The 144,179-nt window shown below is 37.8% G+C and overlaps 1 long non-coding RNA gene across 1 annotated transcript; it reads left to right on the top strand.

Moving 5' to 3' along the window:
* The first annotated feature begins 27,117 nt into the window (after nt 1-27,117).
* On the top strand, nt 27,118-119,992 carry LOC112650416 (uncharacterized). Its single transcript, XR_007414046.1, has 4 exons — nt 27,118-28,052; nt 93,614-93,739; nt 104,174-104,427; nt 119,728-119,992. It is a non-coding gene; the product is annotated as an uncharacterized LOC112650416 (long non-coding RNA).
* The last annotated feature ends 24,187 nt before the right edge of the window (nt 119,993-144,179 follow it).

Raw genomic sequence — 144,179 nt, 5'->3', positions numbered from 1 at the left:
TTAACTGAACAAAACTTGACTGATACAAAAATATGAACTATAAACAGATTTTCTAAATAATTTATTTAGGACTACCTTACAGGCATGACTCTTTTTTTAACTCCTGCTTTCCTTTATTAAAATCTGATAACATTTTTGGTTCATCGGCTCACAGATTCCCAATATATTTACACTTAATTTTTAAAAGTGAACTTTCTCTGCTTTATCTTGTGCTGTTTTATTGATGTTGCTTTCATTCTTTTTTTTTTTTTTGTCTCTTTGTGATTTCACATTCCTATGTTGCCTTACATATCAGCATGAACAGACTTTCTCAGAAGGTCAAATACCCGAGCCCTCCAGTTCCCTAGAAGGGCTTTCTGATCTTTGTGTTTTGTTCCTGTGTAGCTTTGTATGTTTGTTTCAGTAAGGCTGGTACCAGTTCGTTGACCTTTTGCTCAGAAATCTCAGCTGTCTTTTGAAGCCTGTGTTGTTTGGCTGCATGAATATTGATTGGGTCAATGACCTTATGGATCAAAATTACTGGTGTTTAATTAATTAATTAAATTATTATCATCTATTCTGTTCCAGAAAGGAGTTGAAGCCATTTACCAAAATACTTCTTAGGACGTTCTATTTTGGTTACTCTGCCTGGTAGCCACACTGACCACACTCCAGATAGATCCATTGGCAAACTGCTTTGGATCATTGGCTATAGATAACCACTCAGTCTCAGGGCCCAGGGAGGGATTATTTGTCTAGCCCTTGAGTGCTGAGGCAGAAAGAAACTGTGCCTGGCAGTGTGTCACTAGTGAAGTCTGCTTCTCTAAAGATACCTTTTTTCTATCATCTTTTCTCATTGCATAGTTGGAAAACTTCCTTTTATTCCAGAAAGTAGAAGAGCTGTACTTAATATGTCAAATGTGTGGCTCACCCTCAAGCTACTGTTATCCCAGAAGTAAAAGTATTTTAATCTTCTGTAAATCTTTTAACTCTTCCCTGATCCATTACAAGTGAGTTGAATATAAAAGGATAGAAATACTGATAAAGTTTCTGGGTCATAGCGAACCAAAAAGATCAGTTCTTACTGTGTAATAACAATTTGAATGGTTAAAATGGTAGAAAATAACTACTCTTTTTTAATTTATCCTGGATTTTAGAGATGGGGCATTTGGCAAGACTCCCAGAATACTCACCCCACTACCTGGAGAAGAATAAGAGTCTGGGCTGTACAGCCTTCATTGAATTTATTTATTTATTTTTAATTTTTATTTATTTATGATAGTCACAGAGAGAGACAGAGACACAGGCAGAGGGAGAAGCAGGCTCCATGAACCGGGAGCCCAATGTGGGATTCAATCCCGGGTCTCCAGGATTGCACCCTGGGCCAAAGGCAGGCGCCAAACCACTGCGCCACCCAGGGATCCCCTTCATTGAATTTAAAGGTCAGTGACATACTGTTGTCCTTTTGCAGTTGAGCACTCAGCTCTGAAATCACTCCTGCAAGAATTTTCTCATTTTTAAAACCTCCTTTATGTAAAACTGCCCATTGGCTTTAATCAGAAATTTAATTTATTCAGAGATAAGGCAAAGGAAGATTTTAACTTCTCTGATGTGAGGGATCTGAAGAAATTAGGAGTGAGCAAGATAAATATCAGAGCGTCAGCACTACACACATTTCCTAATGGATAAGATCTTGGCTTTTGTTATTTTAATTTTCTCTGCATGGAATCAGATAGCCTACGTGCCTTCAATAATTATGATGCAAAGTTGTTAGATTTCTAGGTCTCATCAGAAAATGCTCAAGTAATTTCTAAGTCTCATTTGGGTCCAAAAGGAAGAGAGACTACCCAGAGAAAACCCAGGGGTTCTTATTCTGGCTTCAGGGATATTCACAGAGTCATGATCGTTCTGAGGAAATTAAATCACAGACGTTAAGTGATGTTTTACTATGTATGGGCTGGCATTGGTTGACTTTGAAAACAGTTGTCAAGAAGGGCAGGAAGGAAGAAGAGGCTTGGTGAAGGGGGTAGTGAAATGGGATCATGAGGCCGATGCATTGGTAACTGCTGCCTTCTACCCTTGGCATGTGACCCCAAGAAAGTGAATTGAGCCTTCATGCCTGCTTTTCCCTATTTGGAATGGGAGTAGAAATGGTTCTCAGAAAAGTTAGAAGGATTCCTGTATCTCAAGAGTTTTAAACAGTATTGAACTACCGATGTTAAAGGTGACAAACTAAGACAGTCCTTTGACTATTACTCTTTTATCCCCAAAATACTCTGTCTTCACTTTCATTGATCAGAGAAGGCCAGGATGCTCATATGTAGCACACCTCTCTGTTTTGTAGTTTGCCCAGTCTTGTTACCCCTAAACCTTTCCAACTTCCAAATCCTAGCTCTTTTTTGAGGCTCAGCTCCAAAGGATCTTACTCCTGAATCCTTTTTTTTTTTTTTTTTTAATTTTTTACTCCTGAATCCTGAAGGCATCTTTACTTGCACTGCAGTGATTACAGTTCTGGTGGGTATGGTGGTGTCACTGGCCGGTGTCATTGGCTGGTGGCACTGGTGGCATGGCTTACCCACTACACCACCTATTGCTTTCCTGTTCCTCTAAATTTCTCTTTTTTCAATTAAAACAAATTCCTGAGTTTATTTTTGACCTCTTCCATTTCTCAAATCTTTTATTCATCATCCTGATTAGCAAATTATGAGGCCCTGCCCAGCAGCAGACATGGCATATTCCTCCAAAAGAAGATCTGTTGGAAATGGTCTATGAGGGAGTCGAACTACAGAATGCTTGTAAATAATGCCTTACTAGGGATGAGGTAGCCAGTTCTGCCTTAGAGCAACAAGGAGGGGATGCATTGTTTCTATAAAATTGAAGAACGGTAATAAAACTGACTAAAAGTGGTCTTTTTTGCATTATCCCCATGTATTGGTGATTCTAGACAATGTTAATGGTAAAATACTCTCATCCTTGGATTTAAATCCAAGAAATGCATTGTTCTTGTTCCTGTCCTGCGTTGATATTTTTTGTCCTTGTTAAATTAAGTGACCTTCTTCTCTTGCATCATGGGTTTTTCTTCTGCCATTTGATTCTGAACCAATTTTGTCTGCCTGGTTCCCTCTCTGAAAGAGAAAAGCTGTGCAATGGCGGGAACACTTTTCAAATAGAGTAGAGTTTCCACCTATAAAAGCAATAACAACTTTATAACCATGGTTTTGCAATGGGAGAGGAAAAAGAAGTAAAAAGTCATCAGCCTTGTTATCATTCACACTGTCTAAGATCAATGACACTTTGTAATAGTATTAACTAGTCAATTCACATATACAAATGGGTTCTCTCCACCAGCTGCTGCTGAGTTCAATGACAATTGTTTGCCTTCACTACAATTCTCAGAAAGGAAATAATGACTTTTTACAAGCTTCTTAGGCCATTTTGCCTTTAGAATGTTCTTTGCAAAAAGAACATCCCTATAGTCAATTTTTATGTAGCCAGACACCAATCTAACTTGCATTGCTTAAGTGATTATGTATATGGGAGAGATAGCCAAAGCACTTAATTCTTGTTTTTGTTCAATGACCAGACTGATTAACCTGCAAGATAAATATTGACTAAATCAAGGACTTACTACCTTGATGTTTTGATTTGTAGAATTGGTATCTCCTTGAAATCCACCTCACTAGCTTCCGTGAAGGCTCATTCTGCCCTTCCCTTATTCCCATTTGCAATTCACTCTCCAGTTAATGCTGGAACTACAGTCAGTTCATATTCACGACTGCTCTGAGATAGCTCAGTCTTAGAGGGTAACTTAAAGACCATCTTTTCCAACCCTTAGCTAGGTGCTTGGACCCCTTTTTAACACATTTTTTTTAATTTTTAAAATTTGAGTATAGTTGACACACGGTGTTACTTTAGTTTCAGATGCCCTTTTAAATCTTGATCCACTGTTTTTTATTGCCCATGTTTGAATACTTTCAGTGGTGGAGATAGCTTCAGTTTAAGTAAGGTACATCCCATTTTGTATTTCATGGTATAATAGAATAGGTGTTCTTCTTTATTTTGAGTTGGAATCTATCCCTTATCTTCCTGGGTGGCAAAAAAAAAAAAAAAAGAATCAGAAAATGAATACTTATCCTTCCTCTTTTCCAGAAGTAGAAAGCTATTTATTGGAATCTTAGCTATCTTATGTATATTCCTTATATGTTAGGATATAAAGTAAGAATGATGATTCTGGATATAGTGGAAAAATTCAAATCTAGGCTTCAGGAAGTTATGAAATATGGGTTATACTCTAGGAGTAAGATACTTGGAGGAAAGTAGACTGTTTCTTTGTTTCCCCACCCCACCCTCAGATTGACAGGTGTAAATATATAGCAAAGTCACAAAATGGTAGCTGGGTAGGACAGGTAGGGGATATTGTTGTTATTGTGTGTGTGTGTGTGTGTGTGTGTGTGTGTGTGTGCGCGCGCTCAGGGGGACTGCAGAAGGAAGGGGCAAATCCCAACCATTTTATCTTTGTGATTGAGGAAGAGAAGATTCTGTGACCACTACCCTCCTCCTCTTTTCCTCCTTTCTGGTTCTATTAGGCAGCCAGAGTTCTCTCTAGTCTTTCATTTTGGATACTCAGAGAGGCAGTGGCTTTGGCAACATCTATATACTTCAGGACTGTTCTTTCTGAGAAGGAGCATAAGCTGCCAGAAGCAGTGGCTCATCACTCGGCCTTAGCAGAAATTCTCCACTTCTATCCCCAGTGGCTCCTTCCTCTGAGAGAGGCTTGAAGAGGAGGGCTGAAAGAGAGGCCAAAGTCGATCTTTATTGGGAGATCATTAGTGGCCCCTGAATTACAACCAGCAGCCAGGGAACCAGGCGAGACAGGTGCCTCAATTCGAGGGCTACTGAAATCCCTGCTGTTGAAATCCTGAGACTATTAGGGAAATAAATCTTAAACATGTCAAACATATCAAGACCTCGAACAAATGCTTTTCTCTTTCCAGGTGTCTATCTCCTTGACTGTAAAATGAGTAGGTGGGATTGAGATGGAAACAAAAGTTCTTTAAAGCTTGTACAGTCTAAGATTCTAAGCTTGGTGTTGAATTTAAAGAGTTCAAAATCAGGCTTGAGCTGAGGGTGGGGGAAGAGAGACTGTGTTGTCATTAAAACCCTTTGTAAAATCCTTTTGAAAATATTCCCCCTGAACTTGAAAGTGATTTACTTTCTCAAATACTGGCAAAGCTTTCAAACCAAAGGACTTCCTTCCAGTATATAAGGTAGAGGAAGCAGTGTGTGACAGACTAAAGTGAATACTTTATGTTTAGGTGGGTTTGAACACATCTAAGGTAACTGTTACTTTGATAGAAAAGTGTTTCAGGGGGAGTTACAGAGATGAAAGCACAAATTTGTATAGCATAAGCTTATGGAATGGGTTTCACTAACTTGGATATTGTTACAGATGCAATACTACACAAAGGAACTATGTTCACTTAAAACAAAAAGCATAGAAGCTACACAGTTGAGCCCTGAGGATATTAAAATATTACTAGTGACCAGGAAGGAGAAACCAAAGAATCATTGATCTCCTGGTTTGATGAATTTAACTTTTATCATGAAAGCTTTTGTTGTCTTCTAATTCCATGGCCTTGAACATATTCTTGTAATTTATCTGTTCTCTACCATTATGAATCAATAGACAATTTTGGTTAATCAAATATTGCAGTCAGTGGGGACTGCCATATATATCACACAAAGATCATCAATTGAAAATTCTTTCTAAAAAAATACCGTGCTCACAGTATGTTCATTCAACAAAATTGGGATGCTGTTAACAAAAGAAGATACAGTTAATGTTAGAGTGGAAGAAAAAGAAAAAAAAGAGGAAAAATAAAATAAAACAACCCAAAACAAATGATACTCCTTATAAATGATATTCCTTATATCCTCAGTTGAGACTGGGTATAGTAGTTGAAGAAATATTATAGTTGATTATATTTGAATGGATAGTGAAAGTTCATTCCAAAGCAAGGGCAGAAGAAATGGAAATGAAGAAACTGATTTGAAAGATATTTAGGAAATGAAATCATTGGACCTCATAATGTTGGTATAGAGGGCAGAAGGGGAGAGGAAAGGGAGGAATCACGATGTTTCTTAGTATTTTTGGCTTAGAAGACCAGGTGAATATTAGTGCCACTCACAAAGGCAGAGACGATAGAAGATACAGTTTGCTTTGGGGAACAGATGACAAATATATTTTGACATTTTACATTCAAGATGTATATGGTCATCTATGAGGTGAGATGCCTAAGAGCCAGATAAATATCTAGTTAGATGGATCTACAGCTCAGGACGGACAATGAAAGTTACAAGAATGGATGGGATTTCCAAAGGATATCAGAGCTTGGGAAAATGATCAGGGTATTGTCCCCACAAATACCCTTTTGAGATAAAATAGGGCAGGTGAGAGTATTAAGAAGAAAACCTAGAAAGGGGGTATCTTGGAAATTAAAGAAAAAAAAAAAAAAAGCTTTCCAGTTGAAGGGAAGTAAAAAATATCCAAGAAGGAAAGTAGTGTAAATATCCCAAAGAGCTCAAGAAATATAAAGACTTGTAAAGTAACTTAGAGAGGGAGAACCCCTGTCTAGTCTTTTGATCTTCATGAGGGACAATTCACTGATACATTTTATACCTACATCCTCATCTCTTTCTTAGGGCTTTGGTAAATGCTATTGGTCCATTTTTTCTTTATTGAAGTTCATTTATTATCAAAACTGACCATTGGAGTAGGATGGGATTTGAACTCTTTATCTTTTTTTTCTACCTAGGATAGTGAGACAGAAACCTGGGTTAAGTGTGTCTGCCCTACAGACTCAAACTTATGCTCATATTGACTGGTCCAGAGGAGTGTAGGAAGCCGATAGGTGAATTTGGTTCTCACATCTAGACTACCTTTCTTCCATATTAGCTTCATCCTTTTTTCTTCTTTCCCGTTTGATGTGGAACTTGGGCAGGGAAGAGAAGTGCTGTTCATTGTACTTCACCAAACTCAGCAACAATAAACAGTAAACTTGGCAAATATGACCTCTTTGTTGTTTTTTGTGTGAGCACTTGTGGCCAAATTTCAGAGTAATACAAAGTGCTAGAAGAGATGTAATGCTATGGGAGAGATTTTATTTTTAATGTCATAGGTCAAATATTTGATTGTATGTTGGGAAAGGATACAAGGTGAAGATTTAGGAGAGAAAAAGGGTGAATAGGGATGAATTAGTCTCTGAGACTTTGGGGTTGAAATTTAGAATAGAGCTTGGGAATGGGGCTTGGTTGGGGAGAGGGATAGCTCTTCCTCTGAGATAGAAAGGGCTATGAAAAGGATGTTTGGTTGAGATTAGTTATATGTGGTCCTTTGGGGAGTTTTGGAGGCAAGAAAGTGAGTAACTAGAGAGCTGAGGGAGTTCATACATCTTCATGAATAACTATCGTAGAATTACAGAATGGAAAACTGTAGTTCAAAAAAAGACTAGAAGTTGTCATGGATTGGGTTATTGGTCCCAATTCTTCACTTCCATGCTCTTTGCTGTATAATATTGCAATGCCTTTCCATTATGTATGGAGTGTATATTACATTGATATAGACTTGGCCATGTGACTTGCTTTTGACAGTGAGATGTTGATAGATGTGATATGAACAGAGAGAGGTCTCATGTACTTGTATAGTTTGGCTGAATCGCCATGAGGTGATTATGTCGTAAACATGCACTTCTTCTTCAGCCTGGGCCCCAGAATAAGCATATACAAAGCAGAAGTGACCTTAACCCAAAGGAGTAGATCCCAGTAAACGTCACTTTAGGAAGATGAACTAAGATAGATGAAGTATTCTAGCCTGCTCTCAGGCACTACTCAGAATAAGGCAAATTATTTTTTTTATAAAAAAGTCCTTTATAAACTTGAAGACTCATTCCATTAAGACATATCTTTTTAGATTAAATGTAATCAATTAGCACTTGACTTCTATTCCTATACACTTCTATATGTCTTCTTATTTTTCATGGGCTGAAAAGCTAATGACTACATCTCCAGACCTCCTTGAGGCTAGGATTCTGGTTGCAAGGTAGATTGTTTCAACGAGATGCAGAAGAGAGGTGGAGGCCATTTTCTGTTGGGAAGCAAGCTCATGCAGGTTTAGAGACAATCATATTGACCAGATAAGCATTTCTCTCTGTAGACACATGTTAAAAAGCAGTAATGGCAGTGGCTGTAATCAGAACTTCCTGATCTCTGGATTGTTATAGTGGTACCTCTTCAGGTTGATTATGTGGTGTCTCCTTGACTTGATGCCTATGCTTCTAGCCTTCTGAAATTTCTGTAATTATGGACTGAATTCCCTGAATTAAGCCCTTTCTGCTTGAAATTTCTAGAGTGAGTTCTGTTTCCTATCTTGAACCTTGTCTGACTCACAATTTAAACCTTTCTCCTTCCATTTCTTCTTTGGACCCAAGTGTGGTCTCTGGTCAAATTGTGACCAATTTGCATTGGAATGCAAGTCAATTTAGTCATTAGGCACCCTTTTCAGTTCATCTGATTTATTTATTTTTGGTAGTAAGTTGTTCCTTATAGAAGGAAGCAGTGTGTTAATTTATATTCTGACACAGACACCTGATCTTATTGTGAATAGGTATTTTGAATATCACTGGTTTGCTCGGAAACCACAGGTCATGTACTTTGTATTTTCTTCCTCTAGGTACTAAAACTACTTCTCATTTTGTTTTTATTGATAATTGCTATTTTACCCCAGGGAGCATATGTCTCCCGGGGTTGCATTATCTATTTGTAATGGAAAATTTCTTAAAAAATTCAGTGACTTTCCTAATTCATTTTTTGTTTCTTTTTCTGAAATAATCCTTCTTAAAAGTAATTACTTCTTTCATTAACAAAACAATGCATACCCATGATAAAATAAAAGTTTTTGCACTTTCATTAAAGCACATATAATGTAATATGAAAAAATAAAAATTCCTTTCTCTCTCCAACTCTTTAGCCAACTTCCCTAAAGTAACTATTGACAATATTTTCATTAAAAAGTTATTTATTTTTCAGTGGAAATAGCCTTAGCTGAACCTCACAACTATAGTTGTACCATTGCTTTCTTCACCCAGGCTGGTTATGTGAACTTTTATATTTATACATTGAGACTCTGTCACAGTGACCTTTTCAAGAACCAAAGCACCAAGTAGATTTGGTGTTTATGCTATTGCCAGAGGATGAGGTTTTAATTTTAATGTCAGTTTTTGATCAAATTATGGGATATCTATATTGATAAAATAAGTAGTGGACCCATTAATTATAGAACCAAGAAGTAAAACTATTTTTTTCTAGCTGTTCTTTCCAAAATCTTCAAATAAAAAGCTTTTATCAAAAATGAAAATCCATGAGGGAAAAAAAGAGAAAGAATGACTATGTATTAGAAAACATCAAATTTAGAAAGCTATTAAAGAGATTCTGCTTTTTCTGAAAGTAATTAAACAAGCAACTATATCTGCTCATTGTGATTGGTGTCATCAGTGAGCTTGTCTTTTTTGTCAAGTGTTTTTTTCCCCTCTTAATAATTTCATGATCTTATTCACACAGATTCACAAGTGAGAATGAAAGTGACATGATTTAACTGTTCAGGTCCAGCACACAGAACATATTCCAATCTCATTTACCTGTCCGGAGGAGACCGAGGTATAATTGGAAAAGAACATAATTTAAAGTAAGAGTAAACATTTTGGTTTTCTGAGTTTCCTTTCACATATTACTATATATTTCTGTTTAGTCCTGAATGACTATGGGGACACTTAAGACTAAATGGAAATTTCTGTTCCTTACCTCATGTTTCCAGTGTGACTGGGCTTAATGATCTACAGAGAGGTAAGGTTTGTATCTTCCTAAATGGTCTCTCCAGACTGGGTGGCCATTTGCAAAGTGGCAAGAGCTAAGTGACCCTCTGAAACTGGATGGTAGTGGAGAGTAAAGGTCGGGGTAAAAGTGTTGTGGGCCTGGGTTCACTGATGCCTGAAGAGTAGAACTAGGGCTGATGTTCACATGGTATGTCCCAGGACAAGCATACATACTGCGACAATATTGGTTGGCAAATATCCATGATCTGCTCTTCCCTGTTCTGTGATCCTCTTCACAGTCCAGAAACTAAAGAGTGGATGTGTAGTGCTCTAGGGAGACTAGAGATCCCCAAGCTAGTATCTTGGCCAGTGCAATTTCCGTTGACTGCTGCCTGTACAATATCATTTGCTGAGTATGGTGAATATCATCCCTGGATGGGATCTGTCAGAACTGAATCCTTAAGACCTTGGTCTTCCATTAGAACCCTCTGAATTTATGTCCATTGATCTTGTCATTTCATCCAACCACCCCAGTATTTTTAGGGTGTTCGGTTTTGACTTAATCTGGGCAGGGAGTTTTGTAGGACTCCTATGTGATTTTTTTTTTTTAATTTTATTTATATATTCATGAGAGACACACACAGAGAGAGAGGCAGAGACACAGGCAGAGGGAGAAGTAGGCTCCATGCAGGAGCCTGATGCGAGACTTGATCCCTGGACTCCAGGATCACGCCGTGGGCTAAAGGCAGATGCTCAACTGCTGAGCCACCCAGGTGTCCTGACTCCTATGGTTTGTAAAGTCTTTATAGCAGGGGAGAGGTTCACAGAAAAAGAAAAGAAATAAATACATATACTTTAAAAATGTATAATTTTTTTAAAAAGGATTTATTTGAGAGAGAAAGAGAGAGTGCATGGGTGAGTGGAAGGAGGGGCAGAGGGAAAGAATCTTCAAGCAGATGCCCTGCTGTGGGCAGAGACCCACACAGGGCTCCATGTTAGGAGCCATGAGATCACGACTTCAGCCAAAACCAAGAGTAGACACTTAACTAACTGAGCCACCCAGCTACCCCAAGAAATTTGATTGGTTTACTCTAAGCTATCTAAGATTTCTGTTTGTCCCTTATAACTAGGCTGAGGATGAGAAGGAATAGTTTGAAAAAACTTCACTTTAAAATCTTTACCCTCTTGGGGCACCTGAGTGACTCAGTTATGCATCTCCCTTCAGCTCAGGTCATGATCCTGGGGTCCTGTGATCGAGCCCCATATCGATTTCCCTGCTCAGTGGGGAGTCTGGTTCTCCCTCTCCCTTGGCCCTTCCCCTCCCTCTGCTTGTGCTCTCTGGCTCTCTCTATCTTTCTGTCAAATAAATAAATAAAATCTTAAAAGTGAAAATCTTTACCCTCTGATCCCTGCCACCAGGCATCACCAGGCAGACTTAAAGATAGCATCTTTCATCAGTATTAAAAAAAAAAAATCCTTTTGGTTCTTTTTGATTCAGGACTTCACATTTCAAATAGCCCTCAGATAGTAATTAAAACTTTCAGATTCAAGGTATCACCTCAATGGTTTTTCTTTGCAATGGTTGTGGTTTCTAAGAAATACTTAGTTTGATACCATCAGCTAGGATCCTGTATGGAAAATCATTGAAGAAATAAATAGTAGTTGGAATCTGTTGCCATGATTTCTTTTCTAGTTCATTTTTTTTTAACCATAATATTAGTTTGTTCTCTTACTAGTCGGTAGTAGATGTGGCCTTCAAGGACACCCATCTTATTGTGGGCTGGAATTATCTCCTCCTGCCCTCCTCTCAGCAGTGAAAAAATGTCCTGGGCTGCAGGCAGTAGTTATAGGCAAGTTAAGTCATTTGGAGAGGGTGGGGGTAGGTGAGGACTGGTAGAGGCATAGACTAGTTTAGTTCCAGCCTCCACCAATCTGACAGATCCCCGCATTGTAGGGAACAAAAATATGGAGATGGTCAGCTTCCTGAGCTCAAGCAGTCCTTACTAGGGATTTTCTTGAAAAAGTGGAATAGAGGAAAACAAAGAAACAAAAAAGGAAACCAGACTCTTAAATATAGTGAACAAACTGGCAGTTGTCAGAGGGTAGGTGAGTGTGGGAAACAGATGAAATAGGTGATGGGGATTAAGAGGTATGAACTTTCAAAAGAAAAATAAAAAAGAAAGAAAAGGAAAATGGAATAAAGGAAACAAATCTATTCCTTTTCTTTCATCTTTTGTTAGTTGAGAGGTATGTCAATAGTTTACAGTTCTTAAGTAATTCAAGAAAGTCTGCTTATTCGTCTCAAAAATATTGAGCAAAAGGACAGTATTCTTAATGCCAAATAATTTCTATTCTCTCCCCTTACATTCCGGAGATTTTTAACTGATAGCCAAATTATGGCAGAAACTGCCCAATATGTATTATATCTCTTTTTCTTAATAAAAGATTATGGATTTTAAACTTGGAACATTGTTTTCCAGCTAAGAGACTAAATTTCCCAGTCTCCTTGTAGTTAAGTGGGGCTGTTTTGACTAATCAGTGTCATTTTAACTATTGTGTGGGGGTATCAAATAAAGGAATCTGTCCATCTTGTCCCTTCACTTCCATCTTTCTGCCTCCGCCTGAAATGAAGATGTGGGGACAGGAGCTCTGACAGCCACTTTGGACCTCGAGGAGAAGGGACAGCCATAAAGAATAGCAAAGAAGAGTGTGGGAGTGGCTCCTGACCACTTTGTGGAGACATGATTCTACCCCTAGCATTACCAGTCCCCAGGCTTCTTAAAAATTGTGAATTAAAAATAAAATTCTGTTTTGTTTAAGCCAGCCATATTTTGGATTTCTCTGTTACTTAGAGCCAAACTAATTCTAACTAATTGAACCTCCAATATTACTTCCACCTTGAGGATCTGGGCCTTTATTATGTCCTTGTGTTGCTCTGTAGCATTACATCCTTATTTACTTACTTATTTAATGAATACTCATGGAATATCTACCACATACCAGGCATAGTACTAGGCGCTATATATTCAGCGGTTAGCAAAACAAACATAGTGTCTCTCATTTAGAGCTTATATAAGTCTAGTGAAGGAGAGAGACAATAAAATGTGAAAAATAATCTTTTATTTCCTGCTTTTGCTTTTTCCCCCTCTCTTGAATTATTCTTAAATTTGTGTCTTAAACTCAGAGGAATGGGCCATATAACTTCATCATTTCCTGAGATAAAGCTGCTTTGGCACATACGATTTTCAAACTAAAAACTCTACTGCCTCCAGATACTTTCTTTCCACATAAGATTTTAGAAATCCTGTATCACATGCCAGTTTTTAGTAGTCTGTAGGTCTTCAATTTGAGGACTATGTTCCCTCCATAGTGAAGATGTGTGTGTGTGTGTGTGTACATGCACATGCATGAGTTCTGGTTTCTTTGCTTCCATTGTGATTTAACAGATGCTAGGATTTTTTTCTGTCTTTACACTGCCTCTGCTAAAATCCATATTTGTTCTTTAATTGCTTTTTTAATGGCCCTCAACCACTTTATGGCTTTCCTAATTAGGTATTATCTAACCCACAAGTTGTCAGAATGATGGCCAAGACTACTCTTTTACTCAGGGTGTCTGTTAGGACCATAGCAGAAGCTATAGACCCTGTCTCCTTTATTGACTCTATTGGCTGCGTGGGTCTTCAGAGTCACAGAAGATAGCTGTGCCTAACACATAGATTTGTTTCCTTGTTTTCTTTCACTGATCCTATAATTTTCAATTTGTATGAGTACCTTTCCCATAACTCTTTGTGCTTTTGGTATACATGTTCTGTCACTGATCTGTCTTTTGGATTTTAGTCTTTTTTCATTTATTCCCCTCCTCCACTGTGCTGCATCCCGTCTTTGCTCTGCCACCTGTGATTGTTAGGATTTTTCAGCTGCACTGGGTAGAGCCAAGGTGTGAAATGCATGATTTCCTTTGACCAAATTCTTTACCAAAAGAGCAGTACTTTAATAGGCACTGCATCTTTGTGTGGTATTTTTCATTTAGCCAACAAGTCTGTTTTGTCTCTGTATCCTTACTTTTTGACCCATGGCATTAGTGATTCTTTTACCACACTTACAACTGTTTTTCAGTCTCCATTATGGCTCAATGAGTAAAATCTGAAGCATATTCATTTTCCAAAAAGCAAGTTGCTAGAGGTGAGAAGCAACATTTTGGCCATGGAAGCAACTAAGAGAAAACAGTTGGACTTTATGTTAAAGAGAGGAAATGGTTTATTGACTTCAAAAAGTTTAGTTTGTTCCAAAACAATCTGAAAGAAGCAGTAGCACTAGGTCTATTAAATTCAAGAAACGATAAATTTCTGTTATTGGCACAAACATTAAGTATCTTGATATGTAGAGCCACAGTTTGATAATATTGCTAAATTTGGGTTCATATGACAAGATATTGAGAAATCCAGGAAATTTATGACATGTTAGGGCAATGTGATATGTCATTTAATTGATGAAAAATCCATCCTCTTTGAATCATGTTATGAAAACTGCTGGCAAAGAAAAAAAGAGTCCAAAATTCAGGACAGATGGATGGAATTTTTTGGAAACAAATACTGATGAGGTCAGGCTGTAGCAATTCTTTTAAAACTCTAATCTCTTTCCTTAGAGTGATAGGAGTTGTGTTCTTGAGTTTGTGAAAGGGTCTTAAAAGTGTGGATAGTTTGACCATCCAAAATAGAAAACTAGGGCTGTGTTTATTGAAACAATCCTCTATGTATACATATCTCATTTTTGTTTTTGTTCAGTCCTTATAAATGCACAAATAAAAGTGGAACCAGTTATGAAAATGGGTTTGTGAGTCAGATTTATCTGGTAAATGGTGGAGATAGTTTGCAAATATGGATGTTAGTTTTAGTGTATATACTATATATTATCTCTAATGATATTGTTAGATGCTCTGCTAGGATTTTGCTTTGTTTCCTCTCTCAGATACTATCTCTTCCATTGCTATTTTTCCCTCATTATGGGTCAGATATTCCTGCTTTTTTATATACCTAATTGTTGTTATTGGATGTGAGATACTGTGAATTTTACCTTGTTGGGTGCTGAGTATTTTTGTATTTCCATAAAAACTATTGGGCTTTGTTATAGTACACAGTTAAGTTACTTGGAAATGATTTGATCCTTTTGGGTATGGTGGGACAGAGTTACTTTCTGCCACTACTGAGGCACTACCTTCCTCGTGAATTTTTTTTTTTCAAGATTTTATTTATTTGTTCATGAGAGACAGAGAGGCAGAGACCTAGGCAGAGGGAGAAGCAGGCTTCCTCTGGGGAGCCCAGTGCGGGACTCAATGCCAGGACCCCAGGATCATGACCTGACCCAAAGATGCTCAACCACTGAGCCACCCAGATGCCCCTTCCTCATGAAATTTGAAGACTTTATGTTTCGACCCAAGAGGACAGCAACAATTAATAGTTTGGATGAGCACTCTGGATTGTTTCCTCTGATCCGATTAGGTGATTCTTTCCATGGCCTGTGATAGTCTCTTCACTTACATGGACTTGGCTGAAGACTTGAGGAGGAGTTCTCTCAAAGGAGTTCTCTTTCCATGTAGCTCTCTCTTCTTTAGTACTCTGCCCTGTGGACACTGGTTGTCATGACCTTCCCAGACAAGAAGCTCCTCTCCCTTACTGTGTTGGAGGAGGTCAGTATGAGGATGTGACTGTCAGTTGACCCTTGAGTAGGATACGGGCAATTGGACACTCCTTACCCTCTCCACTGTGCTTGGAATGTATATTCCAGGCACCGTTCCCATAGTAGGAGCCACTTCATGGATGTGGCCTTGAGAGAGTAATGTCACTGAGACCATCTGGATGGCATACATGACTGAATGCTGTTAAGGCCTTCATATAAACTCTTCAGATTCTGGTGGGTGGATGTGGAGATCAGCTTGTCTTGCATCCTCCCAAGACAAGCCTCCTGCATATGTTCCCTTGGCACCTATGAATCTGGGAGTGGTCTGCCTCTTTCTCCAGTTTCTCTTTGCCTTCTGTATGTGGGGGCTGGTTTTAAAATTTATCAGAGATTGTGAACTAACAAACTCAGGGAGAATATCAATACCTACTGGGTACTTCCTTCCTGTCCTGCAGCCTGAAAACTCTCTCAAGGCAAGAAGACAGGGCACTGATAGGGCCTTATCTTATTTGTTTCCCCATCTTAGGGATCACTATCCTATGCTTCCTAATAGTCAATGTCTGAAAATCATATTTCATGGGGATTTTTTTTCAGTTGTTTCAAGTGGAAAGGGAAATCTAGTCCCCTGTACTCCATCTTGTCCAGAAGCTTTGTGTATCACGCCAGATAAGTTCCCTGAGCAGGGTCTCTACACACAGTGGGAATCTTGCCCAGGGTCCTGGTGTCTGAGAAGGAGAATCAAAGGGCTATAAACTCATCTCAGTATAAACTCAACTCTTATTCATGTAATTGGACTGCTACTCTAGTTCCGTCTCTTTAGTCAGTCATGGTTCCAGACTGAGAAGGTTTGTTCTTTGGTCATTTGCCCATCCATCCACCCATTAACTATTGTCTAAATATCCTTAATGTAGTAAGACTCTCTGTTGGAGAACAGAATGTCAGACTGACTTGGTGATTTCCTTCTGGGAGCCTCCGTTGTAGTTGGGGAAAATAAAAATAGCTGATAATGATCCATATGGTTAATTGTAGTGGATGCTAAGAAGTAAAAGCAAATGATGCCATGAGAGCACATAAGTGGGGACTAACCTGATCTAGAGAAATAGGAAGGTTTCCCTGTGGAGATAACGTAGAAGCCGGGACTTGCAAAGAGGTGATTATAAGACAAGGCTGTTTTTCTCAAAAGGGTCTGAACTATTCAAAAAAATATTTTTTTGAGCACTTAACATAAACTTTAGTGTCCAATAATGAAAATGCTCTTATTATCCGACAAGATTAATCTCAACTGCAGAGAAAGACAGTAAAATGGAAGATGCATATTAAAACTTTACTAAATCATTAGACTTGGATTAGAAATTAGTGGTTAAAGTGTTGATAGTGATTTAGCTTGGATTATGGAACTCTACATGATTTTTCTTTTTTCTACATTTCTGTTTTCTCCAAGTCTTCTGATGTTTTCTGTGCTGTGTTTATAATTAGAAAAAAGGGGAAGCAATAGAGGAAAAGAAAAGAAAAAGGAAAAATAGGCAGTACTATACAGGTGCTATTCTTTAACAGGTGTATGATGAATTGATCCTTGAAGTACCACCCTGTAATCACATGTCCTGTGGCAAAACATTGCTCTTAAGGATACATTGTCAAGCTGACCAAATGAGCCATTTTACTGAGCATTTAGAAAATAAGTGCGGGGCAGCCAGGGTGGCTCAAGTAGTTTAGCACTGCCTTCAGCCCAGGGCCTGATCCTGGAGACCCGGGATCGAGCCCCATGTCGGGCTCCCTGTATGGAGCCTGCTTCTCCCTCTGCCTGTGTCTCTGCCTCTGTGTGTGTGTGTGTGTGTGTGTGTGTGTCTCATGAATAAATAAATAAAATCTTAAAAAAAAGAAAACAAATGCAAAAGAGGATTTTGTCTTCGATTTCTACAAAGTGTGAAGCTTGCCTTTGAGACTGGTCATGAAGGGCCTGGGCAGATATGCTTGGTGAAATGGTGGTGAGCCTGTGTGTGGATGCCTGTCCTTTCATATCTGGGTCACTTCTTGGCATGTGCGATTCATGGCCACTCTGGTCCTAGAATCGTGGCAATAGCAAAGGGAAGGGGGAAGTGGGTGAAGCTCTGTGTCTGCCCCTATTTTTAGGCAAAACTATTTTTGCAATTAGAAGCGTGACTTTTTTTTAAGTTTGGAGCTTTCAATCAACATGTACCTTTTTTTTGTTTTTGTTTTTTTTTAAACTCTGCATGCAGACCACTTGTGGGTTCAATTAGAGGGATAAGGGACCAATCTGGAGTTCTGAACTATTTACTTACTGTGTTTGTGAAGAAAGTGATGGGTTTCTTGGATCATTTTAACTTAGTTTTTAACCGTATATCAACAGGACTGAAATTCATAGAACATAGCATTTATAATCCCTGGAGGAGGAGTGGATCAGGAATGGTTTTTCAGTGATCCTGGAGACCCGGGATCGAATCCCACGTCGGGCTCCCAGTGCATAGAGCCTGCTTCTCCCTCTGCCTGTGTCTCTGCCTCTCTCTCTCTCTCTCTGTGACTATCATAAATAAATAAAAATTAAAAAAAAAAAAAAAAAAGGAATGGTTTTTCCAATTCATGCATATGAGTACATGATCGGAATTATTGGTAGCAGGCTTGGATATTTTGTGATTTGGGTGGCTGCTGTGATATCAAGGGGCCACATCTTAAAGCTTAGAAGGTCACAGACATGGGTGGAAGATCTCTCACCCCTGTCTAAAGTTCTGTCTATTTTCATAGATTTAGAAGAGCCTTTATTTGGTATCAAGTGACTATTTTTGGTAAAGATTATTATCTATTTAAAAAAATAGAACCCACAGGATTTAAAGGATTGAGGTGAAATTCACATAATATAAAATCAAACATTTTAAAGTGTATGATTCAGTGACACTTAAGTACATTGCCATGCTGTGCAGCCATCACCTCTACCCAGTTTTAAGATATTGTCATCATCCTAAAAAGAAACTGTGCATCCTCTAAAGCAGTCACTCTTCATTTTGTCTTTCTCCCTAATCTGCTTTCTATCTCTGCGGATTTAGCTATTCTGGGTATTTTGTATAAATGGAATCATACCATATATGGCCTGTGTGTCTGGTGATTTTGATAGAGCATAATGCTTGTGAGATTCATCCATGTGGTAGCATGTATTAGTCCTTTATTCCTTTTTATGACTGAATAAAATTCTGTTGTATTGATATAACCACATTTTGTACATCCACTCGTCCATTGGCTTGTTTCCACCTTCTGCAGTTGTGAATAATGCTACTGTAAACATTCATGTGCAAGTTTTTGCTTGAACGTGGTTTTGGGTTCTTTTGAGTATACACCTAGGAGTACAATTGCTGAGTCATATGGTCATTAATTCTATGTTTAACTTTTTGAGGAAGTCCCAAGCATTTTCCACAGCAGCTGCTCCATTTATGTTTTCACTGTCATTTTAATGTGTAGGATTTCTTTAAATGTTTTTTGCTTGGCCAGATGTTTGACATCTTCTCTGCTGATAGTGGCATGGTTTGACCGAAGCACTAGTCCCAAATAATAGTCATTGAGCACATGCTTACATGGGAAGTGGCAAAGAAAGGCACAGCCTTAAGGAAACTCTTCTTGAACTATGTGAACTTGATGGCATAGCACCTAGAATGGAGACAGGTGCTAGAGAATATCTACTCATTCTGTACCTGGGACAACAGGGCCACTAGAGGTGGCATGATTTGGGGGATTAAAGAAGAGACAAATCCATAAGTTATAGGCAGAGTTAAGACTCAGATTGTGATTTTGCAACTCTGAGCCCCATTGTTCTTTTCCCTACACCGTGCACTTATGCATTTTGTAGGTGAGTCCTATTTTCAGATTAGGGTTTTTGCTCTTTTTCTCAGAATTCCTCTTAGGAAACCATATATAATCAGGGCCAGCTTTACTTATCCATTTGTTTCTTCATACATTTATTGTACAAATACTTAAGGAATGCCAATATATACCAGAGAGTGTGCGGAGAGCTAAGGATATGGTAACGAGCAAGTAAGTGGTCACTGGGCCATCTTCAGAGCTAACAGCGTAGTAGTAAAGATGACCACTTGACAACCAGTTACACAAAGAATGAGTTTTCATTGGGCTAAGTGCTGTTAAAGAGAGGTACACAGTGCTCTGAGACTTTATAGGAAGGAGACCTACACTATTTCAGTGGTTGAGTGTGTCAGAAAAAGCACTTACGTTTATAAAATCTAATGTGGTTTGATTTCAAGGTCACCTGGAAGACTCTCTTAAGCCTCAAAATTCTTCCTCCATCTGCTCATTTATGTCAGGATTTAAAGATTTGATGTGCCAGTTCTATTTTTCTAATGTACATTTAAATAAAAACATCTATTAAAATTTAAAAATTCATTGGTGGACTCCCTAAAATGACCTCATCTGCCACCACTGGCCCACCTAGCCCACTCTGAACACTGCTGCTCCAGGTGTTGATGGCTCTTCTGTCATTTTGAATTCATGAAACAGTGTTCCCACTCAGAACAGAGGTGTGTCATCCATGTGGCATCAGGGAAAGAAAAGGGAATGATTAGAGCTGGAGGAAAGAAATAGGAAAGAGGTGGGTGATTGAGTAAAGGGAACTGATTCAAATTAGATAAGGAAAAAGACACAAAGAATAAGGATGGGCTCAGGTGGAAAGAAATAAGCTGGTCCTCAGGAAGGCTAGACTCTGATGATGTGCAGCTCTACACTCCTGGCAGAGAAGGAAATAAATACCCTCTTCTTTTATTTTTGTCCATTTATTGCATTCATCAATAATTTGGACACAAATGATATACTGTGGAATGAGAAGGGGTGAATTGAATAAAGTTCAGTTCTTTCTGGCTGGGTCAAATGTGGGCATGGTTGTGATTTTGAAGTTTAAACTGTTTTTCTCTTTGTTAAGAGATAGAGATTTGAATTCCTCCTTGGGACATATTATACCTTTGTTATGTTTTACATATTTGTAAGGGTTCTTGTTGAAAATCATAAGATGCATTTTTTTTTTTTTTTACTGAAAGTTTAGTGTTTTGTCTAGGAATAAATGACTATGTGGTTGAGATAGAAATCTATATTGGAGAATTTTCTGGCTTTAATTTTCTTGGAGGTGGGGAAGTGGGTTAGGAAAATGATTTTTTTCTATATATAAATTTTAGATTCAGGATACTTTGTGTCTCTGAAAGAGGCACAAAATTCTCGTGGAAAATTTTGTTTTCCTGCTAGTAGTCATTGGCAAAAAAAAAAAAGAAAAAAAAAATTGATGTTATTGAGATTCAAAGCTTTATCTTCTACCTACCAGTGGAAAAAAGACCAAAAGGAAACTGGACTTAACTACACGACTCAAATTAAATGTTTATATTAATTTGCTAGGGCTGTTGTATCAAAATACCATAGATTGGTAGCTTAAATAACAAAAATCTATTTTTCCCCCCACATTTCTGGAAGGCACAAGTCTGTAATCAAGATGTTGGCAGGTTGGTTCTTTCTGACGGCCGTGAGAAAAGAATCTGTCACAGGTCTCTTTCCTTGGCATGTAGATGGCTATTTTTTCTCTCTGTCTTTTCATCATCTTTCCTATGTATGTGTCTATATAAAATTTCCTCTTCTTATAAGGACACTGGTCATATTGAATTAAGATGTACCATAATGACTTCATTTAACTTAATTATCTCTGTACCTATTCAATATTCAAAAAAAAAGTCATATTATGAAGTACTAGGGTGCTGAGGACTTCAACATACAGATTTGGGAGTGGAGACACAATTCAGCCCATAACAATATCCTACACACTACTTCAGATGTAATAACCTGGAATTTTCTGAGATTTCAGGGCATATTATTTTGCAATTATTCTCTTGGGGCCTATAAATTAAGACTATAGTCACAGTTTCTCATGTGGCATATCTCACTTTTCTGGAAGAGACTGATCCATAGACAGAAAAGGAAATTGAGAAATCATGCCAAAGATTAGAGAAATGGAGAATCTTCAAGGCAGATGGGCCTGGACTTTGGGTTGTAGGGAATATGGATCACATAGTGGTGGGGATGAGGTGGTCTTTTGAGTTGGTCCTTTGGAGTCAGTCTGGGAGCTAGATAGGATAACAGTCTAGGAGACATCACTGAGGATAAGCCTGGGGTCCATGGGCTCTCAGAGTTTCACACAGGAATACATTACTAGGTGTAATATTATTTCCTTATTTTATGCCTAAACTTTCAATATTTTGTCAAAAAATTCAAGCTGGGGGATACCAGGGTGGTTCAGCAATTCAGTGTCTGCCTTTGGCTCAGGTCATGATCCCAAGTCCGGGATCAAGTCCCACATCAGGCTCCCTGGGAAGAGCCTGCTTCTCCCTTTGCCTGTGTCTCTGCCTCTCTCTGTGTGTGTCTCATAAATTAATTAATTAATTAATTAATTAATTAATTAAAAAAAATCTTTAAAAAACAATTCAAGCTGGGTCTCAGTGATGCTGTAGAGAATCAAAGGAAGATTCTCTTCCAGATTTGGGATTAAGTGATGTGGAAAGACCAACACAACTTTCCAGACCTCCTGTGTGGTCTCAGAGTTGCAGCAGATCATGTCCAGAGGCCATGGCATAAGGGGCTGATGAAGAACCAGAACAGGAAGAACATAGACTCAGATGCAATGATGAGTATGGGTATTTTGAACTGCACTATAGCAGGTGGAGGCACTAAGCCATTGTATTTTTGGTGTGAACATAAATGTGATCATGTTTTATTGTCAATTACAGTGAGGCTTTGGGATAATGTTCACAGAAACAATAATTTTGAAATCATATGTGTAAGTTAAAAATATTTTGTTGGCTGTTCATCTATGTGAAGGCAACAAATGTTTGGGGAAAAATAAAAGCTTTGTAACTGGACTTTTGCAAGTGCTAAAAACAGTTGAGTGAAATGTCTTATAGTTTTAAATCTTTAAATAGCAACTCACAGGCACTTACTGAGGTCAAACTTTAGTCTGCATCAACTGTCCCAGTGATGCTTCTTGTTCCCTTCTGGTCCAGGATACTATCCAAGAGCATGTTTGCATTTAGTTGTCATGTCTCATCAGTTTCCTTCAGTTTGGAACATTTCCTCAGGCCTTTTCCTGTCTCCCATGTCCTCAGTAGTCTTAGAGGATATAGGTCTATCATTTTACAGTATGACTCTTCATTTTGGCCTGCCTCCTGTCTCCCTCTGATCAGACTCTAATGAAGGATGGAATTTGGAAACTACCATCTGGATTTTCTTTTCTTTTTTTTTTTTATAAATGAAATCTTTAAAGATTTTTTTTTATTTATTTATGATAATCACAGAGAGAGAGAGAGGCAGAGACATAAGCAGAGGGAGAAGCAGGCTCCATGCACCGGGAGCCCGATGTGGGATTCGATCCCGGGTCTCCAGGATCGCGCCCTGGGCCAAAGGCAGGCGCCAAACCGCTGCACCACCCAGGGATCCCCCCATCTGGATTTTCAATGTGATCCTTGGCACCAGGGTGTCGCTGCATCTAGACCCTCTCGGAGGACTGAGTTAGGAATTGTGTAAATGTGAATATGTATATATGTGCACATGGATACACACATCTACATCAAACTGTTCCTATATTTATCTGAATCTGAATATGGAAAAGTCTATAAGTTCATACTGAGGCTTAAAATCCCCATCTACAACTTCAAAGTTCTTTCTAGCCTTTCCTTTTCCAAGCTTGTAAAATACCTTCTCAGAGAGTAAGAAACCTGGCTTCCATTATCCTCAATGTATTTCCTTATTTGCTCTATCAATTAACTTCTTTGGTCAGTTTTCAAGTACTACGCCTATCTTTTCCCTCTGCCCCTTCCATGCTGCCCCTGCTGATCACCTTGCTTCTTCACATTCTAGCATCTATGCCCCAGAGTGGGAAGTGAAGGGAATATGAGAATGGAAGGGAAAATGGGGAAAAGAAATAAAGATGAAAGGGACAAGGAAATGTCTTTATTCCGTAAGTTTATTTCTAAACACTTGTGTTCCTTGTAGCCTACAATGTGCTAAATGATACAGCTGATCACACATGATTGCATTTATTTGTTTACAGATATGTCTGCCCACCTAATGATGAGCTGGGGAACATAATCATCTCTGTATCTCTCTATCTCCAGTGCTTGTCACATGGTAGGTGCTTGGTAATTGCATTTGGTGACAATGATACAAAAACAATTAAGACATAACTGTTGTCCTCAAAGAGTGAGTAGAAATAATTAATGCAATCAGATAGTCTCTGTAACAGATACATGTGGAAAGTTCTATGGACACATCGGAAGAGTGATTAAGTCTCAGTGGGACTTTGCCCATGTAAAGAGAAATCAAGGTATCTTCAGATAAATATATATCTTTTAAACAAATTTTTGCAGTTTGTGTAGAAATTAGAATGTTTATAGAGTAAGAATTAGAAGGTGGTTGCATGTTCTAAGTGAGAGGGTTAGGATTAGGATTTGAAGCTGGAAGAATGGTTGAAAAAAGTCCCTAAAAACTGAGAGACTGGTCACATGGCACTTTCCCAATGGCAAGTTCTCTTTTAGTAGCACTTCTTTAAAAACCTCAAAAGAATTAAGTATTTCCTAGCAGAAAGAGTTAGGACCGATCTCATCTCAATACCACCAATAATAGTGGTAATAACTTGTGTCTCCAGTCTTTACATTACAAGGTTTTTGACTCTGAGAGCCAAGATGGTGGAGAGTGCGTCTGCCCCATTTATCAAAGATCCTCAGCATCCAGCTAAGTACTTAATTAAAATCCCTTTCCATTTAACTTTTATCTAGTTCTCTGAATGCACTGAAAATGGCAGACATGACACCCAGGATCAACAGATGCCTGTTTTCTTTAGGTAGAGCTTGGGTACCTATGAGTCTAAATTAAGCTACTTATGTGCTTGTTCCCACTCCAGTTTCTTGAATTGTCTTTTCCTGGAATTTTAAGACTCCCTATTGGCTCCACATCTCTCCCTTCTTGCTACTCACTTGATCCCTCTCTTTGTGGGTTGACCAGGTCTTCTTGATTCACTTTTTCAAAAAAGACAATGAAACTTCTCCTTGGGAGGCATTCTCAGAGTTCCAAGATCATGTGATAGATAAAAAGCAGTGTTAGAGAAAAGAGCCTAAGGCACAGAATGTGAGAGTAGCAGATCCCTGCCTAGATCTCTCCAACTCCAGGCTATTTCCAGGAGACTACTCTGAAAAGAAGCCTGGAAGGGCAATTTTTACCTTCCTGTAGGGTTTTTGAAGAGTGTGGGACCAGAGTCAGTTCAGTTAACTCACATTTATGGGCCTCTAACAACAGCCTCACATCCCACGGTTAACCTGTAGTCAGCCAGTAAATCAGTTCATTTGAGTCACTCTTTCTGTCTTTATAAAGTGAACAATATGGTGGGTGACAGTGATCAGGGCTAACAGCAAACATGGAAAGGATCACTCCAAATAAAATATTAACTAATGCAGATCTGCTGTGTAAGTGGCTTGATGCATGGTAAATTGCATTTGCAGTTGGCCAAATGGAAAGTGATGTATGTTGGGCACAAGAATAATAAATACCAGCAACGATCAATTGAACTGAACTAAAGTGGGGTGGTTTTGAGAGACGACTTAGAGTTATATCTTCCAAACGGGGCTAAAAAAAAAGGACTCAATTAAAAAGTAAATTGGAAAACTATAAAGTAGCTGACACAAATACAAGGTTAAGTTTATGGAAGTTATAAATGCTAAACAGTTTCCCTCTACGATTCCAATTTCTGCCCACTCTCTGATTCTTCTTGTGCCTTCTATTTCTTTTTATGAGTATTATTACTCAACGAGAGAACAATCGGTTATATCAGAGCCATTCATTGTAAAGTTTGTGTCAATAATTTTTATTGAAATAGGACAAAAACAGAGGAGTTTGTGTCCATAAGCATGCATAAATAGGGAAGAAAAGCAAATTATTATGCTATCAGGGTACCAGGAGGAGTCTTTGAACTGAAGGAGAAAAAAGGAAAAAAACTCTCCTTGTGGAGAGAATAGAATGTGCTTCATTTCAATATCTATTACAATTATGAAAGAGCCAGAGCGTTCTATGGCTTTGAACAGTCTTTGTTGAACAGAGCTTTGTGATCAGGGCCATGGTTCTGATTTTCAGGCCCTGAGGCTGGTAGTTCAATAACTAGCAGAAAGTCAGGGCTTTGGGGATGGAAAGTGAAGTGAGGGGTTAAGAACCAGGCTGCTCTAGTCAGGTGATCATAAGAAACTCTTCAGGGGATTATTTTATCTTAAATATAGGTTTATTTGGTGTGTCTTTATGGAATCCAAACCTCCTGGAGCATGGTGGAGAGGCAGATAGTAAATTAGCTATCTTTCCAGTTTCAGGGTTTGAAAATTATAAACATATAAATAATACCAGGTTTGGTGCCATGGAATGTTCTGATTAGAGGGACATAGAAACCAGGGAAGAACGAGGTGGGAGATGAAAATCTCTGTTTTGGCATGCTTACATGGATACTGTAATGGACACTTGGAATGTAAGCTCTTCTAGATGGGAGAGTGTCTTTGCTATTTTTTGGATCTCCAGATATCCAGTGTCTGGTACACTTTGGCATCTGGTGAGTGGGTCCTTTAAAAAATATATTTATTTATTATTTATTTGAGGCAGAGGAGTAAAGGGAGAGTGTGAAAGAGAATCCATAATAGGCTCCATGCCTAGTGCAGAGCCCAACTCAGGGCTTGATCTCAAAACCCTGAGATCATGACCTGAGCCGAAATCAGGAGTTGGGCATTTAATCGACTGAACCACCCAGGCACCCCCACTGGGTCCCTTAATATTGGTTTGGTCACCTCCAAGTTCACAACCAGATAAATTAATAGTAATCACAGATTTGTTAAGCTGAATTAGAACCTATTTTAAATATCTAGCAAAAGGTTTGGGATTAATAGCCAGGAAGAGTGGTATAGAATAATGAATAGTAATTGTGGCCAGGAGTATCATCATTGTCCACAGCTCCTAGGCAAAGCACAAGGGAAAAGCAAGGCAGATGGTTTGGACTCTGTTCATGTTGCTGATGAGTCCTCAGGATGCTTCACTGTCACCTCTTGTCCTGCCATCTCCCTGTATAGCTATCCAAGAGGAGGCTCAGTCTTGGTGTGCAAGGCTGGAGCCACTCCCTGCTCTCTCTCCCAGAAGTTCAATTAAAAGATCCCTTTTGGTGAACTGTCAAGGTGGCATGTTATTCTCTTTTTTAAGAATTGGACTTGTTTGTGTCATATGCAAATCAGCTGTATTATGCTGAGTGAAATAAGTCAATTGGAGAAGGACAAACATATATGGTCTCATTCATTTGGGGGAATAGAAAAAATAGTGAAAGGGAATAAAGGGGAAAGGAGAGAAAATGAGTGGGAAATATCAGAGAGGGTGACAGAACATGAGAGACACCTAACTGTGGGAAACAAACAAGGGGTGATGGAAGAGCAGGTGGGCGGGGGGATGGGGTGACTGGGTGACGGGCACTGAGGGGGGCACTTGATGGGATGAGCACTGGGTGTTATGCTATATGTTGGCAAACTGAACTCCAATAAAAAAACATTAAAAAATAAATAAAAAAAAGAGATTACCGTTTACATAAAAATAAATGCCAGTCCAACTAATCTGACTTGGAGTAAAGCATGCTTACAAAGGAATTTCTTCATCTACCCGGAGCACTCTGTGTTTATTACTAGGCATTTTTCTGTCATTGTCTTTGTTCCTGTGCTTTCCACCCTCTATGCTTGCAGTCCTCTTGCTTTGACTATCAGCTTTGACTTGGGAATTCTAATATTAAAAGTCAAAGTGCTGCTAACTTATTTTTTATGGTTAGTTCAACAAACATTAACACATAAACACAAAAAGAGCCATAGATTTAAAGATCAGCAGTTAGAGATCACTGATCTAAACTGAGCCACGGGTATCCATCCCTGGGTGGCTCAGCGGTTGAGCGCCTACCTTCAGCCCAGGTCCTAACCCTGGAGTCCCGGGATCGAGTCCCACGTCAGGCTCCCTGCATGAAGCCTGCTTCTCCCTCTGCCTGTGTCTCTACCTCTCTCTCTGTGTGTCTCTCATGAATAAATAAATAAAATCTTTAAAAAAAAAATAAACTGAGCCACACAGCCTGGCTCGCCCCAGGTATGCAGAGAATTAGTTATTCCCACATAAGCCCCTAGCCCTTTAAGTAATGGTCATAACTGATAGTGATGGTCCCTTGAAGGCAGTGCAGGTTCAGATTCAATAGCAATTATCAAACATGAGCTATAGATCAGTTACTGGGTTTTCATATACGTTGACTTTTCCAAGTTCAAGCTTATTGTACAATTACCTGATCATCTAGGAGAAACTAATTACTTGGTATTCTTTAAAAAAAATTTTTTTTGCAGGAGAAAAATCAAATTTAATAGATGTACCTATGAGGAATCTACACAGTTGTGAAATTCCAAAGACAATGGAGCAACATGAAGATTATATGAGCTAAGGAGAGGGGTAGGTGCCTGAATACTTACTTGATATTCTTAAGACTTGAGGTTAATATAGACCTTCCATGACCACTGTCATCAAGTGTCAAACCCCCCCCCCCCCCAATCTCCAACAGTTTATGCTTATGATAAAAAGCTGTGGCCATTGCTCGTAAAGGTTAGGTTAGTTAAGTCACCCTTGAACTCCCTGAAGTTAACTGCTGGAAATACTCTAAGCTAATGAAGGAAGAGGGGTCTTTCCTATAAATCTCTTACCTCAGGACATTTCTATTAGCGGGAATGGGCAGCAGAGGCTCCTGGGAACCATGGGCACTGCTGATGAGGAAAGAGCAGATTCAGTATTGAGCAGTCTTTAGGGGATGATTGCCCTTGGGGGGTAGGGAGGATACTGCCCAACACAGGGAAATGATCATTCGGTGGTAGTTTTCTGGATAGGGAGCACTCAGCAATATCACTGAGGTGATATTACATGATATATTGTATATCTGTCTTCCATGCTTCCCCATCTTGCCCTTCTTTCTTGAAGGGATAAAGTTTTACTTTCTACAATTAAAGACAAAACAAGACAAAAAATTCAAATACCTGAAATCCTATGCAAATAGCCTGCCTGTATATTAGGATAAAACTTTTGCTAAGAGCATAATGAAAAAGAAGGGAAGATGTTGCATGGGGGATGGTCAGAAGATGTGGAAGAGGAAGTGTAGGTCAAGAACTCAGCATGCACATAAATGAGAGGACACTGGATGAATCTCACTGAAGCCAGAGAGGTCTGTTAAAAATGCAGAGTTGGGGCACCTGGGTGGCTCAGTCAGTTAAGCATCTGCCTTCAGCTCAGGTCATGAGCCCGGGATCCTGTGATTGAAACTGGCATTGGCTCCCTGCTCAGCCGGAAGCCTGCTTTTCCCTCTCCCTCTGCCTGCTGCTCCCCCTGCTTATGCTCTCTCTGTGTCAAATAAATAAATAAAATCTTAAAAAAAATAAACAAAAATGCTAAGTTAATCATTTCACTTTCTGACTTGAAGTCTCCATGTCCTCGTCAATAGAAATATAATATGATCCATAAATGTGAGCTATATATAGTAATTTAAAATTTTCAAGTAGTTACATTCAAAAGAGAGGTGAACTTAGTTTTAAGGCTAAAAAAAGAGAAGAAATTAATTTTAAGAATATGTTATATTTAATACAATATAACCAACATATTGTGATTTTAACACATAATCAACATAAAATTATTAATGTGTTATAAATATACTTTTAAATATGAACAATTTAAAAAATTGGTATTTTATTTTTGCAGCATTTCTCAATTCAGACTAATTCTGTTTGAAGTACATGATGGACACGTGGGTTTGTTGACTGCCATGTTGGACAGCACAGCCTTAGATAGTTTCCCATTGCCAGTAGGATAAAATCCAAACTTTTGCCTATGGTTCAGTACCTACAGAGTTAAGTAGGCTCTTGCAATGACTACCTCTTTTGTCTTCTCTTATGCCACTCCATGCTTCTTTGTTTTAGCCCTAGATAAAATAAATTTCAGTTTGTTAAATTGTTTTTTCTCAAACATTGGGGCCCTTGAACATATGAATTCTTTTGCCAGAAAACACTTACCTCTCACATTTGCATGGGTAATTCTTGCTTATACTTATGTATTTGTATACATTTGATTTGGGTCCATTTTGAGCTTTCATTTATCTTAATCTGTTTAATTTTGTTAACAACCCTATATTGTATGACTAATAGTAGCTCCTCAGTGTGTTTTAATATCTAGATTCTAGAGAAATGGAAAGTTTTTCAATATTTTTCTTTTTCAGAGACTTTTAAAAATGTTTTTTCACTTGTTTATTTTCCAGCTAGATCAATTGTTTTTTCCTCTTCCAAATAATGCCCACATTAATTTGATGAAAATTTACATTTTTGTAATTACTGAGACTTTCCATCAATAATTATGTTATGACTTCTTTTTAAAAAAATATTTATTTTGGGAAAGAGAGCACATGCAAGCAGTAGAGAGGGGTAGAGGAAGAGGGAGAGCTCATACACTTTGGACAATCATTGGATGTGGATGTCATGGGATATGGTTGCCTCTTGAGGAAGGAGTGTGGCCCTGGGTAAGGACCTCTCTCCAGCTGAGGCCAATTTCCTGAAAGAAAGGATAGATCCTTCAGTCAGGGGTATTTGGTGGCATATTATAATACCTACTCCACTCTGGTCTTCTGGTTTACCTTCTTCCTTTCTAGCTGCTCAATCTTTGCAAACTTTTTACAAAGTTTTCTTCTATCCCAACTCTAAATATTCAAGTTCTTCTAGTCAGTCCTAGATTTTCTTACATTCTTTCTCAGTGTTTCCTGTTCTTCATGTCATTATTCCCTTGATTGCGATATGCATTCTCCTGGTGGAATCGAAATTAATCTTATATGCATGTTAAACTAGAATATAACTGTCATATTAAACAGGAAATTTCACAGATATCACTACTTTGAAAGAGATTACAGTGGGTATTTCAGTGAGAATTTTAGTTGAGTTTTGGAAAAAGTATTCAGTAAATAGTACATCGATGCTACTACACAGCTACGGCAGATATTGTAACTCAGTTTGGAGCCACTACCTAAACTGTTCATTCTTTTCCTGGAGTAAAGCATTGATGTGCTGACAGTGCCATTTATATTTTTATCTTAAACTCTCCTTGGAGTTCAGGCTCTTATAGGTGACTGCCTACTGACAGCTCCTCTAAGATGTCTTACAACTTCTTTAAATTTATTACATTCAAACTGAACTCTTGAACTCCCTTCCCCTAAACACCTCCTTAGCGACTTCACCACCTCCTGTGTTGCTCAAGCCAGAAACCCAGAAGTCTTACTTGATTTCTCTTCCTCTTTCACCATGCACATATAATCCCAAAGAATTCTTTTTGATTGTATTTCTAGTATATTACTTGAATCCATCCTCTCCCATCTCCATTGCTAGTGCTTTATCATTTCTTTCCTGCATATTATTGGTACTTTTCTTACTAGTCTCCAATTCATCATGCTTGTGGCATCAAAAGATATTTTTCAGGCAATGAATGAATAGATGGAATAAATATATTTATTGAAATATTCTCTAATACCTCACAGAAAAATTATTCTTCTCCTTAATGGTCTTGCAATTTACTTGGGAGGAGGGACAAAAGCTTTGTCCAATGGCCTTAAGGCAGTCTCATGCCCCTTTCTGTTGGCTTTGCTATGAGCTATCAGCAGGTCTATGCTGGCTCAACAATAGGGCAGCAATATCTCTGTTTGATAGAGTGTTGAATTTTAAGGTCTCCTGGCTGACATCAGGATGCCTCACTTTTCTGCCTTTTTTTAATAAGGCTCTTTCCCAGAACACATAGAGCTCACATCATTGCACAGTCAGTTGGGTTCCTCTTAAGCCCCCTCCCCACCCACTCCACCCCCGCCCCATCCTCCATATAAATAAGTGAAGTGATGGAGCCAGGGGCTCTCTCCTGAAGCACAGCTCCACCTAAGCATGGCTCCCATTGGAATAATGAGAGCCTGGGGGATCAGATGGATTCCGCTTATTCTGTTTATGTGCCCTTATACTTAGACAGCAAATTGTCAGGTACCTTACAAGAAATTGACATTTGTCATTTCATTATTAATAGGATCATTTTCCATTTTATATTCTAATTCATTGCTACTGATATATAGGCAAGTTATTGATTTTCTACATTTTTTATACTTGGCTATCTTCCTAAACTCTTATTAGTTTAAATAGCATTTCATTTGATTTGCTTGGGATTCTGGGTAAAAATATAAATCATATCATCTGCAAATAATAGCTTGTCACCTCCTTCCCATGATTATACATCTTCTTCTTTTTTTTTTGTTTTCATATTTCAATCACGCTAGAATTTATAGAATAATGCCAGATGATGGTGCCAACAATAAGCCCTGTTGTTTTATTTCTGATTTGAATGGAAATGCCTCTAGTGTTTTAAATGGGATATTGGTCGATGCTATGTAGTCTTTACTACATCAAGCATGGTTTCCAATTTTCCTACTTTGCTGAAAACAATTTTTTTCAACAGCTTATTTTCAAGTGCTAGAAAATATGCCTAATTTCAGGCTCAATCTGCTTCCTTGCAACTTCTTCCCTTTGGTCTCATTTTATATGTATATTTCTGATATTTGAATTTTATAATCCTGCTAAACTTCTCTCTTCTCAAGATTCCTCAAACTTGAGATTTTGATTCAAGTCTTTATTGAGATTCCTCAGTCGAGTCCCATATTCACTTGATTTTAGACCTTTCACCATATGAATTACTTTCTGGACTTTCTCATGTTGCCAATGCTTCTTTTAACTTGTGACTAGTCAACTCTGGAAGTGTGTTATTCTCCTTCCTGGAAAAAATGTATAGTTTTGCCTCTGGAGTCCTAAATTCTTAACTCATAGAAATACAGTGAGGAGTCCTTAAGGAATATAAGGTCAGCTTGAGGACAGTACTGACCTTTATTCTGTGGGTGTAACACTCTGGGGCAGAGTAGGTGTACCCATGTTTTCCAGGTACCATGAAGTCTACAAAGGATTTTGTCTCTCTAAAGAAATTCTGCAATTTCAGAGTCATGAAAATTAATGTGTTTCCTGACAGAGCATAAACACTTGGAGATGAAGTTTATTTTAAAGATGTTGCTGTAAGGGATTTTGAATGTTCATAGCCTCAATATCATGCAGCAAAATGTCAGCTCCAAAATCCAACATGGGGAAAATAGACCAGCCCATGGGCATCAGTAACAGAGCTACTGAGAAATTCTGGGAGAAGGTTCTTACCTGTAAACCTTGTGAATTACTCTATATTTTTGACAATCATAATGTAATAATTTCTGTTGTGGGTTTATTGTCATGCCAACAAATTTCTCTATGAATGGAATAAATAGGCTACTTTCAAAGCCTCAAAGTTTTATTTCATGACAACTGAAAGCAGAAGGGATGGAATGCACACTTCTTACCCATGTCTTCACATCTCTCTCCTAATCTCTGGAGACATGTCTTCAACTGCCTGCTGAATATTTCTCACTTTATGTCCTTATAGCTACCTTAGGCTCAATTCTTTCTTTTCCCTCAGTTATACTTCCTTCCCCTATTCCATTCCCTGTTTGATTGTGGCAGAGATTGCTCCTCATTCCCCAAGTTCTACTGTATCTTTTTAACATCTATTAACTGGGAAAAAGGCCATCCAAAATAATATCTACATACCTTTCAACCTCCTTTGCTCATTCTTTCTAATATGAGATAAGTGAAAGGGTCGTGTGAAAGCTTCTTGGAACTAGATTCCTTCCTTCCTTCCTTCCTTCCTTCCTTCCTTCCTTCCTTCCTTCCTTCCTTCCTTCCTTCCTTCCTTCCTTCTCTCTTTTTTTTCTTTTTAAAGATTTATTTATTTATTTTAGAGAGAGGGAAAGAGAGAGCATGAGCAGGAGGCTCAGAGAGAGAGAGAGAGAGAGAATTTCGAGCAGACTCCATGCTTAGCGCAGAGCTCTATGTGAGGCTTGATCTCATTAAAATGAGATCAGGACCTGAGCTGAAACCAAGAGTTGGATGCTCAACTGACTGAGCCGCCCAGGTGCCCCTGGGAGCCTTCTTTAAATGACTGCCATTGAAAACAGTCTACCTTCTCCATCCATTTCTTCCTTGCTTGTGGCTGGAACAAGAAGATGATGGCTGGAGCCAGGGCTACTGCAGCAACTTAAATCATGAGGTGACCTTGAGAAGAGAATCCTTGCATGAGATCAACAAGATAAAAGGGAGGCTTGGTCCTTGACAACCTGGGCCATCATTTCAGTTCTCAGTTGCCTAGCTCAGGACTACTTGAGAGAAGTAGTTACTAACTCCTGCTATTTTTGGTTTTCTGTTATCTGTAGCTGTCCTCTAAGACTAACTAGGACACGTGGTGAGATGCTTCACTGTCATCATTCTTGTCATCCTAGACAGGACACTCATTGTCATCCTGTAACTGAAGCCTAGGATTTCTAACTCAGAGATGCTTCTTGAATCTGGCATGCCTCTCTTTATCACTAACATTATTATTTTGACCATCATCTTTTTGCCAGGATTGTGGCAACACACTCTTAATAGTTCACTCTGCTTCTGGGCTCTTTTCACTCTATTCTACCTTTGAAGGTTCCTAATAAACTCACATTATCCTAGTACTCCTTTGTATCTGCATCCCTGTTGTCCTCAATCAAAATAAAACAGAGCTTTATTTTATTTTATTTTGAGCTGAGAATGTCATTCCAGGCCTTTTGCCATATTCACCAAACTTCCTTCTGCAGTGTCTTTCATCGGCCACCCTCTCTTCACTGCGACTATTGTGAATGCCGAATCCATTCCCTAGTCTCAGTGCCTGCTTTTTCATGTTTCCTGGCCTGTGCAGACACTTACCACTGCCAGGAATTATTTTCAGCTTTTCTCTCTTTGGAAACACCCTCTTATCATTCAAAATTTAGCTCATATATTGTAGTAATAATTGGTAGCAGTTTTTGAGTGCTTCCTAGGTTTTGAGTGCTGTGCTGTAAACTTAACCTGTCTCATTTGGTTCTCACGACAATTCTGTGAGATGGGCCTTTTATTATCATCCCCACCCTAAAGATGAAGCAAGGAAAGATTAAGTACTTTGCATAAAGTCGTATAGGGCAGGTACGTGCATACATATGGTGGATCTGGTTTATTCAAGCCTGAGCAGTCTGACTCCAGAATGCATGCCCTGAACCATAACATTATACTGCCTCCATCTTATTGTGTTTTATTCAGTTGCCCAGATGTAACCACCTCTCTGGAGCTCTCTCTTATTGGCTCAGTCAAGATTTAGTAATTCTTGCCCGCCTCCGTGATTTTACAGTACTTGTTCATGCCGAATAGATCGTCTGCTAATGATCTCTTTGTCTACCCTCTCCTCTAAGAGTCCGTAAACTTCCTAGGGCTAGAGTTATAGCTTCTTTATTTTTTTTTTGTAACCAAGAATTGAGTACAGTACTCATCATAGTAACAATCACAATAAAGGCTGTAATATTAAAATGTTCAAGCCTGAAGAGCAATCTAACATAAATATAAAAACTCTTTTAATATATTTAAAGCAGTTCTTTTTTCTCTCAGCTCCCCACAACTGCAATTGCGAATCTGTTTTTAAAACAGCCTCCTAATGAATCTTTGCCAATAGACTGCCACCTTCAAACCTCTCTCCCCTCAGGCATCCCTGTGATCTTTCCACAATATATATGATCATGCTACTGTCCTGTGCATAATCCTCCATGAATCCCCACAGCTTTCATGACAAAGTGCAAACTCCCAGGGTAACAGATGGTGCCCCACCTCAAAGTCCAAACCTGTTCAGACTCACCTTTCCCCACTCTTGAATTTGCACTTTTCCCTCTAGCTGTATGGAACTTATGGTGCCCACAGAAGCCATCTGTAAGCATTCTTGCCTTTTCACACACTATCTCACTGTCTTCAGGAGTGTTTGTCACACTCTAATGAACTTATGGGGACCTGGTTAAATGGCAGAGTCTGATTTAGTAGACCTGTGGCATAGTCTGACATGCTGCATTTCCAACAAGCTCCCTGATGATGATGAGTTTGCTGGTCTGAGAATCATAGATCTAGAGGGAGCATCACAGATCTAGAGTACCTTTTTCTTCTTCTGTAAGTCCTTCTAAACCTGCACACTGAATACAGGTATCCCCTCTTCCAGGAATCATTAGATGAATCTCTGTCTAGTGAGAAGAGATGGGAATGTTTATCTCTGGATTCTCAGGTTCTGGCTCCCTACCTGGAACTGAGTAAATACTCAATAAATTGTCACCAAGTGAATGCAGACTGTTCATTTAGTGGGCAGAATGTTTATGGAATGGCAGCCTAGGCTAAAGAAACATGCAGTTGCCATGAGGCACAGTCCAATCCATAAACTAACATCTTTGAAGCCTTTTCTGTGCAGAACTGTGATTGATGTTTGGAGTCCAGAAAAGAGAAAATTGTAGTCTCTGCCTAGAGGGTCCTGCAGAGACACTGGGGAGACAGAACAGCATCTCAATCACTATACAATATAGCATGGTATGATGCATGGCAAACATGATATACCAATGATGAACATTCTGAAGAGGAATTGTTCTTCACAGGTGTTTGGGGATCTGTTCATGGCCATATGAATTGAGACTAGAGGAAATAGTAGACATTCAACAGGAGGCTGGTGAAGGGAGATGTTTCAGAAGAAGAGAACAGGATGAGGAAACTTCTCAACCTTTTTCCCCCACTGAAACGTACACATTCAATGGTGTTTCCATATACCAGGTATTATGTCTACTGTTACTGCAGCCTTTCTTTCCTTCTTTCCCTTATGACTAAGAACTCAAATGAGTGAGTGCTGTGTTATTGTAGGGATAATCTTGAATCTGCTTTAATTTATTTAGAAAGTAATTTGATGTAACCCTCATTATTAGTAGTAATAACCACCATATGGGATTTCTCATAATTGATTAGAATATAGCAATGACCTAAGACTGCAGCTGAGAACCATTAGTAGATGCAAAGAGGTATGAGATGAGAGTGGCTACTTTTTGGGACGTTGTCAAGAAATGAAGTGGTGGTGGAGCAGAGTGGTTATGAGTATAGGTCTAAATTCTGACTGCCTGAGAACCAACATCAACTGTAGTGCTCACTGTCTATGTGTTCTTGGGTACACTGGAGATAAAAACTAGTGTTTTTATCGATAGATCTTTGTGAGAATTAAAGGAATAGATATAAGTTAAATGCCTAGAATAATTCCTAACTTGTGGTACACTTGCAAAAATTGTTTGCAATTATTCTAGCATGCTTGGTGTGTGGATAGGTCAACCATATTGTTTATTGTCCAACTCAGGCTCCTTTCAGAGTGAAAGGGGAAGATATCTATAATTACAGGGGAGCAACAGGCATATACCAGGACATGCTGGGAAAACTGGATGTGTAGTTATCCTATGTATAAGCTAGGTTGTACGAGATAAAGCTAGAAAGGTGAATTGGGTTATTTGTTGATTGTTCATCTCTTGGAAGCATGAAAAAAATTAGGCCTATTCTGTTAACATTTAGAACTTTGACACTTGAATGTGTACTAAGTAGTGAGGAAATAGTAATATTACTACCACTAGTACTATGACTAACCATCACTATTTACTGAGTGACTACTTTATTCCAGGTTCTGCACCTACTTTCTTATTGATCCTCATGTTGACCCAGCAAGGTGGCTATTACCTCGGCACTCATTTCCTGTGGCTGCTGTCACAAAATACCACACACTTGGTGGCTGAAAATAACAGAAATTTATTGTCTCATAGTTCTGGCCACTTCAAATCAAGGCATCATTGGGGCCACACCCCCTCTAATGGTTCCATGAGAGATTCCATTCCTTGCCTTTTCCAGCTTCTAGTGGATTCAGGAGTTCCATAGCTATGGCCAGCCACATCCCTCCAATCTCTGCCTCTGTGGTACATTGACTCCTCCTCTTCTGTACCAAACTCCCTCTGCTTCTCTCTTTCACTCTCTCTCTCTCTCTCTTTTTTTTTTTTTTTTGGCCACTTAAGGCAATAGACATTCTTTTTTCAGAGAAGGTAGTATTCATAGGTTCTAGAGGTTAGGGTGAAGCCATTTCTTGGAGGGCCACATTAAACTTATTACAGTTTCACATTTTATAGAAGAGGAAACTCAATCTCAGAGAATTTTATTCACTGGTCCAAGTTTGCCCAGGTAGCTAGGGGATGCACGATAACTATAAACCATTAAATTTGCAGATACATGTTACCTAGTATGGCTTTGAGCACCCTGGACTATATACGGATGTTGAATAGGAATAGGAAAACTTGAGCTCCATCCTGACAGGTCAGTCCTTAGGAGAAAAGGAAACCATATGAAATTCACAGCAGACAGATTGACACTTGTACTGTCTTCTACTTCAGCAGGTGTAATAGACCAGAATCATGTAGCATTAAAGATCAAAGAAAGGGAATAAATTTTCCATGTGGCATTTCTCATAGGATAAGTTATGAATCCTAACTACAGGGACAAATGCAATGAGATTTGGCTATTTTTCATATTTTATTTTAATTAATTTTATGAAAACAATCCAAGTAATTTTATTTTATTTTATTTTATTTATTTTTAAATTTTTTTATTTTTTTTCTGAGAGTTCTGTCCAACCTTGTAAGCCTGGAAGGTGGTATAGGAGAGGAAATCAGATGAATAAACTTGGCACGGGTATTCATATTGCTGGAGATGAATGGAGTGCTTGGTGTGAGGTGGAAGAGAATACCATGGTATGTTTGAGTTTGTCAGATTTCTTTAGAAAAAGGGCATCCCAGTATAAAATGTTCCATTCTACTCTAAACAGATACTTGGAAAACAGCCATACCATGAATTTGGCTGAGCCACAGTGAAAGAAATACACCTCTTCTCCATGGCTATCTCTCGGTCCACTCAGATCTAGTACCCATTCTGTGTCCACCAAAACACACTGTGCTTAGTGTAGCATCACTTCCTTTCTCTATTATAAGTATCTTCTGGTTGGCCTGTCTTCTCTATCTGACTCTGAGTTCTCTAGGATATCAAAACTGTGCCTGGCACACTCATGTTGGTGGAATTAAACAATTTATTGTTTATTTTCAATGCCCAGTGTGAGTCTTATGCAGAGAAACTAAAAAATAAATGTTTGCAGAAGGAGAGATTCAATCAACCAGAAAGACAGTGAAGAGAGTAACAGTATCTAGAGGAAGTCATTTAGGGAAAATTGATAATGGTTGCTGATAGCAGAGGCTGTGAACAGAGTGAAATGGCTGGAGGAACAGAGAATACTAGGTTCTGGTCATATTCCTTTGGCTGCCAATTCAGACATACACACAGGACAGGCAAATGGGCGCATTTCTCCAAAGTGGGACATCTAAGTGAAGACAAAAATGACCCAGGTAGCAAGGGGCAAAGTCTTTATTTTATTGTAAATGTATGCAAGCAATCTTGCTTAAAGAGTAGGTCGATCTGCTCTCTTTCTCAAAGCTGCTGCCAAAATAAGCTCAAAAGGCTTGTACATGAGGGGAATATTTGATAAAGGGAACATCTTCTGAACTTTGAGTCTGTGAAAAAGTATGAGTGCCAGAATTTTGTTTTCTCATTTCCTTCATCTTTCCATCCCAGCCTCAACCCAGAGCAGTTCAGAACACAGAGACTGAACCTGCTAAAAATAACTTCAACGTGACCTAGTCCTGAGTTTCTGACACCAATTCCATGACTACATGTGGCTTAGTTAGCAGGACAGGTAGGTGAGCACAGGAACTCCTGAAGAATCTTCACCTCCTGTTCCTAGGATTCAGGCTATTAGCCGAACAGCTGCTTCCTTGTCAAGATGATTTTCTTGGAAAACTGCATCAAATGAATGACTAGTGATGAATGAGCTAGAGAAGATGCTTCAAATCCTCTGATAGCCTACCTATCTCTGTCAGCTTATAATATGGACAGCATTGAGCAAATAACACTGTATCTGCATCTGCAATTGTTACAGGAAATCTTACCTCCTAATGAGTACTAGTACAAGTGCTGGAGATCTCTTGGGAATCTTTTCCCAAGATTTGTTCTTAAGAATTCCATTGTTCAAAAACATTTGTGTAAATTCTTTTTTTTTTTTTTTTTTTTTTCTTCATTTGTGTAAGTTCTTTGAACCAAACTTCAGAGTCTCTGAAAATCACATTCATACTCTGGGCCCCAAGCTGATTTTTAGTGGGCTTATGTTGATTACTGAGAAAGTTCTCCTTCCCCATTTCATGTTGTCTCTCAAAAAGCTCCTCCACCTAGGATGGCTAGTCAGAGAATTCCCTTTCCCTGGCCCCAGTGATTCAGTGATGCAAAGGCTGCATCAACAACCAAGATCACTCAAAGATAAATACCAAAATTTGTGCGGTAGTGATGTGCTATGTAACCAGAAATGAACATTAGAGCTGGGATGAGGACAGCAGAGTCAGTCAATTCAGAGAATTGTCTAGAGAGAACTCATCAATTTAAGACCTAGAATCCTATCTGGCCTACTTTGCCTATGGGAGGATTTGATCCAAACTAAATAGAGCAAATCCCCAAGATGCTGGCAGACACCTTTTACCACTTATTCGTAATCCTTTAAATCAATGTTTGATAAGAACATTCTGGTAAAATAGGTACTTTTGCTCCACCCCTTGGGAAACAGTTAATTGTCTTGTAGATTACAAGGAAAGCTAAAGCAATAGGATCCAGTTTATGAAACAGGATAGGAAAAAAAATACGCAGTTTGATTTTTTTTTTTTTTTTTGCTACAGTTGCTACTATGTTAACAGTTGCTTCTTGGCAAAGAGTAAGGAGTAGAAAGAAAGCCCAAGGTTTGTTTCTCGAGAAATCGTACAAGAAACAAAAGAAAGCTGTTCTCCTAGTCTAGAGTGGTTTTGCCAGCAATTATGTTTTCTAAAAAATAAATAATGCATTCTGTTTCCGAAAGGCCCTGACAAACTATGATAGAAAAAAAAAAATCAAATCTTTTCCTTTGGTTTTAGGGTGGCGAGTTTCATGACGGAAATAAAGTGAGTCTGTGTTCTCTAAGTAATTTATTAGCGCATCTTGGCACAGCAGCACTAATGGGCTTGCTGCCAGGTATTCCGAGCAGCAGTTTGTCATGTCTGACTCTTTAGTTCTTTCAAGCAATTGAAGAAATGGCCTTCTGCAGGCTGTCAGTGACAGATTCTAGCTCACTCACATAGATAAAGCTCAATTAGCTCCTGGAAAAAACATCTTTTAAAAATGCAATGAGCTACACCATGAAAGATAGGTAGACAACCGCACCCGAAACAAAATAAAATGTTACCGTTGAGGGAAGGACGTGTCTACAATGCGCAAGTGTATAGCTGTTTGATTGGACAGTTCCCTCCCCTGAAAACAATGGAAAGGTCATTTTTAATTACTGTGGAGTAGTAGGGTAGATCTTTGCCCTAGAAGCATGATAAAGTCAGCAATCCTGAAGAGTTAGCATGTCATTCGTTCATTCATTCATTCATTCATAACTAAGGCCCATACTCTATAACCTGCAAGGAATTCTGGCCTAGAATAGAGGTATCGAAGTAGCCTCTCACTGGTTAAAGTGTAGCCTGCAAATGTGTGGTTAATCTGCATACTATTTTAAATGTTAGGTTAACATTTTTAAAATCAGAGTATTTTGCACACACAAAAATTCAGGCTTTTGGCATCTCTTAAAATATTGAAATACCTGGAAACTGGATATATATTTCTTCAGGGCAAAAACTGACTTATGCTAAGTACCCATTGCACCCTGAAGGAGAAGCATGGCTTTCTCTATTCACCATGGTCCCCATCAAGCTTGATTCACTCATTTCTGATAACTTGCCTTGCCCTGGTCTAGACATAAGCCTAGTTTGAATTCGCAAACCTACGATCTCCAAGTGATTCTGAGGTCTTCCTGCATTGAAAATACTTGAGATTCTTATTAAAAATGGAGACTTGTAGGTCCCTGTCCTGGACTAAAAAATAGAAATGTATGGATATGAGGCATGGTGGGTTTTTTTTTTTTTTTTTTTTTTGCAAACCACAGTTGTTGGAATCACTGGTATCAATGACCAGATAGAATTATAGTCTTTAAAAACTGGATACAAATGTTAATATTATAAATGGACTCATTTTGACACTATATAGGGATATATTTTCTCCTAATTATGTTACCTTACTCTTAATGGCTACTGGTCCTCTGAAAATACCTGCTAACCAAAATTCCCCTGCCGAGAAAAAAAAATCAAATGACTTAGTGTCTGTTACTGACTTAGGCCAAATTTTCAATTTGGAGATAAAATCTACTATGTTTTATGAACTAATTTGTTCTCCATATAACTGGGTGAACTTGTTAGCTACATTTGTTTCTGGCACTCCTAAATCATAATTACAGGAAATAGTTCTAGAGTTAGAATTCAATTGGCACAAAGCCTAAATGAATTAATGAAAACTCTGTATTCCCAGCACCCCCACCCCCCACCCCCAGGCACTTTTCTCTGACTTCTAAAGGTTGTAGCTAGGGAATGTCAATATAATCTATTATAACAACCACAATGATAATCCCTTATGCTTGTATGGTGTTTTAGAGTTTACAGGGCACTCTCAGATGTATTATCCCCCTTGATTCTCCCTGTGAGATGGGGACAGATGAAGAACTGAACTTACCTTCTTACCACAGATGGTTGTGGAGTGACAAGATTCTTAGGTTTCACAGTCAGGGCTGCTTTTGTTCTATTACATCAGATCCAAATCTGTAATACAAAATCTGCCACCAATTGCAATATCCCTGTAGGTTTATTCCCAAGTAGGTGTCAGACCTCGTACAAATAAACTGCTCAGGATCGTAACTGAATCCTTTCAGTTGCCTCAAGAGCCCTGACACTTGTTCTTCACTGGTGTAATCCTGCAAACACCACTATTATTGTGTTGTTTGGGGAGCTACATTATTCGTGCCGTTGATTTAAGGTTCTAACCCTTTTCTGCGTGGTGGTTTTTCTTAATTGCTCGATTTCCTTATTTACTCTAGGTAGGCAAAGAATCCAGTAAAAAAAATAAATAAATAAAAAGTAAATCTGACAAATTCTGTGAGATCTCATCATTTAACCATCCCTCCAACATCCTCCCACCATTCCAAGGACCCGTGGCCCTCTTTAAATCAGGACCAGTGGAATTGTCAGAAGTTCTTGGTGATTGGTGGCATTGACTTTTCTCTCAGCTATGAAGAGTGTCTTTATCTTCAAAAAATGTTTATTTGGGGAGCATACTGCTTGTGCTAATATTTGAGAATGTGGAGGAAATTACCAAACACCTGAATGGTAGTCATGATAAAACCTGAACTTGGAAACTGCCCAGACTGGGGAGTGTGTGGGGTATAAACATGAGTCAAGAAATCTTCCCTGCCATCCCTGCCTCCCAAACAGCACTGGGTCCTGTTCAAGTTCTGACTGGTCCCCGAAAAAGAAAAGTGAAATGCTCTTTTAGTTTGGTGTTGGGAGGCAGGCAGTTCTGGACAACTTCTGGACAGCCAGGCAGTACTTTGTGACTTTTAGGAAGTTAAGTAGCCTTAGCTTCATCATCTGTAAAATGGTTTTGTGAGAACTGAGATTGCACACATCAAGCATTGAGAGTATGCCTAGCACATTTCAAATATGAGGATATGTTAGCTATAATTCTTAATTTCCCAGGAGGGTTAAAATCAGGTTATTTATGTCTGCTCATACCCTAGTGAAAATGACTTTATTCTTTGTTCAAGAAAGAGCAAAGGATGTAGAAAGAAGAATAGAACACAGGGAAGAAGAGTCTAGACGGATCGTAAGGGATACAAATCAAGTCTGGGTCCCTGCCAAAGGACACCATCCCAGGTTAGCCATGAGATTGCATGAAGGAATGGGCTCTGAGATTGGTGAGGGCGTCCAAAGCAGGACAGGAGCACAGGAGAGGGATGGAGTGGTACTGAATACATACAGTGTGATGATGGAGTAGAAATAACACGATTGTGTAGTGAGACTGGTCTGAGTTGGCACTTGGCTGCTAACACCTAGCATCAATATGACTTTCTGTAGATTCAGTTTCTGCAGTTGTGAAATTTAAATTATTTTGAATTGCAGGATTGTTGAGAAAATTTACAGTAATCTATGCAAAGTACCTGTTAAATGTGGAGTGAGTACACTCAAAATAGTAACTTTACAAACAAATGTGTTTTTTTTTTTTTCAACTTTGCTATAGAACTGCTTTTGTTCAGAGAAAATATATATTGGGATTACTAGGGTCTTCTGAATTTCTCTGATTCTAAGGCTAAGCACTATAGAGGGCATTGCTTTAAATAGAGCCTCAACTGAGAGTGGCCTTGTAGAATAAAAGGACTGGTGAAGAATTAGGTCCAGGCTTTGGGGGACATGGAGATATACTAATACATAACACATATATGTAATATATGATGATGACGCTAACATTTATTAGATACTTGCTATGTGCCTAGAAATAAGCTAATGGATTTATATTCATTTGAGCCTCATCACATTATTTTCATTTGAGCCTCAAAATAATCCTAGCCTGCTTTGTAGAGGAAGAAACAGATACAGAGAGGCTTCCTAAATTGTCCAAGTTCACACAGATTGTAAGTGGCAGATGTGGAATTCAAAACAAGACAGTTTGACTCTGGAGCACAGTTTCTAAACAGTTTTTGGTAAGAGAGGCATTTTAGCCAAAGAGGACTAAAGATTCTAGCTGAATTGCTTGAGTCAGCAAATTTTTTGCCAGGGAAAGCTGCTCTGCGAATGTCAAGAGGAAAATGAGGTTATAGATCTCTTCCTGTCTGGGATGTATATTTATTGTACAGTAGGATGTAATCTAAATTATTCACATTTTATATTTTATGGAAATTTTAGCTTCTGTAAATCTGAGATTTCAGGACTAGAGTTATGTGTAATAAAGTTCTTATAAAATCCATTTAAAAGATTAATGATAGATATATTCATAGAAAATTAAATCTTGGTATTTTATTTTCACAAGCTTCCAGATCTTCCAATTTCACTTGCAGAGATTGTCTTTGTGACAAAATCTTTTCTTTATGTCTCCTGGTCAAAGCCAAGAGCAAAGTGGCTTTCTCTGCTCATACTGTGGATGTAGAAACTTCCCTTGGGAAGAAGAGAACAGCTAGTTCTCAGAATAGGTTGCTTCTAAGATTTCTTTATAAATTCTCCTTTGCAGACTTGGAATCAAACACTTTGGTTTAAAATCTAGTCCCCACCACTTGATAGCTGAATGGATTGAAATCCCAAAACTCTCTGAGCCTCGTTTTCCTCACCTGCAAAATGAGGGTAATGGATCTTATCTCACACTTGGTCATTAGAATTAAGTAAATACCAATTGAATGGGAATGTCAAAGGTGAGTCTTTTTTTTTTAAGATTTTATTTATTTATTCATGAGAGACAGAGAAAGGCAGAGACATAGGCAGACAGAGGAGAAGCAGGCTCCATGCAAGGAGCTCAATGTGGGACTCAATCCCGGAACTCCAGGATCAGGCCCTGAGCTGAAGGCAGATGCTCAACCACTGAGCCACTCAGGCATCCCTAAGGTGAGTCTTAAAATACAAACAGGTCAGGGATCCCCTGGTGGCTCAGCGGTTTAGCGCCTGTCTTGGGTCCAGGGCGTGGTCCTGGAGACCCCGGGAATCGAGTCCCACATTGGGCTCCCTCATGGAGCCTGCTTCTCTCTCTGCCTATGTCTCTGCCTCTCTGTGTGTGTGTCTTTCATGAGTAAATAAATAAAATATTTTTAAAAAATCAAACAGGTCAATAGATAGAGAAACAATACCACCAGTTATTAGGCTTGTAAAATCACATTATTGGTTGATGGGCACCACATGTGAAGAGTTTGCCAGATAGGACACCTTCTACCACTTAATATCATCAAACCATTCATTCAAAGCAAAGGGAATATTCAGCCAATTATTCATTTCATCTCAATTGGCATTTGTTAGATTCTTCCTCAGTATTATGCATTGGGTTAAGTGCTGAAGATCCACCAATGATGAAAGCATAGATGCCCTGAAGGTGTGTACAACCACATCTGGACATTGTGAGCCCCTAAGAACCACATCGTGGCCCTAGTGGGAATTTGGCTCTGCAGTGACCTGGTTGTCTCTGGTTAATATAAATGGAGATCTGTTGAGGTTTAAAAGAGAATACATTTTCTTTCAGTACAATCTGCTGTAATGATAAAGGTCTCTTTGCAGTATGTAATTATTCTGAAAAAGATGTCTTGATTGCTGATCATGTGCAGGTGAGTTGAGAGAATCAGAGAATCAGGGAATCAGGGAAGGAAAAGCATGGTGAAAGGAATCAATGAATAGACTGTCTGGTACTAAGGTTAGAACATGGACGTTGGACTCAGACCTAGATTCAAATCCTGACTCTGCCCTTTGTCAAGGATGTGCCATTGGGCAAGTTCTTTTCCTTCCTTGTGATTGTTTTTCCCTCTGTTAACAGAGGGTCTACCTTGCAAGATTGTTGTGAAGATTAGATGAGATAACATTTGAAAATAAGCTATACCCTTTTTAAGCAGCACGGGCTATGATGGTATATGTTGTACAAAGATTATCAGCAAGTTATGAAACAGAACTCTTCTGTGTCAGTCATCTCCCACCACTTCCACCTGCTGAAAACCTAATCATCCTCAAAAGCTTAGTTCAGATCTCATCTCTGTCTTGATTTACTCTGCCAGCTAGGTCAAAAGTTATTTCTTGTGTATCCACAGAGTATCTATTTTCTATCTCATTTATTGTGAGTTTTCTCATATTCTATCTTAATTATAGCCATGTATCTACTCATCTCACTGCCTGCTAGATTGTGAGCTCCAGAGGCACAGGCCTGTGTCTGTGCATCACTCTAGCCCTCACGTAACATGATGTCCAGTACATAGGTCATTGATGAATATGGGATGAATGCAGCAGAACTACTCATGAGGGGAATAGTGGCCACCAGGCAGGACTTGCCCCTCTCTGTTCAACCCTCCTCCCCACAAAACAACTTGTGTCTTTTCGTTCATGGTTGTGGACAAGGCTTTGCTCCTCTAGCTGAGGCTAGTCCTTCTCTGTGCTCAGGATCACGCTCATCCTCCTCAAGAACCACACTCCATCAGTTAGTCTCCATTTCTCCTCCCCCTTTTTCCCCTTTGTTTTTAATTTCTTCATGCTCATCACAGTGCAAAGAACAGAGTCTCATCTATAGAAGATACTCAATATATGTTTGCACAAGAGATGAAAACAATTCATTGGTTTGGGGAAGATTTGCAAAAGGTATCCTTTAAATTGTTCCTCAGTGCAGTGATTTTCAAATTTTTCAGCTGTAAAATCCTTTGTTCAAATGCAACCTTACAGGAGGACTCTATTTGCAAAATGTAAAAGCCAACTGTTCTGGTTAGGTAGCGGCAGGCAGGAAGAATGGAGGCCTGAAGCTCTCTTTGCAAGCTCACTCCCTGTCTTTTCCCACTTTAGAAAGAGGATTTCCATGCAGTGTGTTTGGCATAACACGTGCACATTAAAGAATGAGACTTTACTTACAAAATTTATTTAACCACAGCTTTTGAGGCTCATATGACTTACATTTAGAGAGCTTGAATATCATGGCACATCTCTCATTTTAAGAGTTGTTCACATTGTTGACATTTACTGCTGTTAGTGGGTAGTTTTTCTCTGTTGGCCAACTTCAACAGGAGGAATATAATAATCAAACATGAAGTGATGCCTGAACTCTTCTCTCACTTGAAAGCATTGGCAGAGCAACAGGATGGAGCTATTCTCATTGGGTCTCAGGATGCAAGCAAGGTGAGAAGTAGTACTTTGTCATGAGAAAGAAGAGTTGCTTTCATTAATTCCACCCTTTTGATGATGAAAAACCAAATGCTCTGTACACATTGTTTCCTGAACCCTTGAAGACACTTTATCAAACCACCAGTCTCATCAAACCTAGTTTTCTTTGCAGCCCTGTTAAGCCACTAGTAGCAGCATGGGATGAATTTGGATAATGTGATTTGCTGGTTACTAGGATCCAACCACCCCCCTCTCCCCAACCATTGCTATCTCTCATTTGTTCTCTTGCTTTGGTGCATTTCCTTTGTTGGAATGCCTGATGAATATTCATAGTCCTTGTGTCAGATTTCCCACAGCCTGAGTTATCCTCACAACTCCTCAACAATAGAAACCAATAGAAATTCACCTAGGTCCCCTCCCAGAAATCTAAGAAAACACATCTGTTGGAATTCTAATAGTTGCCTGCCACTCCCTTCACTGAAGGCAGGTTGGCCACAGTAAATTGAAAATATGATTTAGTAAAACTGAAACAACTTCTTCTGATGTCAACGGTGACTAATTCCAAAGCTTACTAGTTTTGTCAATCCTTTTGCTTCACATTTCCCTGTCTCAGAAGTAAAGCTTTCTGCTCCTGCTTCGATAGGAAGGGACAGCGACAGGCATGAACAAATGCCTGAAACTTCTACCCCTTTACCTCCAGACTTGTTTCTATCTTTTGCCTTTATTTTGTGTACTTCTTCTCAGAGGGGAAATGTCCTTATTTTTCCAGCACCTTAAACCTATCTCTTCCTTTTCTTCATGGACCTGGGTCTACCAGTTTTTTTTTTTTTTTTTTTGATGATTTGTAATTCCATTTGCAATCTCTTTTTTTTGGTAATTTTTATAAAAGACTTTATTTTATTTATTCATGAGAGGCACAGAGAGAGAGAGAGGCGGAGACACAGGCAGAGGGAGAAGCAGGCTCCATGCAGGGAGCCCGGCATGAGACTCGATCCTGGGTCTCCAGGATCACACCCCGGGCTGAAGGCAGTGCTAAACCACTATACCACCAGGGTTGCCCACCGGGTGTGTGTGGTGTGTTGTTGGGGTGTGTATACATACTGGCTCTATGACCTCAAAGTACTAGTCAATCTTGTACCTTCCTTTCACTACCAAACTTCTTGGAAAAAAAAGTCTATACCATTATTAACTCCACTTTCTCACCTCCTTTAGACATACCTTCCAAACCCTCGGTTAAGCAAAAGCCTCCCTTAATCAAGGTCTCCAGTTACCTGTTTGTTACCATGTTCATTGTCTCCTTTCAGCTCCAAACTTCCACAATCTCTGTAGTATTTGGCACTTTTGTCCACTCATCTTGGTCTTTCTAAAGCTAATTGTCTCCACTAAATATTTCAGTTATCAGGGGCCTGCAAGGAAATAGATAATGTTGGCAAGTAGAGTCCCTATGGGGAGTTAATGGTAGACTATTTACAAAGGTATGAGCAGGGTTCAGAGAAATAAACAAAGGGTGGCTTAGGTCGCTGGGGCTGCAACCTCCTTGAAACATTGCCCATCCTTCTGCCACACCAAGGCCTCAAAAGGCAGGGAAGAGCATTTATTGGAAGATGCTAGCCATAGGGGAGGGTCTTCTGACCTGGGTTGTGGTCTTTGGCAGAGGAACTCAGTCCGCCGATGGCTACCTGGTGGGGAAAGACCTGGGGGAGCACATAATACTCCAACCTTATTCCTTTTCCCTGACCCCCTGGCTGCTGCCATGCCCAAACTCAGAAGCTGTAGCAAGGACAGCAGTTTGATGAGGTCCCCAAAGACCAACTTGAGTAGGGCACAGAGCACAATAGAGAAAGAGTAACTAAAATGACGCATTGAAAAGTCTCAGCAGAGGAAGCATGAATGCATATTTATCAATTAAGTGTAGAACAAAAGGAATAATAACCCAATAAATTACTTTCTACCGTTTACCTCACCCTCCAGGTAAAAGCCAGCCTAAGTGCTCTGTTTACCTGGATTTCCTCTTTCACTTAACCTTTGGCCCCTGAGAATTTCTTAAGTTTTTGCCAGATCATTGATAGATGTTACTTTTGTTCATCATTCTTTACTATTTTAAGTGGAAGAGTCAAGGTGGATAGGGTGAGAATCTGCTGGAAATAGAAGTTCCTTGTTTCTTCTCAGAATGCATTCACCTTGCTCTCCATTGCCCTTTATACTCCCCTAGGTAGAAGTCTTTGGCTTTTTATTTTTTTAAAAGATTTTATTTATTTGACACACAGAGAAAGTGTACAAGCAGGGGAAGTGGCAGGCAGAGGGTAAGGGAGAAACAGGTTCTTCACGGAGCAGGGAGCCTGATGCTGGGCTTGATCCCAGGACTCTGGGATCATGACCTGAGCCCAAGGCAGCCAATTAAGTGACTGAGCCACTCAGGCACCCTGTCTTTAGCTTTTTAAAAGATAGAGGAAAGAGACAAAAAAAAAAAAAAAAAAAAAAAAAGAAGGAAAGAGACAGAGATTTCCTAAACCTATCATCTATCAAAATTATGCTTTGTGAGGCTCTCAAAACAAGAAAGATGTTTCTTTGTCCTCAGACCTCTTCACCCTCTTGAGCTCTGCTCCTGGCCTTACCCTCACCTAATGCACATCACTATGTCATTAGAGATGTTCCAGACTAAACTCTTCTCCCCATCCAGTTCTGCTTCTGTGCCTGTCTTCTCTTTGTTTAGGAGTACCACTGTCCAGCCAGTCATTAAACTAGACACATTATGTTAGTAATGGAACTCCTTTTCCATGCACTGGTCAATTCCCTGGGGCTTCTTGACAGTAGATTGCCATTTCAAAGGTGCAGTGCACTGTGGTTCTTTTTTCCCACATGGCTTGGCATGGTCGTATGGACTAGAGCTCATCGAAGAGCCTGTTGGGCTTCTCAGAAGTCAGGTTAGGCTTTCTGAACTCTAAACGTCCTCCCACTCTTTTTCTCACCCTTGTACTTGTGCTTCCTACTACTACATCTTTGATAAATACTGGCACAGCCTATGTATTTGATCCATATTCACTTTCCTAGCAAATACAGAGAAAAGTCTGGGGAGGTGTATCAGCAGGACTGTTATGACCCTGTGTTCATTTTGGTGTCATACTTTCTCTGTGAACTCTGTATAACTTAATCGAACATTTCTCTTTCAGTCTTGTCTACACCATGCTCTGGGATGAGCTGTACTTCACCTGTGCAGTCTTATTTTACCTACTTGTACTCATTGATAAGCCTGATACTTTAACATCTTAGGTTTAGAGTTTAGAGTTTTCCTTAATTCTCTCTTTTCTCTTTTTCCTGTCCCACATCCAGTCAAGCATGAGCTCCTGTAAGTTCTTTCCCCTAAATATTTCAGAAGTTATACCTCTTTTTCACTTCAATTGCCACTCTCTTATATAGACCCTCATTGAATTCCCCTTAAATTTCTACAGGAGACTCCTAACCGATCTTTCTGTTTCCAGTAGATCTCCACCCAACCTCCAATGGTGCAGATAGCTTCCAGAAGGATCTTTTCAAAGTGTAAACTGGACCACATCAGAGATCTGTTTAGATTGCTGGGGTAGAGCTATATTCCTGAAAGGTGGTGTCTCCTCCTCCCACACCTAGTATCTGAGGTTGGCATCTGTACTTGATGCTGGAGACAGTTACTGTGAACATTGCAATCTACCCAAGTGGTCTCCATGTCTGCTGGAATTCCTGGGTTGCCTTGTGGTTTTCACACATACATGACTTGGTATTTGCAGTTCTTAGATACTCCTCAAATCTTTGCCCTAGCATTAAGTTGCAAAAATCTCAGCCAATTTAATTACAGCTACATTTCTTACATATATGAACCAAGACACAAAGATGAATCCTGAGAAACAATATTTTCCCTCCTTTGTACAGAGACACCTCCCTTTATGCACAATATATTTCTCTACTATAGAAAAATATTTAGGTTTATTACTACTAATCCATTTATCTTCAAAGCGGGTAAATCTGTACTCTCTTTTATTTCTGGTTTTCATGAAAGTGGAGTTGGAGGCTAACTAGAAATCCCTTTAAGAGAGCCCTTCCTTTAGCTAGCCCTGAGCCTGACTCCCATTCTTCAATTTGGAAACAACCTGTAGGATTATCTTTCAAGCCCAATAAACATTTGGTTAATTTCTTTTTTGTTATTCTGAGTATCTTTCAAATTCTGCTTCTCAGAAATGCTTCATTGCTTCATATTTCTAACTCAGTTTCATCCTCACATCAAAGACTTTCTGTCAATACTCTAACTTCTCTCCTTTTTCAAGTCTTAGCTTATTGATCTCTTGTTTCATGTCTAGAACAACTCTAGGTGGTAGGTAAAAGACAGAGACACTGGTGTTAGCTTTGTTTAAGAAGACAACAAAAATGAAAGCATTGAGTGTATGCATGCCCAAGGTTAAATAGATACCTGAATGAGTTTCAAGTGTTTTGACTGAAAGGGTATAGAAAAACTGTCCAAACAATTAAAAAGAAAGCAGAAACAATCAGCTGTAAAGTTAATAGAAATTTTTAAAATGCCTTGAATATGTGTTTCTAAAACAACCAATAAATATACGAATTTAGCTATTCATGGCCAGGTCTCCTAATGCCCACATTAGTTTTGTGTGCTTTAGGCCAATTGCTTCCATTTGTAAACCCAAATTGTCGATCTTACCATGTCTTAAAATATCAGATATACTTTAGGTTAAAACAACAACAACAACTCACAAAAATATTACTTTTGAATTCCAAGCCAGAGTGAAATTTAATCGCTGAGTTATAAACCCTTCAAGCAAGGGTTTATCTGGAATTGCCAACATAACCGCAAGTTCAGCAATGCAAATGACACTGCTATAATAAAGGAAATAAGAAAGCTTTCAATATGTTGTCTAAGAACTTGAGCACATTGAAAATGATTTATGAGTGAGCAGACTAAACATTTAAATGCCTTTCCTACCAATGGTGTATTTTTCAATACAACAAGAGCTCTCATATATGATTCTGCATTCCACAACAGCACTGCGCCTGACAATATAAGCCCTTTCTGATAGGGTAACATTTCCAATCCAAGATTAAAATCTTGGAAACTTGTCAACAGAAAAGGATGATAATATGAGTGAAACTGCAGCTATCAAAGAAAAATGCCTTGCAAGTAATTTTGTGTAATGGTCAACTTCTAGTAAATTTCTCTTCCCCCTTTACTTGTAAGTAAAGGGGTTGGCCTGAAGGTCATTTTAATATTTTGGATAAGTACAGTTACAAACCAGAAGTTCACGAGCACAGGAAATAGTGAGTCGGTTAATACCATGAAAATCAACTTCTTACATTGCCTTTCTTATTTCCATTTCTAATGCAGATTGTGGGGAATATTTTTCTTTTGATGAATAAGAGTTTAAGCAATGAGTTGACAATAAACCCTTGAACTTCATGAGGCACTAAAAATTAAAGGATCAGAGAGTCTTAAGTTTTCTTGAGTATATTTCCATAATTTTTCTATGCAACTTTATTTAATCTTCCACTCCTCTAGAGACTAGTACTGAATGACCTACTAGGTCTTTTCCATTTTTTTCTTCTTATGATTCTCTTTTTCTGTTTAGGGTGTGGGTGATCTCTCTAATCTCTGGTGTGCCCTTGGCTACGCTGCAGGAAAATTGGGGTGATTCTCAGTTTTACCAGCTACACAGGATAGCGTAATAAAAAGCATTTGTGGGCCAGAGAGTGTATCTGACGGAGTTGAAACCATTTGTACATTTGTATTACTATGATCTTTCTAAAATATTTTATTCCCGTCATATACTATAGTCTCTAAAGTGAATTTTAAATTCTAACTTCTTATTTTTTCTTTGGTTAGACATATCTTGCCTCTTTAAAGTTCTCTTTTTCTCTGAACACATAGCATTTTCCTTGTCACTGCTCTGAGTACTTCAAATCACAAAAATATCTATGTACATGTATATACATATTCTTTTTCCTCAAAACTTACGTTTTCAGTTATCAGTGATCAATCAAGTGTCATTCAACACATGATTAATTATTAACCATCTATTACTTTCTGCTGTCCAGACCCTGTGCTGTGTCCTGGGGGATGCGGTCCTAAATTGGATATGCACTTGCTTCGGGTAGCTCATGGTCTGATAAAGGAGCTAGATGTGTTGGTCAGCCATCATACTTCAGAGTGATAACCTAGGAGAGGGAAAAACAGAGGAGCATGAGGCTCATAGAGAACCAGTATGTCCAGTCTCAGGGGTCAATCCCTCTGGATGATTCTAATACATGCTCAAGTTTAATAATCACTGTCTCAGAGGAAGTGACAACTTTGCAGGGAAGAGATGCTTTATTTGCCATCAGGCTCCTTTACATAATTGATACCTCTTGATATTGAAGTCATCTAAGATCTTCCATTGCTCTACTTGACTCTAAACTATAAAACACACACACACACACACACACACACACACACACACACACACACACACAGCAAAAAACAAAAAACCAAAAAAAAAAAATGGAAAAGAAACAACTTCCATATTTATACTTTAGTTATCCAGCACATTTAAATGGTTTAAAGGTAAAAAGCAAATAACTAATTACTTCAGAGCTATGTGATTCAAAATAACATTGTTAACAATTAACCTGGATTCGTTTGAAAACTAAATAGACTGAACTGACCAAATAAATTAAATGAGTGCTCCTGAAAACCCATTTTGGTTTGTGAATCTGAGAACATCTGTGTTATAGTACCCAAATATTTTGGGGCACTCTTCTGAGCTATTTCTAGGATATGATAGAGAAAATTTCTACTTTTATCCCTACAAAATAAGAGTAGAATTGATTACTTTTTTTATCCCATACCTGCTTCTCTGTGGTAGTGAAGGCAAATTAAAGAAAAGGAAATGAGACAAACAATAAGAGGAGGACTAATGAGGTGATGTTTTTAATTACAGTTCTACATTATAAATAAAACTTGATAGACCTTAGTTTTTGATAAGAATATATACTTAGGTATAAGAGACAACACTATAAAACTGCTGATGAGCTGTGTTATAAACAATTCTTTGAAAATTAAATGGGCAACTTAAAAAACAAAACTCAAAAAAGTCCATTGTACAATGGTCATCTGAGAGTTTTTCACAATTCTTATAAATACTATGCTATATTATTTTATATCTTATTTAATAATGTTATTAATAATCCAATTCAGCTATGCCATGCTATAAAGAATACCCTGAAATATAATTAAAAATATACTGGAACACTAAGTTCTTTAGCTACCTTTCATTATTATTAAAAATACATCCTTGCATACACAACATTAAAAATATCTTTTTAGGGATGTTTGGGTGACTCAACGGTTGAGCATCTGCCTTTGGCTCAGGGCATGATCCTAGGGTCTGGGACTGAGTCCCACGTTGGGCTTCTTGAGGAGAGCCTGCTTCTTCTGTGTATGTCTCTGCCTCTCTCTTTGTGTTTCTCATGAATAAATAAATAAAATCTTTAAAAAAGTCTTTTTATTTTTTTAAAGATTTATTTATTTATTTATTTATTTATTTATTTATTTGAGAGAGGGGGTAGGGAGGGGCAGAGGGAGAGAATCTACCCTATGTGGGGCTCAATCTCATGACCCTAAGTTCATGACCTGAACTGAAAACAAGACTTGGGTGCGCAATCGACTGAGCCCCTGGGCACCCCACAACATTAAAAATATTCTTAATTTTACTTCCTCATCTTGATTTCTTTTAAGCTTTATCATCTCTGTCTTGGACTTTTTCAATTACTGTTAACTTGACTCTCAGCGTTCTGCTTTCTGCCTCCATCCCTCATATTCTAACCACATCACCACCAGATTTCTCTCTAACATGCATATAAATCATATCATTCTCATACTGAAAATTTTTAACTGGCTCTCTCTGGGATAAACCCTTTCATAATCAGGTGCTTATCGATTTCTCAATTTTCATCTCACACTCCCAACCTACCTTTTCTTTTAAGCAATATGAACATACTTACAGTTTTTTGAAATTACCAGCTCTTGTCTTGCTGTGTGAATTTGAGACAGCTGTTTCCACTGCCTGGAAAGCTCTCCTTTTCCTAGAAAGCCTGGAAAATTCATACTCATTCAACACTAGGCATCATTTCTTTTGTGAGAGTTTCTTATATCCTCCAGTAAGCTGGACTCCTTCATATTTGTCTTCTTACAATAATACAGATTATTTACAAATGTACACACACAGCATGCAAATAAGATGTGGCCAGAATGTGTACACCCACACAGCATCTTTAAGATAATGTTCCCATTGTGTAGAGAAGAAGAAAATAGAATGATATTTATAATGACTTATTTCTTAAAAAATAATTTGAAGCCCAAATGGCAAAAACTTAACATTAAATCAACATGGGTAGTGGATATATGAATGTTGGTTTTAGTTTTCTCTGTACTTTGAAAGTGTTTAAAAATATTTCATGATTCAAAATAAATTGAAAAAGTATAGCAGCTTACAGTTAAATCATGGAATAGACAACCAAGGGAGGTTGTAGAATTTCTGCTTTGGGAGGTTACAGAATCTATGATTAAGAAGGAAAAACTTAAGGTTACAAGTTATGGGTTCGACCACTCTCTATATTTATGTTCCAGTCTACACTTGAGTATCTCCATTTTTGGAGACCCATGCCTTTCTAGGAAGCCCAGCTGGAATTACTGCTCTGTCCCACTCCTACTTCTTAGAGGACATTGAGGTAGCTGTGGGTTCTCTCTGTTCAACATTTCATTCTGCCTTCTTCATATGACTTTACTGATGGTTTTTCATCATCCTAATGACTCTTTTTAGGCTAAGATCCAGCCTCTCAGTGCACAGAACACAAAATTAACACAATCTGCATAGAGAAGAGTAGAAGTATTGCCTCACTCCCTTTGGACACTTTACTTGTCTGACATAATTTCAGGTTTATATTGACACATTTTGAAAGTTGAATCACACAAATGGATCATTTGAAAGTTGCTGCTGCCAAGTCTGGTTTCCTCCATTCTCTATCCGTACAGTTGAATCACTAGCCCTTCACACAAGAGCTAGCAGAAGAAGCTAGAAACAAATGGTTAGTTGAATTTAAATATTTTGTTGAATTTACAATGACTCATGAATTTGTTTTGGATACTAATGTTCCATTGACTATGAGTCTGTACAATTTAATATTATTCAGGCTGCTTTCTCCCCATTTAACCTCCGGGATATCATGAGAGAAATTGCCCAAAAGCTTTTCTGAAATCTAGAACACAGTTTCTACTCTGTTTCTCTGATCTCCCAGTAGCTACTTTGTCAGAGGAAATATACGTATATGTGTATATATAATATATTTATTATATATTCTTAGTGAGTTCATGCTGAATTTGCTACTTCCTTTTCTAAGTGCTCAGAAGCCATAGTTCAAAAAATTATTGTTTTGGAGTCTTGTTCCAGATCAATGTCAAATTCAGTGCACTATAGTTCACAAATACATGTTCTTTTTCTTTTTATAAATCCAAATGACACTTGCCTGTATCTAATTTTCCAGAAGTTCCTTTCCACTGTAGCATTCCTCAAGTTCACTGACAATAACTCAGTCATATTCCCAAAGTCTCTGATCACTTTGAGACATATTCCTGGATCAAGAAACTAGGATTCATTTGAGGCAGCACCTTTTAATCTTATCTGTTTAAGAATATATCTATCATCTATTTGAGAAGGGATTAAAAGATTAATTAGCCCAAATTATAGTCAAGGTCCTATTTGGTTTGAGGGTCAGTATCAAAATGAATCAAGTCAAAAGAACAAAGTGTTATTAAAGGCTTTGAAGCATGTACTATACTGTGTTTGGTGCTTAGAGAATAAAATAAAGATACAATAAAGATAAGATGTAAAGACACAATAAAATAAGGATAAAGCCCTGCATTTATAAATCTAATAGTTAACTTTGGGGGAATAAGACTTATTATGCCACAAACCATATAGTTCAATTTGGGAGCAAAGCTGAGCTTCAAAGAACACAATCTTTGTCATCAAAAGGAATTTAAAAAATGACTTAAGTTGTATACTTATACTCTTGAATACTATCAAGAGTACCTGGACACTCTAGAAAAACTCTTGAAAGTTCCCTTCATTCCATTCCTCATATTACAATTGACCCTACTCCCCTGTCTTTGGGGATCTCTGAAAATCTCCTCCAACACTCCCAAGTGTCTCCCTATGCTGCTCTTGCATGTCTCCTCACTTCTACTTTCTTTCTACATGTCTATCTCAAAAGCCTGAGAACTCATCTGCAAATATGTGCCCTCTTGGAGGAAGAGAATAGAGAAGAGATTGGAGGAGGCCATGCTAAAAGTCCTCAGTGGCATAGAGGGAATGCTGAGAACATTCAGAGGTTAATGTTCTTATTCTGCCCTAATTATATGTTAGATATGATAAAAATATGGCATCAGATAATATAGGCTGGATTGTGTGACAGGCAGTAATTTGCAGAGAAACAGAAAATCAACCCAGGCTCAAGAAGTCAAGGCATTCTACATGGAGGTGAAATTTAATCAGGACTCTGAACTGGTAAAGATAAGAGAGATGGTGTATTAAATTATTCTTTTAAGGATTGTGATATAGTATGGTGTCTATTGGTTGCTTAGTGGCCAGAGACTATTAACAGATTCTAAGTCTAGGTATATGTTAAGGTGAGCCTTCATTTGTGGTAAAATCTGTATTTGAGTTGATATATTGATATATATAGTTATAGATAGATATAGATATAAATATATCTATTGAGTTGGGCATATTTTGATATGCTAGTTGGAGAAGGGTAGGGTCATGGTTCTACTGCTGAGCCAGCCATCCATGCTACCAGGACTGCTGGCAAGGCTGGGAGTGGAAAGCAGGATGTCAGGAAGAACAGCTGGTAAAGAGGGAACAGTGCCTTGGTCCTTGTGACCTTTCCTATGTGTTATTTCCTTTGTAAAGCAGTTCTCACTTATTAACTACCTTCCTTGTGCCAGGGATGCTACTAGGTACTTGTGTACCTTATCTTCATTCCTCCACAGTCCTGTAACTGACTCCACAGTCAGTAGTATCCTCATTTTACAGGTGAGGAAACTGAGCTCAGAGAAGCGAAGTCATGTGCTTCAGAGTCACAGCACTGCTAAAAGGCAGAAACAGGATTTCAACTCAGATGCATCTGATTACAAAGCTATTCCATTTTTATTGGATGACATTATCTAAATGAAAACAAATCAAGACTTGAAGAGACTTTTCTTCATGCCCTAGTAAAATATCTTGTCACTAAAACACAAGACAAAATTCCATGTCATCTTTCAAATAGATTTTCATATTCTGTGGGTTCTATTAAATACACCTTTTTCTTTGTATGTTCTAGAATCAGTGTAGTATAATTGTTTTAGTGAAGTAGTGTCATTCTGTTACCCATACAGACGAATGTATTTTCACAGACATTTTGTCTATTCAGGAGTTAATAAAATCAGGAAAATGAAATCTGCAGAGGTAACTTTTGCTCCTTGATTATTTACTGCATGAGAACAATGCCCGGTGAATGCCTGGCCCTTGGGTGAACTGAATTTTCTAGTTATTAATGCAACAGGTGCTGCAAAATGAGGTCTGTGAACTGAAGGCCAATTTTAGTGTAGAGGATAAAATGTGAAGCAATAGATAGCTCAGGAAAGGACATGGTATATGGGGATACAGTGTCCCTGTAAGCGACAGACGCATATTGCTGAGCAAGGGCTTCTCCAAAGTGCCCTGGCCGTTAATCCAATCAGAACCCTGAGCTCTAAATTAAAGCAAGAAAAGAACAGCAGAAAGACAGGACACCCATAACCTAGAGCAGGAGCGTCCTGGGAGAGAACACTCACTGCAGGAGCAAAAAGCTTCTTTTTCTCTCTTTCTCCTTGTTTCCATTTTGTTACAAGGATTTGGAATGCCTGGGTGGAAGGATTTGGATTAAAAATGCAGATGTGTGAGTGGGGATTATATTTTGGAGGGCAGTGGAGTGGAGAGCAGTAGTGAGGGTAGGATATTCCTGTGAACATGAAAGGGGTTCTCCGCCCCAGTGTATGTGTGTGTGTGTGTGGGGGGGCGGTGGGGGGTGGGGTATGGCAGGATATTAGGAAAGGGGCAGCTTCTTTTCAAACAGTCCTGGCCGACAGTGTTTTTTTCCCAGCTGGGGGGATGTTAGGTAGGAATAAACAAAGGATGTCAGAACCACATCTCAACAAAAGAGTGGTGCTGCAGGCTTTGTTCTGGGGTTTGTCCACTCTTTTGCCCAATTCTTACCTTAGCCACCTATTGACACATATCCCTTGTTGCCTGAGTATGACATGAACCCTCATAGTTAAGTCCCAGACAACATACCTGAGAGTGACTTATATGGAGTTTCACAAAGTGGGTCCTCTGCAAATGTTTTTTAGTTCATCTATCCATTCATTCATTTACTAATGTTCACTGATTTTGTACTGAGTGTCTATAGCGCTGCTATAGCTGTGGGCACTGGGGATATTGAGTGAAAGCTCTGCTCTCAAGACCTCACACTGTTGTGGAGGAGTGAGACATGTAAAATAATGATTAATAACCAGAAGTTCATGCCATAACACAGCTGCATAAAGATAGAGTGGCATAAAGAAAGATGTGGTAAAGTGTGCTTGCATGAACTTGAAAATACTGCAGAAAAGATTCATAGTTAAGATGCTAGGTTACGTTTTAAGAATCAGACTTACTTAGTTCAAAACCACAAAGTTGTGCCACTTTGGGGCTGAATAAACTTAGACAAATGACTCAACTAAGCTTAAATGGCCTCCAGAAAAATACAGGACTAGTATTTATTTTATTAGGTTCTTGTGATAACTTAATTGAGATGATGTAGCTATAGTGGCTGGCACAATGCATGGCATGTGGAAATTACTCAGTGAATATTTATTTTTGTTATTGCTTTGCTGTCATTATTTTTAAAAAGAATAAGACTTCCCAGAGGACATATTACAGCTGAGACTGGAAGGATAAGTTGTGGTCCTGAGGTCAGCAACTAGAGAGAGGTGATTGGGGTGAGGGTTCAGGTTTGAGAGGACTTTTCAGAAGAGGAAAAGAGGGGCACCTGGGTGGCTCAGTCAGTCAAGTGTCTGCCTTTGACTCAGGTCATGATCCCAGGGTCCTGAGCTCCCTGCTCAGTCTGCTTCTTCCTCTCTCTCTATCCCTCCCCCACTCATGTTCTCTATCTCAAATAAATAAATAAAATCTTAAAAAAAAAAGAGGAAAAGAATTTCAGTGGCCCAGGGGCCTACCAGAGCGTGCTGTAAGGAGTCAGCCCTCACTGAGGTCTCAGGGAGAATTAGTTGAGCTCCATGCCCTGTATTTAGTTCTCTGTTCTATTACTTACCACACTACCTTGTAGTTGCTTAATGTTCCTGGTTTCCTCACCTGGAGAACCACTCTGTCTTCTGATTTATCTGTTCTGGTTCTGCCAGCTTGCCTGTAATGTCTTCGGGTTCCTGTGGCTGACTTACTTTCTCCCACCTGCCCCCGCTCGCTCACATCACGCTGCATTAGGATCATTCAGTGAACATACCTTTCTTCCCCACCGGGATTCCAGAATGCCTCATTCCGCTTTGTCTTCCCAACCCTTAGCCTAATGCAGGCACCTAGCATTTGTGGACCTGGGAAAACTGCTTTTGTTCATCTACAAAAGGCATAAAAATGAGGTCACCCTTAAGAATGGGCCACCACATTCTTGCCTGGAAGAGCTAAGGCACAGGGACAGAGAAGCAGTCTGACTTCTAACCCAGGCACAGAACTTCAAATGGGGTTTTCAGATACAACTCTCTCTGTTTATCACAACTTGTAATATCCAAGGAAATAGAAGCCAGAGTCTGTTATTGAAGCCAGATCTCATGTCAATTATTAGTACGTAGTCCTACTTGGCTCTGAGGCTATCAAAAGCCTATTGGTTGCTTCCTTTTTACCTGCCTGTGTCATTTCCCCGAAACTGATAATAGTCCTGTCTTCTCCTGTGACTGGTGAGATGCCCCATGGTCCCTCGGCGTGTGTGACCTTGCTGCAGCACGTTAATAAGCAGTGTCCTTGGTGGTCTTCATATGATGAGGTTTGCTGTATAGTTTTTGTGGATATAGGAATCAGGAAACATGGATTCTGGACCCACCTCTAGGCTGAGAGACCTCCAACAATAGAGCAGATGGTTGCAAATGTGGGCTCTGTCCCGCATGGATGCTTCTTAATGGTGTAACCTTAGAGAAGTCCCCTAAAATCTGTAAGCCCTTAGTTTTCTTCTTCTTTTTTTTTAATATTTTATTTATTTATTCATAAGAGAGAGAGAGAGAGAGAGGCAGAGACACAGGCAGAGGGAGAAGCAGGCTCCATGCAGGAAGCCTGACGTGGGACTCGATCCCAGGACTCCAGGATCAGGGCCAAAGACAGGCGCTAAACTGCTGAGCCACCCAGGGATCCCAGTTTTCTTCTTTGTAGAAAGGCGGGTAAATAATAATGCCACTTTCATAAGGAAGTTAACAGGACTAAATATGATAAAAGGGCTACAATGATTAATTTTATGTATCAATTTGACTAGGCCATGGTGCCCAGTGGTTTGTCAAACCCTGTTCTAGATGTTGCCAGGAAGGTATTTTTTGGATGTGCAGACTTTGCACAATATGTAGATTACTCTCCATAACGCGAGTGAGCCTCATCCAATCAGGTGAAGACATTAAGAGCAAACACCAAGATTTCCCAAAGAAAAAGCAATTCTGCCTCAAAACAGCAACAGAGGGACTCCTGGGTGGCTCAGTGGTTGAGCATCTGCCTTCATCTCAGCATGTGATCCTGGGATCCCGGGATCAAGTCCCGCATCGGGCTCCTCACAGGGAGTCTGCTTCTCTCTCTGCCTAAGTCCCTGTCTCTCTGTGTCTCTCATGAATGACTAAATAAAATCTTAAAAAAAAAAAAAAAAAAAAAAACTGCAACAGAAAACTTACCTGAGTTTTAAGTATGCAGATTTCAGACTGACTATAATGTCATCTCTTACTTAAATTTTCAGCTTGCCAGCCTGCTTTCTAGATTTCAGTTGTGCCAGTTCTTTAAAACTTCTCTCTCTCTCTCTCTCTCTCTCTCTCTCTCTCACACACACACACACACACACACACATACACACACACACACCCTATTGCAGGAAATAAAGCACTTGGCACACTTCCAGGCACACAGGCCTCCATTAAGACAAACAACTATTATTATTAAACTTTCTGGACCTCAAGTCCTCACACAATGAGGGTATCGAGTCAGTAATCTCTGGGGTATTATTCAACTCTACACTCAAAAAATGCAATATAGAGTGCTGTGTGATAAAAGCTATCCCTATGGAGGGGGAGAACAAATTAAAATGCCTAAATCTTTTTCTATTGATTTTTGTGACTTGATTGCAATAATATTTATCCACTGTTACTGTTTTTAAGTTTTAAGATGTGTTTGAAAAGTATGTCCAACGCGTTCTAGATAAGTAGAATATAAGAAATTTTGTAACATCCCCAAAGACTTTCACATTCAAGGAGAGCCACACTCTGACGCTTGTTCTATCATAGGCTAGGAATTGTGGGTCCAGTGGGAAAATTCAGATAAGAAGAGCTTGGGAAAGCAGTGTCATTCTCTAGGAACCTCAGTGCTGTGTGTTAGCAGATTTCACAGGGGGAAGGGATAATGGGAGATGGGGATTATGAAAGTAAAGGCGGAGTCTTCTGAGCTTCCTTTTCATTTTTGAGCTTGTTTATTTTTGTTGTTTTTTTCTTTAAAAAAAAATAAAGCAGCACTTTTGTTTTTGGAACTAAGGTGAATGTTCTTTTACCAGAGATCTCCTTATCTCTATCAGCACACTCTCCTTCCCACCGAGGATCTATTCTGTTACATTCCCTTTTTTCTACTTTATTTTTTCCAATAGAAGTTATGACCTCCTGATATATAGTTATTTATCACTTGGTTTATTGTTGGTTATTCTCCTGAGCATCTAGAACTGTATTGAGGATATAGCTGATGATCAGTAAGTAGTTTTTGAATATATAAAATTACCTGGAAACAAATTTCTTATTCTCTGCCCCTCTAACAATAATTATTGCCATATCCTGGGGGTAATCTCCATGGCTGCGTGGCTTTTTCTTTTTCTTTATAAGGTAGAGGTCTTTGTGGAGAACACAGCATATATCTGGCTGCATCCTCTCTCAGCCGAGACTTCAAAAACTTCTGAAATGCAGATCTCGGGAATGACGAGCAGCTTTATGTCTAGATTGATGCTATGATTATAGTTGTTCCTGTTATATCTTCCTGCAATAAGTATAACAATCTTAGTAATCCTGACCTGAAATTAATTGAACAGTCATGAGATTTGTAATTAGGTGACTCAGACTTTGGTCACATCCTAGGTATGTCTCTCTGTCTCTACTTTTCTATACCTATATACGAGATAGGTATATAAAAATTCTGCAAAAGGTAAACTCACTATACTATACTATGTACTTGCATGTGATTTAAGTTAGCCCTCATGTCAATCCTGTAACTATTACATGATTGCCCCCATTTTATTTTTTTTAATAATAAATTTATTTTTATTGGTGTTCAATTTGCCAACATACAGAATAACACCCAGTGCTCATCCCATCAAGTGCCCCCCTCAGTGTCCGTCACCCATTCATCCCCACCCCCCACCCTCCTCCCCTCCCACCACCCCTAGTTCGTTTCCCAGAGTTAGGAGTCTTTATGTTCTGTCTCCCCATTTTAAAGACGAGGAGCCTAAAGCTCAGAGAGCTTTCTCAAGGTCAGATGACTGTAAGTTGGCTCAATGGGATTTAGTTGAAGGTTCTGAGGACTCCTTAGCTGGGTGTTTTGTATGACGTCATGCTAACTAACAGGAGGAATGCCACGCCTGGTCTGAAGCCACATCTGTCTGAATTAGACATGGGGCCTCCTCTGGGTGGAGGCTTCACAATTCTGAAGCTTGGTCAGCACACAAGGCCTTTCTTGGAAGGAAAAGCTGTGCCTCCCTCTGGGTGGGGGTGACCATGCACCAAGGCAGAAGTTTGGCACACATGAGCTGTTTTCTGCCTCGAATTACTCGGCTCCAGAACCGTAAGTGTAGTCCTGAACACAGAAATGATCCCTGTAACAATTCCAAAATACTTGGCAACAGCTTGCACATTAAAGTTAAATGCCATATTCCCAAGTACCACTTTGTGGGAAGTGATTATATAGGAGATCACAACGTTGTATCCACCACACTTCGGAGGAGAGTAGCTGGAATTATTCAGCATCTCTGGAAAGTCCATTACTTCCCTGATAATCTACATTTCTTCCTATCAAAAATCAAGTTAGTCAATATGTAGGAATCTGTTTCTGGACTCTTCTTTTCCATTGCTCACTTTGTCTCAGCATGTGCCAATCCCACACTGTGTTAATTCTTTTGCTTTATAGAAGTATTGTTATCTGTTCCTCTTTGGGAGTTTTCTTTGATTTTTCATATAAATTTTAGTACTAACTGTTAAGTTCCATCAAAAAAGTGGCAATTTATTAGAACTGCTTTGGATTTATTGATAAATTCCAGGCAAATTGGCATCTTTTATGGTATTGAGTGTTTAAATCAATGAAAATTATATGCCTCTCTTTTTTAGGCTTGCTTTAGTGTTTTTCAATAAAATTTTTATAATGTGCTCCAGGAAGATCTTACATATTCTTTGTTAGTTATTCAAAATTTATTCCAGATATATATTTTTATTGTCTAAGTGGAAACTTTTTTAAAACTACATTTTGAAACTTCCTATAGGTGAAATAAATGCAACTGATTTTTGCATATTGATTCTGAATTTAGTAAACTTGCTATAGTCATTTATTTTGTCTTTTCAGCATGAAAAATAACAGTTTACTTCCTTCTTTCCAACTCTTATATTTTTACCTGCTGTAACACACTGCTAGGACATTGGGTGCAATGATAAATAGAAGTGGTCATGGCAGACAATATTCCTGATCTTCAAAGCAAAACTTTCAACATTTTACCATTTAGGATGATGTTTATTATATGTATTTTGTAGGTAATTTAGCTATGAATGGATGTTGAATTATATTAAATACATTTTCTTTATCTATTGAGATAATGATTTATCACCTTTATACTTCTAATAGGGTGAATTATATTAATTTCTAATGTTAAAATAACTAACATTTCTAAGATAAACCCCTCTTGGTTAAAATGTTTTATCTTGTTTATACACTGATGGATTTGCTTTGTTGATATTTTATTAGGATTTTCTATCCAGGTGCATGAATGACATTTATTTGTAATTTTATTGTCTTTTATGGTTCTTGTCAGGTTTTAGTATCAAAGTTATGTTAGCATCACAAAATGAGTTAGAGGTTGTTTGTTCTTTTACCTCCTTGAAGGTTTTTTTTAAATGATTGGAATTCCTTGATTGTTTTGTATAACCCATGGGCAAATTGTCTGATGCTGGCATTTGCTTTGTGGTAAGACTTTAAAGTACTGTTTCAATTACTTTTAATGGCTATCGGGTTACTCAGGTTTTTAAAATTTCTTTTCAATCAGTTTTGGTATGCTATATTTTCTCAGGATTTTTCTATCTCATCAAGGTTTTCATATTTATTGGTATTGAGTTGGTCATATTATCCTTTTATTATATTTTTAACCTTTGTAACATGTATAGTTTTGCATTTATTTGTTCATGATGTGTTTTATTTGATCAGTCTTTTTTTTCTTGATCAATCTTACCAGAAGTTGGTCCATTTTTTTTTCCTTCAGTTAACAGCTCTTTAGTTTGTTGTGTTCTATTTCATTGATCTCTGCTGCTATCTTTATGATTTCCTGCTTTCTACTTTCTTTGCTTTGTTTCTGTTTCCCCCTACTAATATCTTTGGTTTGATGCTTCAGGCATTCATTATTAGGCTATTTTCTTATCCAGTGTAAGTATTTAAATGCTTATCTTTCTTTCTTACCCCTTTAGCTGTATCCCACAAGTTTTGAAGCAATATTTTTGTTACTATTAAGTTATGAATATTATTTTATTTCAGTAAGAAATGCTTCTTTGACCCATGAGTTATTAAGAGATGTACTCGTTAACTCCAAATCTTTAGATTTTTGTAGTAACATTTTGGTTATCAATTTCTAACTTAAATGGTGACTGGAAGATGTACTCTATTTAATTTTAACATTTGGAATTTGTTAAAATACACTGGCCATGTGTGAGGTCATTTTTTGGTAAGTTTTCTGTATATACTTGAAAGGAATGCATGTTTTGCAGTTTTTAAGTACAGTGTTTTATATATGTATATATCCAGTGACCCAACATAATTCTATTTTTCAAAAGTTCTATACCCTTGGTGATTCTTGTTTGCTTGACAGAATTACTCAGGTATGTATATTAAATAAAATTTGTCACTATGATGCAGGATTGGTATATCTATTTTTATAATACTGTCAACTTTTGTTTAATATATGTGAAGGTGGCTTTGGTCAATATTTACAAATTTAGAATTGTTGTATCTTCCTGGTCAGTTGAAACTTTTATCACTAGAGGCTACATTTTTTTTTTTTTATCTGTAGGAATATTTTTTGTTAAATATCTACTTTGTCTGAGATTAATATGGCTATCTCAACTATCTTTTGGCTTAGTTTCATATCTTTTTACTTTCATTCTTTGTGGGACCTATACTTTGGTTAAATGTCTCATCAACAGTATACAGATGGGTCAAGCAACCTAACAATTTTGCTAACTAAATTTACATTTCTGTTTATTATAATTACTGATATGTTGGATATTTTTTCTAGCAATTTATTTTGTGACTACCATTTGTCTCACCTTGTTTATGTTTCTCTTTCTCCCCTTTCTTGACTTTTCCAGGACTGATTTTTTTTTTCTTTTCATTTCTTCTTTTTTTTTTCCTCCACACTATTGGTGTAAAGGTGACCCACTGTATTTCTTTTCATTTAATTGCTGTTTTGTAAATATTACCACGTAGACTTTTCAAAGGCTAAAAGTAGCTCAGTATCTTTACCCTTCTTCAAAAATAATATAATGGCCATTCCAAATTAAACTCCCATACCTGCTTCCCTAATCACCTCTTTGTGACTTATATGCTATTGCTGTTTATGTATGTTAGCGCCAGAGACACAGTAGTCTATAGGTGCTGGAAGATCTACTTCCAGGCACACTCATGTGACTGTTGGCAGGAGGCTCATCATATGGCAGGTTGGCTTCCACCAGTGTGATGAGATGATGATGATGATAGAGAGACAGAGAAGGAGAGAGGGAGAGAGAAACCCTGAAACAGAAGCTACAGTATCTTTTAAAACCTAATCTCCGAAGTATATACCATCTTTTGTGCCATATTCTATTGACCATAGAGACCAACTTGGGTATGTTGTAGGATTGTACCATACAAAGGTGTATCAGGAGGTAGGGGTTATTTGGGACTGTTTTAGAGGTTGCTACCATGGTAGAGAAACCTGTCCATTCTTAATGGGAATTACTTTATTTTTCCTTTCTGAATATTTGTTTTTGTTTGTTTGTTTTGTGAATATGCTTGCTTCTTCTCTCCCTATGATTTTAATTTCCTATTTTTAAAACACATTAACTACATGTATTTTGTATTTTATGTCTGATAGCTCCAATATCTGACAGTTTCACTGCTTCTTGTTTCTTCTGGATGTCAGTCAAGGTACTTTGATCCCCAATCTGTTTTTTTTTTTTTTTTCTTTTCAGTGCAACTTTATTTTTCTTAGATTTCACCTATAGAAATTCTTTGAGAACAGATTTGGGGTGTATTCTTTCAAAGAGGAATTGCACTTGATTCTGTCACGTGTCAGGGGCATGTTTAGCCTAGAACCACTTTAAAGGAAATCCTTGGCTTGCAGTTTTTTGGAATTAGCGTCATGCAGAGAGTCCTTCTATTAGACTGCTCACCTTGGATGGGACCATGACCTCGTCTGTCCTCTGTACCCTTCAGTGGAGTAAGAATTGAAGCTCAAGTTCACTCATAGCATATGCGCTCAGTGTTCTATTTCTCTGCCTGGGTTCCTGATTTTGCTGAGTTTTTGGCCTCTGAGTATAACTCAGTAAACTCATCAATGCATTTTTAAAAACATAACCTTAAAAGCTTATGTAACCCAGTGTTTCTGATGATTCTCTGTTATAATTATTTATAATTATTTTCATTATTTCTAGTGACTTTTAACTTGAGTCAGTCAAGAAACCTCTTCCCCTAGGCTGTCAGAAATGAGCATTCTCCTCTTCATAACTTTCCAAGTTCTGTTGGACATTATTATGGGTAGCCCAGAATTGGAATACAGTGATTACCTGATTTTTGACTAATTTTGGAAGATTATGTTGCATAACAATATGCAAAAATATTGTAGCTTCTTGCTTTCTGGCTTTCTCAGTAGATATTCAAAAAGGATGTCCAAATTTTGTGGGATTTAGTGAGATTTCTGCAGTAGTATCTGATGGCCTTGGAGAAAATTAACTTCTTTATTTTAGCAAGTATTTATTCTAAAGGTTTGAAAATTTTAGAACAGCCAATGGTCTGAATAGGAATCTAAACTATTATTCTTTCCAAACACAGAAGAATGGGCTAATGATGACAGAGAACCCTTTAAACCTATGATTTCTCATTTATTCTTGATACTGTACTTTCTCTTTCTTGGTTCCATCTTTCACATTAAATATCCAATTTTAAATTCTATTGTCTAATTGATTTAATGATTAAGAAAATGTTCCTGATATTCAGCCTGAATTTTTCTTCCTAATTTATTCCCATTACTCCTGGTTAAATCCTGAATAACTAGGATTGATGAGGCACTGAGAACTAATTAATTGATTGCCAAAGCATTGTGGTATTTTCCAATTCCACAGTGAATTCTCTTAGTTGTAGAAACACTTTTAGTAAATTTCATTGTAAGGCTGTTTGTTGTATTTCTGGGTGTTTTTCACAGACAAGTTAAGTTTAATATTTTCCCCAAAGATGTCACATGTAGGCATAAACTAATATAAGGCTAAGTTTTTACTTAGACATTTTCACTTGCTCTTCTATAGTAGAGTTTTCATATTTGCAAAAAAGGCCTTTAACCCTATGTGACCCCCAGTGAACTCCATTCTGGATGGTACTTTATGGATACCCTTTGAATATCACATGAGTCTCATGGAGCATACTGCCCACTCCTGAAGCATAGCTCTCATTTGCTTCTATCTGTGAACCCGTCACACCCTCTGCATTGGAGCACCTGGTACAGCCCTCTGTATGGTTTCCTTTGGTGAGTTTTGTGGTCCCAATATGATTAAAGCTCCCTAAATGAGAATCTCCTGGCATCCTCCTCTTCCTAAGGACTGTTCTTGGAAATGCAGTACTAAGTTTTTAGTTCAGGGCAAAATGTTCCCTGGGTATTTAGAATGGTGATAACTTACATTCTAAAATCTAGAAAGACTCCTTAAAGATAGTGAGATTTGACCTGAATCGAAATGGTTGAGTAGGATTTAGGCAAGTGGAGAAGTGAGGACAGATTTTTGTGTGTTTGCTTTTTTGAGTAGGCTCCATGCCCACGGTGGAGCCCAGTGCAAGGCTGGAACTCATGATCCTGAGACTGAGATCAAGAGTCAGACACTTAACCAACCTTGCCACCCAGGCATTCCAGAAGTGAAGACAGGCTTTTTAAACAGAGGGCACTGACTATGGAAATTCACCAAGGCAAGGGCTCTTTGGGAAATTGCTTGTTCTTGAATAAAGGGTATGTGGGTGAGGCAGGCAGGGCCAAGTCACAGAGCACCTTGTGTGCCATAATTAGAACATTGATTTTATCTTGAGTGAAATGAGGATTCTCTAACCAGAGGAGAGCTCCATAAGTATTCGTTGATGATGATAGTGACATTTTATGTTCTTGTTTAGAAGGAGTGGTTTGAGTCAAGAAAAATCATTGGATCTTTTATTTACCACACATATTTTATTTGCAAGTTACTGCAAGATTTCACATCAAAAACATTGTTTTACTACTCCCCATTCAGGTATTTTTAATGTCAAATTTATAAGAAAAGCTCTTGTGGGAACAGCCCCCCGCAATACCACTTCCCCCAGATAAGAATGCAGCATGACTTGGGAAAAATAAAAACCAGACAAAATAGTGTTGATTTGACAGTTCTGATATGTACAATTCTTAGATACTTAGCTGACCTAGAGGGACTGTTAGGACTTGCTTTTCACATCTGTCTGACAGGTGAGGCATATCACTTGCTCTAAGGAAGGGGATAGCATGAAAAGGATAGATCTTAGTTCTGGAATTTAAATGATATTAGTGATAGGATGAAAATGGGATATATTTTTTGTTGATTGATCAATTTTTATTTTCATTTTCTTCATTAATCTTTAGAAAACATCTTTTCTTTTCTTTTTCTTTTTTAAAATATTGTGTGGCACTGAAGTCTGTCTTTTTAGTAGACTTCTAGAATTTTAAACATTCTATTTTCATTCTGATGAGATCTGGGAATTGTTGCCTTGTAAGTGCCTTATCTTGGTACAGTATTGTATTCAAACATGACTGTGGCATTTATAAAATTACCTCAGAGCAGTGCTGAAAGGATTCTTATGGTATTCGCCTTTCCCTGCTAATGAGCACTGTGTGGGAAGTGAGCAGGGTCAAGGTCATGCAGTAATGTTTTGTGTATAGCTTTCATTGCTCAATGTGGGATTTAGCTTGATACCTTCACAATTTATTGGTTGGTAACTACAGTGATAAAGGAAAATAATTTTCTCCCCTCTGGGAGCTCTGTTAGAATCACCATGAGCTCTTTTATGTGCTATTAATTCACTTTTGGATTGGAGGATCCCAGATGTTCCACACCATCTTTCCCTCCAGCTCTTCCTGACTGCTTACTCAGGTGTGCCGGGGAGGAAAGAAAGAAGGCATCCAAGGAGATTGAAGATGAAAGGTGGGGGAGATAGAAGAGAGGAAGGTGGGAGGAATGCATTGGTAGGAAGAAGGCTTTGGGAGAAAAGAGGGTGCAAATGAAAAATTGGAAGAGAGGGGAACAGACTCATTGAACAGTGCCTTGGGAAATTGAGGAATAAAGATTGACTTATCACTAAGCAAGGAAATTCAAAATAACTCATGGCCTCTGAAACCATTTGAGACAGCAGCTGTAAAGAAAAGCAATAGGACAAAAATACATTGGACATGTGGTGGTAACATTCATTTGTACAAAGGTAAAATGTATTTGTGATTTATGTCCTTTTTGATTAACACCTTGCGATGTATATGCAGACATGCATAGGCACAGTGTATTTACAGCTTTGTTTTGGCGGCCCTCTGGCATCTAAACCATCTTTTGAAATACTGCAGAAGGTCAAAGAAACAATTCTAAAGTTGGTAATGATAGAAATTAAAAGGTAAAGAAAATGGAGGAAGACAGTTCACCACAGAGACATCAAATTTTATTTTAATTTTTCAACCTGGAGTTTAACACAAAAGATAAATCTTTCCCGACAGGATAGGCCAAGGAATATATCACATCAACTTGCAAGTTATTAACTGGGCTTTTTTTTTTTTTTTTTTTTTTTTTTGAGACAGATATCACCTCAGTAACTGCTCCAAATGCATTTACTTTATTTTAAAGGTTGTTCTTTCCATTATTAATGCCATCCTGAATCACAGAGCCATTTATGATGAAATGTGCTACTCTAAAAATCCTGTAAATGCATCTGCAATGGTTGCTGATATTTCAACTCATCCTAAAATATACTGTAAATTTTTGGAAGATGTTTTTATCTTACTGTATATTCTCTGCAGACTGTTAGAATCCAATTTATTAACTCTCTGGAAGTTGAAAGCTATGCTTGAATAAAGTGATACCAATATTTGTCAGGATTGGCTCAGATTATGTGTTTCATGAGATAACAGCAAAATCCAGACTTTGAATGTTTTATATCAGTAATGATCCTGGTGGGGGTAGTGTGGACAGATTTTAACGAGCTTCAGAAGGGAGTTTTTTTTCCTTATTAAAGTCAGAAGGTATTTCTCCTATAGTGCTTACAGTGTCTCCATTAAAATCAGGAAATTTTGCTCAAAGTAAAAAAAAAAAAAAAAAAAGATTTAATCAATCTCATAAATGGTTTCAAAACTTACCCAGTTGTAAAGATGTAGGGAAAAGTGGTGTGAGAAATCTCAGCTGAGATCCCAGAGACCTAAGTTTAAATACTTTTTTTTTTTTTCTCTTCCTGGCTGGATAGTTCACTAGTCAGTTAACCTCTCTGAGGCTCAGTTGCCTCAAGTATAAAATAAGGAAGCTGAATATGCTAGGCTTTGCTCCAGGATTTTTAGTCTAGCCTGATCATCTTTCTAGACCCAATGGGGTTCCTCAAGGCTCTCAGAACAATGAGAGAGTGAATAGATGTCATATCTTGAGGATGTTTGCCTGTGTGATGCCAAGACCACTCGAGCAAAACAATGATGTAGGTATTCATCTAGATTGCTGATTTAGATTCTAGGGCCATGAAATGCAAGGCCCAATTTGGGGGCTCTTCCCAAGATCATCTAGATTAGATTTTAATTCATGCTTCTGACTTTACAGATGAGGACGCTAACTTCTAGAAAGAACAAGGGGCTTGGAAGTCTCACATATCAAGTCACTGTTGGTAAGACCTGGAGCCTGGACTTCTAACCCCCTTGACTGGATCTTATTTGGCAACCATCTTCCCTTTTCTTCTCCCTTTTCAAAATTTGCTGTCAGGAAAAGACATCACCACTGCATTTGAGGTACAGGTATAAAAGAATGATGAGACTTCAATTTGTATGTGTGTGTAGCATAATAATGAAATCTGATTACTGACAGCAATAAACTGAGAGGGGGCTGGTTTTTGGAAGGCACATGAACCTGTTTTCAGCATCTCTCAAATTAGCCCCTCATGCTTTCTTACTTCATCCATTATTTTTTTTTCTCCTCCTCTTGCTGTTTAAGTAAAAACAAATTTCGACTCAAGCATTAGCTGAAAACATCACAGGCCATGGTCTTCATGTTTTCAGAGTAAGAAGACCAATCATTTGTATATTCCACAAGGATTTACTGAAGATCTTTTAACTCCAGGTACTGCCTGAGTCCTGAAGTCAACTCCAATGAGCAAGACTGGGCTCTTGACCTGTTAAGTTTTTAATCCAATGATAGATATCCTCTTTGTCCCTTGGCCTAGCAGAAGAGAAATCAGCTATGAAATACGTGATTGGGGAGTTCCTGGACAAGTCTTTGTCATCTTGTTTTTCTCACCTGCTGTTTTCAGAAACAGGAATTCTTTGGGGAGGTATAAAATAAAAGTAATGATAGAATTCTTTCTCACTGACTTTTTTCTTGATGTACATTCTAAATATCAAGGATTGTTCTAAAAGAAATGACTAAATGCACTCTTCCTGACTCTATGCAGTGTATGTTGCAATAAGGAGCACAAAAGTGAGCGTCTTAGAAATCTTGAGACTCAAAGGGATATGTAAATATTCCATATGCAAAGGAAAGCACAAAACAGACTGCATCTGGGATATTTTCAAAACCCACGGCCTACAATCTTTGTTACTGCAATATTTTGGTACTGTTTCAAACAATTTCTTCCACCTTGTATAATCATGGCACTGAATAAATGTTCAACATTAAAACAGTTACTGCTTTTCAGCTCCAGGATGGCTGTGTTTCAGAACTGAGAGAAGCATGTGCCTCCTGGATGAAAGGTGTAGTATAAATGCAACTTATTACCATTTTAGGCAGAATTCCCAGGCTGGCATTTAGCAATTAAAAAAGCAAAGCTAAACAAGCCCAGGAGATCAACATTTCCTTTTCTTCCACACCAAGATGCTCAGTTATTGTGGACAAAGAATTAGAAGGCTCTACTGTCCTTTGTTGACTCTCTTTGGAGCTTCTAAAGCAGCACAGGAAAGGAAGTGAGAGAATTATTTTTTTTGTTTCCATTAATCAACGGAGAGTCTAAATGAAGAGGTACAAATGGCTCTTTCAACAATTTGTCAAAGCAGAATTCACCTTAGAAAAGATTTACTGATTTTCTCCTCCCCATTGAATAATCTCTCTTGATAGTTCCAGGTCTTTATCTTCTCTTCAAAGAGTACCCTGTCCTGAGCTAAGCTTTGCAAGGTGCATAGTTGAGTAGGAGACTACCTGCATAAGCAAATGTAGATTTAGAAAAATATACTTCTGGAAGAGCATGGTTTCATGAAATAGACATTTCCCTAACTCAAAGAAAAGAAACTCAACATTTTCAAAACATCACATACTGGTGATTTCTGAGTAATGGATGAGAAGTAATTTACTCAGAGATACACATTCTTCTCTGGATTCAGGACTTTGCTGTGAGAATAAATTTTTCTCCCAAACGTTGTTACCTTTAAATATTCAGTATTGATTTCTGCCTATTTGCTCTCTCAAGTTCAAAGTTATGCACCCTTCGACCAGTTTGTAAGGTATCTGTACTTACAAGGAAATGTGAGGTCTCCTTTCCAGGGACTGTTCTAATCTTCTCTCTAGTTCTGTCGATATAATGAATCTAAGAACTCTAACCTTAAGGCCAAGTAATTTACCATTAGTGGTCTGTGTTTGGGGAAAACACACCCACAGAGTGACAACGATAATTGTTGTCAGCAAAACAAGTGCTTTGATTATAAGTGTATGAACTTAAATTTCTCTTGAACACCTTTTAATCTATATATCTTTCATATATTAATTTTCTCAGCAATAAACAAGCACAGAATAGAAATAGAAATATGTATTAAGCCCAAGGAAAAAAACTTTCAGATGGAGACCTTGTTGTTATCGTTTTAACATTTTTGTTCTTTCTGTGATTTACTGGGTACCATGAATGTGAACTTGGTTTCAATTCTTCCTCCAGTCTCAAGCCCAGGTGCTTTATTTGATGTTTTTCCTGGAGGGCAGCAACCCAGCACACCACATGCTAAAGGACACTTGGAGTGTTACATACCCAGAGAAAGGCACATACAAATATTTGGTTACAATTGTTACTTCAAAGTTAATACTTGTTATTTGTCTGTTGCTCTAAGGCTTAATGACAATTAGATTGAACAAAGCAGGCATTGGAGGACTTTGTGTACACTAAAGCAACTGCATGATGCAAAAGCACAAAATCCTAACTCTAGCTAGAGCCATTCTGAGTGACACTGTGATGATGAACACGTGACACTACACATTCGTCAGAAGCCCACAGAACTTTAATGCTCAAAGAATGAGAATGTATGCAAATCTAAAAAAATCATTTAGGAGGCCAGAGGATCCCAGAATGGAATACAATATGTGACACAAGAATCTAACAGTCTTACATCTGTATGTAACAACATCACCAAAGTGGCTGAGGGGAAAGGGTGCTGCCAATACCCAAGGAAAGCACTTCCCCTAAGAGAAAATGATGGACGCCACTGACACACATGGTGTCTTCTGAGCAACACCTGTACCAAAATTACCTGTGTAACTTTTTAGTTCTATTTTGAAACAAGGGTGAAGCTATCTTCATTTGCAGAGCTTCTGAGTCAGTAGGTGTTGTGTTGGTAACTTTGGAAGAGGTAAGTGAATGTGAATATAACAAGAACCATATAATAATCATACAGAGGCTTAATATTCATACAGGGCTGGAATGAATTATGCAGGAAGATTTTATACCTGTTTCTTCTCCTTTTTAAGTTGGGTATTAACCAGAAATCTATGTGAGTTACACATTCCCTAAGGCTGAATTGACTTGTTTATGTAATTGCCCTTTTTCTTCTCCAAGTTAAAATTTTTATGATGGAAAATACCTTTCTCCTTATTCTGTATTTTTCCTTCTATCAAGGCAAATTTCTGCATTAGACTGCAATAGTTTTGGAGCAGGCAAAGAATATGTTTTTGATTTTTGTTATAAAGGCGACGTTAAAAAAGCTTTTTGGTATATGGGTGCTGGTCCTTATAAATACTATATGAGAAATTAAAATATTCAGACACACTGGGAATTTGGAATAGTTAGAATTGTGAAATATGTACAGCTCCATTTAATGATTTTGCAGTGCCAGAAGGTCATAAAGAAGATCAGACCCCTGACAATGTGAACTTCATAAACCTCCCCCTCCTAGTTCTGGTGCTAATGATTCTAGTTGTTTTCAGTGGAATTTATGTTATTTTAGTGATGAGGTCAAGGAGGAATTGGGAGGTGAAGGTCAAAAATACTGTAACATTGGGCATTGCCTCTTTGTAAAATCTTACCAAAATTTTTCCTGTCCTTACTAGTTTTGAGATGGGGTTTTAATTGGGGCCACAGGTAAGGCATCATGAGATCAATTAAACCTCTAAAACTCTGTGCATCTAACTGGCCTCTGATCAACCATGTACTCTGTAGTAGTCTCAAGGGGCCAAAGGGAAAGACCTCTGGTATTACCCTCAAAACCATCTCTGAACTGTTCTAGGAGATACTGAAACAGCAGTTTGAGTCTTCTGAGAACTTTTCATTTATTGACACCTTGATGTATTATGTGAAATTGCATTTATGTGATTGTATCTATCTCCGTGAAATTGCTGTAGAGTTGTGTTCTTGGAAATGAATATATTTTTCACAAATACACATACACACACATGTACACACACTACATTAGTGAAGAGTCATAAGTGTTTTATACTACATTTTAACTTCTACATATGGGAGTGACTTTAGGAAATCTATTCGGGAAATCTGATTTTACAGTGAGGAGATTGAGATTCCAGCAAGAAACACAATGACAATTCTTATTCCCATTAGAATATGGGAAGGCAGGGATTGAAATCCCAGCATAGTGCTCTTTCTGATAAAAAAATGTGTATGCAAAGATACAAAGATACAGCTATATACCTGTAACACAAAACTGATTAGAAATATAGTATCCAATAAATCTCATATGAAACAAAACTCACTAATTCTAGCTTGAGTCTAAGTTGTTCCTTTTTAAGTTATTTTTCTATACTGAACACATACGTCCCATAAAAAAAAAAAAAAAAACACTTAAAAGGCCAGGTACTCTTGATTGTTTAAAGTCATAACTGACAAAAAGGGGCTTGAACGAAATGCCTTCATTTCATACATTTTGTATAAGAACATTCTGTGACCTTTATCATATCTACCACAGAGCTTTGCTTATGAATAGTGCTCAGTAAAGCTGTGTTTGTTAATTGAAGGGATGAGAGACAGGCATCTCTCTCAATTTACTGTCAATGAGTGAAAAACTGTTCTCATTTCATCACAGAATTGTATGGAGCTGCTATATGGATGATTATATCTCCAGGAGTTTAAGGAAAATGTAAAAAAATGTATATTGTAATGAATGCCTACTAAGTGCTAATCACCTTATATCCACTGTCTCATTTAATACTAAACACGTCTTTACATCATAAGAATATAATCTCTGGTTATAGGTCAGAAAATTGAGCCTTAGATCTAATAACAAGAAGGAGCATGGTCAGGGTTGGAACCAAATTCTGTATGACCACAAAAGCCATCATTTTTCATACTATAATCAAATATGATACAGAAAAGAGACCTCACGATATGCTTTTCCTATAGCTATTTTCAAATGTCTAAGTGCCTGGGTGGGTCATGAGGAGAAGGTAAAAGAGAAAAAGCGCAGAGTCAGATCCCCCACAGATGTTCTTCATTCCAAACGGTGCATGCTAGTCTTTCTTTGCTTGATTTCACAGTGCATCCTGATCCTGTGCAATTCTATTCGTCTAAAGACATATGGAAAGAGTTTTATGTTTTAAACAATTAGACTTGACAGCACTATTGTTTCTTTCTTATTTAATATCCCCCAGCCCTGGAGCCCAGCCAGAATCTGTATTCTCTCTCCAAATTTAATTCCTATTCCTCGTACATATCACTTAGTTGTCGGGAGACAGTAACTTAATGGCATTTGTTCCTGTGGCTTAAGAACATCTGGGTTATGTCACTTGTTAGCTGACCTGCTTAGCTCAGAGGGAATCAAGTTCTTTGTCTAATGATCTTTCAGGGCCCTTATTATTGGTGATTTTGCTCTCCAGATCCTATGTTGTTCTGTAAATATCATGAGATGACAAGATTTCTGGATACTAATCTGTTTTTGCTCAGAGAAGGATAGTAGTTATAAATATGGAAGTAGCAGGGAACAAGGATATTATAGTAGAGACGCTAGCAAAGTCATAGCTGTTGGCATATAGCTTGTTGGTTTGGCAAGTTTAAAACTCCAGGGGAAATGAAAACAAGGGTTAGGCAGTGGGCAAAAAGGCCCCTCTACATTTTGTGTGATTTCAGGTCAACTCCATTCAATCCAATCAGTTCAGTTCAGTTCAAGAAATATTTTCCTGAGCCTTCAGGAGCAGGTATTATCCTAGATGCTGAAACAACTCCGATTTCTTTATGATTTTGTGTGGCCAAACAAAATAATAACGTGGGTAGCTTTGAGAAAACCACTTTACCTCCCTGGCCTCAGTTTCCTCATCTGTTAAATGTTGATCTCTTGGAATTGTTCACATTTGGTAACGCTCCTTATGGCAAGGCTATGCTGTAACTAAATGAGCACTCAAAGGTTCTCTTTTTTTACTGTACAACCCTGTGAGACTGGGCATTACCTCATCTATCTGTATTAATAGCTTGCATAGAGTAAGCAAACAAATTATGGGGATGGTGTTGGTGTCGTTGAACCTAATTATTATTCTTTACTCCCAAGTGGTGTACTGGTATGGTTGCTAAACTGTGACCACATAGAGTAGGCAATTGTGCCTGTGGCAGAAAACATGGCCTTGTTACTGAAAGAAGAATGGTTTTTAAAGTAAAAAATTTGGGACACCTGGGTGGTTCAGCAGTTGAGCATCTGCCTTCGGCTCAGGGTGTGATCCTGGGTCGGGGATTGAGTCCCACATCGGGTTCCCTGTGAGGAGCCTGCTTCTCCCTCTGTCTATGTCTTTGCCTCTCTCTGTGTCTCTCATGAATAAACAAAGTCTTAAAAATTTCAAGAAATGAGTATCTCTTTGAATAACAGAGAAGTTTCTGGCAAGATCTTAATTGGTGTGGGGTTTATGTTTGTCAGCTTGCAGCGAAGAAATATTTTATTGAACTAACATTTGCTGAGCTGTTTCAGCATCTATTACAGTTCACCAGATATTTTAGTCTCCCTCTATGTAATGCCTTTTCTGCACAAGGATTCCTTACCTGATGGACAGCAATCAGGCTTTGCCATGTGACTTGCCTTAGCCAATAAAATGTGAGGAGGAATTAGATATGCCATTTCTGCTGGGAAGTTTTAAGAGGGGCAGTAAACAATTATTGCATTCCCTTTCTACCATGACATCAGCAACATTCTAAGGTGTGAGGTATCCATCAGCGTGGCACCCAGCCTGGAAACACTGTGGAGCTATCTCGTGATTATTTTAGTGTGATCAAGGACTAATCTTTTGTCATTGTAATCCACTAAGATTTCTTTTTCCATGGCATTATAAGCTACTCCACCCTTGCTACTGAAAAATAAAGTGGGGAGCAAGGTGAATCTAACCTTGGGTCCTTTATGGGTATTTTATCAAGCAGAATGCTATGGTAATGTATGATGCATATTACTGTAGAGAAAGTATACATTGCATGCATATATTGGGGTAAGCAAACCTGACCTTGGGGTCAGGGAAGGCCATTTTTATAATTTAAGCTGACAATTTGTAAATCACTAGTAATAAAACTGGCCAAAGGCCAGGAGGAGGAAGAGGGTGTTGCGAACAAAGAGAAAAATCGCAGGTCAAGGCAGAAAGGCAAGAAAGCTCATGGGAGTTGAGGAACTCATTGAGCAAGGTTGTCAGACTGAGTGAAGGGGAACTGAGAAGGAACTGTGGCCAGTGAGATAACATCAATAATAATAATAGTGAGCATTTATTAACTTTGTGCTAAGTGCCTTACATACATTTTCTTCACGATTATTATCACCATTTTATACAAGAGGAAATTGAGCCAGAAAGAGGTTTAATAACTTGCTTGTAGCCACACAGCAGGAATGTGATTTTATCTGAAAGGCAATAGGAAATCACTGAATGGTGTTACACAGGGGAGCCTCATGATCAGATGCACATTTTAGAAAGATCATCTAGTTACAGTTGGTTCCCAACTCAAAATCCCACTCTGGTCAGTGGAAGCGTGGACTTCCATCTTGGCCGCTCTCGTCAGTGTGACCCTATTGACTAAGGCAGTCTGCAGGGTAGGGGAGATGATTGCCAAAGCACTGCCAGAATGTCATTTTTAAAAAGCTTTTTAAAAAAATATGGGTGCCTGGGTGGCTCAGTTGACCAAGTATTCAATTCTTGGTCTCAGCTCAGGTCTTGATCTTATAGTTGTGAGTTTGAGCCCCTGCACTGGGCTCCACGCAGGGCATAGAGCCTCCTTTAAAAAAATTAAAATGTTATAAAAATTTAGTAAAATTTATTAATTTTTTAATAGAAAAAATGGAATGCTTCATAAATTTGCCCAGGGGCCATACTTATCTCTCTAAAATTATTCCAATTTTAGTATCTATGCTGTTGAAGAGAGCACAGAAAAGCTCAGGAAGGTGTTTGGATGGAGTAAGAATGGTATATACAAGAAAAAATATATTGTGGGTCTCCAGAGCCTTAAGATTTGGGTAATAGTTTTAATAACAATGTAAATATAATAAATTGATCCCCCAGTGGGCTTTTTTATGTAATTCAAATAATGGATATGCTATTCTATCAATATTTTGAGCGTTTCAATTTACTTTTGACCATATAACAGACAATTTAGTGGGTAAAGACAGAGCCAAAAATCTTTAAAAAAATTTTTTTAAGTAGGCTCTATGCCTGCCCAATGTGGGGCTTGAACTCATGACCCTGAGATCAAGAGTCACATGCTTTACTGACTGAGGCAGCCAGGAACCCCAAAGCCAGAATCTTTAAAGCAGATTGCAAAAAAAATAAAAAAATAAAAAAATAAAAAAATAAAAAAATAAAGCAGATTGCATTAGGGGTCTGTGTATTTTTCCCTCCTTGTTTACCAAGAAAAGTGATCACAACTTGCGTTTCTCTTTGTCATAAATAGAGAGACACATAACCAAGAGGGGAAAAAGTCCTTCCTAAGTGACAGTGACATCTCTGACAGTTGTGTTCTGTGAGTTGTTTGGTATCCATCAGAAGCCTCCAGAGACCTGGGCCTGACTGTAGAGGTCCCCAAGTCAAGATGCTAGGGCCTGTGATTAATATGAATGCTCTTCAGTCTTTGTAGGGTCCCTTCTGTTTCAAAAGAATTCAAAGGAAGAATTGTAGCTAATTTTGACGTTTATGGTTTGCTTCCTTTAACCTTCTCTATACACTAACTCCAGAACCCCGACTTGTTCTTTTACCTTCCCTTCCTTTTCTTTCTTCTTCCCCTTCCCTGCTGACTCCCTTGACTAGTCTTTTTCCTCTTTTAAAACAGCCTCTGCAGAAAATAACATACTAGAAATGAGCTGACTGCCAATATGCATAGGAAGATTTATTGCAACATAGAAAGGATGTTATGAGACATCGCATATATTAATCTTTCCGTTTGGGTCTATAAAGACCTGAGTTTGGCTACTTTCGCTTATATGCTTTTAAGGAGATAAAGTTAGGTCAGAACAGGAGATTTTGGGGGGTGATAGAGATTTACAGCTCAAGTGCCCAGGAATACAGGTTGGCTCTGCAATTGTGGCTTCTCCATTAACAGCCACAGGCATTCCAGGCACTGGCTGGGCAGAGGTTTTTAATGCCACTCCTTGCAAACAAACTGCCCGGCCAGGGAAGTTGTCAGAAAAGATCAGTGCAGGTTTAGGGATGGTTTTTTGAAGTTTTCCTGGAATAACCAATAATGAGTTGCAGGCTTTGATAGCTCTTTTTATAGATCTTGCAGCAGCTGGATCAAAATCTAATGAAGATGTTTGCATCTGACAATGGCAGGCCTGTACATTTCTATCCTATTTCTTGAGTGCGGAAATGCATTTCATTTGGGAACATGAAAGGCATATTTAGTGACAACTGATGGTTCTTTGTTTTTTAATTCCCAATAATGTCTTCAGTAAGTGCTTTTGTTAACATTTTTGCATTATACAATAGGTGACACAGGAAGATAATCGGTGTGCTGAAAGCAATTAAAGAGTTTATATCCAACTTGTTCTGCCTATTAAATGGATCCATTCGGCATAGAAGCACATTAGCATCTTTACAGTGGAATGCTTGTGGAAATAGGTTATTCACGGGGCCTGGGCATCCTCCTCCTGCTGCAATAAGACATATCTTCGAGATTGGAGAAAAGGAATGAGCCATTCTTCTCCCCTTGGAACTGTAAACAGAAGTAAAACTATTAATAGATGCTGTAGCTAATCCCAAGAAGCTGCAACTGAGAGATTAAATAATGTCGTGAAGAGAGAAGCCGGAATGAAGGGCGGGGAGGGAGGGAGGAGAGGGAGGGAGGTGGGTTCCCTGATTACTGTGCTGCTTTAGACAAGGACAGACTGAAGGACTCCAGCTGATCCTAGGGTGGACAGTTGGTCCAACAGGGGATTCCTGTTTTCAAACAAAGTAAGTATCACTTCACCTATTGCTTGAAGAGCTCTTCTAATAGGAAGCTTTATGTTTTATTTTTTAAGTAGGAGTCAAGATGATTTTAAATGGGGTTTGGCTGCCATGGAGATGCAGCTCAGCCTAAAGGGGCGAATGGACTTTGGGAGCCAAAAAAAAAAAAAGTATTTTGTGTCTAAAAAAAAGAACAAAAAAACCCCAAGCCTGAGAGAAGTGGGAGGCCTTTGGGTTGAGTTCACAGTTTGAGACTGGGACCCCACTTGTATTGCCACATAGAATATCTCATCACAACTAGGCTTGGGACATAATTAAAATCTTGTACCTGGCATATTCGAAATGGGTAAATGTCCCCAAGTTTTTATTCCTACTAATACTCTTAGACTTTTGTTCATCTTCTCTTCAATGTGTGCATGCTGACTGAGAGACATTATGAGTCAGCAGCTCTGCTGGGGATCAGCACGTCTCTTCTTTTCTTCATACAAACTGTGAGGTTGGCATTCTTGATACAACTTAGTACTACTCGAAGTGTGGCCTGTGGACATTATCATCATCACCATGACTTAGAAATTTATTAGAAATTGCAAATTCTCTGGCTCTACACCAGCCCTAATAAATTAGAATCTCCAAGGGAGGGCCCCTGGAATATGTTTTAACAAATAGGGACTGATTTAGATCTCCTTAAGCTTGACAAACCCTACAGGTAATTGTTCCTCCCACTAACATTTGAGAAGCAATGTTTTCTTGTTGGGAAATCTGAAGCTCAGAGTGTTTGGGTGTTGTGTTAAGGTCACATACCTTCAGAAAAATGGAATTGAATTCTAACTTAGGATTCTTATTGTGTCCCCAGTGGAGATCTTTTATAGAATCACTGGCCACCCCCTCCTGGGATCAGGAGCATGCCTGGTCTCTGAAGATGGTCTTTCATTAGGGATTGTGACTGAGGATGCTTGACATCCATGATGGATTTGAGCTGTTGTTTCTCTGCTAAAATGTAAATTCTCTTGTCTCTGTCAATGCAGTTAGCTTCTGAACCAGGCCTGAATGGCCAGCTTCTAGTGTTTAAAGAGACAAGGAAAGCTCAGTGACTGGCAGGTGGGCTAAACGACAAGCATGTGGCACCCATCCAGTTCACCTACAGAAACACTATGGAGAGACCTGAATGTTGATCATCCCTCTACATTTTTATATCTATTAAGCTCTGGGGGGGGGGGGGGAAGAAGAGCTCCTGGCATATTACAGAAATAAATCAAATTTATTTGTGATTGCAGATCACTAAATATCAACAGTGAATTGATCTAGATCAAGGAACTCATTGGGTGTGTGAAAATATAGACCAGCATGTGGGGAAAGAGGCTTATTGATGTCTGGCTCTGTTGACTGTCATTCTCCATGCTTGCATAAGCGTTAGCTCAGGCCATTGGTATTCAGGTTGTGCTGTGTCAGAAAGATCTGGATACTCATTAGGATAGGACTGCTTTTACTGGCATCATTTTGCTTTCTCTTCACCCATTTTGCCCTCTTTTTTTGATAGCATTTGGAAGGCATGACCCAGAACTTGAAATATGTTATTCACTCAATAAGGGCAAGGTTTCAAAACAAAATTAATGCTGTTATTTGGCAGCTGATATCATGACGAAAGGGTTTCAAGGAGGGAGTATGTTAAAAGGAAGACGCTCTAGTGTCTTACAGGCTGAGGTTCCAACCATGGGTCTGCCACTTGGTAGTGTGTATGTCCTCGGGCCTGTTGCTTTTAACCACTCCGAAGCATAGTTAACTTCTGTAAAATAGGGAATATCTCATTGAGTGATTACATGGACTAAATGTGGGGCATCCATACAGTCAGCTTGCCCAAGACCACCCCGGTTTACGCTTATTGTCTTGATGTAAATAATTATGTTTATAGTGTTCCCCTCAACTCTGAAAGGATCCTGATTTGGATGACAAACTATATAGTCACACTAATTAAATAAGACAATGTATGTAATGTTTCATGTCCCTTTGGTATTCAGTAAATGAGAGCTATTATTTAAAATACTGCATCTAAAAGCCAGTTGTATCTTCCCAATAAACTAGACTTAGTTTTTCTCCCTGGAAAATGAACAATTCAACACTCAGGGCTGTGACTGTCTGCACCAGGGGGTCTGATGAGCCTGTCCTTCCCTGTGCCACCTCTTAGGTCAGGAACAGCAAGAGCCTTGGGCAAAACTCACTGGTCTCTTCTGCAGAATCAAGTGCTGCTGTCACCTAGGGATAATTGGGTCATTGGTATAGTGTTTTGGAGCTTTTAGAAGAAATCTTATGATACAAAAGCAGTATATTACATTTATGAGTATTACTTAATGCCAGGTGCTCTAGATCTTTGAACTTGAGGTGTGCAATATTAGCCTCATCCTACAAATGAAGAGTTCCAGACTCAGAGAAGTTAAGAAGTCATACATTTGATAATAGGGGAAGCTAAGAGCTAAACAACAACAACAACTCCTTCTCCTCCTCCTCCTCCTCCTCCTCCTCCTCCTCCTCCTCCTCCTCCTCCTCCTCCTCCTCCTCCTCCTCCTCCTCTTCTTCTTCTTCTTCTTCTTCTTCTTCTTCTTCTTCTTCTTCTTCTTCTTCTTCTTCTTCTTCTTCTTCTCCTTAGTCTCCTAAGCTCTTACCACAATAATACTCAAATGCCATTAATGAGAAGCAATTCTAACACCACATGAAATGATGAGTAATACCAATCAGTTTAATATCGTTCTTGGCTTCCTATCATTGGCAGATGGAATAGAAACACTCTGTCACAAGGAGGGAGGATATTTCTAAAACCAACCTGCCACTTCTTTGATCTTAATGTTTCCCCCCTCATATGCCCATCATAGATACAGCTTTTCATAGGTCATTGAACATCCCAGTTATTAATTGCTGCTATCCTGCTGCCTCTGCCAAACACTCTAGAATTAGGATTATTAGAAAGCAGAAGGTCTGATTTGAGCTTGATGTGGGAGACACTAATGGATGAAATGAGAAGAGGAGAAAGAGGAAAAAAGGCAGGGATGATTGTCAGATCAGATCCATCTCTATATAAACAGATGGAGACTTTTTGGAGAAACCCATTCCTTCCCACTTCCCTAACCATTTTAGGTTAATTCTGACCTGCTTTAGGTAGATAAAGATAAATGTGAATTTTAAATTATATTTAATCTTCATTAAAGTAATTATCTCTCTTAATGAAGAATTTGCTGGGTTGTGGTTGTGCAATGGAGTATAAAATCCTAAGTGAATAAAATCAATTTCATTTTCAGGCTAGCTTTTCTGTCCATTAATAAACAAGGCACAGAAAATATATTTGCTCAGAACCATGCAGCTGGCTCATAGCTTACGCAAAGCCAATACCACTTAAAAAGCAGGAAAGTTGGCTCTCCATTTCTTACCCTTCATTTTTCATCCTAAAAGAGAGTGTCCACCCTAGGAAAGTTCCATGAGTTTCCATACTGGGGCTGTTTACTGGGTCCAGCAGTGAGACCACTGCAGGTAATATCTCGCACTCAAACGACAGCTGTAATGGAAGAGTGTTTGTGTGGTGCTGTGTATTTCATCTAAGTGCTCTGGTTTATTAATCACATAAGTATGAATTAGACTCTGGCATGCTTATGTTTCCTAATGTATGAAAATTGCTTATTTATTTCCATGCTGTTACAACGGAAAGAAACAGACTGGTTCTAAATAGCAGTGTACTGTAGTGTGAAGCAATTAAGTGAGTTATGCATGCCCTTCAGGAAGAGGGTAATGGGGACTTGCTGCCAGCTAGTCCTCACTGCTGCTGGTAAACGGAAAAGGACATGCCATGGAGGAACAGAGATTTGGTCCATATTTCAGTGCAAACATGTGAGCTTATTATTGTAGTTAAATCTTAAGATTTAGCCCCTATGAACTTGCTGATTGGCATGGTTGAAACTTCTGAATCACACACACACACACACACACACACACACACACAAGAGCTGAAAAGAGCATAACCCATGGGAAGGTAAGAATTTAAAATGTTGATGACACTTTACCTTATTCCTCTTTCTTTATGCACCATTCTCCTCCTAACAATAATAACAGATGCAAACTACCCCCAAAACTGGAGTGTCCACATACGACCATCCCTGCAGTCTGAGGCAGTTAGGGGGCAGTGTAAGGAGTGACTCCACACTTCCTTTCATGGAGTATGAATTGCCATATGTTGAGTTAGTGACTTATTTGTTAGTGGTTATTAATGAAATTACATGGTGCTTATGTCAGGTTGTGTTCCAAGTACTTATTTATACAATCTTCATGACATTCCTATGACATAATTACCCTTTCAGTTCTCATTTTACATATGGGGAAACTAAGACACAGAGAAATGAAACAACCTGCCTACAGTTACACGGCTGGTAAGTGGCAGAGCTGGGACTTGACTCCAGGTAGCCTGGCTCTAAAGTCCATGTTCTCCACTGCCTTGATTCTATTATTTTTGTGTGGCCTACGTCACATCTCTGAACTCCTCAGAACTTCGGTCCCTTCCTCTGTAAAATGGGGAGGTAAATGTCACTGAGGTCTCACTTAAGTACCCTGCCAGGCTCCTCATAGATGTCATTTTATTTGACCCTTACCATTACTTGTAAGAGAGACAAATTCTCTTTGTTTCATATATGAGAAAACTGGCTCAGAGAGATTTTGTAGCTCCAAGGTCACAAGGAGTATAAGGGATGGAGCAAAGTTTCAGACTCTGATTCACCTGTTCTAAAGCTTGCATTTCTTTTATTATGTTATGCTATAGGGGCTCTGAGGAGGTCATATGAGACAATGGATGTGAAAGCCATCTAACACTTCCTGGTACATTAAACACCCAGTAAAAGTTAGCTCTGCAAGTCCTTGGCAAATTGTATAGAAATGTTTGTTATTATTGTCAGTACCTTGTTCTGATGCTGGCAGAGGAGAGTGTTCTTAATGGGAGGATGTGCCCTGTAGGAGGCTGAGCTATTAATAGCCAATAGTGATGTTTACTGCACTTCCTTATGAGACTTTAGTTCAGAAAGTTCTGAACTAGAAAAAACGTCTCTAAGTTGCTTAATCACAAAATGATAAGACCACATTCCTCCTGAATTATCTCCTAAAGACATGACTTCTGTGGCGATCAAGGAGCTGGACAAATTGCTTTTTGAAATATTTGTGTTTTTTTTTTTGAAATATTTGTTTTTGATTGAGACAATAAACAACTATATAAAGGACACTGCAATAAACATCATGTACTCACCACCTAAGGTGAGTACATTATAGGTAATATTCATTTCAAATAGTTTTTTAAATAAGTAACTACATATAAGGTTCTCCATATTCCCCTTATCAGAAAATATTACCTTTCTCTTTTTGTCCTTATTTTCTTCTCTCCACCTGCCATTGTAAAGTTTGTGAATATCCAGTCCATATCTTTTACTTGTTAATTAGGATGTCTGTAACCACAAACAGTGGATGATATTGTTTCAAGTATTTCCATCAAAAGTAATGTACTTCAGCTTGCTATTTTTATAATCAATGTCATGTTAGCGAGATTTAACCATTTCAATTCACATATGTTTAGTTTATTCATGCATTGCTCTATAACATTTCATTCTCTGATTATGCCAAAAATTTTCAGTATTCATGTTTTTGGACATTTGAATTATTTATGATTTTGGTCATACAAAATTGAATGCTGATGTTTAGCTTACATTATTGGGATTATTGTTCACAAGTGAGCCATTAGGTTCTCATTTCTTTTTCTCTCAATAATTTCATTCCTAGATTTTTTTTTGGCCATCCTTTGCTTTGATCTTTACTGGATCTGCTATTTTGCAGTCCTCTCAGATTTCTCTTCATGAAAGTCTGGGAATCCCCTTCCCTTCTCTTCAGTTGGCCCATTCTGTGTCCCACATCTTCCTCTTCCTGTGAAAGATTGTTGTATGGGAAACATCACTGTCATCCTTTTAAAGATTTTCCCCTGCATTGCATGGCAGGAGCTTGAAACTCCATTTTCCACAATTCTTTTTCTCATAATTTTGGGTTAGAGTCTACTGAAGAGAAGTATTCATAGGAACTCTTGAGAGGCAAAATAGAAGACATTCGTGTCTAGTGGCAGTTACATCCAGTCTACATAGAAGTGGGAAGTTCTTGAGAATCACCCTTGGGGGCTGCAAGCAACTGAGATGGTATTCAACACTATCTCTGAAACCCACTTTCCCAGCATTTCCATCAGTTATATAATTTTCTTTTTAAAGTTTTATTTATTTATTTTAGAAAGAGCACTAGTGAGGGAGAGGGGCAGAGGAAGAAAGAGAATCTCAAGCAGACTTCCCACTAAGCATGGATTTCTGCCCCCGCCTCCCATCTCAGGCAGGGCTCCCCCTATGGGGGAGTGAGATCACAACCTGAGCTGAAATCAAAAGTTGAAAGGAAGCTTAGCTGACTGAACCACCTAGGTGCCCCATCCATCGGTTGTGTGATTTTCTCATTCCCTTTCTTCTTCTTCTTATTATTTTTTACTTATGATAGTCATACAGAGAGAAAGAGAGAGAGGCAGAGACACAGGCAGAGGGAGAAGCAGGCTCCATGCACTGGGAGCCTGACGTGGGATTCGATCCCGGGTCTCCAGGATCGCGCCCTGGGCCAAAGGCAGGCGCCAAACCGCTGCGCCACCCAGGGATCCCCTCATTCCTTTTCTTAAAGCCTTTCTACTACAGTGTAGTATAGTAGTACACTGATGTTTGATTGACTACCGTATGTTGTCTGAACACATCCTCCAGTGGTGAACCTCACAACTGACTTACAGTTTGCCTGAATATAAAAGTCAAATCAGAAATATTTTTTACCTTGGAATGTATAAGGTATCCATTTCCTGCCTTTAAGATTTCATTTTGTCATTGTTAAAAAGCCTGAGCCTGATGTTCTGATTCTTGATTCTTTATTTGTGAAATTCAGCCTCTGTACTCTCCCTCCACCCAGAAGTTTAGAAAGTTTCTCATAATCTCTGGTTTCTATAATCCTGAGGTGGCGTGTTTTCATTCTGAGTCTCTCAAACATTGTTTGAGACGATCCATGGTCCTATTCTGTTTGGATACTTCCTTCAGTGTTGAGAATCTTTCCACTTTCCTTTTCTTTATGATAACTTCCTCCCTACCCTTATCTTAGCTCTGTCTTCTTATCACCTCTATTAGCCACATGTCTGTGATCCTGGCTTGACCCTTGTACTTACTCACTTTTCTCCCATTAAAAAAAAATAATCTTTTGCTTTTTGTTTTAATTTTTGAGAGTTATATGTGATTTTATCTTAAAACCTTTATGCTGATTTAAAAAAATTGACAATTGGGAATATGCAACACTTGATATTTTTGTATTGATGATATATTTAGCAATTTTATATAACTATTTCTAATAATTTTCTATGAAGTTTCTTGTAGTTTTATGTATATGATTTTTTGACTACAAATAATGACAATGTTTTCTCTTTTTTTCTCCCCTCAATTTTTTTTCTTTCTTTTTTTTTTTTATTGTTTAGGAACTTAAATACATATTGACTACTGGTTGTGAAAACAAACATCCTTGCCTACTCTTACTATTCATGGGATAAGTTGTATATATTCATCATTTAATATGTGGTTACCCTTTGTAACCAGATTGAGATTGAGATTGAGACCCCTTGGAAATTTAAGGATACTTCATTTCAAGCCTAACTTACTATTTATGTCAGCAATTTCCTTTTTTTTGCATTTACTGAAATGACTAGTTTTCCTTCTTTGTTCTATAGTTCATGTTGTGATTCTTATTTTTCCATTTTTTTTTGAATTGATTTTTATGAACCAAAGATGACCTATTTCTGGAAAACTATTTTAGGCCTACTGGCTTCTTGTTAAGAGATATTTTTTACTTTCACTCCATTCTTTGTGATTTTTAAAATCAGGTTTTAAAATATTTTAATTTATATAATGTATATTTTTATTAAAAATTATCAAGTTTTAAATTTTTTGACTTGTTTTTTGTAGTAATACTATTATTAAATATCTTTTAATTATAATTTATGGCTCTTTTTAAAAAATATTTTTATTTTTAAATAATCTCTATACCCGATGTGGGGCTTGAATTTACAACCTTGAGAGCTGCATGCTCTGAAGACTGAGCCAGCTGAGCTCCATTACCTTATGGCTCTTTTTAATCTTTTTAATCCCCTGGTATATTTTTATCTTTTTCTTTTACCTCTGATCAACCTTCCCAGAAATTTGCACGTATTATTGGTCTTGATAGAAAAAAAAAATCACTCTTAAAAAATTGTTATTTTCTTAAATTTTTGCTTTTATTTTCCTAATTTCTTTTCTTCTATATTTACCAGATTAACTTTTAATATCTTTTCTTGGTAGTTGATTTAAATGTTAAATTGATTTACTGTCACTATTTTTTTTTTAAGGAATACATTTAGAACTATATATTTTCTCCAAAAAGTTCTTTGGCTGCATTGTAGAATTTTGAAATAGGGGCTTTCTTTTTTTAAACTAATTTCAGAATATTTAAAAATTTTTTCTTATATTTTTGTCTTTAACTCATGAATTCAACTATGTTTTTTAAATATCTAAAAGTTAATTTATCTTTTCTAAGAGTGTGTTTTTGTTGTTTTTTATGAGTAGCATCTAGAATTAGAAAAGATCACTAATGTATTTATTTTGGTTGAGTTTTTCTATGTGTGATTTATTATCTGATCTATTTTTCAAAATGTGTTCTAAATTAAATTTGTTGGATTAGTTAATAATTGATCTATTAGTTTCTGGTATATATTTTAAGTTATCCCACTGTATTTGTGAATTTAATAATTTCTTCTAATATTCAGTTTATGCTTAATATATTTAGAAATATGTTCCTAGATGCGTATCTATCTATAGTTTTATATTTAGTTTGTGAATTTCTGTCTTATTTTTATGTAATATTACTCTAAATCTGTTAATGCATTTTGCCTTTGTTTTACCTGATAATAATATTGCACTGTCAGTGTATTATCTATTATCTATCTATCTATCTATCTATCTATCTACTAACATCCTATCTATTATTCATTCATTCATTCATTCATTCATTCATTTATTAACAGTTTTAATGAGGTAAAGTACAAGTAAAATAAATTGCACATATTTAAAATGTACAAATTGACATATGAATAGATCTCTGAAACCATTACCTAAGTCAAGAAAATGAACACAGCTATCATTTCCCTGAATTTTCTTGTGCCCCTTGGTAATTCTTCCCTTCATGACACCACTGCCTTCTTCCTGGGCAACCACTGATCTGCTCTCACCATAGATTAGCTTGTATTTTTTTAGAATTTTATGTAAATGTTATCATATATTATGCATTCTACTTTGAATGGCTTCTTCTATAAAGTATAATTATTTTGAGATTCTTAGCATTGGCAGTTATCTTAGTCTTGCGTTTTATGCAATCTGATGCCTTTGTCTGACTTGGGTTGTTTAGACCATTTACATTTAATGTAAATATTTAAATGGCTGAGTTTAAATCTACCAATTGGCTGTTTATTTTCTTTTTGCTTCACCTATTCTATGTTTTTCTTTTTCTTACTGCTTTACTTTGGATTAATTGAATATTATTTATTATTTTATTTTATCTTTTTGGCTTATTATTTAGAATTTTTTATTATTTTAGAAGTTGCTTTAGAACTTACAGTATACATCTTAAACTTCACAGAGTACCTTTAACTGATACTACTCTACTTGATATGTAGGATAAATAGCTAGAATTTATTTCCCTTATTAAGTTTTTAAAATAGCCATACTAATAGTGAGTTTTCTAACAGTCTAATTTTTATATATGTCTATTCTTGATTACCATCTCCCTGTTTTCAGTTTATAGTTTTGATAATTTTTATATATTCTCCCTTTCATTTATTTTAAGACCTTTTCTGAGGTTTCTCTGTTATTTCCATTTTATTGGGGGTGAATTTATCTCTTATTGCTAAGTTTAGGGCTTTTACATACTTTTTTTTTCTTTTTAAAAGTTTTTTCTGCTCCAACCACATACCTTCCCTTATCTAGCAGGTGGGTATTTACATTTACCTAATTTTCCAGTTCCTCACTCTCATAGTGATGGTTCAGGCTCCTATTCTGTTTTGTTGTTGGTCTTAAGGAAGATGCACCCCCTAGACCAGAAAGCAGTTTGTCTGTTGCTCTTTGTATGTGAGTTTTAACACAGTAGTTTCCAACCATCTTTAATCTTAGAACCACTGGGAACGTCAATTCAGCCTTCTTTATGAGGTGAGCCTGCTCTAGCCCTCAAAGCCAGTGATTCTCTCTGTTTTCCTGTTATTTTGCAGCAATGCAGGAATCAAATATAGTATCAAATCAAGTATAGTTACTTCTGTCAGCTTACAGACCTGGAGCCCAGCAGGCTCTTGGCTTCAGCCCTGCTTAGGATTTCTATTCTATTTCTGGTGCAACGTACTGTATATCTTATTTGAGGGACCTATGTATGTCTTTAATTTTAAGTATTTTATTTTTCATTTTTATTTTGGAGCAGTACAAGAAGCTCAAAACATAAACTCAGAGTCATATTTACTTGGAGTCTCCTTTCCTTTCCCAAGACATTGGCGACAAATGACTTCATTCTTATTACATTGAAATAAAAAAGGAAAAGCCACCAAAAGTGAGTGGAACCCTCTTTTTCATTCCTAAAGATTCTTTTTTGTTATTTGGAAATGCTTAATCCTTTCCTCAACTCCATATAAATTTTCCTTTTAGTATAAGAATTTGAGAAGCAAAAAATCAGTTATAGATCTGGGATAACCTACACTGTAGGGTATTTAAGGACAATTGGTAGGTTTTTAAAAATAGTAATACTTTAATTTAAAATTGAATTGAACTGGGAAAATAAATTCAGAGACACGCCATTCTTTTTGTGAGGTGAACCTGTTCAATACGGTAAGAAACAAATCCAAGTCTTCTTGGGATATTCTGATCCTCTCTCTAGAATTAACATTTATGATTTTACATCTTATGATTCCCATTGCCAGTCTCTTCTTTCCTCTACCAATAAAGGTTCTTTTAATTATGCAAAGTTTTCTTTTTAACTTAAAAGAAACAGTTTATTGTCTATTTCTGTCATGTGTATTACTATAATGTGGCTAGTCTTTTTCCCCTCAGCTGAGCTAGAGATGGAGGGAAAGAAACACCTCATTTTTGTTATTCTCTTCCCCAGTAAACTCTCACATCCTCATTAAAGCTCCACAAACATGACAACACCTGCACCGGGCCACCTGCTTCTGTTTGTATGACACAAATAAATTCCTCTCAGAGGTGACATTGGAATTACTTGAAGCATCTGAAGTTATGAGGGATTCTTGATCTGCTTTCTTTTGGAAAGGAGTTTGCTTACCTTGGTAGAATTTAGGTTTTGATACTTGAATTTCTAATAACTTAAGAAAATAAAACACTTAACTATTTAGTGAAGATTAATAAGTGATTTTTAAAGATGATCTGGATATTTAGCTTCTCTTTTTGGAAATTTCTAAGAGGCTGAATTCTGGAGCCAGACTGTCTGAGTTTAAATGACTCTGCCATTTATTAGCTGTGTGACCTTGAGCAATTTACTTAAACCTTCTGTGCCTTGCTTTCCTCATCTATAAAATGAGGTTTGAGGTGGTAGCTACTTTATATGGATGTGACATATACTTAGTGGTGTGTGTGTGTGTGTGTGTGTGTGTGTAAAATGCAAAACACCAATAACAATGTCTAGAGCATAATGAACACTTAATAAATGAAGTGGGTTTTTTATTTTTCTTTTTTTGTCATCTACAATGTGTTAAACTTTATTCTTGGCACTAGGGGTACTTTGGTGAGTATGATATTAAAGTTCTCTCTTGTCAAAGAGCTTCCAACTTAGTGGGAAAACACATAACAAGTAAAACCTGTAATTAAGATAATTTTAAGTAGTAATAAGTGCCATGAAGAAAATAAAATAAGGTTCATGGGATGCCTGTGTGTTTCAGTTGGTTAAGTGTCCAGTTCTTGATTTCAGCTCTGGTCATGGTCTCAGGGTCATTGAGCCCCACATCAGGCTTTGAGCTCAGCACTGAGCCTGCTTGAGATTCTCTTCCTCTCTCTCTGCCCCTCCTCCCACTCTCTCTTGTGTGTGTGTGTGTGTGTGTGCGCGCGCGCGCACGCTCTTTCTAGAATAAATAAGTAAATAAATAAAAACTTTTAAAAGAAAAGAAGTTTCATAATTCCTAGTATTTAAATTGAAATTTCTAACTGAACATTTCCTTGGAGGTTGAACAAAATATGTCACCCTAGATTGTATCACAAATTCTCAGAAATGTACATAATTGCTCCTGGGGCCGTGTAAAAAGTATGGATAATGGCTCTAGAACTTGAACTTAATTCCGTATATGCTATCCTCTTGTGTTGGAGAATTGTGTCTTCATCTTTTGTCAATCCTCTTCTCTCTCCATGAGCCACTATCCCTGTAGTCTTCTTTTCTTTTCTTTTCTTTTCTTTTCTTTTCTTTTCTTTTCTTTTCTTGTCTTGTCTTGTCTTGTCTTGTCTTGTCTTGTCTTGTCTTGTCTTTCTTTTCTTTTTTCTTTTCTTTTCTTTCTTTTCTTTTCTTTTCTTTTCTTTTCTTTTCTTTTCTTTCTTTCTTTCTTTCTTCTTTCTTTCTTTCTTTCTTTCTTTCTTTCTTCTTTCTTTCTTTCTTTCTTTCTTTCTTTCTTTCTTTCTTCTTCTTTCTTTCTTCTTTCTTTCTTTCTTTCTTTCTTTCTTTCTTTCTTCTTTCTTTCTTTCTCTCTCTCTCTTTCTTTCTTCTTTCTTTCTTCTTTCTTTCTTTCTTTCTTTCTTTCTTTCTTTCTTCTTTCTTTCTTTCTTTCTTTCTTTCTTTCTTTCTTTCTTTCTTTCTTTCTTTCTTCTTTCTTTTTCTTTCTTCTTCTTTCCCCTCCTCTCTCTCCCTCCCTCTCTCTCTCTGTCTCTCATATTCTTTTTTTTATGTAGGTTCTACATCCAACATAGGGCTCAAACCCATGACTCCAAGATCAAGAGTCACATTCTCTGCTGACTGAGTCAGCCAGGTGTCCTGACCCTGATCATTCTTACTTAACAATCTACATGTAAGTGAGATTACTTGCTTCCAAATTCACTATTGTGATGGGGTACAGTCTAGGAGAGGGCTGATTAGTATTTTATCTTTTGTTAAACCTTGTATGTGCTTGATTTCAATAGGTATATGTCATAACTGATTAGCCCATGTATAGAAATAACAAATGGAATTACTTTAGGAATCTATTAATTATATAAAAATCTGTTACTGACAAATAATGGAGCAGTTTATTTTTGTCTGTTGTGCAAATGGTGAATTCCTAAGACCCCAAATGATAATACTTCTGAATTTACAGTTTGTTGCCAGAAAAGGACACACAATAGCAATAACATATTGTATCAGAATAGCAGTATGTTCATTGCAACCAGAGACTGCTTCATAGTAACTTTAGAGAAGTCAGGGTCATATCAAATGTGCCTTCTCTCTCAGATCAGGAACTTGTTACCGTGAGCATGAAACACCTCATAATCAGAAAGCCCAAGATGGAGTCTCAAGTGGGGTTCTTATGCCCATGCTGGATATGTAGGCACATTATTGCTATATGATGAGACCCAGTGTCAGAGTCCTCTGGGAGTCCTACCAAAACTGGGCAAACCTTCAATCTTCTGCCAATTAATAAGCAATACTAATGCTTCAGACCGCCCCCAAAAACTTGCTCCAAAACAACATTCTTAAAAGCTACATTTCACGTCTTGACCAAGCTCAGGCCAATTTTAGGCCTGCTAGAATTAACCCTCTTAACACAACTATTTTAATGATGAGTTAGATCTAATCCCTTCAGTGTTCCCACAGTTGCCTCTCTATTTAGTACAGAAATAATTACTACGGATGTCTGAGTAAGAGCATGATATAGAATATGAATGTAACTCTGCTTTGAGGAATATGGACAGTAACAGTATAGGTGGATTTTAACTGACTTTGTTAAAATTCTTGGAGTATTCAGAGATTTGGGAAGACTTAAAAAGAAAAAGCACTGGTCTCCAGACATCATTAAAAGGTCATTAGAACAAGTCACACCGCAAAAAATGATTTCATTTACTGATGTCTAAATAAAAAAAAATCTTTCTATTTTTAATTTGCAAAGCCATTGACAAAGAATTTTGTGGTGTTTTTTTGTGGGTAAGGTGGATCAATATTGTACAGACAAATGGAACTTATATCTGGTGGGAAAATTGTGCCCAGATTGTTAACCAGTTGGTGCTAACTTGGGGTGAGGAGCTCTCTAGAGGCACATCACGCAAGACACAGGAAGACAGAAATACGGAAGAGGTGGTTAATATGCTCCAAAGATGTGAAGATGGGGAAAAGCCATGAAGCTGGGCCATAATGATTAGAACTGAACTTACATGACATCCATCTCGCATTTAACAATAGCTACTATTTATCAAATAGCAGATGCCAGACATTCTGTCGGGACTTTACCTGTGTTCACTCACTGTGTCCTCCAACCTGGTGAGGTAGTAGGTATATTGGTGCCTGTGGCACCTAAATGTGCTCACCAAGGCTCAGGGAGCTTGAATAACTTGCTTGAGGATACACAGTGTGGAAGTTCTGGAAGACAGATTTCAAACTCGGGCAATTGGAGTCTAAGGCTTGCAGGTCTCAGTTAGACTCAAGGCAAAGATTGGGGAAACCTGACTGATAATCCTAACACTATTTTGAATATACAGTGTGCTCTATGCAAGCTCTATGAAATAGCTTTCATAGACTGAAAAGGAGGCTGCATGAATTTCCCTTATTTCTCCCCTTCCATTCACATTGTTTTCAGAGCAGGTAGTAAATTCTGGTTCTGACTATGCTCTTTATTTGCTGAAGAACTTTTGCTAGCTCTCCACTGCTTACCTTCTTTTTTTGCTCAGCTTTTGTTCACGTCTCATCTCCCACTACCCTCCTCACACCAGACACAAGTCCCTTCAGGCTATTTCTATCTGAGTCACCTTGTCCTGAAGGCCCCTGTTCTCTTGCACATGAGACCATTGAAACCTTGTCCTTCTGTAATGTTTCAGGTTAAACGCTCTCTCCTCTAGAGGTAGATGAGAGACCAAGAGAACTGTATAACAAGAATAGAAATTATTATTATGATTATTATGTATTAATTATTCATTCACCAAAGGAAAGCACACACTGGTTTTTTACTTCAGCCACCCACTGAGTCTCAGCCCTGCTTTCTCTTGAGAGAAATTGGACTCTTGTATGCTGGCCTTTTACACAAAACTGCATAAAGCATGAGGACAGTCTGTCTGAGGCTGTTTCGAGAAAGCCACCAGGAGTAGCTCTTTGTGTTGCACAGAGTTTCCCAAGAGTGCTATTGCTCTGTGATGAGCCCCTGCTCAGAGTCCTGTGTGATGCCCTCAGGGATTCAGGTGGGGGATAGACACAGAATGTGTCCAGAAGCCTGTGAAGTTTTCAATAACCGGTTTCTGGAGATTCTCTATAAGCATTTCCCCCAAGAAGTTTCTTAATTTTGTCCCTGCTGTCCCATCTCTGTAAATTATTTTTGCCTTCTGCTTCGTATATGCTTCAAAACATGTAGTTATCTATAAAGTAACACTTGACATTTTTTTTAGCTTACAGCAAACATTCTATCTCACTTCAAAGATAGATGTGATTCTTCTTTTTCTTGCTGCAACACCCACCAGGGATTGACTTAGATTTAACGAAGCATTCAGAGTCAGCAGACCCTCTCAGGCTATCCCTGACATCAGCCTAATCAGAGGATGTAGGACGAAGCCACAGCTAGAGTCCTTGAAGCAGTCCGTACAACAGTCTTCACAGCTGCCATGATCCACTCACTTACAAGGCAATGAAATCCACATTGGGCAGCTGTCTTGGTTTAAAAGACAGGCACCAGAATCTCTTGTGACATCTCCATAGGTTTAGCTTCCAGAGTCCCCACAGGGGACAGACCAGAGTCACCACATTCAGAGAAGCCCAAAGTCTGGTGTCACACCAGGGATTTATAGTTCTCCCAGATTAGATTAGATTCAGTCTCTCTCTCTCTGGGGTTGTTATTCGTCCTGACCACTGTTGTCTAATAACTAGGTGACACATACCATCTTTTTTCATTTCCAAGGGAACAAATAGGCAGTGAATCAAAGATCAGACCCTCACACAGGTGGGGAAGGTTTTAATCCTTTGCTCAGACATGCCAGCATTGGAATTTTTATAACTGCTTTTATTGGGTTGATTGCTGGGAAATTTGAAGCACTGTGAGTAGAATGCATGGTAGAGAGTAAGGGATTTATGATCCCCCAGCATTAATTTGCTTCGATGATATTTGGATAGTTGTGGTTATCACTTAGAATTTTTTGAGGTAGTGTAAGTCGTAGTTTTACAATTTTAAGGACATTTTTGAAAGATAAATACTTGATCTTCCCTAATTATAACATTTGTTGATCAATGGCTACGAGCCAAATCACTTAATTATGTTATCTCATGGAATCTTCACAATGACAGGAAATAACCCCATTTTATTAATGAGACATTAGGAATCAGAAAGATTAAACCATTTGTCTAATTCCTAGGACAAACCGAAAGACCTTATTCTCTGATGATTTAAGGTATCGTCTCTTGAATTTACCAATAATATACATGGTCTTCAAAAGCTGTACAATTTTGTCATATTTCATTTAACATTATATCATAAACATTCTCAATTTCATCTACCCTTAATGATCATCATTTACAAATACTTGCATGCAGTTCTAACACATTGAAATAAAATAATTTACTTAACTATACCCTGTTCTCACACACATTTTATTTTCAATAATTTATTTCCATAGTTAATGTTGCCAGGGCATCTTCTTGCATGTAACTATTTTTTCCTCTCCAGTTATTTCTTTTGCAATTTCTTCTGTCATAATGTGAAGAAAATTATCATCTCTCCTGAGATCTGATAAATAATAGCACATTATGGTATGCTAATTTTATGATGGTTTGATTTTATTATATTTAAATTTTTATTCCATCTGGAAATGATTTTATGTTTCATAGAAAGATATGGATCTAATTTGTTCATTTTCCTATTGCTAAACAATAGTTTCAGTTCCACATTTAAAATAATTATTTTCTATTGTTTTTAAAGTATAATCGTAAAAAATTCTTATATATGTGTGGGCCAATTTCTGATCTTTCTTCTCTGATCCACTGAATGATATATCTATTTAGGCTGTAGTGACAGGGAGCTTTAATTATTATTTCTGTGTAACATGTTCTATTGTCTGCTATGGTCTGCCTTCCCAGTCCTTTACACACTGTCAATATTATTTTAGTATATTACTTGATATTTTCAATTGCTTATTTTTCAAAATAAATTCCAGAACCATTTGGCTAAGTTTCTCACACACACACACACACAAATTCTGATGAGATTTTAATTGGATTCCATTAACTCTATAAATTTGCTAGACTAGACATATTTCCAACATTTAGTCTTCCTTTTCTGGAATACACTAATCGACATGTGTCTCCCCCCACTCCCCCCCTTCTGCCATATGTCTATCTTAATCTTTATGTTGCCTTTTTCTTCATCTGGGTTGGTTATACATATCTCTTTAATTCTTTCTTTCTTTCTTTCTTTCTTTCTTTCTTTCTTTCTTTCTTTCCTTCCTTCCTTCCTTCCTTCCTTCCTTCCTTCCTTCCTTCCTTCTTTCTTTCTTTGCAGTTCTGAGTGAAACATTTATCTTTTTCATTTTGCTTGATTTCTGTCTATACCAATGTACCAAGTATCATTTTTTTTGGTGTAATCATCTTATATTGATGTGCTTCTTAATGTTTTATTATTTTAAAAATGTTAGCAGTTTAAAAGTAATTTCTAGGTATATCATAATTATTTTATTTTTTTTAATATTTTATTTATTTATTCATGAGAGACACACACACACAGAGAGGCAGAGACACAGAGGGAGAAGCAGGCTCCATGCAGGGAGCCGAACATGGGACTCAATCCCGGTCTCCAGGATCACACCCTGGGCAGAAGGCGGTGCTAAACTGCTGAGCCACCGGGGCTGCCCAATTATCTTATCTTTTAAAATATTTTATTTATTTATTTTAGAAAGTGTGTGTGTGTGTGCGTGAGCAAGGGGAGGGGCAGAGGGAGAGGGAGAAACCAACTTCCTATTGAGCAAGGAGCCTTGCTCCAGACTCCAGGCTCTATCTCAAGACCCTGAGATCATGACCTGAGCCCAAACAAAGAGCTGGATGCTCAACCAACTGAGCTGCTCAGGTGCCCCAGTATAATGATTTTTTAAAAAATAAGTATCTTTTAACTTTCTAATACTTACTTGATAATACTAGTTTTAATCCTTACTGGATGTCCCAGAACTCTCCAAAGAGCACTATACAATAGTAACATACTTATTTTGTCCTTAATTAAAAATTATTCACATTGTTATTAATTAATTATTTTAGAGAGAAAGAGTGGGTGCATGCATGCATTTGAACAGGGGGAGAGAGAATCTTAAGCAGGGGCTTGATATCAGGACCCTGAGATCACGACTTGAACCGACATCAAGTGTTGGATGCTTAACCCAAATGAGTCATCCAGGCACCTCTAAAATTATTCATTTTAAAAGTGAATTGTGGGGTATGTATTCTCTGTTCAATAAAAAATAATTTTTTAATTGTTTTTATTTTAGAAAAAGATGTTCCTCAACAGATAAAAAGGAATTATTTTATTCTATTTTCTCTGTATTTATTAAAAGGGAGAATTATCAGATATATTTTTATATCTATTGAAAAATATTCATGTGATTTATTTAGCCTTTTATATTGTATATTAATTACAGTTAAAGATTTCCTAATGTTGAGCTACTCTGCTTTATACTCTGCATTGATATTCATGATATAATATTATTTGGTCAAGGTGTGAGGATCATGTTTTAAGAGGTTTTTAACAACTAGGGATAAATATACAGGTGGGTGACCAAGATGGTAAAATATGTGGAATGGCACCATATGAGAGCTAGAATATTTATCCTGGAGAACAGAATACTTAAATTGTCCCTCTTAAGAGAAAGAATGGTGGTTGATTTTTAAGTTTAAAGGACTTTTGTCTGAAAGGATTATTTTCAGTTCAAAATTTTTCCAGGGAGAAGAACTAAATGAGGAGTTATGGAGATAGAGATTGAAGAGAATTTTCTATATTCATGACAGAGTTTTAAAATTTAAATGTCCTGGTTCAGAAAAAAATGAGCATTGTCATCAGTATAAATATTGAAGCCAAGACTGGCTGACCTTTCATCTATAGAAAAGCTCCTGCATTGGTTGGGAGGTTGTTCTGGTGCACATTTAAGGTATTTTCCAGTCGTGAGACTAGAAATCTATGATTCTGTGTTTAAAGAATACATTATGCTACATTATCCCTATTCTAGAAATGATCTTTTTAACTGATATGGTAGGCGGAATTCCAGTATGATTTCCCAAGTTTCTTGTTCTTAGGATATTTAGGTAGGAGGGTAGACCTCTCCCTGGTGAGGCAGTTTAAAGCCCCTCAAAAGACAGAGGGAGAGAAGGGTCTCAGAAACTTAGATAACTGGACAGAGCCAATAATTTAAATTGGAGAAAAAATTAGGATTAAAGCAGCTTTAAAGAGACCACTAGCATTGGTGGAAAGGTACTTTTCAGAAGGGTGTGATAATCATATTGTAAATAGAAGTAAAAGTCTGAATAGAAGGGGGTAGAAGTTAAGTTCAACTCAGAGCATGGGATCAGAAACTAATAATTAGTTAATAATAATATATAATAATAAAGTGTGGGGTAGCCCCTCAGTGGGGAAGAGGGAATGGCAGAAGGGTAAACAAAGAATTTGAACTCCTAAATTAATAATGAAGACTTTAATTATATTTTAAGAAGCATTATTTTGTCTGCTCTAACATGGTTGTTGTGGCTTATAAATAGCAGCTGAAGCCAAGTAATATATGTCTCATTTTCATAAATATGTATTTAGGTACATTTTATTATAGGTACAATATAAAAATGAAATAGGTATACTTTTTTTAAAAGTACTTGTGAGAGGTGCCTGGGTGCCTCAGTTGGTTAAGTGTCTGCCTTTAGCCCAGGTCATGATCACAGTCCTGGGATTGAGCCCCACTTCAGGTTCCAGGCTCAGTAGGGAATCTGCTTCTCCCTCTCCCACTGCTGCTCCCCCTGCTTATGCTCTCTCTCACTCTCTCTCTCTCTCACTCATGCTCTCTCTTTGTCTCTCAAATAAATAAACAAGATCTTTAAAAAAAAAGTACTTGTGAAAGTAGTGAGTGGTATAACACGGCTTCCTTCAGTTACTCGTGCCTGTTGAGTGAATAACCATGGTAACTTAAGATAGGGCATTCAGGTCATCTAATAAAAGCTTCATCAGAAGAAGGCTCAATCTCTTGGAAGTAACTGGAAAAATATTTCTGTAATTTGCTATGAGATCTTGTTGTTTCACAACCCTTGGGGATTTCCTGGGTAACATCTAAAACTGGCAGCCATTTTTGGAGGGCTGGAAGAAACCCAAGAAAGGTCATGGGAAACACTCCGGGTTGGTAGGTTGCAGGTTTCAACAAGCAAGGGAACTTACTTCCAAGGCTTGTCTTGGATGCCTGGAAGACTAGTAGATCTCTGAACCTGCCTACCAGAATCTTAAAGAGTTTGTATAGAGGCCATAACTGGGTTCAGACACATCTACCATTCATGTGATCCCAAGCAACACATTGCTCTCTCAAGGTTGCATCCTTGAAATAGCTCTGACTATGGGAAAGGAATGTATGGAGACTACATACATTCCAAGGACGGGGAGGGAGTGGGAAACCTAAACTGCCTGGTTCCAAGGTGCAAGTCAACCTGCCATCATCTCCTCTCAATTATTTCCTCCAATAGATCTCAGGATATTTTTAGAGATAGAAGCATCATAATGGCATACAAGAGCTAATTACAATTACTACCATTAATTGAATTGTGTTGTGGTGAATATTCATTCATAATTTTCTTTCTTTTCCGTCCTGGGCACAGGTTCCCTTGTGAGAAGAATACACTGACTTTGGAGTTGCCCAAGTGGCTTGCTATCACATACAAAGAGGAGAGAAGCCATGGTATGTGAGGTCCAAGAAAATGCCTTCAGCCATCTTGCACTTCTGCTCTCCACAATGAGTAGATTGTGCCTGTGGTAGGCATTGTTTTTCATCCTGAATCCTGGATACAGAGACTCATGGAGTAGATTGGAACCCAGACTGTAAACTGGCGTGAAGAGCAACTCAATTGGCCAGGTGAGCTTAAATCCATTCAGCAGAGCCACAGATAGCATGAAGATTCTTGAGCAAGAAACAAATGTTTACTATTGTAAACCATTGAGATTTTGAGATAGCTGTAGCTTCCTTACTTAAGAAAATCTGACTAATACAAAGATATTATGCTAGGGCCTTTATTTTGTTACTTCAATCCTGCTGAAATGTTATAATAAGCTATTATAACAACATTATAGTTATTAAAATAAAATATAATTATTAAATTAAAACATTATAATGGTTATAATATTAATATCTCAATGTTATAAATGAAGAAATAGGCTCAGAAAGATTTAAAAATTTAACCTATATCATGCAGGCAACTCGTGGTTTTACTGACATTGGAATCCGAACTGTGTCTGAATCCAATAGTAGTATTCTTTCCACTTCTTCCAATATATTAAGGAAGTATGTGTGTGAGGGGGAGAGTCTTAATTACTTTTTCTTATGTCCCTTAAAAAGCTGTGATCAAATACATTTCATGTCTTGAGGGCCAGAAGTTTTTCTATATTTGGAAAAAGGGATTTCAGCTTTTTGAATCAAATAGCGCTTTCTGAGTATGGCTATACATATGAAGGTGTGTGCAAATGCATAAATTTTGGCTCTTGATGAATTATAAAATAAAAATGTACGTTGAAGTTACTTTGAAAATGCAATCCATGTTAGAGAATAATATGTGGTAACCATATGCAGTAAGTGGAGATGGAATGAGAACATCATTCTGTTACACTTACATTAACTCTAATCACACTAGGTAGTTGATGCTCTTATGAGGGCTGCCAACTAACGTTTTAGGTAAATGAATAGCTAGGATGTATAGCCTTCAGAAAGCGGGCATCTCTCCTGTCAAATAGGTAATTACAGAGGCTATGACTCCATTAGGAAAATGGTGGCCAATCAATGTAAACCCTAAGAGCTCAGATCTTTTGTAATTGATTGAGAGATTCAGTGACTTCAGTGCAATTGCATTTCAAATGTAAGAAGCCAGTATTTGGCCAGATGGCTGCCATGAATTCCAGAGGGAATTTATGAATTTTAATGAGAACAGTGGCTACACAATTTCAGTCACATGTGTTAATACTGAATGAAATATGCAGATCAATATTGAAACTGCACCCTGGGGGTATCCAAGCTATCATTTGTTATATCCTAATATTCATATTTATTTCTGCAGGTATGCAATTGCTTATCATACGAAGGCTTAGGGAAACTTGTTAATGCAAATCACAATTGATATTTGGAATTATAGTCTACTTCTTACTTCTTCTGAGATGACCATTACATAATTTAGGGTAATTCAGAGGTTCTCTCTCAGAAGTATTCAGTTTGTGCAAATGAGAGTCATTTAAGTTTATTCATTCACTCAACAGTTCCTGTAAAGTTAATGTGAATTATCCACAGGAATTGGGGATAATTCATAGATGAATTAGACATGGTTATGGATTATGTCCTAGAACAGCTTAAAAATATAATGAAGGCAGAGAGAGAAATATATTTTTTAATGATTATAATCCTAGGATGGAAGTGATAAGTATCCTAAGGGAGGTACAAATAAAGTAGTAGTTCTACTTGGTAACTAGGCTAACTTATTTTGGGTAAATAAACACATACTAATAAAGGCAAAGACTTTCACTTCTGGTAATGTCACTCTAGGTATTCTAACCAACATTCTGAACAAAAATAACAAGAACAGTTGGACACTATTTTTTTTTTAAGATTTATTGATTTAAGAGAGAGAGAGAGTGAGAGAGTGAACATGGAGGGAGGAGCAGAGGGAGAAGAAGAGAGAGATAATCCCAAGCAGCCTGAGCACAGAGCCCAACACAGGGCTCCATCTCACTACCCTGAGATCATGATTTGCGCTGAAATTGTGAGTGGGATGCTTAACCGACTTAGCACTAGGCACCCCTCAATTGGACGCTGTTAAAGAAACGTTCCTGAAGGTATAAAAGAGCCAGAAATATACTGGTTGTGGGCCCAAGAGTTAGGTGAGGGCCAATATCCAGAGAAATGAGCACACCCTTCAGGTTATTCACAAACATTTGCAGGTTATTGAAGAGATGATCAAAATGCTAAGTATTTTTGACAGCCTTGTGGGGCTTAGGGGATAATAGTGGGGGTCCAGGTTCTGTCAAAAGTAAGGTGGTAGTAAAACCCTCCCCCTTCAGGCTTAGGTTTGGACCCTGATGGACAACATATTCTAGGAGTAAGGATGACTGGGAAACCTATCAGTCCAGCCTTGAGTCTAGTGGAAGGCCCAGAAAAGCTTGATTCCTGTAAGTAGAGGCAGGCTATTTCTGGTGCCTCAAAGTCTATGGTACAAGCAACAAAAAGTCCTTTCTGAAGGATACTGGATCTTCCAATATCACTGGAGGCTTAAAATTATTTCTTAAAAAAACAATGTCTATCACATGATAACACTTGACCTGGCATTCTGATAAGCTGATGTGAATGAGACTATGCAGAATGAACAAATATTTAAAAATAACTAGAAAAAAATAAAAATAACTAGACTTAGTGTTCAAAATATAAAAGGCAAGCTTAAAAATTTTAAGAGTTGGAAATGATAGAAAGAAATGGAGAAATTTTAAAAAGAAAAGAAAAATTCAAAAATTAGTAATTAGGGGATCCCTGGGTGGCTCAGCGGTTTAGCGCCTGCCTTTGGCCCAGGGCACGATCCTGGAGTCCTGGGATCGAGTCCCATGTCGAGCTCCCGGCATGGGGCCTGCTTCTTCCTCCTCCTGTGTCTCTGCTTGTCTCTCTCTCTGTCTATCATGAATAAATAAATAAATAAATAAATAAATAAATAAATAAATAAATCTTTAAAAAAATTAGTAATTAAAAATCTGAGTGGTATTTGCTTTAAAAGAATTTATTTAGAAAAATAATTTAATTAGCTATGTTTTTATATTTAATGTACTCTTCTCTGTATATATACTCTATTTCACAATAAAAAAGTATAAAAAATATATGAACTGCCAACATATGTTTTTGTCAGTTTCCAAAGAATATGTTAAATCTATGAACCTATTATTTTGTTCAAACTTTTGCAGCAATCTTAAAAGATAGATGATATTATTTCATCACCCAGATGGGAAAACAAGACCGCTAAAAGAGTTTAAGGTCACACAGCTGGGAAATAGCAGAGCCGGGTTGCAAACCAAGATTTGCCTGACTTCACCCTGAGCTCTTTTTTTTTTTTAAGATTGTATTTATTTATTCACGAGAGACACAGAGATAGAGATGCAGACATAGGTGGAGGGAGAAGCAGGCTTCTCGCAGGGAGCCTGATATGGAACTCGATCCCAGGACCCCGGGTTCACACTCCGAGCCAAAGGCAGATGATGCTCAACCTCTGAGCCACCCAGGCATCCCATCACCCTGAGCTCTTAACTCTATGAACTCTATGCTGGTAAAGGCTTAGGAAGTCCCTTGGAAGAAGAATTGTTTCCGATGCTTATACTCAAAAGGATGTTGCTATGGCTAAATCTTCTGCTCCAGTTACTGATGCTAGTAATTCTTGAAGAAATGATAATCCTGTTGGTATTATTCTTAGCCAAGAGATTTCCATGACAAATTGACTGGGGCTTCTAAAGAGTTTCTTAGGTGTATCCACAGAGTCCCCACTTTAGAGCCTAAGCATGTCCCTGAGGTGGGGAGGGGGAGCACTAGGTCCCAACTAATGAAAACTTCCCATTTCTCTTTTACTCCTTTGATTGCAAGGAAGAACTAGTCCTCTTGCCATATTACTCTATAGCTCCACGGTTATTTTCTTTTTCAGGTGCTTGGTTGCTTTTTTTCCACTATTAGGTACTTTCTCTCTCAGAAGGCATTCCTCCCCACTCCCAACTCTCTATTCAAAGTACTCTTTCCCAACTCCCCATTAGCTTGGAATGCCAGGGGATATTAGCAGAAACAGACTTGGTCAAACTATAGAAAAAAAAAGGTTATTTTATAGTTTTCTCCATGGTAATGGGTACCTTATAATTTTGTAACTAATGTCATCTACGTGCTTATTTCAGAAAATAAAGCTGTGTTAAGAAATATTTTCCTGATTCTATTTCTAGATCCATAAGTGGCTAGTATTTTTAGTTCTCACCTCTCTGGTTTAAAAAAAAAAGTTTTCCATGCTAGGCGCTCTGCCACACATCATGAACAATGAGGCTTTGCTCTAACCCAAATAGGTTCCATCGACAGCTGTTTGTGTCTTTCAATGACTTAATATTCAGTAAAACAAAATAAAACCACACTGTCCAGGCCATGGTAATCAGTGCCCTACTGTGCTAACCACACACATCTGATTCTCTCTAGCTGTGCATATCACATTACACAAACGACATTAAAAATTAAATGGGGCATATTCAGGGGCATGGGGTCTGGAATCCACATTAGGAGAATAGATTCAAGGAACTGGGCACATGTACAGTAGAGAAGAAAAAACAAAAGGAGCAGGATGGCCCTCTGGGCTAGGATAGGGGGATCTGCCAGGTGGTAGGTAGAGGCAGATTGGAGCTAAATGTGAGTAGATTGTAGCAAATGTGCAGAGGGAGAAGGCTGACAAAGGAACTGGGCTGCCTTCAGAGCCATGGGCTTTGTCAGGAAAGGTGTTTAAGCACTGGACAGTTAAGGAGGTAAGACATAGAGTTCTTGCAATATGGGTATAATCATTTGTGGACTCATCCCAGAAATCAACAGCAACTATTTCCAAGGGAAATGTCTTTTGAACTTTGATCAGTTAATAGGCAACTTTTAGATCACAGCCCACTAGTAAGTGGGAGTTTCTTACATGAACTTTTGTGTTTCCCATGATTAGGAAATAATGGGAAGAATTTTTTTGGATTAACCATATACAATGCTACATCCCTGACATAACGAAGAAATCTAAGGCTGAACTGGTATTCTAAGTTTCCAAACATCATAAAACTTGAAGCTTTGGGAAGAGCATGGAGTTGTTTGTTTGTTTGTTTGTTTAAGATTTTATTTATTTATCCATGAGAGACATAGAGAGAGAGAGGCAGAGACACAGGCAGAGGGGGAAGCAGGCTCCATTCAGGGAGCCTGATGTGGGGCTTGATCCCAGGACCCTGGGATCATGCCCTGGGCTGAAGGCAGACACTCAACCTCTGAGCCACCCAGGAGCCCCAAGAGCATGGATTTTTAATTTATTTTCTTGTCCTTGTCAGACAAGTGTCTTTATTTTTTGTTAATTCTCTTTCTAAGCTGTGTGGTTGTCATGATATGCTGTATGGGGTGTATAAGAAGTCACTTTGCAGTCAAGTCAATAAAATGATGTGGCACGGACCACTTTAACACAGAATTTGATCAAGAATTTGTGCTTTGAGTGTTGTGTGGGAAAAGAAAAGACAAGATGCTTTGAGGCATTGTTTTCTGAAATCTGGTATTGAGTAAAGAAGGCGTTCACTTACCAGGGTAAGTCTTTTAATAATACAAAAGAAGGAAGAGCTCCAAGCTCTCTGAGTTCTGCTTTTCTAACCTCTTTGGTGTAGGGAGTTAGAGAGGTTTGGTTTTCCCAATCAGTTTTGTCTCAATAATCTGTCTTCAGAGACAGCAGTAACAGAACTAACTAGGCAGAAATAAATTCCCCTGAGAACCATTTCAATTTGTAAACCTTTGGTAAGCAGTTTAGTAGGAGGATCTTCAACCCTAGAGGAATCATATCAGGGTTTAATAAACCTAGGCCACAAAAGAGAGTCTTAGATTGCAAGGTTTTATTTGAAGGCAAAAGAGAAAATGGTAGGAGAGAGTAGACCTCTGATTTCTACTGTAGAACGAAAACCATAGAAGGTTTTATTTTTATACTTAATGACAGCATAAAAGACTAATCATTCATGTTAAGTTTTAGAATTTTAAAAAAATTTCTCTGTATCTGAGGAGTTGAACTCCTTGCGATCTTAATCATATGCCTCTGAGTAGGTAGATTTACACAATGGAAGAGTGATTCTTTTTCCAAGACAGAAAAAAAAGAGTTAGATATGGAAATGTGAATTCCTTTGACTATATTACCCAATTCCTGTGCTTTCCTGATTGAAAGATCCACATTTTACATGTGTAATGTGCAAAACACAAAGGTTTCAGATCAAAGTTTCTGGTAGTTGAAAATATTTCTTGTGTCTGATCTCTAGGCTTTTTTCCCTCCCTTTGAAATTTCCACCATTTACAGTGTAGCTCCAACTATTACAAGCTCTGGAATGACTGCTTTTATACTCAGGTTTTGGATATATCCTTTTCTACTTGTATATGCATTGAGCAATACTAGCAATTCAGAATCTTGGCAAAGGCTCATCCTTAAAATTATTCCTCAGAAGTATAAATGAGAGAGGAGAGGAGGATGGGAGACAGAGGGAGCAGGGGTGATGGATAAATCCAAGGGAGAAAATTGAGGTTTTCAAAAATAAATTGCAATAAGCTGCAAATTTGGGGCCTTAGTTTAGTATTGTTAAACTTCTTGATGACCACAGCCTTTTTACCCAAACCTATAACCATATCATTGTCTTCATTTTCAGCAAGTCTGTCAGCTGGGATCCTACATTTTATAAACATGTAGAATGGTAACCAGTTCCTTTGAGATGGTTTTGTAGACTCCAGGAGTGATTAGATTCAGGGGTATTTTTTTAAGCCTCATTTATATAGATGAGGCAAGTCAAAGTGACAGGAATATATGAAGAACAATATGAAAAATGATCCTCTCTTTTGAGCACTGGATGGTCCTTTATAAAAGAAATTTCCGATGGTGAATTTATAGCTGGCCTACTCAGCCCTATCTAATCACTTTAATGCTTTAAAAAATGTCTCCTTCTCTCTATATTTTGGAATAATTTCTGGCATAAGTTTAATAGCTCTGAGACTGCTACTGAGTTCTTGTGACGCGCCAGCCAGTATGCTAAGCACTTTTACATGAATTACATCACTTAATCCTCATAAGAGGATCACTATTTAATCACATGTCATAGATTCTATTATTATTTTGATTTTATAGATGAAGTCACTGAGAGTTAGAGGGGGAAGTTGCTTACAAGCCCAGGGAAGTGCTCATAGAGCTGGTGTGTTCAGTAAGGAGGATTGGAGGCCAGGCAGTGTAACTTCAGAGCATGTGCACTTACTTAATCACTCTGTTATGCCACCTCATGGTTCATTGTTTCATTGACCCCTTAATGGAAACTGGGAAGGTTATGAGTATACATAGATCATGGATGCATACCTTTATGTATGTATGCAGTATATACACAGGCATAAATAACATAACATGTTCTTTTCATTCTATTTCTTGTCAAAGCTTGTGAATTCTTCTTTTGGAAAATGTTTCTCCTCTTTAGTTATCAGCTATGTGCCCTTTTTAATGAAACTAGACAAATAAATGTTGTCTAGAATTCCCTTCTGGCAAGTGGACTTTATAAACTTAGATCAGGGCCAAAAGAAGAGTTGTTTTAGCTTTTCTTTATGCTCTTCATATTTCCCCAGGAGTTACTTCAGCTTGCTCCTATCACTGGCAGAGACTAGCAGGAAGACTTCACTAAAAGCAAACAAAAACAACATTTAATTTTGAAATCACTGTGACTATGATCTAGGATTCGACTGTGCTCTGGCATATGTTTTTGTGTTAGTGTATTCATGCCTGTGTGTGTATGTACATACCAATTTTTCACAGGGTAAACATTTTGAGTATTTCCTTGGTTCCAGACACATTCAAGTGTATGTACACATTCGAGCATGCCTTGTTCCTTTCTTCGAGAGGCTCATTGATTATATGCAATATCTTCATTATCTCAATTCTACTGAACATTATAAACTCAAAAAAATGATCATTTTATTTTCCAGTCTTATATATCAATCCTTTCTAGAAGATTTTTGTTTGTTTCCCTAATATAACCCCGTTTTCCCACCTTCCATCTCCTAAAATTTTTATTGTTTTCTGCTTGAATTTCCTAGTCTTTATTTCTTTTTATTTAATGTTTACTCTTTCTCTTTCCCCCTTGGTAACTACTATTTGTTCTTTAAGACTTAGCTCAGGTAATCTCTTTTCTAGAGAGCCTTCTCCATCTTGCTCCTACAGCTTTGCCCAGACCAGGCTGGGTGGCTATCCCTCTCTGGGCCCCACAGTATCGCAGACATAAAATAGCTACCTCCGTCATAGCTATTCTAATGCCATTTGAGCTATCTACCCACACATCTGATTTCCCCTCCAGACTCTTGGCTTCTTGAGTGCACCACCCTGTTTTTCTAATGTCCACAGTCCCAGTGTGTAGCAAAGGGACACATGGTAGGTGTTGGTGAACGTTTGTTGCATTAATGAATGTTTAAAGACACAGCCCTCATGCCCCCTCATCCTCTTCTCTTTCAGAATTCCTTCCTTCTCTGACCTCCTGTGGCACAAATAAACTATACCATTTACTTAGGAATTAATCATATGATGCTCTGGAATTCTCCCTTTTATTACTGCTGTTTAAAGGCTACAGTGTTATTTAATGTTTTCTGTCTGTTGTCAACTAGGTTTTGCACTTCTTGGATGTGAGGGGAAGATTTTATAATTCTGGGTGTCCTCAGTACCCCCATACTGCTTTTTTATATATATTATCTTCTTTTTTAAAAAAGATTTATTTATTCATTTATCTCTATATCTATTTATTTTTGGGGGAGAGAGAGAGAGTGCACAGGGGGAGGGGCAGATGGGTAGGGAGAGGCAGAGAATCTCAAGCAGGTTCTGAACTAATCCCAGAGCCTGATGCGGTGCTTGATCCTACAACCCTGAGATCATGACCTGAGCTGAAATCAAGAGTTGGACGCTCAACTGACTGAGCCGCCCAGGCACCCCTGTATATATTATCTTCTTGATAATACTGGCTTATAAATTGTTAAACACTTCAAAAAGCAGCAAACAAGAGCTCCCTCCAAGACACAGATATCACGGCCATTGCTTTTCCACCTTTTGTTTTTTCAAGCATTGGGTACGTTGGGTAATAACAGGGACTTTAGAGAGGACCTTTTATTTCTCAAAGGAATCAGGAAAGTCACAGTGAGAGATTTTGGTCACTTTCCTATAGAAAGATAAAATACAATGACTGTGGAAATTCTCCATTTTTAAGCCTCAATTTCTTTCATGGTAAAGCTGGTATAATAGATGACATATTTCCCTGATAGGCTTGTGGTGAAGGGCAGTGAGATAATGTGTGCAAAGCAAGGAACAGTGCCTAGAACATGGAGATTCATCAGTAAATATTGGCTTGTTATTATTGGGAGCATTCACCGTGAGTGTGATAATTTGGAGAAAATAATCATGTGGAGCTTATTCAATGGGTTTATCTGTTATTATTATTATTATTATTATTATTACAAATAATAATAAACACATAACAGTGCTTCCTATATCCAGGTATTGCTCTAAGTGTTTTACATATATTGACTCTTTTAAACCTTTAAACAACCCTATTAATTACATCTCACTATCTCTATTTCTGAAATGAAGCCATTAAAGCACTGGAAATATCTGGTCACACAGCTGATACATGACAGAGCTGGAATTTGAACCTATGCTCTTTGGTTATGGAGTCTATGCATTTAACTATTATGAAGTAGAGGGCCTCTTATAGACACATCTCTTCAACATCTAATCTAATCCAAGTGGAGAGATGACTAAGTACAGTCTCTGCCTTGATGGCTTTCATCCTTAGGATGGGAGATGGACAAGCAAGGATGTCATTACTGATTAATAAACAGAGGCTATAATTAGGGCTGATTTTCCAGTTTGCCTGGGAAAGTCCTGGCTGACACCTGTCACTCAGCATAACTATAAATAGTGTTTTCTTTTACATTCAACAGTACCTTTGTTGGGATGATACATTATATGGTCTCTGTTAGCTCTACTAAGGGGATGCATGAGGTGTTCTGGGACCTCAAAATGGGGAGACCTGACTGGGGACAGGGCTTCATCTATCTGACTCTTACAGGATGAGGAGAACTTTCCAGGGTAGGAGAGGGACTTTTGAAGCAAAAAGCATAGTAGTTAAAAATGCTGGATGTGTTTAGGAAAGAGCAAGTAGATTGGGGCTGTTGCGGGATGTGGGGAGGGCAGCAGTGTGTGTTGGTGCTGATTCTCAAACCTGCTGCCCATGAGAGTCCTCTTGAAATTCTGCATGCCCAATTACACTAGAATCTCTGGAGCTGATTTTTAAAGCACTCTAGGTGATCACAATGTGATTTGAAAACCCTGGAGGTGAAGGACCCTCAGGGGTAGAAGAGAGGTGATGGGTGGGTGGGAGATGGGAACTGGGCAAGGACCAATGCATGGAAGGATTTGGTCATAACCAAACATGCTGCTACTTTTCCCCGAATGTCCCCGAATTTTGGGTTTTTCTGCAGCACCTCAATCTGGTTGGGAAGCTCTTACACTACTGTCTTTGTTCTGTTTGGGCAGCAATGTGAGGAAATAACAAGCTGTGGGTAGTAGCTCATACCGTCTATTTACCACCCTCTAAAAATGAGCATTATGGCCTTGGGACAGCTTGCAAAAATTCTCTTCATGGCCCAGAAAACCTTTCAGTGGTGCGAAGGGTGCCAATGATTATTAGACATGTGAGGCAGACCATACTTTTATATAATACGGATGGGCATGAAAACACCTTAAAACAATTCCTTCTGTGAAAAAGATAGAAAGAGATCCCTAAAGTGCATTATAGATATTTAAAAAAAAAAAAACCTGAGTATTTTTCTGTGAAGAAAATCAAAGGTTAATTAGCTTTTCCTGTCTCTTGATTATTTACCAGTCTAGCTAATTGTTTAGAAGGTGGAACCTGCTAATTATCAAGACTTATTTAATGCATAAAGTGAAATTAGAAGGGTTAATATTAATGTCCACACTTTCCATTGCAGAAGGACCGCCTACTCTGGAGCCACTTTATGAGTAGTATCCAGCTCCCCTGCAGTGAATATATTAACACTCTGCCCTTCATGATAGCAACTGGGAGGATGAAGAGATAAATTAACTTGACTGAATAAGCAGGTTTTGCTGAGCTAGGTAAAAGGGACCCCTGTACTGGGCTCCATGAATTAGGTGGCTCTTCTCTGGCTCTGCCCTGGCTCTGCAGTCTGCAGATGCATGTGGACACTGCAAAGCTACTTCTCATTCTTCATGGCTACCTGGAGCCTGCCTCCCTCAGTTCTAGATAATTCTGAGTATTCAGGACTCTGGAATTTCCAGACTAAAATCCTGAGCCTGCTTCCAGTGCCTAAATAAACTTCTTGCTTTGGATTTTCTTCATGGAGGATGATCAACCATGCTGTTGGTGGGCATACCAGTGAGTTGATAGGTGGTCTTGGGTGGCTGTTTGTGAAGATGGGGCAGTGGATGTGAAAATTGGAGTGTCCACATACATACCTATGCAAGTGCCATCACAGAGTAGGACAGAGCCTGGTGGGAAGTGAAGGAGGAAGAGCTGACTCTTTCTATGCTGCCAAGTTCTAGCATAGAACTCTAAGGAGTCTCAGAATTATAAATTTGAATCTAACCTTCCAGGTTATTATTAAGGTACTTTTGTCTAATTAGGGGGATAGAAACTATTGTATTTAAATTTTGTTATCTGTTTTATAAGCTTTAAATATTGATGTATATGGGTTTACATTTGGTCTCTTGCCCTGGGTCCTTAAAAGGTTAGGGATAAGCCTGGAGCCAAGTCACATAAATGGTACACAGGGAAACTTGAGTCACCTAAGGTATGAATGACAGGATAAACACTTGCTTGTTTCCAATGAGTTGAACCTCACTTGCCCAATATTCTATATAACACCGAAGTAAACAACTCATCCAACTATTGAGCCAGCACTGGATATAGATGAAGAAAGTACCATGTCAAAATTTGTGACTAGATCAGACCCTGGCATCTCAGAATCAGGGAAAGAGGACCATACGTGCATCTTAGCACTTTCTGGGGAATCCACTAAAGGGTAGAATCCATAGAAATTTAATAATTCCCAAGTGTCAAGTACTGTATTAACCTCTTTGCTTATCTTTTTATTCCTTGCAAAGCAGTTAATATCATTCTCATTTTAAAGATGTAGAAACTTGTGTTTGGAAGGTCAAACAACTTACCTAGCATTCTGTATCAAATAACAATACTTATTTGTTTGGTTCCACTAAGACTCAGCTTCTGGGAGGCATGCTTTTTTCTAACCCTTATTTCTTACCATCAGATGGGAGATGTCTTATAGTAAGACTTAGAGTTTGTGTTTTCAAAAATGACTCTTATTTTCTTTCTCCTGGTTCAACATCCACCCAGCTGTCTCCCTTTCTCCTTCTGCCTCCCTTGCCTTTTGAGTAAATCACTCTAATTATTAACTTTGTAAATGAAGCTCTAAATAAGCTATTTAAGTTTATTCCTATTAGATGGGACAACAGATTAGAAATCCAGTGCCACCTGGGGTGGGAACGTGTTAGATTTCCATGCTAATGCCTCATGCATGTTTTATGCCTTAGATTAGTAGCTAATGTGGTCATTGATCATCTTGTGTCATATGAGCTACAAACCTGCTGCTCTGAGCTAATTCTTTAAAAACTTGGTTCCAAATCAGTATTCAAAGTCCAGACTAAGTTTTCTGGTTTGGAAATGAGGTCATATTTGCTTTTGGTAGGGGGTCAAAAACATTTTTCTAACTATTTGTGCTCTTTGTAGATAATAAACAGGACATAATCTATCATTGGAGGAAGTTAGGCTTGAGAAATTGCCAAAGGAAAAATATTTCCTAAAATATAGGCTGGAAATCCTTTTTGTATCTTATGTAGTTTCTTTCTGTGCTATTTATAAGTCAAACATATGTTAAAAGTTATCATCTGAAAGCCTATTCAATTTGTGTTTGAATTACCTAAGCATTTATTCCATTAAGTAGGAAATTGAGGGCATTTTTACTTCAAGTTATATAGCTCAGCCATTAGTAAGGTCTAGTTCAAATTCTGGTCTGTTCACTTAGTAACTGTGTGACCTTAAACAAAATCCTTATCATCCCTGAATTTCAGTTTTTTTTGTTTTTTTCTTTTTTTGGAAACGCAAGGCTCCTGATAGTACTTACCTTATAGTGTGGTTATAAGGCTTGGCCAAAGCAATGGATAGATGGTAACATGTCCGGCACTTAGTAAATACTCATGCAAACATTTGTGATTATTTAATTCCTCTTTCATATAGAAAGTCATCTTGGCTAAAATATGATGAATGAAAATTTCACTGATGAAGTAAGTTGGTAGCTCACCTCTTTGTATTCTGGACAGGTATAGAAATGGATCACAACTCAGCCCTGTGCATTGGAAAAACTGGTGGTGCATTGACAAAGAATTATGTTACAGTTTAAGAAGAACTCCAATAAAAAGAAAATTAAAAAAAAAGAAGGACCCTTTTGGTTTCTTTAGAATCAGATCTGGACCTCTAGCTAAGTCAGGGATAGAAGGAGTTTTAGAGGATACCAAACAAATCCAAACTCTGATAGAACCATCTCAACACCGAGCAAAGGCATTGCCCCTTCAGCCTAGAAAGAGGGCAAGTTCAAATTGTGATTTATGCAGTTGGTCACAGAGAACGATGGCTCATCACTTTGCTATCACCATTAATGGTGGCTGATGCTTCCTTCCTTACCTTTTGATCTACTCCTATATGTATGTATCTTTGCAAACCCTGAAATTAATGAATTCCTAAGGAAAATGGGCAGGGATAGAACTAATTGTTGTGGATTTCTGGGGAATTTGTCCAGGAGCACACACAGGGAGGCAGGGCTGCTCTGGTGCTGGCAGAGTACAGATAAAGTATGCTGGGCTCTGGCAGGCCGGGCTCTGGGTTTGGCTTGCGGCTCTTTCTCTTGCAGCTGCATCAGAAGAGCCTTGGGAGCATTAGGCAGCCATGTGAAGCTCTGGATGATTCTCTGGCTGCCAATAACCCCACACGTTTGAGACTGAAAAACAGAAGTTTTGGTGATTAGGGAATATTTGATTCCATAGTAAAGTCCCTGAAGTGTCATGGAAGTAGTCATGAGTAGTGACGGAGGTGGGTGGTCTGGGTGAGGCAGTTCTTTTTGAAAGTGTTTGCTGGGCGAGGTTTCCTGTACAACCTGGGATTTTTGTTGTTGTGTTGTGGGTTTGTTTTTTTGTTTTTGTTTTTTTGTTTTTTTTTTTTGTTTTTTTTGTGTATTTGTTTGATGATTGAAGGGATTTGGATGAAGTTGTGCCACCAAATCTGCAAATTTATTGTAGAATTCACTTAATTAGATTTGTCCCATCCCTTTGTGAAACTTTGTAGTGCACTTTAAATTATAATAGAATGTTTCAGACAATTACAGGATGGTTTCCTCCCAGGAGATGGAAGGTTTTCCTATCCATTTTATCTCTGTATACAATAAGAGTGACTTTAAACATACAAAAGACATATGTTTGTAGGCTCTTCTCTTTAAAGAAGAGGCGAGGTATGCAATTTCATAATTCATTGAGGACAGTTCTGTTTAGATAATTTATCCTCCCTGTTGAATATACAATTAAGATCGTTGTTAACAAATCAAACAGCTTCCCCATTTAGAAATGCTGCCCAAGCTCTTACCATAATTCTGAGAACATGGTGCATGCTTAACTCATTGACAAATGAGCAAGGTTGGAGTTCACTGAAGAAAAATGAAAGGTATTCAACCTGAGAAAAAGGAAATACTCAGAAACTGAAGATAATAATGGACTTACTAGGTCATAGAGTTGAAGAAGTGCTCTAGAAATGTTAAACTGCAAAAATAGATCAGAATAAAGCTATGCTTGCAATTGTTATTGGGAAAAAATATGGAGGCTGGAAATCACCTCCTCTGTTAAAAGATGGAATAACAGTCTATGGAATGTCATAGAGTATAGGCTCTGGTGATAGACTGCTCATTCAATCTTTGGGATCAAATAGCTTAGTTTCCTCTTCTGTAAAATAACCATAATAATAATATCTGTCTTGGAGGGTTTTTGAGAGGATTGAAAGAAGTAGCTCACATGAAGCTGCCTGGACCACAGTAAACATTTAATATCTGGGGCCATTATTAACATTATTTGGGAGCATAATGAATCATTCACCAAAGGCACCTTGATGAGACTCGTATGTTCTTTTTGGGTTACTGATTTTTATAATTGGATTTTTACGGCTGCCTAATGCAGAGAATATTTAGGCTGGGGCGTGGACTCTAGTGGTCTAGTAGAGTGTTAGATCAACTATTGATCTCTCGGTCCTATACTAGTGCTCTTTCTCATTTCCCTTACTGTGTTGTTCCTAGCTCGAGCGAATTCTCTGGACCCACCTGATGTATTAATGGCATAGCCAGGACTGTGAGACCCTGCTGGACCAAGTTCCCCCCTTTTCTATCAAGCCTTGAAAATGAGAAAGGTAGCATACTTATGAAATCTGAGGATAACACTGTTGTAAAGGGGAGAGCTAATGTTCTGGATAACCAAGCCAGGATTCACAGTTCACAACTCAGCTAAAAGTTAAACTCTGCTAAAGATAAATACATAGTCCATCATGTACATTAAAGTTAAAATTAAACCTATTCAGTTATGAGCTTTGGAAGAGTGACTCAATAATCTAGAGAATTTTCTTCATTTCAAAATCAGGATGAGATAATAATATGACTTGGTGCCTTCTACATTCCATAGTACAGTTGACTGTTGCCATGCATGCAGCAGTTGGCCTGAACTTCTTTGGTCCCTAGATCTAAGATGACAGTCACCAACATAAGAAGACTAAGCAGCTAGCTAGGTTCACTGATTAGGGAGTTAGCTGACTGCTAAGCACTGGTCTTGAGTATGAGCTATAATTTGAACCAGACATTTTATCTTCATTATCTCATCTAATCAAAGCAGCTAGTAAAATACGTAACCATATCCTCATTGTAATAGACATGTCATGGACCTGCTCTTTTGCTTTTAAAAAGTCAGAAGAAGTAACATCCAATCAAAATGCTCAGGTTCTCTGGTGTACCATTCAGCATAAGGGAGGGTGGAGTCCCAGGACAATCTGTAATGGTCAGCACATATCTGAAATATTGTTCTTCAGTTTTGATGCTATAAGTTAAAATGTTGTTGACAAACAATTGCAGTTCAGGGGACAGCAATCAGAATGTGGTGAGGCTAAGAATTCATCATAAGAAAAGAAGTTGAGAGAACTAAAAAGTAATATGTAATTTTTATTTTTTATTTTTTATTTTTTTAAATATTTTATTTATTTGCTCATGTAAGACACATAGAGATAGACATAGGCAGGGGGGAGAAGCAGGCTCCCTGCAGGTAGCCTGATGTGGGACTTGATCCCAGGACCCTGGGATCATGACTTGAGCCAAAGGCAGACACTCAACCACTGAGCCACCCAGGTGCCCTGTAATACATAATTTTTAAAAAGGAGGTTTGGAGGAAATTTGATCACCTTTTTCATTATTTGAATGTGTGTCATGGTCAAGGCATTTGACTTATTCTGTTCTACTCCATTGAGGCATGACAAAGAGATATAAGTATCATTTATAAAGATTCAGTATAAAGAAGGGCGTCTTAAGCTGAAGATGTCCAAAATACTGTAGGTGGGCTCGAGAGAAAATGAGCATTCTTTCTTCAGAATTGCTTAAGTAGGGACTGCCTAACCGCAGATACTGAAAGACTGTCAAGTATAATAGATAAGCACAGCAAATCTGCCACTGGAAAGTCTGTATGCTATTCCTGGCTCTGTCTGCCACTTACTAGCTAAGAGATCACGAAGAAGTCCCTTTAGGACTCTGTGTCTCAGCACCTCCCTCATATATCCTTATGGATGTTCATGGATATAAAGGAAGGCATAATAACAACTCAGAATGTTAGCATTTCTTATGCTTATTATCTAGGAATGCTGTAGAGAAATTTCTGTAAAGTATAAAAAGGTTTGCTACAGCTCTTTACCACTAAGACCATGACTACAATTACTTGTGATAATGCAATCAGACTCCGTTAATTTTATGGATGGGCCATAGGGCCTGTAAAATACCATAAATCCTCAAATAGGGTCAATATGACATATTTCAGTTTAACACTGTAAATACATCCCAAGTACAAATGGAGACATACAGATAAAAGAGATGGGCATCCATTTTACATAAGGCTGATACACAGATAGCAGTTCTGAAAAGCCTGGCTGAAATGTTAATTTTGGCAATTTCTTTTTTTTTTTTAAGATTTTATTTATTTATTCATGAGAGAGAGAGAAAGAGAGGGAGAGAGAGAGAGAGAGAGAGAGAGGCAGAGACAGAGGGAGAAGAAGGCTCTATGCAGGGAGCTGGGACTCGATCCTGGAACTCCAGGATCACACCCTGGGCTGAAGGCAGGCACTAAACTGCTAAGCCACCCAGGGATCCCCATTTTTGGCAATTTCTAATGCCCATTCCATCTATGAGTTATAGCGTCTGTAAACAACATAAGGTGTTTTATGTTAATTCTTGAGAGTGGTTTTTTAAATTTCATGTGAGTAAACCAGGCATATTGTTAACAATATAATTTGGGCTAAATTAAGCTCCTAGCAAATTGTGAATGGTTTATTATTATTCACTGGAATACATTTACCCTGCTAATGCAGTACTGCTGCTTTATTATATGTTAATAGTTTAACAGCCAAAGTTAAATGCTATTAATAAAATGGTATAACTAAAAGATCTCATTTGTAGTATTCCACAATTTTCTTCAACATTTTATTAGTAAAGTTGAAAAATGAGATGTGACAAAGGAATACAAACAAAAGCAATTATTTGACTCAATATAAATGATGGAAAACTTAAGTTGTGTGCTTTCAGCTAAAGCAAAGCAAGATGTAATATAGTGCCTGGACCCGTCCATTGTTCTACAACAGCTGAATGAGTACTGGTTGATCAAGAAATAATTCTATTGACAGCTTCATTCCCTTAAATTAGAATTCTTGTTCAAGCTATGTCTATACAGGTAAAACTTATTGATATTTGTTTGGTGAATTAAGCAAAAGAAAAAGAGTATGAATAACACATCCTCTCCATTTTCTCCTATACGGGAAGATTTGTTTCCAATAGTTACATGATTTCTACTATTTTTAAATTTTGTTTTATCTGTGAAGAAGGAGATGATGTAATCACAGTATATAAGAGAGTAGGAATATGGGAGTTTTCAAATTTCTCCTCTCATGAGTTGGATGTTCTTGTGTAATGAGTATATCCTTATTAAAAAATAGTTGGGATAAATCTAGAATCCTGTACTTATGTCTAAAAACAGCAATATAATTACAGAGGGGAGATATGACTTCACAAGAATAAATAAAATATGTTAGGGGATTTTTCTCAACTCAGTTCAATGTCACACAATTATGTGATTCAACCTTCAGGAACATGAACATTCTCCTACTGCTCTTATACCCAGAGGAAAGGCCATGAATCCTGTTTTACTCAGCACTAGTCAGAGAATAGCTGGGAGAATTGGTTCATATAGTGGAAAATGCACTGTATGAAATATGTAGACCAATGTCCAGAATGGAGAGGAAACTCAAACAATGTCAAATGAGCAATGATGGAGAAAACCTGACAATGGGGAGACAACCAGGGAGCCAATGATAGCTATGTTCAAACATTTTAAGAGCTATAATTAAGAAGATAGAATGAATTCATTTTGTATGACTTCTCTATGGATAGTCAAAAAGAAAGGTGTACATGTGAAAACCACCAAAAAGGTTATAAAAAGGGAAACATGTTTATAATACAATATGATATGCTCCTTTTCTAGTGACAAGTTCCACTGTCTAGGGCTTTTTTGTAAAGATCTGGTCAACAATTGAAAGGCATTCTATCGAAGGTTTTAAAGCCTAAATTGAGTAGTTCAACAAGTTTATCTTGTGATTCTGTGAGTCTACAAGTTAAATTACCAAATTTTCTAATAATATGCCATAATCTCAGAGAACTAAGGAACTGTTGGTATAATATTATTAAACATTTTGAATTTCTTAAGTGAAAAATTCTATAAATATAGAAAATATTATTTTCATAAGGAATTCAATGAGAAAATGATAAACTTAGCTATAACTAGAATACTTTATTTTCAAGATGGTGAACTATAGAAATAATGAGCTATTTTTAAGAACTAATATGTTTTTACTACATTATATGAAGATTATAAGAATAGAAATACCTTTACTAATTAAAATTCGAGGGCCCTGTTTTTAGTTTCTTCATACTACACATCCCTTTGACAGTTACTCTATTATTGAAATAAGCACCATCTAAAATAATGAATTTTGTGGTCATAAAAGTCAACTCTAATTTGTGTAATTTGGGGGAGTAAAAGGAAGGTAAGTAGAGGCTCATGGAACGCATTCAAAATGTTTTATGGAAACATACACAATTATATACACATAGAAAATGATGTGGATGTCATTACTGGATATCAAATATAGAATATCAAACAGATACCAGAGGGTGGTAAGAATTTATAACAAATAAACCAGCAATATAACTTAATGGTTTCTTGTGATTGTTACTATGTTTTTCTCTTGGATTGCTTTCCTTCATGGATCTGTGCTTATATAAAATGGGTGTTAGCCTACCGAGGGCATTTTAATATCGTATAAGCCCTGTATGTAAAATATATTCTCATTGAAAATTGGACCCTGATTCTCTTTTCTTTCACCAGAGAGATTAGTGATTCACCTAAAATTGTTACAGTAAACAGAGCTTCAATCTTCCTTGGCTACTATTGGAGTTTTGCTGGCCTATGCTGTGTGAGCTTGGATTTGTTTTTTTTCTTTTTTTGTTTGTTTGTTTTTTGTTTTGTTTTTAGCTATTATGAGCTATAAGAGAGTTTGCATATCTAATTGCAAATTTCTATTAAAAAAGGTGGAAACAGCCTTAACTGTGGACAAATCCAAGGCAAATATAGGTTTTAAGAATTTTCTGATATGAGGTATATGTAGGCAAGACCTCGAAAGTGACTGTCTAGCCTATGGTAATATGGCCATTAAAACCATGAAAATCAGGAGATTTTAAGAAACATTTTTTAAAATTATTATTTATTAGAGAGAGAGAAGACTAGCAGGGAGTGGGGGAAGGGGCATAGATAGAAGGAGATGCAGACTCCCCTCTGAATAGGGAGCCCAAAGTGGGGCTTGATCTGAGGACCCTGGGATCATGACCTGAGCTGAAGGCAGATGCTTAACTGATTGAGCCACTGAGGCTTAGCTACCCTAAGTAGCTTTTTAAAATTTTCTTCAAAATTTCAGTGCAATATTTATTACCTTGATTAAGGCTTCCATGTAACATTAATCAGAGCCCTTGCCTTTCTGTTGGTCTGTAATAATGTTATAAAAGTTTTTACAGAAGAGTATTGGATAATGCTACTATTAAATTAACATAATTTAAATAACTATAAATTTTATGATAATGAGAGTTCTTATCTACTTATTACATGCATCATATCCCTCTGTCTAGAAATGGCTTAATTTTTAGACATTTTAGACATTTATGCATATGAGAAAAAAATCCAATAACCTAAAGAGGCATTTGAAAAAAGAATGGCTACCATACTTTATAAGAAAACTCTAATGTAAATGTAAAGCTAACTGTACTAGAGATAGATTTAATTTAAAGAATGAAACTTACTTGCATATATTCATGCGATACTGAGGCTTGACAGATTGAGATTTATGAGGTTTTATTTTTTGTGATTCTGTGTAGTTTTCTCTCATTTGCAATTTAAAAAAGTTTGATTTCTTTTTTCTGTTTTCAGTCAGTTTTGTTAAGGGTTTTTCAATTTTTACAAAGCCTTTAAAATATTATATTTTGATTTTCTTGCTTATTTTTATTGCACTGACATTTCTTATTCATTGACTTCTACCCTTCTTTATTGTTCTTTCTCGAGGTATGATACGTTCTTAGGTTATGTTTCAGTCTCTCTTTTTGTACTATGTTTATTTATTTTTTATTTATTTATTTATTTATTTATTTATTTATTTATTTATTTATTTATATTTTTTTAGAGAGAGAAAGAGCACAAATTGGTGTGTGTGTGGGGGGGGGGGGGGTGAGGGGCAAAGGCAGAGGGAGAGAGAAAATCCCAAACAGGCTTCATGCTCAACATGGGCCTTGACTCAGGGCTTGATCCAATGACCCCAAAATCATGACCTGAGCCAAAATCAGAAGTTGGATGCTTAACTAAGCCAATGGGCACCCCTGTGCTATATACATTTAAAGCTCTACATTTCCCTCCAAACACTGCTTTAGTTACATCATTCAAATATTCATATATTACATCTCTATTTTTTTTTAAATTTTTATTTATTTATGATAGTCACACAGAGAGAGAGAGAGAGAGAGAGAGAGAGGCAGAGACACAGGCAGAGGGAGAAGCAGGCTCCATGCTGCTTTCCATGCACCGGGAGCCCGACATGGGATTCGATCCTGGGTCTTCAGGATCGCGCCCTGGGCCAAAGGCAGGTGCCAAACCGCTGCGCCACCCAGGGATCCTACATCTCTATTATTATTCAACTCTCATTTCCATTGTTACTAATTGCTATAGAGAAAAATGTAAAGGGTACATATTCAAAGTGTACAATTTCATAACTTTTGATAAATCTATACATTCATGAAACTATCACCACAGCTCTCCTTCCATCTTACCCCCTCCCTTCTCCTGTCCCTAGGCAACTCTTGACCTACAGAATTTTCTAGAATTTTATATAAATGGAATTATATAATAAATATTAATTTTTGCCTACCTTCTTTCAATAAGTATAATAACTTTGTTGTTCATTTATATTGTTTCGTGTATCAGTAGTCTTATGCATTTTTTGTTTACATCTCTTATTATCTGTTGAGAGACGTGTTTTAAAGGACTAATATGATTTGGGTTTGTTTATTTTTTAGGCTCTGATGGTTTAAAAATATATTTTGAAACTCTTAGTACAAACAAATTTAGGTATATACTATTTTTCTTATGACTATTAACCTAGCCTTTAAAAAATATGCTAAAATATTTCTACTAGTGCCTCTTGCTTTCAGATACAGTTTGTCTAATATTGGTGTTGCTATATTAGCTTTAGTTTAGTTAACATTTTCATGGCATATCTTTTTCCATACTTTTACTTTCAAACTTTCTGTGTCCTATTACTTGCATCGTATATCTCTTTTAAGGAGAATAGTTTAAAAATCCAATATGACAATCTTAGTTTTATTTTGAGTATATAATTATTTTTGTTTAATGAAATTACAAATATAGTTAGTTTTAAAAGTTGTTACCTTGGAGATTACTGAAAGAATTCATAACTTGTTATAGTCTGATGCATATTACTACTTTTTCAGTGTCCTGATGGTATTGGAAACTGTGTACACTCTAACTCCATTTACCCTTCTACCATTTTAATGCATTTTTATTACATCTACCTTTTAAATTTGAAATTGATACTATTATTTTATATGTTGAATATTAATTTATATTTTTATACACACTTATACACATTTTATACACATTTTCTATTCTCTTAATTCCTTTTCATTTGATGTTTCCATTTGGGATCATTTTCCTTCTACCCAAAAACCCTTTTTAGTACCTTTTATATTTCAGGTCTACTAGTAATGATTTCTCTCAGTTTTTTTTCCTTTGAAAATACATTTGTTTTAATATGAATTTTGAAACATAATTTTGCTGGGCATAGAATTCTAGGTTGGCAGTAATTTCCTTTCTGCATTGTAAAGGTGTTGATTTCACTGTCTTTTTGTTTTAACTATTTCCTTCGAGAAGTTAGTTGCCAGACTTATTGCTGCTCCTTTGTAGGTAACAAAAGTCTTTTTTTCCTCTGGCTGTCTTGAAGATTTGTTTGTTTCTGGGTTTTAGTAGTTTGACTATGATGTGGGTAGATGGCATTAAGAAATCTACTTAAGCTCTATTGAGTTTCTTGAACATAGAAACTAAGTGGATTAGAATCTTTTTATCAATATTGGAAAATTGTGAGCTGTTATTTGTTCATATATCACTTTATTCCTGTATTCGATCTCTCCTTTCCTTCTAAGACTCCAGTGATAGACTTAATTTTTATTTTTTTAAAGATTTTTTATTTGTTCATTTGAGAGAGATAGAGAGAGTAGAAGCAGAGGGAGAGGCAGAGGGAGAGGAAAAGGGAGAAGCAGACTTCCCACTGAGCAGGGATCTGACTATGAGGCTTCATCCCAGGATCTGGAGATCATGATCTGAGCTGAAGGCAGATGCTTAACCGCCTCGACTCGCCTTGCCTTGTCTTGCCTTGCCTTGCTTTGCCTTGCCTTGCCTTTCTTTCTTTCTTTTTTCTCTTCTCTTCTCTTCTCTTCTCTTCTCTTCTCTTCTCTTCTCTTCTCTTCTCTTCTCTTCTCTTCTTTCTCTTCTCTTTTTTTCTCCTTTTCCTCTTCTTTTTTTCTCTTCTCTTTTTTCTTTTCTTTCCAAGAGGAGGAGAGAGAGAGGGAGAAGGGGTAGGGGAAGGGGCAGAAGGAGAGAGAGAATTCTAAGCAGGCTCCATGCCCAGTGCAGAGCAGGACGTGGGGCTTGATGTCACAACCCTGAAATCATGCCCTGCAATGAAATAAAGAATCGGATGCTTCACTGATGGCACCATAGAGGCGCCTCTCTGATTTTTGTCCCATTCTTTTCTATCCAAAGTTCAGTCACATTTTCAATTAACGTTTCAGTTCATTCTTCTTGTCTTCTGTTTCAATATGTTATTAAACACATCCCTTGAATTCTTAATTTCAGGTACTATATTTTTCAGTTCTAGAATATCCATTCAGATATTTTTTAAAAATTTAATTCTCTTTTGAAATTCTTTATCCTTTCATTTTTTCCGCTCATCTTTTCAACTATTTCTTGAACAAATGGATCATAACTGTTTTAAAGTTCTTTTCTGTTAACTTCTTTAAAGGATTATCTATGGGTCAGTTTCTGCTGATTTGTTGTTTTTTTTTTTCCTCTTTGTTATGGGTCATATGATCCTCTCTCTCCATATGCCCAGCAATTTTTGTTCCATGTTGGACACTATAAAATCTGTAGAGGCTCCAGAGGATACTATTTCCCATCAGTGATGATTTGTCTTTTTCCTTTTGCTAGGCAGGAAAGAAGGAAGGGAGGCATTTATCGCTTTAATCCAATCAGGTGCTGGACTGTATTGAAACTGGGTTGCAGTTTTGGTAAAACTCACTCTACCTCTACTACACCTAAATTCTAGAGTCATATTACTGGTTAAAAACTGGGCAGGTTTTTGTCTTCTTTGCACCAGCTACCACGGAAATTTTTGTTCTGGTTTTCAGTTTCAGCTTAGCTCTTTAGTCTCAAGTTATGTACGGTTTCATGATTTGATTATGCCTAAAGGGGAAAACTGGAAGTGTGTTTGAGGCACCTGAAGTCTCTTATTTTACCACTCTCAACCTATTCAACCACCAAATCTTTACTGGCTTCTTTGTGCTTCTGCAGTGACCTTTAGCCAGGGCAAAATCTGGATTTCACATCTGTACACCATGCCCAGAACCAACAAATGCTCCCAGGAAAAAGGCAGCTTCCAATCTTTAGCTCACCTCTGAAGGCTTAACTCCTTAGCATTTACCTCTTTGATTTTAGAAACTTTGGCTTTAGAAATTTTATTTTTCCTATTCGTTGTTTTTATAGTTTGTGGTTTAATACCATAATTCTTATACTTACCTGACTTTTCTAATTGTCCTCATTGGACAATTGGCAGATTACCTTATCATACATAAAAGCAGAAATTTGTGTCCCTATTCCAAAGTAACAATATAGGGGCATATTTCCCCCTCTGTACCAAATATGCAAGATAATAAAATCAAGCCGAGCTTTTTACTTATAACAGGCTGAACCTCAGCAGAATTGTAATTTTGGCTGTGCTACTTTAGTATTATTCTTTTCACCTTTTTCATTTCATACTTATTTTCTGGCTACCCCATAAATTTCTAGATCCAGGACTCTAAAGTCTTTTATCCCTCCAGAGAGTCCCATTATTTGTCTCTATAAGTGTGCTAGGCTTCTTCTGCCTTGCATGCCTTCCTATCAAAACCCGCTTAAATTATGTTTATTCTTTCAGGATGCTCCTTGGGGAATTGGCTAATTAGTTGGAGGAATTCATTACAACTAAAGAGTTGATGACTTATAACCTGCAGTATCAAAATGACATTTCTATTTCAATGGGGTTTACCCTTAGCAAGGGGTACATAATGTGGGGTTTTGTCACATTAGAGTAGGGACAATGGATGAGATATGTGGGAAAATATTCTTCTAATCACTCATGTAGTATACATATTGGAAAGTTTACATTCTTTTATTCATTGATCATTTTATTCAATCCACAAACATTTATCAGTGTCACTTCAAGTCATTTTGAAAGGCCCTACAGAAAGTATGATCCTTTCCTGAGCAAGACAGATTCCTTCTCCTAAGAATATTACAGTGTAGTAAAAGAGATCAAACAAATGCACACCTATTATGTGTGTATTTGTTCCAGGCATAATGGGCTAAGGACCATAGAAGAAGAAAGAAAATGAGGTAGTGTCGGCATAAACAGAGAAGAATCTTTGTGTTACTCTAACATATGAGATATTCCTTCATTTTTAAGGCAGCTTTTCAGTTGAGTTTTGAAAGGTGGGTGGGATTTCTAATGCAGAGGTATTTGGAGATTTGGAAGCATTTCAGATGGAGAGAACATGATGAATAAATGTAGGGAATGTGAGAAACAGGGAGAACTTCTGTCACAGGATATTGCTTGCTTTACGGAGAGAGGGGGAGATCAGTGACCTTCCAGTGGCTTCTCCTGGAGTATGCAGGACTGAATCTTTGGTTACTTGTAGTGACTAGCTTAACCTGGACTGCTGTTGAATATCCGTAGGCACTGTGGTATGAACTGGGGATGCATTAGTACATGACATTTTGGAGGCTACTGTGTAGCGATGTTCTGCTAAGGTGTTTCATTTTATTTACTACAAAGTAAGGAGAAAAAAGCACTAACAGAAGTTGAACAGATGTTATTCTACTATGCCCATGGAGTTTTCCACCTATTTCCATACCACAGAAATCATCATAAAAGATTTTTCAGAATTATACAAGTATTTATAGCATTTCTCTGATTTTATCAACGCTCCCAGCCAAAATTAATAATTTAGAAGGAGACATTCATTTAGTGTGTCTCAACTTTTATTGATCTGTCCATTATTTATTTACTCCTTTTTTCTCCTTCAGCCCCTCCCCTCCTTCCTTCCTACCTTCTTTACGCTCCTTCCATTAATATTTACTGAGGGCACCTATGTGCTAGATACTACATTGGAGGCTGAGGGTCCAGTCATGTATGTGAGACAGTCCCTGGTTTCTGGTAACATCAGCCTAGACAAAGCTGATCAGTGCTTTATACTCAAGAGCACAGCATATACATAGGGATCAAAGCATTCATTCTTCTCAAGAAAGTGATGCTTGTTTCCAGGGCCCAGGTAGCATCTATATAGTTTCTCCGAATGTGGACCCTCTGGGAAGGCTTCCTAAAATATCTATTAAATCCTTTTTCTGCCTGTAGATTGGCCTAGCCCTGTATCTGTCAGTAACAGGAAAAATATTTAAAAGCAGGATGCTCAGTCCTCTTCTCTTTGCTTATTCCAAAGTGCAGCCATGCAATATTCCCTCTAGTTTGAACTGTGTTTCTTCTCATGTCTACTTATAACCCAGGCACAATTAAAAGCCAGGTTTCTTTACTGAAGCTTTATTTGTAATAGCCCAAACTGGAAACAACCCAAATATCTGTCACATGTGAAGAGAAACACGAATTGAGGTATATTCATGCAATGGAGTACCACTCAGCGATAAGCAGAACAGTGTCTACATGTAACAGCATGGGTAAATAAAATAATTTTGCTGAGTGAAAGGAACCATATAAATAAGAATATATACTTTATGATTTCATTTATATAAAAATCTAGAAAATACAAACTTACTTGTCACTTGTGTGACAGAGAGCAGATCAGTGGTTGCCAGAAGAGGGTCAAGAGGGAAGGATTATAAAAAAAATTTTCAGGGTGATGGGTATGTTCACCACCTTAAGTGTGGTGATGTATTCATTAGTATATATTTATGTCAAAACTTGTCAAATTGTGTACTCTAAATACGTGTGGTTTATTGAATGTCAGTTATACCTCAATAAAGCTGCTATTGTTAAACTTGTTAAAAACACAGGTTCCTATTTGTAATTGTTTGTTTAATCTCTGATTCCTCTAAAAGACTCAGTGATATGAGATAATAGGAGAACTTTCTCATCAGTGATATCTTCCCCAGTGGCCGGTCCAAGGTGGGCTTTCAGTAAACACATGGCAAATGAAAAAAGAAGTGGTTAAAATATACTGCCATTGAACTAGGTTATATTTTGGCTTGCTTTGATAGACATATTAAATAGTTGATCAGTTTGTAGTGTTAGCCATTGACCATATTATTTCCCTTGTGGTAAAGCCAACTATATATAAATGTTCTTGAAGTATGTTTTTATTCTTAAAGGCAACTTCATTCCCAACTTAAAATAAGCCCAAACTCAACTACCAATTTTAATGGGAATTTATGTTAGAAATGAAAGCCTTGAAAGGTTAGTAAACATCAAGAGACAGCTAAACATCTTGCATGTAATATTCAGAGATATGTTAGCTTCTAAAGGAATCCCACAGTGTGTAATCCCATCTGGATAGGTGAATTAACGTCACAATGAAATGACTAACTTCTGCTTTGCCAAATGTTTATGACTACAAATGATGTCCATCACAACACTGGAGAGACTTACTGAGCCTTCCTAGGTCTGTGATTATAGTCTCTGAATAGTGATGTAAAGCAAAACTCAGTGAAGAGTCTCTGCACGTCCCTTACAATTGCTTCCAGCATCATCATTTTTAAATTCCGATTTTTTTTTTAAGGCTTAGAGGTTGTTAGTTATTCAGACGTCCCCTCTACAAAAATTTCAACTCTGAGCCATTTGAAAAATGATGAGGGAGTTAAACCTGGAGTCTGCCTTGGAAACTGGTCTATCATTTTCTTCCCAGTCCCCTTGATGGTAACACCAGCATGCATTAAAATGGTAAAAACACACATTACTACAATCCCATAAACAGCCTTCTATAGAGATGTAAACACAGACACCGAATTGCCTCAAAAGTCACAGCTCTTACTCTTTATCAGTGTTTTATATTCTCCATACTTATTCATTTCACTGACTCCCTACTGCAGTACTCCCTCTGCCTGCCAGCTTCCCTCACCTTAAAATAGTTGTTCGAGCAGCTGCAGATGATCTCGATGACAATTGCTTTTGTGATTTACTCAAAATCCTGACAATTTTTAGGTCTGGGAGAATAAAAAGCCTAAGATCTCCTGGGATATCACTGTTCAAGATCATATTTAATCTTCCTGTACTATCTTCCCTTGGTACTTTTCTGTTTCAGTACACTGCCACCGAAGTTGTGAAAGACATCCTCTGCTCTTCTCCCCCCTTCTGACAGGTATTATCTTAAAGCTCCATTCTTTTATTTCCTTTGGAGCCCATAACGTCTCAAAACTTTCTTTGGCTGCATTCTACTAAGAATAGTAGTTACCCTCAGCTTGCACTATATAATTTGTCCTCTTGCATTTGTGTTGTAAGTTAACATTAACCTATCTGATGGATATTTGAGGACTTTCAGAAAATAAGTGGTCACAAATACTGGCTCATCTTTGGTTGGCAGGAAGAAACAGAGAATTAAGGAATAGTCGGTGCTGGATCTTGAAAGTCCACATTCCTTATCAATATAGAGGGACTCCTAATTCATAGAGTTTGTCAGGAAGGTCTTAGGACCTCTTGACAAGAAATAATTGCATCATCTAACTTTAAAAAGTCACTACTTTTCACAGGCAAATTTAATGAAGAAAAATCTTATCATGTTTTGGTGATAAGTCCTCAAAGATACATAGATGTCAGCTATTTAACATTAGCCTAAAGGTATAAAAATCTGAGTCCAAACTGGTCAAGTGTGTGTTTCCTCACGTGCATGATAATAAACATTTCTTATATTTTTCAAAGTGTTTATATAGGTTCCTTTTCTTTATGAGTTATGGGAGTTTTGGAAATCTTTTAGAATGATTCTCAGTTAACTCCTATAAAAACATAATTGACGGTAAGTAGAGTTACCCCAAAAAAGCTGGAGGATATAATATCTACAATTTGTTCTAAGTGCTTAGATGTTTCATTGTATTGCCAAAAAAACAAAAAACAAAAAAACAAAAAAAGCATATTGAGTTTGTACTTTGATGATTCTCATTCTACAGATGAAAAAGTGAGAAAATTGAAGCTCGGAAAATTTGTAAAACTTCCCCAAGGATGCGTGCCCCAAAACTGAAAAATTAGGCTGAACTTGGGTCTATGAGCACCAAAGCCTGTATCCATGTAGCTGCCTTGCTAGTGCAAGAAAGATGCTGCAGAAAGAGGAAATGATGGGATCCCTCTCCATTGTGGATGCTTGCTAGGAAACAAGCTTTGAAATGGTATAGCTGGTTTAATAGTGAATTTAAGGATGAAATTGGAGTGGGAGAAATGTGGTGAATTATTGTTACATTCTCAAGTTTAACCATAAACGAGAGTAACTAGGACATCTTTGGAAAACTCTTACTCTGCCTCATGTTCAAGGATGATGATTCACTAGCCTTAGGTCTCAGAGAGTGAGAAGCATTTAGAATCTTCCCCAGGTGGTTCTCATACATTCCCTTAGACTGGAAGACATCTGGTTTTGTATCTGCCAAGGGACCATTTAAACTTGTGATTTTATTCATGTGACTCAAAAGATTCTAGGAATTGGTCTCATTTCCCTAATCTGGACCTCTACCACTGTTTCCCAACGTCAGAAAAGCATTCCTTTGGTATATGGCCCTTTCTCTTATTGAGATACAGAAATTTGGGGGATGATCATGTGTGGAGCCTGATCACCTATGCATAATTTGGAGAGGTAGTGTGGTGTCTGAAATGCAACATTGTGTTAAAAGTTGAAAGCTTTTCTTTCACCACCTCAAAATGACCTCATTCGTTCTTTTATATCCAGTACTTCTCACAAACCTAAAGAAGATTTTCAATATTGCTTTTCTGTGAAACTGGCATATTAAAACCTACTGTCATCAACATTCATTCCTCAAACATTTTTGGGGGGAGGGGGCTGCTATCATGTACAGAACACCAGACACTGTGCTAGATGCTCAGGATAACTGGGTAAGCAACTAGATCAGCCCTTATTCTGACAGCATGTATGACCCAATGAAGCAAACACACTAATCAAATAATCCATAAATGTAGACTTATGAACAGTGAATTTCACTATCGAGTGTTGTGTTTGTGTAAGAGACTGCTAGTTGTCCCCTAGTGTTTGTTTTTCTTATCTTCCACAGTAATAGAATTTGTAGCTGTCCATATAGTATTATTGATGAAGCAAATATTTACCAACACTTATTGTTTTTTATTTTTTTTTTATTTATTTTTTTTTTTTAAAGATTTTATTTATTTATTCATGATAGTCACAGAGAGAGAGAGAGAGAGAGAGGCAGAGACACAGGCAGAGGGAGAAGCAGGCTCCATGCACCGGGAGCCCGACGTGGGATCCGATCCCGGGTCTCCAGGATCGCGCCCTGGGCCAAAGGCAGGCGCCAAACCGCTGCGCCACCCAGGGATCCCTGTTTTTTATTTTTATTTTTAAAGATTTATTTATTTATTGGGAGAGAGAGAGCACAAGAGGGGTGGACCTAATGGGTACCTTTTGCCACTTGTGTTTGTCCTTTGCCTCTGTCTTGTTGATTGGAATGTGGATGTTGGTCAGAGTTGCATCTTGGATCATTAGAAGGAGGGAGACTCCCTTGGAATAGTAGAGTGAAAGTACGCAGGGGCCTGAGTCCCTTAAGAAGTTTGGGGAACAGAGCCACTAGACAATCTCTAGATTGCCTTCCTTAGGAGTTTTATAGGGCATTCTGAGAAGAAATGGTGGGCATATGGAGATTCAATCTCATCTGAGAGTCAAGAAAGACTTCCCCAGAGGAAGTAATATTTCAGCATATGTTTGAAGGTTAGATGGGTGATGTGTAGAGGATGAAGTGAAGCAGACGAGATGAAGGGGTAATGGAGATTTTAATCTAGAGAGGCAAGGTTACTCTGAGGAGATAATACATGTGAAAACGATTTGTAAAGTGACATTGCTCTAACCATAAGACATTCTTATTATGAAGCCCATGCCTCCCAGTGCATGGTTCAAGGCCTGCCCATGTCTCACTATTTTCATCTCTTATTACTCCTGGCCATGGATTTCAGACTAGGCTCATCAATTTGTAGTTGCCACTTGCATTCTTCTCTGCCAATCCATGCCATTTTCAGAGGATCCTTTAAACTCTGCCTCCTTCACAGAGCAGTTTCTGAATAACTCTTACCCTGCTCCAGAGCTATGTTAACTAAGGTTCTTCCACTCATTTTCATTTGTACTTTCTCTTAGGCCTCATGACTTTCCCTATACTTATTTCTCTTCTTTGCTTATTCCACTTCCCATCTGGTTACCCCAAACCGAGGACTATGTCTATATTTTCTCTTATATCTGGGAATACCTAGCTCAAAGCTCTGCCCCAGTGAATTTTGGAAACTGAATGGCTTGAGTCCAGGTTGAAAGTTCCTTCTAGTTCTATCTTGCCTCTAGATGTGACCTGTTTAATGATGAGATTCTTTGAGGACCAGTCATATATAACCGTTTCTCATTTTGAAAACTCCAATGTTAAGAGTGGCCCTGAAAAATTCATCAGGGGAATAAAGTTTTGCTCATCAGTTCTGCTGCCCTACAGGCCTTTGGGTAAATGATGGTGGATAGATTGGGGCTATGATGGCCAAATGCAATATTAAATCTACTTTCGGTCTCTCTCTGGTCTGCCTGGTAAAGTTTGATGTATTGAATTTTACTTTCAGGAGCCAATTTCCTTTTGATAAATTCGTGCTTCAGGCTATATGGCACTGACCACTACATTACGGACATCCTGACAAATGAACAGGTATGCAGGCAGAATGTGTCAACCATGATGTGGGTGGCTTCTCCTAGGGGTCTTGATCCTGGGGAGATTTTTATTCTTCTTACTCTGGCTGTCAAGATAGATACAGAAAGTGTGCCATCTTTGGGGACTTTCTTCCTCACCACTGAACAATGGACTTAAGTCCTTCTGGTGTTCACTTTGAGAAGCAAGATCTCAGCTATGTAGAGCTGTATAAGGAGAAGGTCCTACTGCAGAGAGTTGACCTTTCACATTATTAAGAGCTGAGAAGGCCAATATAATCATTTAATATTTAAACATTTTTGAGAAACTTTTTCTAAATTTTTTTTGTTTGCCTCTTGGTCTTTTTACCTAGAAAATATGCAACATTTATATTTTTAATTCATGTATTCAACTAGCATTTGCTGAGTATCTATTAAATCCTAAATACTATGAACAAAAGTATAGAATATAAATTGTCATTGCCCTTATAGTCTAGAAAGAAATTGGCAAGCATTTTCTGTAAAGGGGCAGATAGTAAATTTTTTTAGTTTTGCAGGCTTTAGGGTCTCTGTCACAACTATTCTGCCACTGTAGTGCAAAAGCAGCTATAAACCTAAATCCAATTTTATCTGTCTGTCAAACACATCCTCATCATTAAGCTCTGTGCAAAGGAAACACTTTATGTGAAACCTTTCCTGACCAAGACAAATGGAAAAACTTACTCTTCCTTTTGCATCCTACTGTATTCTCTCTAGCTCCCCCTCAGGGCACCTCTAACAGAAATTAGTTTCTACCCTCTGCCTCCCTGTTGTTAAATTTGGGCAACCCTAATCTAATGCTAATATTTTTAAAGAGCACAGTTTAGGGCTTAATTTTATGAATGCTATGTTGAAGAAATTTTGAAGATACTTTAGAATATGTTGGAATTCGTTTCCTCCTTCCTCACCTCCCACGGATTCTCCCTGTGAAACAGTTTATGGATGTACCCCACCTTTCACCACAATTCCACATCCAGATCCCAAGTCATTAGTCATTTGTTTATTACCCTGGCTTTTGTGGTTCTTTATTCTGGCATCAACCTACCTTTCCATGCTTATTTTCTCTTCTTCCCATGCTCTAGTAAAAAGTGCTCCCTGACTTGACCCTACTTCTTTTGGCATAGATCATACAGTCATATAGTAATTAGTAATGCTTGTCTGTCTCCCGCATGAGTCTGTGACTTTGACTAATTTATCCTTGTATCTTCAGAGACTATCACAGTGCCTGGTGCATACAATGAACCCAATCAGTACATGAACCTAGTGGCGGTTTCAGTTTATATCAGTTTTCCCCTCTTCCTAGGGGTTTTTTCTCATCTCTGCTTCTCAACCCATGCCCACATTGTTTCTCTGCTGGCTGCAAAAACAATTCTCTCCTGCATGTTGCTTTTTCCAGTGTCAATTCTCCCTTCTCAGAGTTTCTTGTAGCATAGTGTTTTACTTCTCCTTTGCATTTATCTCATTCTTGCTTATATTCTAGTTATTTTTATTATATGCTATGTTCCTTCTGTAAGACAGGCTTATCTATGATATATAGGACCCAAGTCTTCCTTCGTTTCTTCTGAAGCATCTTTGGTAATGCTTGTAATTAATAGGTGCTCAAGTAAGGTGTTCACGGTATGAATAAGGGATCAAACTTCTTGCAACAAAGACACCGTAAGCATCTGACTGTCTGTTTTGTGCCAGACAAACATGATTTTTGTAGAAATGAACAGCATCATTTCTGCCCTCTTCCATTGCGGTCTGGTTTTGATAACCTGGGAACAATTGAAAATAGACTTACTGAAGGAAAAAGGAGAGAGCCCACAACCTCTGCATTCTAAATGCTAGAAGGGATTTACCTGTGGGGTCTATAAGCAACAATTTGCATCTTGGTTTATGTGAAGGATGGAAAGCTGGAGCATCTGAGTGGGGCTGCTGACACAGCGGGGATGCAAGAAGCAGCAATGGGAGAAGGAGCAGGGGCTCAGGGCCAGGATGAAGAAATTAATAATCCACTTATTATTCTGAACAGTGAATGGCTGCAGGCTATTGGCAAGAGGTTCAGCAATTATCTGATTAACTGCTAATGTTACACCAAGAAACCTCTTTGAGAGTGCACTTTTTTTGTTAAGTGACACAGAATGGCAAGAAGATGCTATTTTGTGCAAAAAGCTATGAGCCGCAGGTAGGTGGGCCAAACTGAGACCCAGGTGGGCCGTCACTCTCTCAAAGTTGGAAGCAAATGGCCCTTTTTTGCTGCTGTTATAACTCTTCCTGGAAATATCAACTTCTCTATAGCACCATAACTCAAATTTAATATGAGAGCTGAAGTTGTTTTCCTTTTCATTTTGAGCTCTTGCTTAGAACAGGAGGGCCAGGTATCTATCTTTTCAGTGGGAACAGAGAAAACAGCATTGCATATCTCTTCTGGCTACAGCAAAGCTAGGTTAGGGCAGGAAGATCTCAATCCTAGTTTTGTCATTTAGATTCAAAAGTCACCAGCCTCCCGCTGTGTGCTCTGGTTAGTTACTCTCAAGAAAATGCCCTCGTTTTAAAGCCAAATGCCGCCACTGTGGCATGCCAGTCTCTTCTTTGCCCCCCACTCCTATCTTTCTTTAGAATAGTGATCTCTTGAAATAGTCACGGAAAGACTTGGAAAGCTCACTCTGGCTTGAGAGAACTTAAAACTCAGGAGGACTAGACTGCGTGGGTTGATAGTAAGCCACCTTTCCCAACATTTAAAAATAAACTCGGTTCTCAGTGGCATAAAAATAAATGTAAAAGAACTTATTTCTCACTGGCGGAGATAACCAGAATCACAATCACAATTGACTCTCCCCTCCCCTTAATTTGTGGTCCCGATGGTTCAGGAATCCTTAGGATGTCTCTGTAATAATGCTGAAAAGCAATTTCCTATTTCTACTGATAATATCCTGAGTTTTTTCAGCAAATCCTGCTTCACCTTTCAATTCCCAGCTGTAAATTCCTCCCACTCTTCCCTAGAACATGCTAGTGGGGGGAATGACTTCTCAAATGCAAGCATTTGATGTAACTTTTTAGCAGGATAAAAATTGAAGCCAGTATCAGGCAAAAGTTAACCACGAGAATGTTCACATAAAAATCTTTCACTTTGTCACAGTTCATGAAACAGAGGTGCTTTGAAAGCAAAGGCATTTTTGCAGCTGAAAAGTCCTTTAAGTAAGAAAATCAAATCCTGTATAGAAGTGTTACAATGGTGTTATTTCCAAAATTGGTCAATGGGAAGTCTTTTATGTGGCTATCAATTACAGCATGGCTAAAAAAGTCAATTATGTAGTAATTGGAGGATAAAATAATGGATTTACCTTAGGTAAATTCAAAGTTGTGTTTGAAATATAGCTCTTCGTTGTTGTATTCTTGATGTATGAAATTAATTTTATCTATATAATAGTATTCATTAAATGTAAAGGTTTAGTAATAAATGTCTTACTCAAATTTGAAAATCGCAGTTTAAAAACAAAGAAGGGATTGAATTTTTAACTGATTCTGCTTTTTTTTTCAGTTACAAACCCTCACTTGCTAACCTACTCCTCATCAATTGCCTAAAATGAATATGATGATCATGTTTTGAATTTGCATTTTCTTAACAAAATGCCTTGAGTAAAAAAATGATTCCTACTTGTCATTACACAATTTTCAGTAAGAACAGCAACAAAAAGCAAGCTTTAGCTGAGAACTCATAATGTTCTCCATGTATCGTTTCTGCAGTCTTGCTCTGACACTCCATTCCCTTTTCTAAGCAAGCACACTATCTTGTACAGAGGCGCAATGATATTGTCAGAACAGTAGGCTCACTTAAGAGGTGTGTCCTATAGTACTTCAGACTGTAGAGTCCCTGCTAGTATCCCAAATAGCAGATATTTCCAAGAAATCAGGAAGTGATCTCAAGGATTCTCCAGTGTTCTGCACAGATTGGACAGACTGCCTGACAGCCAAGTGCATCTTCTGAGATCCACTCAATCTGTGTTCCATCCCCATTTCTACCTTTCTGTTAGTCCCTGAAATCCAGAACCTAGAACTTATTCATATTGTCATTGATTATCCTTAGAATTAAAATAAACTTCCAGGTTTGGACTTGTAATTCCAAATGCTATATCATATTCAATTATTTATTCCATTAAACAAATAATTATCCCATGTCTACCTTATGTGTTTCAAACACTATTACCTTTGGGAAAACATTGAAATCAATTTCTCTATGTAGAGGATTAAAATGTAAATATTTGAAATATTCTCTCCTGTGGATATCTGATATCATTTACTGATCTTAAAAAGAGATAAAAAATAGAAAAGAAAACCACATGAAACATTTTAGGTGGTAACTGAATAATCAGTTTCTAATGTCTGATCTGCAGTTTCAATTATAAAAGGTTTTGCAGCCAGTGACATATTAGAACTCTTTTTGTCTGTTGCCCCTTCTAGGTTGTAAGTGTCTTCATTCATGTCAGAGAGATTGTTAATTGTTACCATCATAAGCTCTGCAGTACCTAAGGAAGTACTTTGCACACTGTAGGAAGAATATAATGCTTACTGATTTGAGTAAGAAAGATTTTACAGATGTGCCACTGGGCTTTAGTTCTTTTCAAGATGTCCTTGTGCTAAGCCCTTTTCCAGTGTAACTGTTAAAGAAAAAGAGAGGCGATAGAAAGTCTCTATGCATGGAGAATGTGAGCTGGAGTCATTAGGACAGGACTCGTTGTATGGAATAATTAAAGACATGTACTGATCAACTTGTGAATGAAAGGAGAAGACAGAGTGATGTCCCATAGTGTTGCCCAAACTTGAAATTTCATGGATCCTGAGAAGTGCTCTTCAGTTGCTTCACATCTGACATGTCCTCTGATGTTGACTTATTGTACTGGTTTAAAGACAAAACAGTGTAAAATTATAGTTTCTCAAGACAGAAATTTTCATAATGGAAAACTTATAGTCTTAGAGGATATGATTGAGAAATATCGGTGTGTAGAAAGAATTTACTGGGCTGTGCACCAATTCTGCTATTGATTGGCTTCCAGATCTCTTGGGCAGACCCCTAACACCTCTGTCATCTCTCCACCTGTAAAGTGAATGGCCCGTAACTGGGGCTAGTCAGTCTGTTTGAAATGGACTGGTTCTCCCCATTTGTGTATATGGGTTGGGGATTTATTGAGGTGAGCTGAGGCCAATATGGGAAATCATTTATCTATTCCCTAAAATACTCCTCCAAATAATCAATAAAAGCTGATATTCTATGCAGGGATAGTTGGGTACTGAATATTTCAGGACAATCAAATGCCAAAAGTGTTTTATATGTCTATAGTAATAAGTCAAACCTCTCTTTCCCTCTGCTGTCCTGCCAAACAGAATCAATACCAGGTAGGGTGTGTCTCTATGTGTAATCTGTGTGTGTGTGTGTGTGTGTGTAAGAGCACATGCTTAAAGAGTGTTGGGAAACTCTTTAGTGTTGATTGCTAAAGAGCCAAAATGTAGCAATTTGACTATATGAGGTGCTTGTAGGTGTGTTATGTAAGCCTGAAAAAAATAGTTGCTTTATAATTATAGAAGCCAAATAGTTGCTTTGTAATTATCCAGCTAAACAGGATATACTTATTTTCCTGGTCAGGAAATCTCTCCAGCTTTTCAAAGTGATATGCATCTGGCTAAAAAGTTGTTGATAGAAAGTCTGGAGTTCTTATTAATTTTGTGAGCCAATAATTCAGTAATTGATGGTTCATTATATAATTATTTCATTTGATAAAAATTGGGCATATGCTCGAAATTTAAATGTCCAATGCAATTTATCTGGAATACTAAGTTAAAAATAAAATACTCAAACTCAGAATAATTGCAGCAATACACATAAAGCACTTGAATGGTGAGAACGCCCAACTCCTATAGAAAAAATACAGTTGCTCAGACCTGGTATTTTGACTGGAGACTTAAATATCTCAAAGTATCTTTAGCATTCATTCATTCATTCATTCAGCAAGTAATGCCTCAGAACTGACTTTGTGTCAGGCATTATTCTAGGTGCTGAAGAGAGAGCAATGAAAAAAAGCAAACAAACAAACTACATATAGAAAACACAAAGGACTCCACCAAAAAACTGCTAGAACTGATATATGAATTCAGTAAAGTCACAAATTACAAAGTCCATATACAGAAATCAGTTACATTTCTATATACTAATCATGAAGCAGCAGAAAGAGAAATTAAGAAAACAACTCCATATACAATTGCATCCAATATAATACCTTGCAATAAAACTAATCAAAGAAGTGAAGGACCTGGGCTCTGAAAACTAAAATACTGATGAAGAAATTGAAGCTGATACAAAGAAATGGAAAGGCATTCCAGTGGAAGACCTTGATTGGAAGAAGAAATATTGTTAAAATGTGTATATTACCCAGAGCAAACTATATATTGTATACATGTCAAGATACCAACAATATTTTTCACAGAACTAGAGCAAACAATTCTAAAATTTGTAAGAAACCACAAAAGACTTCAAGTAGCCAAAACAATTCAAAACAATTAAAAAACATCACACTTCTGGACATCGAGTTATATTACAAAGCTATAGTACTCAAAACGGGATGGTACTGGCACAAAATAGACACAGAGATCAATGGAACAGGATAGAAAATCCAGAAATAAATCCACAACTATACAATTAATCTTCGACAAAATACGAAAGAATATCCAAGGGGAAAAGGACAGTCTCTTCAATAAATGGTGTTGGGAAAACTGAACAGCAACATGCCAAAGAAAGAAACTGGACCACTCTCTTATACCATACACAAAAATAAATTCAAAATGGATTAAAAACCTAAATATGAGAAACCATAAAAATCCTAGAAAAGAACACAAACAGTAATGTCTTTGACATTGTCTGTAGTAACTTCTTTCTAGATATGTCTCCTGAGACAAGGGAAACAAAAGCAAAAATAAACCACTAGGACTACATCAAAATAAAAAGTGTCTGCACAGAAAAGGAAACAATCAGCAAAACTAAAAGGAAACCATAGAATGCAGTAAGATATTTGCAAATGACACATCTGAGAAAGGGTTTGTATCTAGTATATAAAAAGAACTTATAAAACTAAACAACCACAAAACAAATAATCCAATTAAAAAAGAAGACATGAACAGACATTTCTCCAAAGACAGCATATACTTGGCCAACAGACACATGAAAAGATGCTCAACTTTACTCATCATCAGGGAAATGCATATCAAAACCACAATGAGATATCACCTCACACCTATCAGAATGGCTTAAATAAAAACACAAACAGCAGGTGTTGGCAAGGATTTGGGAAAAAGGAACCCTCATGCACTGTTGCTGGCAATGCGTACTGTGGAAGCAGCATGAAGGTTCCTCAAAAAGTGAAAAATAGCAGCGTTGGTTAAGTGTCCAACCTTTGATTTTGGCTCATGTCATGATATCAGGATTGTGGGATTGGCCCCACATCTGGCTCTGAGCTCAGCGGGGAGTCTACTTGGGATTTTCTCTCCCTCCCTTTCCCTCTACCCCTCCTTTGCTCTCCCCCCCCAAATAAATAAATCTTTTAAAAAATTTAAAAATAGAACTATTCTACAATCCAGCAATTGCACTACTGGGAATTTATCCAAAGAATACAAGAACACTAATTCAA

Source organism: Canis lupus, chromosome 11 (assembly GCF_003254725.2).
Source record: "Canis lupus dingo isolate Sandy chromosome 11, ASM325472v2, whole genome shotgun sequence".
NCBI lineage: Eukaryota > Metazoa > Chordata > Mammalia > Carnivora > Canidae > Canis > Canis lupus.
The sequence above is the reverse complement of the archived record's forward strand: the minus strand, read 5'-3'. Positions and strand labels throughout refer to the sequence as shown.